The sequence below is a fragment of the Physella acuta genome, unplaced genomic scaffold (genome assembly GCF_028476545.2).
Source record: "Physella acuta isolate Inbredline_101_S28 unplaced genomic scaffold, ASM2847654v3 ptg000809l, whole genome shotgun sequence".
Classification (NCBI taxonomy): Eukaryota; Metazoa; Mollusca; class Gastropoda; family Physidae; genus Physella; species Physella acuta.
Genome location: NW_026732327.1, coordinates 142,476 through 267,500, shown reverse-complemented (window position 1 = coordinate 267,500; position 125,025 = coordinate 142,476). Strand labels below are relative to the sequence as shown.

The following is a 125,025-nucleotide window of genomic DNA, read 5'->3' as shown; positions in this document are numbered from 1 at the left end:
ATGTATGTATGTATGTATGTATGTATGTATGTATGTATGTATGTATGTATGTATGTATGTATGTATGTATGTATGTATGTATGTATGTATGTATGTATGTATGTATGTATGTATGTATGTATGTATGTATGTATGTATGTAGGTAGGTAGGTAGGTAGGTAGGTAGGTAGGTAGGTAGGTAGGTAGGTAGGTAGGTAGGTAGGTAGGTAGGTAGGTAGGTAGGTAGGTAGGTAGGTAGGTAGGTAGGTAGGTAGGTAGGTAGGTAGGTAGGTAGGTAGGTAGGTAGGTAGGTAGGTAGGTAGGTAGGTAGGTAGGTAGGTAGGTAGGTAGGTAGGTAGGTAGGTAGGTAGGTAGGTAGGTAGGTAGGTAGGTAGGTAGGTAGGTAGGTAGGTAGGTAGGTAGGTAGGTAGGTAGGTAGGTAGGTAGGTAGGTAGGTAGGTAGGTAGGTAGGTAGGTAGGTAGGTAGGTAGGTAGGTAGGTAGGTAGGTAGGTAGGTAGGTAGGTAGGTAGGTAGGTAGGTAGGTAGGTAGGTAGGTAGGTAGGTAGGTAGGTAGGTAGGTAGGTAGGTAGGTAGGTAGGTAGGTAGGTAGGTAGGTAGGTAGGTAGGTAGGTAGGTAGGTAGGTAGGTAGGTAGGTAGGTAGGTAGGTAGGTAGGTAGGTAGGTAGGTAGGTAGGTAGGTAGGTAGGTAGGTAGGTAGGTAGGTAGGTAGGTAGGTAGGTAGGTAGGTAGGTAGGTAGGTAGGTAGGTAGGTAGGTAGGTAGGTAGGTAGGTAGGTAGGTAGGTAGGTAGGTAGGTAGGTAGGTAGGTAGGTAGGTAGGTAGGTAGGTAGGTAGGTAGGTAGGTAGGTAGGTAGGTAGGTAGGTAGGTAGGTAGGTAGGTAGGTAGGTAGGTAGGTAGGTAGGTAGGTAGGTAGGTAGGTAGGTAGGTAGGTAGGTATGTAGGTATGTATGTATGTATGTATGTATGTATGTATGTATGTATGTATGTATGTATGTATGTATGTATGTATGTATGTATGTATGTATGTATGTATGTATGTATGTATGTATGTATGTATGTATGTATGTATGTATGTATGTATGTATGTATGTATGTATGTATGTATGTATGTATGTATGTATGTATGTATGTATGTATGTATGTATGTATGTATGTATGTATGTATGTATGTATGTATGTATGTATGTATGTATGTATGTATGTATGTATGTATGTATGTATGTATGTATGTATGTATGTATGTATGTATGTATGTATGTATGTATGTATGTATGTATGTATGTATGTATGTATGTATGTATGTATGTATGTATGTATGTATGTATGTATGTATGTATGTACATACACAACGTTGGTCTGTTGCACCTGCGGGGCGAAACGAAATACCAGCTAAAACATTTCTAAAACTTTTTTACTGTACAAAACCGCTCCTTAAATTTTCAAACGCGCATTCCGTTCCCATGGCTCATTCGTTTTCTAGATACAGTGTTCTTCGAAACATAAACATTGAAAAGGGGATTGGGTGGTCTCTTGCGGTGTGGATGCCTAGGGAAATACGTTCGGTGGTTCCCGATCACGATCCGTAGAAATCAAAACGGACGTTCGTTTGAGCAATTGAACAATCGGGGAGTTTTATATATACCTCACAACCAAACGAAGAAAGGGTCTACAAGGCTGATAGCAATAAACAGCCATAATAATGTAAAAGACATTGTGATTCTAATATCCCTGCGTGCAGTTTCTTTCAGGAATTACTTCGGGGAGGACTGAAGTGTGCCCCCCTCCCCTCAGAAGTACTTTCGCTACGCCCTCCTCTTATCTCCACCCTTTCCTCCTCCCCCCCCCCTCCCGCCCGATAAAATAGAAAAAATATTTTATCAGTGTCCGCCCACACTCCTCTCCCCGAGGTTGGTAGACATCCAAACGTACATTGAAACACAAAGGGCTCAAGTTATTTCAACGCCATTTTGTTGACCCACTTTGTTATTGTAGATGTGTTTTTTAAACTTTAGATTTTCTGGCTACTAGCATGTGCAATTTTCTATTTTATTCGCAGAAACTAAGACACTTTTTTTCTCGTTTACGAAAATGGTTGAAGATAAGCTTTACTCGAAAAATGAAAACAGTAAATATATACATTATTTATTTAAAGATGGGTTCCACGACAGTTATCTTGTATGTATCTAGAAATATTTGTATCGCTTAAACGTCAATAATGATTTTGTGTTTGATCTATATGCTGTTGCGTTTTCAATGTATATTAAGTGCGATTTTATTTGTATATAATAAAGATTGATCAGAGTGTCATTGTACGTAAATGTTTAGAAAATCACTATGTATTCTATGTTTAAAGCTAAAAACACAAACTTCCTAATATATAAAAGGCCTTCTGCGCTCTTCTCTCTCTCTGTCCGCAAAATATTTTCGCCGGACATCACGTCAGAATCAGCAGCGATATATGGATACATTTATACGGACTTTTGTTGAAAATAATATGTTAGATGTTTTAAATGTATAACCACAATTTTATTTAAAGAAGAAAAATAAAAATAAAGGCGTATTCGAATGTAGAGAAACAGTAGTATTTATGCAACCGGAAAAGTGTATAAACTTGGGACAAGAACTCATTTAACAATGACGTCGCTTATTGTTTACACTAAATAAAAAAAGAGCACAAAACTGATGACGTCATCTTATGAGTTTAGAATTTTTAAAAATGAACTATTTCATTCAAATATGATTTAGAGCTATGTACGCTATGAAATGTAGACTACACAATACGATATTCTCGGCCTGAACTTTAAAAAATTATGTTATCTATTATTTTTCTAGATCTAGAGATTCTAGATCTAGAATAGATCTAAATCTACACTACGTCGCTAAGATCTATTCTAGATCTAGATTTACACTCTATCTACTGTAGAATCTATTCCAAAAATAAATTTCTATAATAAACTTTTTCAGGACTTAAATATTTTATAGAAATCTGTTTGTTTAGCAATGAAACTGGCTAATTTTGGGTAAAAAAAATAATTTGAAAAAATAGGCATATTCGTGTAAGTTATTTTTTTAAACACTTCTTTTATTCTTCATATTTTAAAAGGTACCTAATTAGCTGAGATGATAGTGTACTTGATACCAGACAGGTGGTGCTGGATCAAGACACACCAAGTCAAACCTAATTTTTTTTTATATATTATATGTGAATCTTCCTATTTTAGACTATAAAGAAAGGAACTGCTTTGGAAATCTTTGTTTATCTATGCAATTTGCTAATCTCTATAATATATGAAGCAAAGTTGTCGGGTGCCCGACATCGGGCACTTCCGGGCGCCGCAGGCGCTTCAAATTTGGTAGGATTTTGCCTTGGGGCGACAGAACACGGGGGCCGGTTGGCCTAAAGGTCTACGATGAGGGGGTCAAAACAGACCTCGACTATAAATCGAAAAAAAATTGTCCACGTAGGAACCTCTTCATAACTCCTGAGGTCGTAGACCGACCCTCGGGCGAATTAATTAAGCATTGAAATTCTCAATGTTTTTGAAAGCCTAAGCGAAGCTGTGCAGCATGCCTAGTTGTTAAAGAATAACGTTTTAATAAAACTTACCTAATTAATCATTGTGGAAAACGTTTTGTTATACTTTACAAAAGCGTCATGAGTTGTTGAACATGGATTGAAAATTACCCGCAGGATTGAAGATCCGCTTGCGGTTGCTGCACATTTATACAGCGCCTCCTTGTGGGGAATGGCCTATATTTAGAATATGAATTGCAAACACTGCTGACTGCTGTCGACCAATCAATGACGTTACTACATTGCATTATAAAATGTCCTCCCATTCCACCCCCACCCCTCCAATCGATTAAATCCATAGCAAATCTTACGTCAGTAATAGAGGAATAGTAATAATTTAAAATTGCTTATTATAGCAGAACTGATTATTTTATTGACACAAATTTTTAATGAATTGTTTTTTTTTTCAGTTTGAAATACGATATAGTAAACGATATTATCGGTTTTTTAAAATTCTGATAGAGATATTTTAATTAATGTTGCCAGATTGCTTTTTCTAGACGTTATAATTTATAAATATAACTTTAAGTTTAGAAACGAGGATACGACCTTCAAACGTCGCTTGTCTGCCTTATCAAGGTCATTAACATGTCTAATACAGACGGGTGCAACAACATTTTACCTGGAGGTTGAAGTTTCTTTGTTCCCTGTTCTGTAACACTACACACTAACACAACAGCACGCCGTCAAGCAAACAGTTTAAAAATGTGTGTAGTTTGATATACATATGTAGTCTCTTTTATTTTGGCGTAGGGTTAAAGTTAGAGTAGCAAGTTTCATATCGTGGAAGGTTTTTTAATATCTAAAATCGACATTGCTTCAAAAAAAATAACTTGTGCAATATTTGGTGGTTAAATGGGAGTGTAACCTATTGTAAAATTAAACGATATATGATATAATTTTAAAATTCAAAATTACTCCGTATAAATTAGAAAAGGAAAAAAATAACAATAAAACACCGCTTGGCATTTTTCATAGGAACAATTCAGACAACTAAAATACAGCTGCTATCTTTCTCATGTTATAAAGTCTTCTCGTATACATTTTCTATCAACTGTTTATTCATATTCTGATGCTTCCTTACCCCAATCCGATTCCTCATTATAATAGTAACTGACCAATAGAACCCTGTTCCTACTCGAATCTTCGCTCTTTTTCTTCTTTATCTAACAAAGTTACTTAGTTCCGCCCCTTCGTAGCCAAAGTAAATAAACATTACACTAACAAAAACAAGCTAAAAGAAAAGTGTGTGATAGCATGACCGCAAGAATAGCCATGCTACAAGAATTGGAGGCCAGTTCTTAAAGCTGAAAAGCCTGAAGTTAAAAATTTGACACTTTAATAATTAAAAATCACATTCTAATAGGCCAACGAATTTTTTTGAAAGTTTTTATGAAAAAAAAAACAGTTTGGTCACAAACATACCTACTATTTTTTATAGTCCAATTCCGCTAAAAGAGTCATCCCAACCTTCAAAGTTATCAATGCGTTACCAATCCTATGTTCTTAGATGTGCGGCATTCTTTTCTAAAACTGGGTTATTTAAATGTAAACAATGCCTGCGCTAAATTTATTGGATTGTATTTGTCGGAGCATCGATTTGCTTACACTACTGCCCACCACACCGCAGAGCGTGCTGTATGAAAACCTTGAGTTTAATTAATTAATCTTCGTAATAGTGAGGTAGAACACACTTATATATATATATATATATATATATATATATATATATATATATATATATATATATATATATATATATATATATATGTGTGTGTATATATTCATTTATATATTTTGATAGAGATAGTTTACGAGGGTTTACAATTTTTTCTTTACAATGAGAATTCAAATTTAACAATTAGTATTTATAATGTAATACTAGTGTAATTAAAAATTAATTTTAATAAATCTCTGGGTTAAGTCAAGTAACGCCAATAAAAGTTTTTATATGATTGCATATTTATCTTTAATTAAAAAGACCAATAATTTAATTAATTTAATACATAAAGCTAATTAGTACAAATATATTTTCTAATGTTAATGCGCAATACTTCTTGTTCTGAATAAACTGTTTTTGAATAAGATTTTTGCAATAGGTGTCTCAATCCATTTTTAAATAATTATTTCTCATTTGTGAAAACGATTTCAATATAATAATAATATATATATATATAATAATAATTATTGCGTCCGTATTTTTTAATTTGAATGTTTCTGAAAATTTTTCAGGTGTATTCGCTATTATCTTGCGCTTTTCTCGAAACTAAATTGTATTTTTAAAATGCTGGGGAAAACCAAAGTAATATTTCATTGTAGTATATTGGCAAGTGTTTAGCACTATTTTTATCCGCCACGCCACATTGACTAGAAAGTTATTTCCATGTGAATTTTTATTTTTTTATTTTCTGTCCTTATTGTTAATTAAGATACCATAGGAATCAATGTGAATCCCGTTAACTTATTACTATTTTTACGCTACAGTACCGTTTTATTCATGATCTTAGCTGGAACAGATTGTTCTTGTATGTTTTAATTAAAGCTTGGGGTAACTAAAAAAAAATCCTTTCTAAAAGCGCCTTTTACATTAGGGGTAACTAAAATAGTCTGTTTAAAGCGTCACTTACATTAGAGTTAACTAGAATACTCTATTAGTAGCGGTTCTATTATTACCTGTAATTAGAATATTCTGTAATATTACATAATGGGGTCAAGATCGGTCTGAAATGTTAAACTATATTTATAGTATGCATAATCATTTAAATATTAGATTTAATTTAAAGCTTGTAACAAAGATAAAAAAAAAAACCACTCATATCTTTGACTATGTCTAAAACGTTTAGAATGTAATGAAATAGCTATGAATTAAAAAAAAATGTCGGAGTGACTTTTAGTTTCGGTCTTGTAAAAAATTCAGGATTGCTAAACATTTGGGATGGAATTTCAGGACTAACTTAAAATAGACATGTGTGTTTGGCATCCCTACAATCTTTCTGTCTTACTTTGTCGATTTCATTTAATTTTTTTAAGTTAGGGTTTGCGTGGTGAAATTCATAAGAAAGAGGTCAGGGAATATTAAGGAATAAAGGGTATAATCTGACATTGTTTCAACCCTTATTAGGGATAACTAGAATATTCTATTAGAATCGCTTTTACCATAAGGGATAAGTAGAATATTCTGTTAGGGGCGCCTTTGATTACTGAAGCAGTGCAACTATGTCGTCCATAGCACAACAAAACGAGAAATAATTTAAAAACGTACGCGTACGAAATAAGATTTAATGCAGTTTAGAGGTAGTTTAAAAAACAGTGTGCGTTATCAATATCATAGAAGGAATATTTGTAGAAATGAAATCTGAGGACTGCTGAGCTACACAGATGTTGTGCGGGATATAAAAATGTGTGTTTGCTACACCCTGCTACGCGGGTATAAATAGATCTAGTCCTAAGTGTGCACACAGCGTGTCGTTTTAATACAAAACATATATTAAGCTTTTATAAAGATAACTTTATAAAGCGATTAGTTGTGTTAAACGTACAGTTGTTAGCTAAAGCATAATAAATTAATAGTTATGTTCTATAACTTACGTTTGATATAATATAGATTTCAAAGTTGGACGTTATTAAACGGGAATCAAGATGAGACACTCTTTCAAATCTTGATCTGTGAAAAAGGAACAACAACAAAATGAAAAAATATACTTAATCAATTATAGAATACATAATACAAATAATGTGCACAATTATTAGAAACAATAAATTTACTCTTCTAGTTTGTATTCTCAAAATTGTGTAATCCTAGGTTCCAGTAATAATAATATTAAAAAAACTTGAACAATCATGCGCATGTGTAGGGTGGACGTTCTATATCAAAGCGGCCCGGGGAAAAAGAGCTAAATTGAGAAAAGTTGCCCCAGCTCTGACTTATATTTTTATTGTAGCTTCTTTTTCCATTCAGGCCTGTGTCAGATGCCAACAAAGTCAATGGTCACTTTTTAACTTGCAATGTAAAATAATAACCAAAACGATGGATCACAAGTATAGTTTTATTTAGATCCCATACGAAAAGAGCAAAACAAGTCGCCGAATTTGAAATATATGTTCAATAAACGTATATTTATATACTAGCATGTCCGTTCCCGCGCGCATTTGCGCCTACACTACCACCCAGCAGACCCAAGGGCGCGCTGTACGGAAGTCTCAGTCTCAGTAATAAGGCTATCTGCTTCTGTTTTATGCATTGCTACACCTTTCAAGCAATCGCCATGAAACTGGGAAGCTGTTGAGAATACTCAAAAGGGTGTATCTGCGAAACAAAATATTTAAATTCGCAGGGGTGGCGGCCGGACAGGACGTGATTCTATTCTTCTCCATATACGGTATCTATAATACTAGTTTCGCTATTCTGTCACTCTGTAATTTCGGAACTCCCTGGGGGAGGGAGCGGACACTGGTAAAAGTATCTATTTTCTATATAAATTATATTTCGTAATAGGGAGCGGTAGACGTTCATTGGGGGCTCCGTCCTCCCCTCCCCCGAAGAGTTGCCTGAAAGAAACTCCGAATGCGACTTTTGTCAAGTTTGAGCTTAAGTATAATGCTACGGGGTAAGACTACGACTATTTTTAGTATGAATGTGCAGTAGCTACGTGTAGATCACGGTTAAATCCAGTTAAAATGCTGATTCTGAATAAAAACCGTTTTCAGTTACATTTTTCGTTTCTGGTTAAATTTGTAGTGAGGCGGTAATTTTGGTTTTGGTTTCGGTTTAGAGAAAAATAAAACACATCAACCTAGTGCCCGTTTATCTAGTATAAAAATACAAATAGATTGCGGTTTGTCACCGTTCATCAGATCGCCATGAAACTTTGGAGAGTTAATTAGAATAATCCAGGAGAGGTTTCTGCAAAAAAAAAAAAAAAAAAAAAAAAAAAAAAAAAAAAAAACAATTTTTTTAATTTCGCAAGGGCGGCGCCCCTGAAGGGTGAGATTTTTCTCACTATATGGTATATAAAAATAAAACTCGGATGCAGTTTTACACCGTTCACGCGAGTGCCATGAAATCTTTGGAGGTTGAAGAGAATACTCCCGAGAAGGTTTCTACGAAAATAAATCTCTTATGGGCGGTGCCGGGGAGGGTGCGATATTCTTCAATACATGGTTTTGGCGCCCAAAATTTCAGAGCGGCTATCGTAGCACTTGGTATCCGTTAATTGGGCGTCCTGCATAGCGGGTAAAGGGTACTACTATATTCAGCGTTAAAACGTCAACAGGCACAGCCGCAGGCGCCCCAGCTATTGTTTGGCATGAAGCACCCCGGACTCCCCTGTGAGCTCTATGGCACCTATGTTTGTTTTAAAAAAAGGCTATACATTACGGACACGCTGGGCAACAATAATCATTGACTATGTCGAATCAGGAGCTTCCCCCGGTGCCCCTGAGGGTTGCGATTTGGCGCCTACGTTTGTTTTAAACAGTGCGGTAGACTATAAGATGGGGTTTTAGAGTCTCTCACTGCCAAGGTGCGATTTGGCGCACTGTGCTATCCTGTTAGCACTATGGCGCCTGCGACATTCGATGATTAAATCTAGCCAGGGGCCGTACGCTGCGCCCCGGCTAGATGTGTAATCGGGGGCTACCGATAGCGCCCCTCTACGTCCCTAACACATAAACGGTTAGTGATTAACGTTGATATTACGGCTATTGATAAACTAACTAAAATTCCACATGAGCAAGTAACTAATATATGTAGCAAACACGTTATAACAGTGTTTATAACAGGTATAATTTTCCCCCAAACATTGACAACCACAAATATATGAGAGTATGGACAAATTTCAGGGTGTATGATGTTAGAAAAAAAAGAACAGCAGTTGCAATTATTAACATAAAACTAGAGAACTTTATGATTACGTGTAGAATAATGAAACATCTATTGCAGAACAAACATTGCTAAAAATAAATATGCACGTAAAGACGTTATTTTGCCCAATCAATTATAAAAATTATGCATTCATAAAACTGCTTGCTGCAGGTATACAAAAAATTAAATTAAGAAACGCACAAAACATTCATTATTACAATTTTTGCAAGAAGTCTGGAACAACGAAAAAAACTGTAATGAATGTAAAAATAGTCTAATAGTCAAAATGCCAGAAACAGGAAATAAAAAGCTGTATAAAACTTGTCGAGGCATCAAACTTAACCACTCACAAGTAAAATATTTTGCTGTATCATTATCAGCAGAATATCCAGTTTTGCAGAGGAAAAAATGCTGAAAGAACAAGCTGGGCTTTGGAAAGACGAATAGACAACATATTTACCTTGGGACAAATACTAGAAAAAAAGTATAAATGAAAGTGTTCCCTTTATTTTTGCTTTTTTCATTGATTTTGAAAATGCTTTTGATAGTATAGTCAGATGCAAATATCTTACTGCATCATGGTTTTCAGGAGAAATAATCAGACATTAAAATAAAAGGTTTTCAATGCAGAGTTTATCGGAAACATATAAATGGTCTATATATTATGGTCCAGACAGAAGTAGAAGAATGGGGCGTGTTCTGTCTCCACTGCTTTTTAACCTAGTAATTGACTGGCTGATGCTGTAAGCTACAGACCAAATAAGAGGCAACAGATTGACGCTAACAACTAGCTCAGAGTACCTACGTTTTTGATTGGGGATGGAGTACACTAAGAAAAAAGATTTCATATATTTAGTCAGCATGGTCGATTATTAAAGAGACTGCGTCATTTAATTGAAAATACGAATCTCTAAAGCCAAAACAACCATTCAAAAACATGGCGATCGTAGAACAATTTTCCCAAGACCAAATGTAGACCAGTGGTACAACATCATATCCAATGAGTATTCACTCGGGGAAAATGGAAATGGATTGGGTAATAGAAAAAGATGGTGCTGGATTGACCCTGATGCAAGAATGAGTCTGGATGTTATCACAGGAATTGCGCTGAACTGGAAACCTATGGAAACCAAAAACAGGGAAGACCAAATAAGACGTGGATTTGCGCATCGCAAAAAACACATTTTACAAAATAGTAGTCACAAATTAACAAGATTTCTAGAACTGATTCTTCATTATGAATTTTTGTTACAATTTTGAGCCGGCATAGTATAGTATATACAGGGCGGTAATCTGAAAGTTTATGAAACACAGTCGTAGATAAATATATGATAATTAATCATAAATCATTTGCCTGGTGCTACCAAGTAGTAATTTATTGAACAACATTAATTTTCAAAAATTATGGTAGTGAGACTAGAATTTCGACTCTAGTTTGTGGTATTGTAAATGCATTATAAATCTTCAACTTAATCAATATAACTATCGTAACTAAGCCTCAACACTACCTCGTCCTATCCAATGATCTGCATGCTTAAAAAAGTAACTTGGTTAGCAAAGAGGAAAAATATTAATAAACAAGTTTTTTTTTCTGAAATCCTGCTGACAAATTTAAACAGTAAAAAAATTAAGTAGGTCAGTAAAATTATAAAAAATTCTACACCCGTTAATCGAGTCTATACTCTAAATAGAGAAAGTGTCTCAAGTTCAATTTCTAACATTTAAAACATACCGTTTTTATACACGCGCAGGAAATTTTGCTTACGGTATAGGATAGACGAAAATAAAATAATACCCATGATAACACAGCGTACCAAATAATCATATTTTACTGCCACATTTTAAAGCAAGTTTTTAAATTTATATTAAATTTATAAAGGAACCACACAATAAACAAAGGTAACAAGCTGAAGATAATTTCCAACGACACTTAAAATATCTAGTTGGCAGAGAATTAGCAGCGAAAAACGTAAATAATGTATATTATGTCAAATTGACATCTGCTTAGTTGCGGTCATCCCAATAGACCATCTGAAGGTGAAGAAAAATGCGTATTAAGTAAAGTTATATTTCATTAAATAACATAAAATTGTTCGTGTAAATATAGCTTTGGAAATCTCTGAATTTGTACTGAAAATTATATCAATATCCATTTGTTTAAGCTTTGAATAATGTAAAATACGGCTTATGAAGTTAATAAATATAAATAGAGTTATGAATTATTATAATTTAAAAACTTCAATAGATGAGGGAAAATGCATTAAAAAATGTATCTTTAATTTCAGATTTCATCAACTAAATTACACCATAATAATGATAAAAAAACACATACAATTTTCAAAAAGATAGTTGCTCTCAGCTATTTAAATGAGTAGCAAAATGATAGGCAATGTTTCTGTTTAAATTTTTATGTTAATCTGCAATAATACAGATGCAGGCAGTTGCTTCTATATTATATCTCTTATGTGTGAGAAACAATATTCATTAAATTAATGTTAAAATTTATGGCGTTTACACTATATCAAGTGACCTCAAAGACCTTTTTGTGTGATTAATCTTCGTTGATCTTATTTTGTAGACCTAATGAGCTTTGATTGTTCGCATTTTTTACATAGTCAATATTATATCTCTAATTTAGTTTTAAATTCAAACCAAATGATAAATTTAGCTACACATATAGGATAAAAAACAATAACATCAAGATATTCTTATAATTCAATTCACACAACTAATTGCCTGCGATATGTTTTGTTCGTGAGATACATTATCCTAGTGAAGGTTGTCTTTTCAACTAAAATAAAACTAATGTGTGTAGTGACGATTTACATCCAACTTAAGTTGACAACTTTTAAAAAGATCATCCTTACAACCTTTATTTACGTTCATTCTGCAATATAAATGACGTTTTTACAACAATATTTCAACAAGGCGGTAGCTGGCAGTGGCAGTGTAAAATTTCTGCACTTTAAGTGCGCGGCTGTACCGATTGATATGTTGAAAATTGTTTGTTGCTGCAGTTAGAGTTGATATACAAAATAAGTTTGGTGTGTGATAGTGTTAAATATTGCATGACTTTTCTTAGTGATATTGATAAAATTGACAATTTTCTCAAACATAATTGAAAAAGATGTAGAATTATTATTTATAAAGAACATTCCTGATAAATGCGTATATTAGTCCAAATAAGAAAAATATATCATTTCGTACAGTGGAGTTAATGGTTTAAAAAGTTTTAAAGCGTAGTTGCATTTACGAAGCAAAACAAGAAATAAATGCAATTAATATTCCATGTGCTAAAGTTAAATAAAATCTAAATAGCATATGAGTATACTAATTTTGAAAACGAGAAGAGAGGCACATGCAGTTGTTGTTATCTTACAACTATGTGAACACCAAAACAGTTTCTAACATTTAATGCAAAGACTTGAAAAAAGGACATATTCTAAAGTCTGACAAATTGGCTGATTAACAGGTATTACAAGATATAATCTTCGGGAAAATATATACCTCGCAAATAAAAATATACTGCTACACGTCACATAACCTCACTGAAGCTCAGTACACGGTATAAAAATGGCTGACGAATAAAGGTTCCTGTTGGTGGTGTTGCGTATTCATACGCCGCTCGCTTTGGAGGGTGGGGGTCGACATTTTTAAAAAATTTAGCCAAGAAGAGATTTACGCAAAGATTAGTATGAAATATGACAACCTATATCAAAATCTGTATTAATTAATGAAATGTAAAATTAAATATTTTAAAAAATCGTTTATATAATTTTTGTTAATGTTGTAGGCCTATATAAGGACACGGTAGGTTTGCTGCGTTGAAGTGTGCGCATTTATGACACCACGTCGCAATGGCTGAGATCGATAATGTAAGATTTTATGTCAAATGCAATTTTATAATTCTACTAGCCGTCCCGGCCAGGCCCTGCTCTGGCTTCTGTGAAAAACCTTTCTGTTAGTGTGTTTAGTAATCATCATAAACTCGGCACTGCCCACCCAAACCACAACCAACCAAAACCAAAACAACAAAACGCAAACATAACGCTAACACAATTACAGAAACAAACGAAAACAAAAACCTAACAACAAAAACAACCACAAACACCAATACAAACACAAAGAAAAAACAAACAAAAAAGCAAACGAAAACAAAAACCTAACAACAAACCCAACCACAAACACAAACACCAATACGAACACAAAGAAAAAAAAACAAACGAAAAAGCAAACGAAAACAAACCAAATCAAAACGCAAAACCAACCACAAACACAAAGAAAAAAACACAAACGAAAAAGCAAACGAAAACAAACCAAATCCAAACGCAAAACCAACCACAAATACAAATACAAACACAAACCCAAAGAAAAAAAAACACAAACGAAAACGAAAAAAGAAAGAACAAAAATGAACCAAATCAAAACGCAACCACTAACGCAAACCCAACCTAAACACAAAGATAACACTAATGCGAACATAAACGCAAAGTGCTCACAGTCTAGCCCGGGGCAGAATCGCCTGTTTCAGCTTAATAATCGACTATAGTACCCCAACTTATTCATAGTCTTTTGCACTCACTTAAACGAACGTAGGTGCCAAACCAAACCAAATAAACAATTATAATACTCCAAGCTTATTCGTAAAATACCTACAACATTTGCACTTGATCAATCCCCGCTAATTATGTAATTATTGTTTTCCCAAAAACTAATGCAATGTTTTATAAAGGGAAGTAATTGTGTTTTCCTAATTTATCGAAAGGAAGTAAGTGCTAAAGGACTAAATATAAATAATTTTCAGACATAATTAGAATTTTTGCTATTTTTTAAAAATTGTGTTTATTGAACATGCCGACAATTATTACTATCAGTTTGAAAAATGAAAATTATTTCCCAACACTTTCAATAGTAATTTTTTAACTCATAAATTTAGACTATGAGCACGGTAATAGTCTAACACTTAAATCCAGAGAAGTATGTCAACGACAAACTTTTTACATGTTACATACAGAATTGAGCTTTATATATTAGATTGTTAACCAAAAGTAAAGTTGTTCAAGGAATGATATTAAATGACATGATGACAAAAAGAAAACAATCCAAGTAAATAATTTTATATTGTTACGAAAATAGGGCAAATAAAATAGTAGCCTACCTATAGTTGGTCGATTTAACGCTTTACATTGTATATCAAGTGTTCGGTTGTTTTTACTACTAGACACTCAATATAAATTTCTATTTATAGCTGGTTTAATTTGATTACAGATTTTAATTTAGTTTCACTTGGAAATAAAACAATTTCAATTTTAGAAAAGTAACAATGAACTCTATTAATCGATAAAACAAATATGATTTGATAGGTCATTCTGTATTTGTATTATATAAAATTGAATGTAAGATTTTAATGAAAAAAGTTGGTCGAGGTTTCAAAGAATTGTTATCTAGAAGCAACCACATATAAATTAAAATTTATAACCGAGATTGCTAAAATATAGAGGTGATTAGTGTACCATGTCTGATAAAGACGAAGACAGCGTCATGTCTTGTTTAATGTTGTAAACTATTTTTCTCACTTTACAAAACACTCGTTTGAACAAACTCTGCCAAGAAAGCACTTAAATAGTTGTAGTTGTAGTTCATCGTTAGTCTCCTAACTTGTGTGGTGGTGATGAGACTATAATCCTAGAAGAATTTATAGACAGATCTAAAAAACGAAGGCCGAAAAGGATAGCTACTGATTGCTGAAATGAGACGAGTTAGATAAACAAAAACCTGCATGATTGCTTCAAATAGAAAGAGGCAATATTCAGAAAATCTAACATTTTATACCTCAGGTAAAGAATCATTATCTGGGCAAGGAGCCGAAAGCGCGGGCTTTTTATCTGTTTAAATAATTTCATTAATGTTTTTATTTTAAAGTTTAGATGCATATATTTTTATGCTTAAATTTTTATGAAACTTGTTTTCTTGAAGCAAATAAATATTATGACTCTTGAGGTTAAACTTGATAGCATGTGAATATGTGAAACACAAGTACTAATGTATTCTGTATCCTTGCAGTAAGTGTTGTAAGAGAGAATAGAAGCATTAATCTCATATAAGCTCCACCGATTTGGATTTTTTGTTCAGTCTCCCTAAATCCTCTCTCTCATTTATCTCTCTTGTTTCTTTTTAACCTTCCTACTTTTTGTGAACATAATCATTAGTCATCATAATTAAGCTTGATGTTTACAACAGTGGGAAGATTTCAAGAGAAATTATATTGGTTAAATCACGAGTACAGCATACACTTTTTTAAATATATCTTTTAAGGTTTCCTTAAAAATGGCAAATACATTGTTATCCCTTTCCACTATTTACCTTGTTGTCGACTCTTTTAGTTGTCAGTGTTAGCTTAGCGAGGAAATATAATGAGAAAATTAAATTGTCTTACTGCACATAACAAATCACTGAGGTGTAACGATCAAGTACCTAAACAAGCCTATATAAGCTTATTCAAATTACAGAGCGTTATGGTCGGTTGCACAAAAAATGGCGCATTAATTTTTGGGCGTAGCTGGGATCAACGTTGGTCTGCTGCACCTTCCTGCAGGAGCGAAACGAAATTCCAGAGCGAACAATAGCATAGCTAAAACATTTCTAAAACCGTTTTTTTTTTTTTTTTGCGGATCTCGTGGGTGTATTCTATCCTGTACAAAACCGCTCCTTAAATTTTCAAAACGCGCATTCCGTTCCCATGGCTCATTCGTTTTCTAGGTACAGTGTTCTTCGAAACATATATTATGGGAGGGGGGAGGGGGGGGGAGGTCTCTTTCGGTGCGGACGCCTAGGGAACTATGTTCAGTGGTTCCCGATCGCGATCTGTATAAAACGGAGGTTGGGTTCGTTGGAGAAATTGAACAATCGGGAAGTTTTATACATACCTCACACAAGTGGCAGCCACCCCGCAAAAATGTTTTGGGCCCCATATATATATATATATATATATATATATATATATATATATATATATATATATATATATATATATATATATATATATATATATATATATATATATATATATATATATATATATATATATATATATATACAAAAAATATGAACATAGGATACTCATTTCTGGTTTTGAAAAAAAATGTCTTCGTTTATTTTTCAATTAAAGCAAATTACAACAACATGTCATGTGTGTGAGTGCATTAGTCTGACTCGAATGTTTTGAAAATAGCTGCTTTATTTTATGACTGCCGTATTATTTCTTAACCTACAATCGGTCAAAAGAATATGAAACATCAAAGCTTTGTATGTGTAATGGTTTTTAAAAGCTTTTATTTAACTCACTTCCTCGTCAGTCGTAAGTCTGTCGTCAGTCTAGATCGAAACGCCGGAGTGAAAATTCGGTCACTTCTACTTGACGATACGATTCATATTTGACACGTGGGTCAAGACATGAAGACAATTCAATCTGAAATTAAATTTGACTTAATTGGATGCCTAATTATTTTTTTATGAATTAATTAATATTTGGACCGAATTAGTAGGCATGTCTATCCAACCACACCACACGCGTCATCACGTTCAATAGCTGCACCATCACGTTCAATGGCTGCGCCATCACGTTCAGTAGGCGCGCAATGGTTTTTAGTCATGTAACTCTATTGTAAATAAAACATGTAAAGTACTAAAAAAAAGTTTATAAAAAACGTTTTAATAACAAGCTTTTATGTAATAATGGACTAAAAAGTAGAAAATAAATTATAGACTACTATTTAAATAACTATAAAGCAAAGCGTGGGTGTCTTCCTTAACATTAGTAAAGGTATCCAATAGATACTAAAGTGACCCACGCTTTTCTTTATAGTTATTTAAATAGTAGTCTATAATTTATTTTCTACTTTTTAGTCCATTATTACATAAAAGCTTGTTATTAAAACGTTTTTTATGAAAAAATTTTTGTCTTTTTGTATTTGTACATTTCCTTTTTATACTATTTTATTCTTTAGTATGTATTTTTAAAAAAAAATTGAGAGAAGTAATTTTTAATTTGTTTAGTACAAATCTAGTAAAAGTTAGGCCTACTTAAGAGCACGTATTTTTAAAAGAAGTAAATACGTCATGTAAGTGGTTTAAACGTTTGCCTATCATTCACAATGGTTTAAAAACAAAAGTAAAAAGATTATACAAGAGCGAGAGATTGTGTCTATAGAATAAAGTTAATCCAATGGCAGCCACAGTATTCTTTTTACAAAACAACCATCAAGTCAAAAGTGAAAGAAAATTAAGTTTTTTAACTATCAAAAAATTGATTTTGGTCGGGTGTGGGCCCCTAAACGGAGTGACCCCCCCTCCCCGCATTGCGGGGTCTGGCGGCATTGTAGTTCCGCCCCTACCTCATACCCAAACATAGAAAAGGTCTACAAGGCTGATAGCAATAAACCGCCATAATAATATAAAAGAAATCGTGGTTCTAATATCTCCGCGCGCAGTTTCTTTCAGGAACTACTTCGGGGAGGAGTGAAGTGTGCCCCCCCCTTTCGAACTACTTTCGCAACGCCCCCCCCCCCCCCCACCCTCTCTTATTTCCTCCCTCCTCCCGATGAAATAGAAAAAAAATAGTTTACCAGTGTCCGCCCCTACTCCTCCCCCCGAGGTAGGTAGACAACCAAGCGTACATTGAAACACATAGGTCTCAAGTTATGCCCACTACGCCATTATGTTGATCTACGTTGTTATTGTAGATGGGTTTTTTTTTTGTTTTAGCTTTTTTTCTGGCTACTAGCATGTGCAATTTTCTATTTTATTCGCAGAAACTAAGACACTTTTTTTTTCTCGTTGACGAGAATGGTTGAAGAAAAGTTTAACTCGAAAAATAAAACAATTAATATATACATAATTTATTTAAAGATTGGTTCCACGAGTTATCTTGTATATAACAAGAAATATATTATGTATCGCTTGAATGTAAATAATAATTTTGTGTTTACTCTATATACTGTTGCGTTTTCTATGTATTTTAAGTGCCTTTGATTGATCAGAGTTTCATTGTGTGTAAATGTTTAGAAAATCACTACGTATCCTATGTTTAAAGCTAAAAAACAAACTTTGTTAAAGAATAACGTTTAATAAAACTTACCAATTAATCAAGAAGTAAAACGTTTTGCTATACTTTACAAAAGCGTCATGAGTTGTAGAATATGAATTAATATTACCCGCAGGATTGCAGATCCGCTTGCGGTTGCCGCAGATTTATACAGCGCCCCCTTGTGGGGAATTGCCTATATTGAATTACAAACACTGCTGACTGCTATCGACCAATCAATGACGTTACTACATTGCAATATAAAATGTTGTCCTCCCTTTCCACCGTCCCCCCTCCAATCGATTAAATCCATAGCAAATCTTGCGTCAGATATAGGGGAACGGTAATAATTTAAAATTGATTATTATTTGCATCAAAGTACAACAGTTTAAACTTATGATAAAAGTGATTAATTTATTGACTAAAATTTTAAAGAATTGTTTTTTTTTCAGTTTGAAATACGATATAGCAAACGATATTACCGGTTTTATTAAATTCTGATAGAGATATTTTAATAAATGTTGCCAGATTGCTTTTTCTGGACGTTATAAATATAACTCTATGTTTAGAAACGAGGATACGACCTTCAACCATCGCTTGTCTGCATTATCAAGGTTATTAAAATTTGTTTTTGAGACGGGTACAGTGACATTTTACCTGGAGGGTTAAGTCTCTTTTTAAGTGTTCTCTAACATTACACACAGGTAACACAATAGCACGTCCTCAAGTAAACACAGTTTAAAATGTGTGTAGGTTTATATACATACGTCGTCTCTTTTGTTTGGGCTTAGGGTTAAAGTGACAAGTTTTATCTCATGGGCGAGTGTTAAATTAAATGTCTAAAATCCGCATTGCTTCATACAAACTAACTTGTGCAATATTTAGTGGTTAAATGGGAGTGTAACTACCGTAAATCTAAACGATATAAGATGTATTTCAAAATTACGCCGTAGCCTATATATTAGAAAACGAAAAAAATAACCATAAAACACTGCTGGGAAGATTTCAGGCAACTAAAATACAGCTGCTATCCAAAGTAAATACACATAACACTAACAATAACATACTCGAAGAAAAGTATGTGATAGGAAAACCGAAAGATTAGCAATGCTACGAGAATTCGATGCCAGTTCTAAAAGCTAAAAATTTGATACTTTGATAATTTAAAATCACATTCTAATAAACCAACGTATTTTTAAAAAGTTTCTATGAAGAAAAAAAACAGTTTGGTCACAAACATACCTACTATTTTTTATAGCCCGATTCCACTAAAAGAGTCATCACAACCTTCAAAGTTATCAATGCGTTACCAAGCCTATAATCTTAGAAGTGCGGTATTGTTTTCTAACACTGGGTTATTTAAATGTAAACAATGATTGCGCTACATTTATTGGATCGTATTTGTCGGAGCATCGGTTTGCCTACACTACCGCCCAGCACATCCCAGGGCGTGCTGTATGAAAGCCTTGAGTTTAATTAATTAATCTCCTTAATAGTGAGGTAGAACACACTTATATATATATATATATATATATATATATATATATATATATATATATATATATATATATATATATATATATATATATATATATTAAATATATAAATTCAACAATTAGTACTTATAATGCAATTAAAATTAATTTTAATAAACCTCTGGGTTAATTCAAGTAACGCAAATAAAAAGATGTTATATGATTGCATATTTATCTTTAATTAAAAAGACCAATAATTTAATTAATTTAATACATAAAGCTAATTATTACAAGTATACTTTCTAATGTTAATGCTTAATACTTCTTGTTCTGAATAAACTGTTTTTGAATACGGTTTTTGCAATAGGTATCTCAACACATTTTTAAATAATTATTTCTCATTTGTGAAAACGATTTCAATATAATAATTATTGTGTCAGTATTTTTTAAATTTGAATGGTTCTAAACAAATTTCAGGGGAATTCGCTATCATCATGCCCTTTTCCCGAAACTACATTGTATTTTTAAATAGCTGGGGAAAACCAAAGTAATATTTTCATTGTAGTATATTGGCAAGTGTTTGGCACAATTTTTATCTGCTACGCAACATTGACTAGGAAGTTATATCCATGTGAATTTTTCTTTTTTTTTCCCTGTCCTTATTGTCAATTAAGATAGGAATCAATGAAAATCCCGTTAACTTGTTACTATTTTTACGCTACAGTATCGTTTTATTCATGATCTTAGCTGGAACCGATTGTTCTTGTATGTTTTAATTAAAGTTTGGGGTAACTAAAAAAATCCTTTCTAAAAGCGCCTCTTACATTAGGGGTAACTAAAACAGCCTGTTTAAAGCGTCACTTACATTAGAGTTAACTAGAATACTCTATTGGTAGCGGTTCTATTATTACCTGTATATAGAATATTCTGTAATATTACATAATGGGGTCAAGATCGGTCTGAAATGTTAAACTATTTTTATAGTATGCATAATCATTTAAATATTAGATTTAATATAAAGCTTGGAACAACTATAAAAAGCCACTTATATCAGGGACTATATCGAGAATGTCTAGAATGTAATGAAATATCTATGAATTTTAAAAAAAAATATTATCGGAGTGACTTTTAGTTTCAGTCTTTTAAAAAATTCAGGATCGCTAAACATTTGGGATTGAATTAAAATAGACCTGTGTGTTTGGCATCCCTACAATCTTTCTGTCGTATTTTGTCGATTTCATTTAATTTTTTAAGTTAGCGTTCAGAGGGTTTGCGCGGTGAAATTCATACAAAATAGGTCAGGGAATTTTTAGGAATAAAGGGTATAATCTGACATTGTTTCATCCCTTATTAGGGATAACTATAATATTGCATGTTAGAAGCGCTTTTACCATAAGGGGTAAGTAGAATATTCTGTTAGGGGCGCCTTTGATTACTAAAGCAGTGCAACTATGTCATCCATAGCACAACAAAACGAGAAGCCACATTTGAAAATAATTTTTAAAAAAACGTACGCGTACGAAATAAGATTTAATGCAAGTTTAGAGGTAGTTTAAATACAGTGTGCGTTATCAATATCTTAGAAGGAATATTTGTAGAAATAAGAAAAAAAATCCATAATTGTAACTATATGAAATCTGAGGACCGCTGAGCTACACATATGTTGTGCGGGATATAAAAATATGTGTTTGCTACACCCTGCTACGCCATTGGCTGGTATAAATAGATCTGGTCCTAAGTGTGCACACAGGGTGTCGTTTTAATACAAAACGTATATTAAGCTTTTATAAAGATAACGAACTTTATGTAACGTGTTTAGTATACAGACAGTTTAACTATACTTTACACAAAACAGCAATAAACTGTCATTAGCTCGATGAACGGTCACATAACAAATTATCTTAGGGCACAATTATTAAATAAAATACATACAGACAATTATCTCAGGACAAACTTCTCATGACATAAATCTCAGACAAAGTATTATATGATAAAGTATCTTGAACAAATCATGGCAGACAGAAAAATAAAATCACGTCAATATATCCAACACACTAAATTTATTTTATACATAATTCAATCACATGATTAAGTATGAACTTAAATACATTGTCTAAACAATTGAATGTGATCGACTATATTCAATTTTTTAAAGTCGCCTCCTAAACTGTGCAACATATTTTAGGGCCACTTGTAGCTAAGGCAATGGCAATAAATTATTTGTTATTTGTATTGTAATGTTGTTGTTTTGTAGTGTGTGTAAAGCTTGAATTTTCAAATAAATAAAATATTTAAATAAATATTTTAACGCATACACAAGCGATTCGTTATGTTAAACGTAAAGTTGTTAGCCAAAGCATAATAAATTAATAGTTGATTATTGAAAATTATGTTCTAAAACTTACGTTTGATATAATATAGATTTCAAAGTCGGACGTTATTAAACGGGAATCAAGATAAAACACTCTTTCAAATCTTGATCTGCGAAAAAGGAACAACAACATAATGAAAAAAATATACATAATCAATTATAAACTACATAATACAAATAATGTGCACAATTATAAGAAACAATAAATTTACTCTTTTAGTTTGTATTCTCAAAATTGTGTAATCCTAGGTTCAAGTAATAATAATTAAAAAAAAACTTAAACAATCATGCGCATGTGTAGGGTGGACGTTCTATATCAAAGCGGCCCGGGGGGAAAACGCTAAACTGAGTTGCCCTAGCCCTGACTTATATTTTTATTGTAGCTTCTTTTTCCATTCAGGCCTGAGTCAGATACCTACAAAGTCACTGGTCACTTTTTAACTTGCAATGTAAAATAATAACCAAAACGATGGATCACAAGTATAGTTTTATTTAGACCCCATACCTCGTGAACGCACTAAGCGAAAAGAGCAAAACAAGTCGCCGAATTTTAAATATATGTTTAATAAACGTATGTGTATATACTATCATGTCCGTTCCCGCGCGCATTTGCGGGGGCACGAGTTTGCCTACACTACCACCCAGCAGACCCAAGGGCGCGCTGTATGGAAGTCTCAGTCTCAGTAATAAGGCTATCTGCTTCTGTTTTATGCTTTGCTACACCTTTCATGCAATCGCCATGAAACTGGGAAGCTGTTGAGAATACTCATAAGGATGTATCTGCGAAACAAAATATTTAAATTCGCACGGGTGGCGGCCGGACAGGACGTGATTTTGTTCTTCTCCATACACGGTATCTATAATAATAGTTTCGCTATTCTGTCACTCTGTAATTTCGGAACTCCCTGGGCGAGGAGGCGGACACTGGTAAAAGTATATATTTTCTATATAAATTGTATTTCAAAATAGGGAGCGGTAGACGTTCTATCGGGGGACTCAGCCCTCCCCTGGAGAGTTGCCTGAAAGAAACTCCGAATGCGACTTTTGTCAAGTTTGAGCTTACGTGTAAGGGTAAGGGACAAGACTACGACTATTTTTAGTATGAATATGCAGTAACTACGTGTAAATCACGGTTAAATCCAGTTAAAATGCTGATTCTGAATAAAAACCGTTTTCAGTTACATTTTTCGTTTCTGGTTAAATTTGTAGTGAAGCGGTGCTTTTAGTTTTGGTTTCGGTTTAGAGAAAAATAAAACACATCAACCTAGTGCCCGTTTATCTAGTATAAAAATACAAATAGATTGCGGTTTGATACCGTTCATCAGAGCGCCATGAAACTTTGGGGAGTTAATTAGAATAATCCAGGAGAGGTTTCTGCAAAAAAAGATCTTTTTTTTTAATTTCGCAAGGGCGGCGTCCCTGAAGGGAAAGATTTTTCTCACTATATGGTATATAAAAATAAAAGTCGGATGCAGTTTGACACCGTGGCATGAAAACTTTGGGGGTTAAAGATAATACTCCCGAGCAGGCTTCTACGAAAATAAATCTCTTATGGTCGGTGCCCGGGAGGGTGCGATATTCTTCAATACATGGTTTTGACGCCCAAAATTTCAGAGCGGCTATCGTAGCACTAGGTATCCGTAAATTGAGCGTCCTGCATAGCGGGTAAAGGTAACTACTATATTCAGCGTTAAAACGTCAACAGGCACAGCCGCAGGCGCCCCAGCTATTGCTTGGCATGAAGCGCCCCGGACTTCCCTGTGAGCACTATGGTGCCTATGTTCGTTTACAAAAAAAGGCTATACACTACGGACACGATGGGCAACAATAATCATTGTCGAATCAGGAGCTTCCTCCGGTGCCCCTGAGGGTTGCGATTTGGCGCCTACGTTCGTTTTAAACAGTGCGGTAGACTTTAAGATGGGGTTTTAGAGTCTCTCACTGCCAAGGTGCGATTTGGCGCCCTGTGCTATCCTGTTAGCACTATGGTGCCTGCGACATTCGATGATTAAATCTAGCCAGGGGCCGTACGCGGCGCCCCGGCTACATGTGTACTCGGGGGCTCCCGAGAGCGCCCCTCTACGTCCCTAACACTAAAATTCCACATGAGCAAGTAACTACTATCTGTAGCAAACACGTTATAACAGTGTTTATAACAGGTATAATTTTCCTCCAAACATTGACGACCACAAATATATAAGAGTATGGACAAATGTCAGGGTGTATGATGTTAGAAAGAAAAGAACAGCAGTTGCAATTATTAACATAAAACTAGAGGACTTTATGATTACGTGTAGAATAATGAAACATCTATTGCAGAACAAACATTGCTAAAAATAAATATGCACGTAAAGTCGTTATTTTGCCCAATCAATTATAAAAATTCTGCATTAATAAAACTGCTTGCTGCAGGTATACAAAAAATTAAATTAAGAAACGCACAAAACATTCATTACATACATTTTTTGCAAGAAGTCTGGAACAACGAAAGAAACTGTAATGAATGTAAAATGGTCTAGTAGTCAAAATGCTAAAAACACTAAATAAATCATGTGTAAAACTTGTCGAGGCATCACACTTCACCACTCACAAGTAAAATATTTTGCGGTATCAATGTCAACAGAATATCCAGTTTTGCAGAGGAAAAATCGTTGAAAGAACAAGGCGGGCTTTGAAAAGAATAATAGACAACACATTTACCTTGGGACAAATACTAGAAAAAAGTATTTTTGCTTTTTTCATTGATTTTGAAAATGCTTTTGATAGTATAGTCAGATGCAAAAATCTTACTGTGTCATGGTTTTCAGGAGAAATAATCAGACATTAAAATAAAAGGTTTTCAATGCAGAGTTTATCGGAACCATATAAATGGCCTATATATTATGGTCCAGGCAGAAGTAAAAGAATGAGGCGTGTTCTGTCTCCACTGCTCTTTAACCTAGTAATTTACTGGCTGAAGCCGTAAGCTACAGACCAAATAAGAGGCAACAGATTGACGCTAACAACTAGCTCAGAGTACCTACGTTTTCGATTGGGGATGGAGTACACTAAGAAAAAAGATTTCATATATTTAGTCAGCATGGTCGATTATTAAAGAGACTGCGTCATTTAATTGAAAATACGAATCTCTAAAGCTAAAACAACCATTCAAAAACATGGCGATCGTAGAACAATTCTCCCAAGACCAAATGTAGACCAGTGGTAAAGCATCATATTCAATGAGGATTCACTCGGGGAAAATGGAAATGGATTGGGTAATAAAAAAAGATGGTGCTGGATTGACCCTGATGCAAGAATGGGACTGGATGTTATCACAGGTATTGCGCTGAACTGGAAACCTATGGAAACCAAAAACAGGGAAGACCAAATAAGACGTGGATTTGCGCACAGCAAAAAAAAAACACATTTTACAAAATAGTAGTCACAAATTAACAAGATTTCTAGTACTGATTCTTCATAATGAATGTTTGTTACAATTTTGAATAGGCATAGTATAGTATATACAGGGCGGTAATCTGAAAGTTTATGAAACACAGTCGTAGATAAATGTATGATAATTAATCATAAATCATTTGCCTAGTGCTACCAAGTAGTAATTTATTGAACAACATTAATTTTCAAAAAATCATTGTAGTGAGACTAGAGTTTTGACTCTAGTTTGTTGTATTGTAAATCTTCAACTTAATCAATATAACTATCGTAACTAAGCCTCAACACTATCTCGTGCTATCCAACGATCTGCAGGTTAAAAAAATTACTTGGTTAGCAAAGGGGAAAAATATTAATAAACAAGATTTTTCTGAAATCCTGCTGACAAATTTAAACAGTAACAAAATTAAATAGGTAAGTAAAATTATAAAAACACTACACCCGTTAATCAAGTCTAACAATTTCTAACATTTAAAACATACCGTTTTTATACACGCACAGGAAATTTTGCTTACGGTATAGGATACACGATAATAAAATCATACCCAGGATAACACAGCGTACCAAATAATAATATTTTACTGCCACATTTTAAAGCCAATTTGTTAGTTTACATTAAATTGATCAAGGAACCACACAATAAACACAGGTAACAAGCTGGAGATAATTTCCAACAACTCTTAAAATATCTAGTTGGCAGAGAAGGAGCAGCGAAAAACGTTAAATGATGTAAATAATGTCAAATTGACATCTGTTTGGTTGCGGTCATCCCAATCTGAAGGCGAAGAAAAATGCGTGCTAAGTAAAGTTATAGTTCATTAAATAACATAAAATTGTTCGTGTAAACACAACTTTGGAAAACTCTGAATTTGCACTGAAAATTATATCAATATCCGTTTGTTTAAGCTTTGAATAATGTAAAAGACGGCTTATGAAGTTAATAAATATAAATAGAGTTATAAATTATTATAATTTAAAAACCTTAAATAGATGAGGGAAAATGCATTAAATTATTTATTTTTAATTTCAGATAATATGCTTCAACTAAATTACACCATATTAATGATTAAAAAACACATACAATTTTCAAAAAGATAGTTGCTCTCAGCGATTTTAATGAGTAGCAAAATGATAGGCAATGTTTATTTTTAAATTTTAATAGTAATCTGCAATAATACAGATGCAGGCAGTTGCTTCTATATTATACCTCTTATGTGTGGAAAACAATATTCACTAAATTTATGTTAAAATGTATGGCATTTACACTATATGAAGTGACCTCAAAGACCTTAACAACTTTTAAAAAGATCAACCATAAAACATTTATTAAAGATCATGATGCAGTATAAATGACGTTTTTACAACAATACAACAAGACGGTGGTTGGTAGCGGCAGTGTAAAATTTCTGCCTTTAAGTGCGCGGCTGAACCAATTAATATGTTGAAAATTGTTGCTGCTGTTAGTGTTGATATAAAAAATAAGTGTTAAAACATGGTATGACTTTTCCTAGTGATATTGATAAAATAGACACTTTTATAAAAAATAATTGAAAAAGCTGTAGTATAATTATTTATAAAGAACATTCCTTATGAGAGAGTATATATCAGTGATTATTTGAACTGATTACCATTTGTGAAAATCATCAGTCCAAATAAGAAAAGACGGTAATCTCTCGTTCTAGGTATGTAAAATCGCCCTCGACTAGTAATGTGAAAAACAGGTGACTCCTTAAATTTTAATAATTATTTTACTATTTGAGAAGGATTTATGTTTTGAAAAATACAAAAATGTTTCCTTGTTTCTTGTTTCTTTTATGTACCTGTTTTTAAACAATTGAATAAAAAATTTTCAGTAATAAATGAAGACTAGCGATTTAGTAGCGATGTTTTCATCAGATGCAACCATGCTCATTTACTATAGCAGCCATCTAGTTTAAGTTTTATTTTGTTAAAATTATAGCGGAAGATTCAGGGGAAGCTACTCTATTTTACAAAAGGCTGCTGTTTATATAGCAAATCTTGCTCGCAAACACTGCTGTTTAAAGTTAATTTCTGGCCTATATTGATATATTTAGCCATTAATTTTGGTTTATTATTCAGTTATCTATAATATTTGACACAATTATTTCACAATATACTTCTACTAAAGCCTTGACAATGAGGTAACTTTTTCGTACATTACTAGCCGCGGCCGATTTTATGTACCTAAAGCGATAGATTACCGAAAAGACATCTCATTTCTTACAGTGGATTTGATGGTTTTAAAATTTTCAAAGCGTAATTGCATTTACTAAACAAAACAAGAAATAAATACACTTATTTTTTATTGTGCTAAAGAAAAATAAAATCTAAACAGCAGATGAGTATTCTTGTAAACGAGAAGAGAGACACATGCATTTGTTGTTATCTTACAATCATGTGAACACTAATACTAATACAGTTTCCTATACTAAATGCAAAGACTTGAAAAAAGGACATATTCTAAAGTCTCCTACAGTTGATTGTATTTAAAGTGTTCGTTTACTAGTAGACACTTACCTACATTTTTATATATAGCTGGGTTAATTTGATTACAGATTTTAATTTTGTATAACATGGAAATAAAACAATTAGAAAATAAGAAAAGTAACAATGAATTATATTAATCGATAAAACAAATATGATTTGATAGGTCATTCTGTATTTTTATTATATAAAATTGAATGTAAGATTTTAATGAAAAAAGTTGGTCGAGGTTTCAAAGAATTGTTATCTAGAAGCAACCACATATAAATTAAAATTTATAACCGAGATTGCTAAAACATAGAGGTGATTAGTGTACCATGTCTGATAAAGACGAAGACAGCGTCATGTCTTGTTTAATGTTGTAAGTTATTTTTCTCACTTTACAAAACACTCGTTTGAACAAAAAGAAACTATGGCTGTAGAAAACTTATGTGGTGGCGATGAAAAAAAAACGAAGGCAGAAAAAAATGGCTAATTATTGATGAAATGAAACGAGTGAGATAAACAAACACCTGCATTTTGCTTCAAAAAGAAGGATGAAATATTCAGACAATCTAATTCTTCAAACCTCAGGTAAAAGATCATTATCCGGACTTGGAGCCAAACACAGAGTAGATTTTTTTAAATGTTTAAGTAATGTCACAACATTTTTATTTTAAAGTTTAGATTTATACATTTTTATGCTTAATTTCAATGAAATTCGTTTTCTTGAAGCAAATAATATGACTTGTGAGGTTAAACTTGATAGTATGTGAATATGTGAAACACAAGTACCAATGTGTTCTGTATCCTTGCAGTAAGTGTTGTAAGAGAGAAGGAAGCACTAATCTCACAAACGTTTCACTAATTTGGATTTTTTTGTTCTGTCTCCTTAAAGCTCAACTCTCATTTATCTCTCTTGTTTCTTTTAAACCTACGTGCTTTTTGTGAACGTAAACATCAGTCATCATAATTAAGCTTAATGTTTACAACAGTGGGAAGATTACAAGAGAAATTATATTGGTTAAATGACGAGTACAGAACACAATTTTCTAAAATATATCTTTTCAAGTATCCTTAAAAATGGCAAATACATTTTTTATCCTTTTCCGCTATTTACATTGTAGTCGACTCTTTTAGTTGTCAGTGATTGCTTAGAGAGGAAATATAATTTTAAAAGTAAATGTTCTTACTGCACATTACAAATCACTGAGGTGTAACGATGAAGTAATTAAACAGGCATATATAAGTTTATTCAAATTACAGACACGTTATTGTCGGTTGCACAAAAAACGGCGGATTAATTTGTGGGCTTTGCTGGGATCAACGTTGGCCTGCTGCACCTGCGGGTGCGAAACGAAATACCAGAGCGAACAAAAGCATAGCTAAAACATTTCTAAAACCGGTTTTATGCGGATCTCTGGGGTGTATTTCTAGAAGTTAGCTCTTCTATCCTGTACACAACCGCTCCTTAAATTTTCAATACGCGCATTCCGTTCCCATGACTCATTCATTTTCTATAGGTACAGTTTTCTTCGAAATTGAACAATCAAGGAGTTTTATAAATGCATCACAACCAAACATAGAAAGGCTGATAGCAATAATCCGCCATAATAATATAAAAAAACATCGTGGTTCTGATATCTCTGCACGCAGGTTCTTTCAGGAATTACTTCGGGGAGGAATGAACTGTGCCCCCCCCCCCTTCTGAAGAACTTTCGTTACTCCCCCCCCCCCTATTATATCCCCCTCCCCCTGCATGAAATATTTTAAAATATAGTTTACAACTGTCCGCCCCTATTCCTCCCCACGAGGTAGGTAGACAACCAAGCGTACATTAAAACACAAAGGACTTAAATTATTTCAACTACGCCATTTTGTTGACCCACTTTGTTCTTGTAGATGTTTTTTTGTTTTGTGAATTTTAGTTTTTCTGGTTACTGGTATGGGCAATGTACTATTTTATTCGCAGAAACTAAGACACCTGATTGAAGATAAGCTTTACTCGAAAAATGAAAAGAATTAATATATACATTATTTATTTAAATACTAGCGTACCCGTCCCCCGCGCGTTGCCGCGGGGATAGAAGAAAGTTTGACGAATGCATTAGGATTTCACCAACGCGTTACCAATCATATGTTCTTAGACGAGTTACCGTCTTTTCTAAAAGTGAGTGATTTAAATGTAAACAATGGATCATAAATATCGGGACACGGGTTTACCTACACTACCGCATGAAAACATTGAGTGTACATTAATCGCTCACCGAAATAATATGGTAGAACACACTTCGGTGACCGCCCATGTGTCAGAGACGTAGAGGGGCGCTCTCAGGGGCCCCACCCCCGATTACACTACCGCATAGGCGCTGCGCACGACCCCTGGCTCCTTAAAACTAACAGGCGCCATCGTGCCAAACTGCATCCTGTTAATAATGATGCAGATTTCGTCATTCGCTAAAGTGACACAAATGAACAGGAATTTTTTCTTTAACACGAAAAAAAAAGTATTTGACGTGTTTTAAACATCAGTGTGACCAATGCAATATGCTAGCTTTACTAATGGTCTATTATTAGATGCTCGATCTCAATTTCTGACTGGATTGTCTAATAATAGATGCTTATTGCATCATTCGCAAAGTGACGAAACTCTACAGTAGGCTCCTCATATTCATAAAGTTATTTTTTCATCTTTGGCAAGGTGACGAAACTGTACAGAAGTATTTCCTCTCGTTACAAAGTTATTTTTAGAAGCCTGTTGTAGTTTTACCGCTGAATATAGTAGTACCTCTTACTCGCTATGCAGGACGCTCGATTAAAGGATGCCAAGTGCCAACATAGTCGCTCTAAAACTCTTGGCGCCCAACCGTGTATAGACGAAAGTTGTACCCTATATGGCGCCGCCCATAAGAAACTTTAGTTTTCTTTTTCGCAGAAATATTCTTGGGAGTATTCTCATCTACTCTCTAAAGTTTCATGGCACTCGAATGAACCGCATCCAATTTTTTTTATATATACCGTGTATAGAGAAAAAAAATCGCTCCCCCCCCCCCCCCCCCATACGGAGGGCGCCGCCCTTGCAATATTAAACAATATTTTTTTTGCAGAACCCTACTATTGAGGGATCTAATCATCTCCCCAAAGTTTCATGGTACATGGATGAACGGTGTGAAACCGAAATAGACTTTTATTTTTATAAACCTTATATAGAGAAAAATCGCAGCCGCCCTTGCGAAATTTAAAAAGGATTTTTTTTTTACAGAACCCTTACCTGAATTGTTCTAATCAACTCCCTCAAAGTCTCAAGGCTATCGGATAACGGTGTCACACCAAAATCGACTTTTATTTTTATATACCGTATATAGAGAAAAATCGCACCCTCCCGTGGCGCCGCCCTTGCGAAATTAAAAATGATTTTTTACAGAACCCTTTCCTAGAGTTTTATAATGAACTCCCCAAAGTTTCACGGCGATAGTGAGAACGGTGTCACCGCAATTCACTTTTATTTTTTTTTATATACCGCATTTTGAGAAAAACAAATCGCGCCCTGCCGGGGCGCCACCCCTGCAAATTTAAAAACGTTTTTAGCGCAGAAATCTTGCGAAATTAAAAATTATTTTTTTCAGAACCCTTCCCTAGAGGGTTATAACGAACTCCCCAAAGTTGCATGCCTATCGGATGAACAGTGTGAAATCAAAATAGACTTTTATTTTTATATACCGTATATAGAGAAAACAAATAGCGCCCTGCCGGGGCGCCACCCCTGCGAATTTGAAATTTTTTTTTCCCAGAAACCTCCCCAGGAATATTCTCAACAACTTCCCGAAGTTTCACGGCGATGTGATAAGAGGTGTGGTAATGCATAAAAGACACACACACAGACACACAAACACAGACACACATACACTGCTTTATATATATATAGATTGGTTCCACGAGTTATCTTGTATATAACACGAAATATATGTATCACTTGAACATAAATACTAATTTAGTGTTTGATCTATATACTGTTTTGTTTACAATGTATTTCATGTGCGTTTTTATAATAAAGATAGATCAGTTTCATTGTATGTAAATGTTTAGAAAATCACTATGTATTCTATGTTTAAAGCTAAAAACACACAACCTTTGTTAAAGAATAACGTTTTAATAAAACTTACCAATTAATCAAGAAGTAAAACGTTGTGATATACTTTACAAAAGCGTCATGAGTTGTAGAATATGGATTAAAATTACCCGAAGGATTGATGACCCGCTTGCGGTTGCAGCCCATTTATACAGCGCCCCCTTGTGAAGAATAGTCTATATTTAGAATATGAATTACAAACACTGCTGACTGCTTTCGACCAATCAATGACGTTACTACATTGCATTATAAAATGTTGTCCTCCCTTTCCACCGTCCCCCCTCCAATCGATTAAATCCATAGCAAATCTTACATCAGAAATAGAGGAACAGTAATAATTTAAAATTGATTATTGTTAGCATCAAAGGGAGAATATATTACTACATTTTTAACTTATAACATTACTGATTATTTTATTGACTAAAATAATTTTTTAATGAATTGGTTTTTTTTCATTTTGAAATACGATATAGTGAACGATATTATCGTTTTTTTTTTATTTTGATAGAGATATTTTAATAAATGTTTCCAGATTGCTTTTTCTAGACGTTATAACTTAATATTTAGAAACGAGGATACGACCTTCAAACGTCGTTTGTCTGCCTTATCAAGGTCATTAACATGTCTTATAGAGATGAGTGCAACAACATTTTACCTGGAGGGTTAAGTCTCTTTGTTCCCTATTGTGTAACACTACACACAGGTAACACAATAGCACGTCCTCAAGTAAACAGTTTGAAATGTTTGTAGTTTGATTTACATACGTAGTCTCTTTTGTTTGGGTTCAAGTGACAAGTGTAATCTCATGGGAGATTGTTAAATGTCTAAAATCCGCATTGCTTCATACAAAAATAACTTGTGCCATATTTAGCGGTTAAATGGGAGTGTACCCACCGTAAATCTAAATGATTTAAGATATAATTCAAAATTACGCCTTATATATTCGAAAAGGAAAAAAAATAACCATAAAATATTATGGGGCATTTTTCCTACGAAGATTTCAGCCAACTGAAATCTATCTTTCTCATTTTATAAATTCGTCTTATTTAGATTTAAGCTGTGGCCTTCACGTGGCTTCCGAAGAGTGCCACTATTCGAACCAAGCTCATGACCCCCCCCTTAATGGGTGCGGAATGGCTAGTGGTAGCCAACAGCAGCTAGAGGTTTTTGATCTGGCCGAACGACCCCCACGATCAAGCTGGGTACCAGGCGGTAGGACGACGTCCCGCGTCTGGTGGGTGGGGAAGGAAAGCCCGGTGAGAGCCGACGGAAGTAGCGACCGATGTGTGGGAAACTCTTGTGGTCGGAGTTTGCTGCACTGAGGCCTGCCTGGCTAATGGAAGTCAACCTTCTGAGCCGGTTTCCGTATAGAGAGAGAGATTTTCTATCAACTGTTTATTCATCTTCTGATACTTCCTTAACCCATTCCTATTCTTCATAATCACAGTAACTGACTAGAATAGACCACCTCCTCTTCTCCTAATTTTGTGACTTCGTTGTTCTTCCTCCCATTGTAACTCTTTCAATTTCTCACACTCGTCGAATCTTCGCCCCTTTTCTGCTTTATCTAACAAAGTTACCGACTTCCGCCCCTTCGTAACCAAAGTAAATATGTAGCTTACCAGCTAGTACTGGTCACGTGACTAGCGTTAGCTCAAGCCGTGTACCTCGTTAGACATAACACTAACACTAACTAACTAAAAGAAAAGTACGTGACAGACTAATAAAAAAATAGCCATGCTACGAGAATTGAAAACCATTCCTAAAAGCTAAAAGCCTAAACTTTTTCGAGTGATGACCCCCTTTTATAAAAAGTAAGTGACCCGCGACCCCCATAGAATTAAAAAGTCGAAATTAGTGAGAATATTGGTAAGCACTGAAATACTATTCTCTAGTAGACTTTCAATATTATTATTCTTGATAACTGTTTTAATGCAATGGGTGAAATTGAATGCATCTAAATTCGCGTTTGAGTATTTGTTAACGCCAACTTCGTGTAATTCTCAGCGTTTAATTTATTTCTTTGTTTTGTTTTTAATTGGAGAAGTGTTGAAAATCTATTCTCGCAAAGATATGTAGACTAAAACTCAAAAGTCAATTGATGTCACGTTTGGGTATGAACGGTGCATATTAAACCAAAATCGTTTGAGTAGTTTTTCATTTAACACGATACGTGACGCGGAATCACTCAGCAAATTTTAGAATTAATCTTGTAATTAATTGGGAATGCTGGCAACATCCAGGGAAACAGAGAATGGATAACGTGTCAAAAAAAAAACGCCACAGTTCGTTTTCCTCTTTCAAAATTTTATTTATCTCACAGATGCATCTTCCACACTGCAGAGCTTCTCAAATATGGCAATATTTCCAACAATTATTTTTTCTTCGCCAACGTTGCAGCTTTGATAAAAGTGCCAAGAGATTATCAGGACAAGAGGTAATATTTGCTCATTTTCAGGTTAAGCTTATGTTGCTGTTCGAATATATCTGATAGCTATCCTACTCTCTCCAAACACTCTTTGTCGTTGAAATAGGCTATATCAAATGGTCTTGTTTCCCTTTCACTTCCAAGAACAACTTGATTTCATCTTTAAATTCAAAAACACGATTCACGTTTCCTATTGACAGCCATCTTACTGTAGTGTAGAACCTGGTGATCTTTATTCATGTCTTTGCACAGTTCTTGAAACAGACGGGTGTTAAGGGCTCCAGATTTAATATAATGTACTACTGATGCAGTCGGAATAGTCATGCCTTTTCTAATTTATACGGAGTAGTTTTGAATTTTAAAATTATATCTTATATCGTTTAATTTTACAATAGGTTACACTCCCATTTAACCACCAAATATTGCACAAGTTATTTTATATGAAGCAATGTCGATTTTAAATATTAAAAAACCTTCCACGACATGAAACATGCTACTCAAACTCTAACCCTAAGCCCAAACAAAAGAGACCACGTATGTATATAAACCTACACACATTTTTAACTGTTTACTTGAGGACGTGCTATTGTGTTACCTGTGTGTAGTGTTACAGAACAGGGAACAAAGAAACTTCAACCTCGACTAACCAATCTATTTAAATTTATTCAAATTTGGTTGCGAAAAAGCGCCCCCCCCCCCCCATCTAGGAAAAGCTGGAAAGCGGTTTTTGCCGGTCACTGTTTCTAAAGGGTATATGTTTGAAGTTACACTATCAAAGCAGAAAAGAGTTAAATGCTATGTAAAGGCTTCTAGCTATTACATTCCTTAACTTAGACTGTTTATAATTAAAAACTGCAGCACAAAATCTGCTTTAAAAAAATGTCCATCCATTTTGGCGCCCCCCTGGAGTCGGCGCCCGTGGCAGCAGTCCCCTCCGTCCACCCCCGTCCGCCCCTGTCCGCCCCCCCCCCCCCCCATGGCTACAGACACTTTAAAGTCGGTTTCACAAAACACGGCACATTATATGGGTTAAGCTTTGCTGAGATCGACATGGATTTGCCATTCCCGCTGGAGCGAAATGACATATCAAAGCTAACAATACCATAGCTATAACATTTCGAAAACCAGTTTCTTCTGGATTTCTTTTGTGTATTTTTAGAAGTTAGCTCTTCTACCCTGTACAACACCGCTCCTTAAATAAAAATTAAAAATACGCAGAATAAATGAACGCATTCCATTCCCACAGCCCATTGTTCTCTCTGTACTTTGTTCTTCGAAATTTTAGGGAGGGACGTATAGGGAAATACGATTGCAAGCCGTGGAAATCAAAACAGACGTTCGTTCAAGAAATTGAACAACCAAGGAGTTTCATTTTTACTTCATACAGAACATAGAAGAGGTCTTTTGCTCGGCCGTGTTATTCTCTCTTTCAGTTTATGTTCTCCTTGTTTATTTGGGGTTTCATTGCATACTAGTTACTCGTTACGAATATGTGATGAACGATTTTGTGACAATAACATTAGGCAATAAATCCTGATATCAGTTAACGAAAAAAAATCGCAATTTTTTTTTAGAAAACCAAGTGCATCAGTTAACATGTAGCTCCCTTACATTTAAGGAAGGTGTTTTTATAATTTTTTTTACTTTAATGTCTGTTATTGTTTTTTTTTAATTACTTTGTTTGTGGGATGTAATATTGTAACTTAATTCTGACGCATTTTTAATGCAATGATTTTCATCAGATTAACTTTTCTAACACATTTGCCTCTCGTAACAATGCAAGAATACCTATTTATAGTAAGACATTCCAGTTAGTACATAAATCTCAAGCTATTACTCTATATACTTTTATACATCATTGAACTGTAGGTCACGGACTGCTTTTTACCACTGGCATAAGAAAGAGGCAGATAACTGCCTGTTAGAGATCTGTTAGCGCATATAATATAAACTCAAGTACAGGTTCGAACATGCACAAAGATATATATATATATATATATATATATATATATATATATATATATATATATATATATATATATATATATATATATATATAATATATATAAAGCTCAATTCTGTATGTTTCAGAAATGTTTGTAATAAGTTTGTCGTGGATACTTCGATGGCTTTAAGTGTTAGATTATTATAGTGCTTATGGTAAAAATTTATGAGTTAAAAATTAATACTGAAAGTGTTGGGAAATCATTTTCATTTTTCAAACTGATAGTAATAATTGTCGGCATGTTCATTAAACACAATTTTTAAAAAATATCATCTTTTACAAAAATTATTTGTATTTAGTCCTTTAGCACTTACTTCCCTTTGATAAATTAGGAAAACACAATTACTTCCCTTTATAAAACATTGCATTAGTGGAAAAGAATCTATATATATAATTCTCTTCTGGGAGACGTTAGAAAACAAGCTCCAAGCGCGCCTTGCAGTCCCCTCTCTTCCTCTCTATCGCTACCACCCCCCCCTCACCCCCCCCCCCCTCACATGATCTGGTGAGCTGTGGTTCACGCTAAAAATGTTTACAAATCGTAGAGCCAGGTTTGGTGACGGCTATTAGAGGCAGATAATTTAGTTTGAAACGATTTTAAACTTAGAGGAGGTAACTAAGAGGAGGCTGCTTTCAAGGGGGGGGGGGGGGGAAAGGGGGGTTTATTTTTTTAAAGCAAATATTTTCAGTGGCAGCCTTGGTACTGTCGAATTCACAAATTATTAATTACTGAAAAGTAGAAAAAACAACAACTAAATAGCGGCGTATAATACGCCGCGGGTCGGCTCGTTTACTTTTTATTACTTTGTTTTGGTGTTGGGAAAAAAATAATTACAAAATTAGCGGGGATTGATCAAGTGCAAATGTTGTAGGTATTTTTAATACTGCCTTTTATTTATTCTATACACTGAACTTACTGTTTACTAATTATTTTTTTAAAATCAATAACAATTAATAAGCCAGGTCCTACATGTTCTATATGTTTATTTCTTTCCGTTTACAGATAAGCTTGGAGTATTATAATTGTCCTCTGGCGCCAAAACAGGGTGCTATTTGGGGCCCCGGGCGCCTACGTTCGTTTAAGTGAGTGCAAAAGACTATAAATAAGTTGTTTATTAAGCTGAAACAGGCGATTCCGCCGGCGCCCCAGCATGGTGCGATTTGGCGCCCCTTTGAGCACTTTGCGTTTATGTTCGCGTTTGTGTTTTCTTTGTGTTTAGGTTGGGTTTGCGTTAGTGGTTGGGATTGCGTTTTGATTTTGTTCGTTTTCGTTCTTTCTTTTTCGTTTTCGTTTGTGTTTTTTCTTTTGGGTTTGTGTTTGTATTTGTGTTTGTGGTTGGTTTTGTGTTTGTGGTTGTGTTTGGGTTTGTGTTATCGTTTGTATTAGTGTTTGCGTTTATGTTATGTTTCCTTTCTTTATTTGTGTTTTGGTTTTGGTTGGTTGTGGTTAGGGTGGGCAATGCCGGGTATATGCTGATTACTAAACACACACGTCATGTTTCTTGACAGACAGATAGGTTTCCGAAAGCTCTTTTATAGACACCTGCACCAAACTACAAAAAGATATACAATTTTATATAATACTAGCCGTCCCGTTTGTGTTGTGTTTTGTGTGTGTTGTGTTGTGTTTTGTTTGTGTTGCGTTGTGTTTTGTTTGTGTTGTGATTGTGTTGTGGTTGTGTTGTGTTTGTGTTGTGTTTGTTTGTGTTATGTTCGCGGTTCTTTTTTTGTGTGTTTTGGTTTTAAAAAAGTGTATCAACGTTTATAAAATTTCTAAAATTGTATCTGAAATGTATTTGCATTTTGTCCTTTAGTTCTCATAACGTCCCTTGATTTGGAAAACACAAGTTACTTCCCTTTAAAGAACCATTAAATCGGTGGAAGAAAGAATTTACTTTTTATTACTTTGTTTTTGGTGTTAAGGAAAAAAAACATAATTAGCGGGGATTGATTAAGTGCAATGTCGTTGGTATTTTTAATACTACCTTTTATTTATTCTATACACTGAACATACTGTTTACTAATTATTTTTTTAAATCAATTACATTTAATAAGCCAGGTCCTACACATCATATATGCTTATTTCTTTCCATTTACGGATAAACTTGGAGTATTATAATTTTGTTCACTAAATTGAAACAGGCGCGTCCGCCGGCGCTCTGCACAGTTTGATTTGGCGCCCTGGGCTATCATGCATAATTTTGTTTTTAAACAGTGCGATAGACTATGGATAAGAAAGGTTACTATAGTCTTTAAGTCAGGGGTTCCCAACCTTTTTTTACTCTATAGCACATTCTAAAATATCGGTAGGGTGGCGGGCACCACCTATTTTAAATCGACAAACTCCTTCCAGAGGCGTAGCGACCCTTCCCGTCACCCGGGAACAAAATTTAAAATTTTCGATTTGTACCCCCCCCCCCCCCCCTCCGTCAAACTTTCGATTTTCATCCCATTCAACCTTTCAATAATGTTTATGACAAAAATTATGTCTCTGTCGAATAGTGAGAGGCGGGCACATACGAATCGTTTGGCGAGCGCCATGGTTGGGAACCCCTGCTTTAAGTGAATCGAATCCGGGCGTCCTCCGGCATCCCGACAGGGTGCTATTTGGCACCCCGGGCCTTCCCGTGTACGCTATGGTACCTACGTTCGCGTAAGTGAGTTCAAAATACTATGAATAAGTAAGGTACTATAGTCGTTTACTAAGTTGAATCGGGCGGTTACGCCGCACGTCGTCATGGTGCAATATGGCGCCCCGGGCTAGACTATGGACACTTTGAGTTTATATTTGCGTTTGTGTTTTCTTTGTGTTTGAGTTTGGGTTTGCGTTTGTGGTTGTGTTTGCGTTTGGATTTGGGCTTGTTTTCGTTTGCTATTTTTCTTTGCGTTTGTGTTTTCGTTTGCTTTTTTTTGCATTTGTGTTTTCTTTGTGGTTGTGTTTGTGTTTGTGTTTGCGTTTGTTTGTGTGTTTTCGTTTGTGTTTGTATTTGTGTTTGTGTAATGTTTGCGTTGTTTTTTTGGGGAGTGTTTTGGTTTTGTTTGGTTGTGGTTGGGTTTGTGTTTGCGTTTGGATTGGTTTTCGTTTGCTTTTTTGTTTGCGTTAGTGTTTGTGTTGTCTTTGTGTTTGTGGTTGGGTTTGTCTTTGCGTTTGTTTTTGTGTTTTCGTTTGTGTTTGTTTTGTGTTAGTGTTATGTTTGCGTTTTTTTGTGTATTGATTGGTTGTGGTTATGGTCCTTTACATATACGTTTTTCAGATATGCCAGTGCAGGGCCTGGCCGGGACGGCTAGTATATTTATTATATATATATATATGCTACTTTCTTCTTCTTCTTTTCTTAATTTTCATTTTTGGAAGGGAGTGAACATTATCTGCCAGAGGGTTCGAACTCGAGACTTTTTTTTCAAATTTAACAACCGTGAGCTTTGTCCGTCTCAACCACGCCGACCAATTCAAAACAAAATAAAACATGTACAGTTTTAAAGCCGGAAAAGTACAAACAATAAAATGTGTCATTGATTGTAGAGTAAACATATAATTAAAAATCCAATGCCGAAATCAATACACAAAAATTATGACATCATAGAGACTCGATAATTAGTACAAGGAAACAGTTGATTTATATCTTAATAAAAAACGGATTGGAAATGTGCCAACCCTTATATTATGTATAAATATATTTTATTTTTGTAGAGTTGTTTTCTTTTCCAATTGTTACAAGATTGATTTGGCGGAAAAATACACTCCACATCTCGATTTTGAAGGGGTGGGAAGCGGAGGGAGTTGGGTTCTAGCTGAAGCCACTGGTCCTTTGGTACCTGTTTGGCTGTTACACAAACAGTATATTACGCAATTTATATAAATCATTTACATTTTCAAGAACAAAACATCAGTTTCTTAAAAAATACAATTAATAATGTATTGCACATTATGGCTGTTACAAAAATGATGTACACAACAGCTAAATCTGATGTCAAGCCTGTCAAAATTTAATAATGTTTTTCTTGTCATTGTGATGTCCAATGATGCAGCTCAAAGTAAGTTTTTTTTTTTTTTTACTCAGTTTGTCGCTCCGTGCTGGTCCCAAATCGCCCTCCCCTAAATTTATATGTGAATGTTTAGGCCTATTGTTATAAGAAACAACATCTGGAATAGTAGTAAAACATTTTTTTTAATCGTCAGGTCAATTATTTCGTCCAGTTGTCTCCCTGTACTCTTCAGTAATCTCCTCACACAGTCTGAGATCCGACATGATTTCTATAGCGGTCAGTGCCAGAGCTTTTCCTTGGTTCTGTGACAACAGGAAGGCTGACCTGGTTCCTGAAAGATTCCTGTTAAAAATGTACAATTAAAATTATCACTAGACTGTTTATGTTTGTCAATTTATGTTTGTATTGAATCGTACAGAAGGTGTAAACCACATACATAAAAAAGTAAAGAATTCTGTTTAGAATTATCAATCTTTTGTGCAGATGAAGTAGAGTTCATTTTTTAACCTCAGCATATAAAGGTTACTGTTTTAAAAATATAAGTAGTAAAATACGAAAATAAAATAACTTATTTACATTTTCAAGAACAAAACATTAGTTTCTTAAAAAATAATATTAATAATCTATTGCAAACATAATGAAGTAGAACAGAATAGTAAAAACAACAATAAAAGCACGAAGTTATAAAGACATAAAAAGTATTGCAAATTATAACTTTATTTTTAAAAGTAAAACGCATTTGAAATAACAAGTGAAATCGCATAACAGAAAGTTACAAGAAATACATTGTTACGTTACGTGTAATACAACACAAGACGAATACAAAACCTCTTAAAGTAACATTTACTTTGGTAAAATAAGACTTTTGACGTCGGTGTTTTGATTGATGTCGTATCAACCCGGTCTTTACTGAAACCAATATTACACATCAGCACAGAAATATGGAGGCTACAATTCAACATCACCAATAGATTATCTTATACAGTTAATCGTTTTATTATTTAGACGCTGGTCAAAGTATACTTTTTTCAATGTAAATTATTTCTATTACATAAAGCAATGTATTGTGTGTATGTGTGTCTTTTAATCAGCCGCCTATACTTTTTTACATGAGTCAGGTAACGATCGAAGCTCAGTGGTTTAATAGTTTTATAGTCAACTATTTTTTGTGTGAAAACTCTAAAATAGTTGATTCATCTCTATTATAGCTTGTTTTAACTTTGAGATTTTTCGTTTATTTACTTTTAAAATACGAAACTAAACACACAGTTAAACGGATTTTCCCATTATGACTTACAAGGAAAGGGTAAATCAGAAAGAAAAAGTCACCTTCTCAATTCGTCTAATGACTTTGACGTTGACGTCTTTTTATACATGGTAAATGTTTATCATCAGGTTTCGTTCAGTAGAACTTAAGTTCAAGTGCAGATTTATTCGACACATGTATAATATAAAATACTATCTATTAAATGGTGTTTACATTTAAGCCACTAGCTCAACACAACAAACATGGCGGTGTTACATTAAATATGTATCATGTTGAGCGTTAGCATGTAAATGATCTCACTGTACTAAAATTTAATCAACCGTTTTTATACTAATGGAAACTCAGCTTTAAACAACACTCAGATATATAATACTAAGTTAATGTTAACAACATTCAGACATTATTATAATTTTGAAAAACATAAGATGATCACACAATCTTGAATTTTTTTTTCACAGGTAGGACGGAGGATGATTGTTCTTTAAAAACAAGATCATTGTTAAAAGCTTAAAACCCACATCGACAATGTAATTGAACAAAAGTAGAAAGAATAGAATATTCTGCGAGAAATCTTTGTTTTTTTAAAGAACAGTTTTTATTCAGTTTTTAATCCTGAAAAACAAGATACATCTGAAAGAAATATTTTTAAACTCAAGATAAGAAAAAGCAAATACTATTGTTTTATAGACGGCACTATGGTAACTCGTATGATGTCCGCTTCTAGTTCAACCCATTAACAGCTGGAAATCAAACGTTAATGTTACTGTATTTTATATCATACATTCAACAGAAGATCTTAAAGTTTCAGTAGCTGTACGGGGCACTAGTGTGTTGAGTGGACACTCAATTAAAGGAGCTTGAAGAATTATTTTAAGATTTAATTCATATTTTTACTGTAATAACGAATCAAACAAACAGTTTAGAAATCTGATATTTTACGACAAAAATGGATGAAGATAGAAAACAGGAAGCTGAATTTGTTCACAAATACGTTGGGAATTATCTCAAAGAGTTCCAGTGGACAGTGGGCCAAAGTTCAAGCCCGTTTCTTTGGGAACAGTTAGCGTTTGTGTTTTTTGGAGACACGCAGCCCATGTTTACCACCGAACAGAAGGAAAGTATTGAAAATGTGACCAGCACATGTTTGAAGCTACTAGAGAAAACCAACGACAGGCTGTGTATCTCTATTGTGTTTAAATACATTGAAATAGAATCCACGGACGCTGGTGTTTTGATTCCGCTTGTCAGGTTTAAAAAAGAACACGATGACAATTTTCATTTTATCGACTACACAGGAAAGGTGTACAGCACATGGGAGGAGTTTGTCAGTCAGAACAGCACTGGCAGCAAGCATATGTGTGTTCCTGCTAATGGTGTCTACAACACTAATGACGACCTGAGGTTTCTTAAAATAGAGCTGAAAGATAATTACAAGAAGTATAAATTTCAGTACATATCTGATGGAAATAACCAGGATTTCCGAGACTCGGATATAGTGAAGATGATTAAAGATGATTTACAAACCATCTCGGAGACTTGTAATTCCGACGGCTCCAGGCTATTCCAAGAGAAAATTAGAATATTGTTTTGTAGACATGCAGTAGACTCCGAAGTCGTCGAAGAGATATTTGCTTCAATAAGAGAAAAATTTCCAGCAGAAATGTTGAATGTCCTGCTAGAGGGATTTAAAGAAGTGACTGGAGAACCTCGCGAAGTTCTCGGGAAAGCTTTCTTTATGAAGGACTCAATTCATATTTTAAAATACAGTCAGCAGTTCAGAACAGTGACGCTCAATGGGACAGAACTCACCATGATATGCGGACTCAATCTTCACTCAAAAGCTTTTGTACAGCTAACAGAAGACCAGAAGAAGTTGATTCTCCATCAGGCAGATTTAAGGGAAGAGAAGTCATTTAAAGGTTTGCTAAAAGCTTATCGTTTTACATTAAATGCTGAGCTGGAACATGCAAAAGAATGCATTAAAAAGGCGCTAGACGTTAATGATTTTAACAACTTTATGTTGAATAATAGACGTGTTTGGGGAGAATTAAAAACCTTCCAAATAATAAGACTTCATGAACTGTTCACAAAACATAAACGTGAAGATAGAAATAAAATATATCTTCAACTTGGAAAAATATTTGCAGAGAACTTAAACTGCAAATCTTTTGACGGATTTTGTGCAGCATTTGAATATGCTGCCCAGCTGTTGCATGAAATACACTGTGAATTGAGAGACAAATATAGAATAGAAACGAGAGGTATGCACAATGTTAAGAAGAAGAGCCCAGCACAGCTCGATCAAGAGGCGTCTCAGTATATCCAAGCAAATATAGATCGACACTGTCGTGACTTCAAACAATTGATTTCAGATTGTAAAAGATACAAGAACGACAGTCTAAACTTTGGTTGCTCGAAGCTGGCTGCTTATCATTTTAGAAAACACGCTAAACATTATACATCCACTGAGGAATCGGAAAGAGAGCTGAAACAATATTTTGAAATAGCCAGAGAGGTTTTGTCGACCAAAGATTTGGAGTTTACCTGGTCCCAGGATGGTACAGTCAAGCGGTATGAATATCGCGATGAGAAATTTCACGCCATTCGTATAGACAAGGATGATGGAACTCGCTTGATAGCGACATTAATCATGAAATTGTAATAAATATTGTTGTATGCCCATCGTAACAGATCATGTCACTGTCAACCTGTTTGTGACTTGAGTGACAAGTGAACCTCGTAACACTTGACAAGATTTCGAATCTGTCGGAGGGATCAAGTAATTTTGGTATCTAGAGTTTGCATTACAAGGAAAACAACTGCATAAAAAGCTTTGTTTTGCAGGCAACATATTTTTAATCGATTTTGTATAGATATTCAATTTTCTTATTACATATATTTTAATTTAAAATTTTGTGGGAGCGACTATAAAGTGGCGTCTGAATGCAAACATACTTTTAAGAAAAATGCCCTGACAATTTTGATTTATTAAATGTACATCAATAATAAGTAGCGTTACTTTCACTTCTAGTTGTAGAGTTAATGTATGGCATACATTATTTTATGTTTGTTTTTCTTTTAACCCTTTATTTACGGAATTAGGTTCTGAATGAATTTTTTTTCTTAAACAATGTTATCATATTGCTTTTGGCACACGTAAAGCATATGTTAAAATACTTTTTTTTTCATAAATTGTTAATTGTCCAAACATATATTGGTACTCAAAAAGTACCGTCAGGAATGTAGGACATTTTTTCCCAAAAAATAAAAAATTTACAAACAGGAACAAACGATACAATTTATTAACTATAACATGTCTATCATTATAACAATCATTTTCTTTGTAATGTTCACACATAAACACAGCACAATGGGACGGAGTGGTCTAGTTGTAGAGAGCTGGACTGCTAACCCGTAAGTCTCGAGTTCGAATCCTGGTTCAAGTCAGTAGACCGTCGCTGAGTCCACCCAACTCTGATGGGTATCAAACTCACATTAGGGAAAGTAAAAGTGGCTGGGCATAGTGCTGACCACACTATCCCTTCATATGCCGAGGTCATAGAAACAAGTGAGCTCTACTTCACTTGCCCTATAGACCGTCAGGTTTGAAAAAGGGAACTTTTTTTTAAACACAGCACAAAAGTATACTTTGAGTACGATTTTTACTGGATTTTCTACTTGGAAAACATCTTAGACCTCAAACACAGCAAAAGGTGCCGACATGTCATCAATACATTTTTATCTGTGGTCTTTCTGCTGTAGCAACAGATGTCGGACTGAACCCACTTTTGCTGTTACAATGAGCCGAATAAACAAATATTTTGAAAACAAAAGCCTAGTCGTTCAGTACAAAACTTCTAATAATACTAGTATAATTGTAGACTACTAGAATGTTATAACAAGTCTACACTACAGTGTAAAGTTCATAAATAGAAGTAAGCTCATTGTGTTTGATTTGCCGTAGTAGCCTACTGTTTCCTGTTTACTGATTAACATTTACCATAGAGATCTATATTATATGCAGAAGTATGGACCATTACTAGTCTACAGGTATACATTACGTACATGCTAGTTATTGTAGGCAAGACAGTTTTTTGCAGCAAATAAAACTAACACATCTTACTACAAGAACTACACTTTGGTATACGAATAAAGTATACTACACCTAGTAAACGAGCCTGCAACAGCTACCTTTATTCTTGTTATTCTTTTCTTACTAGAAATCAACATGTACTTACAATATTTCTTAGGTAAACCATATGCTAACCTTCTTATCAATGTCAAAATATCATTTTTTTAATTACATTTCGATTATAATATATTATAATATTTATGTCACTCCACATCGAAAATCTGCTATTTCCTAGAAATCCTAAAAAAAAAATTATCGTGTGCCCTGACGGTACTTAAAAGTCCACTTGTAAACATCGAGCTAATACAAAGACAATTTAATTAAAATTGTATAACTAGAAGTTAAACGTATTTGCCTGACTATTGAAGGTGCCAATAAAAAATATTTGGGGTTGAAAACTTGATGAATAAGGTAGAACAAAGGGAAATCAGGAACGTGTGTGCGATCAGTACAGAACAATTGATACAGCAAGACATACCGATAGAGCAAGACATTGAAATTTTCAAAAAACATCCATCCCTCCAACTACCGGCGACTCAGGGGAGATAATACATTTAATTACATCAATAATTTTTAAAATTCGTAATAAATTAAAAATAATACAGGCACTTAATTAAAGTATAAGTACCGTCAGTAGATATGGGGTTAAAATATTCACAAGAGTTATTGTACCATGAATAAATATTAAAGTTTTCAAATGCTATTATATATTTTAAAACATCTTTGAGTGAAAGTACATGTAATTAGAGTAACGAAACAATACATTTTTATAATAATCACATCAGCTATAAAAAAAATTGTTTAATAAATAAATCTGAGGAATAATTATAAAAGTTTTACCATTAAAAACAAGTTTATTGGGGGTGATGGTAGTTGATAATAAAATGATCAGTCAAATGTGTAATTGAATACAAATGATAAAATACACATACTGTAAAACGCCATTCAGTTGAAACTGACGAGTGTGGACTATGACTAATTACCAACGAATTTCACAACACTTGTGTACTATGATTCGATCATACAGGTAAATAATCATATACAATTACAATGAAACAGTTCAGTTTTACACTATATTTAACGACTCTTTGGGTAACCTGCACGGAAACTGGGACCATTTAGCTAGAAGCCGCAATTTAAGCTTTTATTTTAATGGTTGAGCTTATTGTTTAATTTAACTGTAATTTTAATACAAGTAATTTCTTTCCGTTACAAATAAGTACAGTGTGTGACATTAAATGGTATACCGTCTAATTAACGTGTATCTGATCAAAAGTTACTTGAAAAAAGAAGAAAAAGCACAACAGTTAAGTGAATGTTAAAATGTCGCTATGTGTGTCCTTCTCATAAATCCTTATATATATATATATATATATATATATATATATATATATATATATATATATATATATATATATATATATATATATATATATATATATATATATATGACAAAAATGTCCTGTTTAATTCTCTCTGTCACCACTCTATCCCCACTCACACTCCGGCCATTACCCAAACAGGATGAGTGTATATTTGATTGTATGCACACAAAAACTGTTTTGTTATTCTTGTGTTCTGTGTGTGGTTGATGAAATCCAGAAATAAGAAATAGTTACGTTTTTACAGCAGTTCACGTTTACAATAACTACCATTTTAGGCCTAGTGGATTGAAATATTAACTTTGAAACTTTAACTGTTTTAAAAGATCCAATAATGTGTTGTGGCTCACATGAGGTAAAAATAAAGGCGGCTGGGCATAGTGCGGAACACACTATCTCTTTCATGTGTACATAGGTCACTGGAACAAGTCAACTCTGCTTCACTTGCCTCATCGAACTTTAGGTTTGATAGGGCATTTAGTTTTTTTTTTAATTTTTTTTTTACATTTTGTGTTGGTGTTTCTTTTAAGCATGAAAGTGGAAACCCAAAATATCTTATCTTAGAAGCAAAATCTGATACAATTATTACTGAAATAATCGATTAGTTTTGTATGTTTAAGGGAATTTTTAATAAACATTTTTATGGACTGTGAAGAAAGAAATCACTTAATTTTTTGCCATATCTCGGCAACCAGACCACTTAGCGACTTGAAACATATACCAATCGATTCCTGTCATAATTTAGACCAATATTGCCTAAGAAAGTTTTCAAAAATATCCTTTTGTTCGGTTACAAAAAATTAATTAAGAACATTTAAACTGAGCATCGTGTAGGCCTAGGATGATATTTACTACTTTTTTAAACTGAGCATCTTGTAGGCCTACTCGTTAAAATAAAACTATTTCCGTTGATATAGGTTAATATAGTTGTCTTTTTTTTTACTTATTAATTCAAACGTTATTTTTGTACCCTATTAATTTATTTATAATTTAAAAAATTAATTAAGGAAATTGCGCTTAAATTGTCACTAGACTTTTTATTAACTTTTTTTTTTAACTTTATTCTGTGAGTTCAATGGAATTTACATTACATTATTCTCCTTAAGGTGTCGTGTATACACGGGGACACAAACCTAGGGTGAACAGGTTTATAGGTTTGGGTCGATTCGCTAAATAAGGCAGGGTAGGGCTTAGATGCACACATTATGATTTACTCTTGTAGTAAATTGGTGAGCATTGGCATTATAATTATTGTTTGTTGAGTGGGTAGATGGAACTTTTTGATGTTAAATTAAGGTCTGGACTGGTTTTTTTATGATAACGTGTGATAACAAGAAGTGGAGGATATGAATACGCAAAAGTAAAATAGCGTCATTTATGGACAATAATTAATTTTTATGTATTAAATGCCAATGCTAAAGTTTCTATGATTGAAGCAGAATTTACCATATAGTTATGTAAATGGGGGTTTATTAATATGCATAGCTTATATGTAGAGAAAATCATTTCATTTTCTTCTTTTTAGATTATTTAATGGTTAAAATAGATTGCTTTTATAAACGTTGTTATTTAAAAATTTAAAATTACATAACTAAAATCGCCTGCGTATCAAATGAACGTACCGAATGTGTGAAATAATTCTTAATATAGAATTATTTAATCATTTTTTTTTAATTTAATTGAATTATGCAAAAGTTTAAGTCAAATTACACTGGGTAAAAGTGGGTAAAATTTTGTTTGCGATTTCGAGACAAGAACAAAGAATATAGACAAAAAGCACAAGAATTCAAGCTAAATAAAAGCTTGTAAAAATAGTTTACCCGGGGTAAGTAGTTAGCGTGTGCTATAAATGTTTGCACTGACACCGGCGCTTGAAAAGTTACTGCACAGGTAATATCGGGTATTCCCGTTTTTTATATTTTTAAAGTTTGTTTTGCTGTGAATGTTGGTATGGTTTTAATCTATAATAATTAACTTGGTTTAAGAATATTTTGTCAAACATTTTTAAGTAGTCATAATGAATTTTATCAAATATTGCAAGTCAAGCACAGAGGCTTGTTAAAAGAAATTAAAGTGCTTCGTCTAGTTAAACATTTTCAATAAAATATATTTCAGACACCTTGTTTTATGACATATTGTAGATCTATGTAGCAGTGTTTATAAGTTCCAAGCATCTCTTTTTTTTTGGGGGGGGGGGGTGCTTCGCCTTATGAAGTTTTATACTTGATAATTAAACCCGTGAAATTATTTTCTTTTGTAAAAATACGAAACCAAATGTTTAAATAGATTTTCCCGTTTTGATGTATCAGGAACTAGTCAAAACACAAAGTGTCCTACTTGCCAAAATCACCTCCATATTTTATTTTAGAAATGTCCGAGTTTAAGTTTTTATGCAAGGTAATTATTTTACAAAACGTTTGAGTACAGAGCTCCCTCTTTTCAACTACATTACTAGACAGAATAAGGTAGCATTATCTAAAAGTTGAAATATTTATAGCCTAAAGACGATAATTTCATGCAGATTTCCATAAAAATTAACAAAAATGGCGGCTCCATGTTAAAGATAATTATGTAGTCTTAATACTAGATCCAGGTTATGGTCTATATTCTAAAACAATTTAAAACTTTGCTGCATGTCAAATAAAATTTTATTTTGTGACTTTCACGTTAAAAAATTGTTACGTTTTGTATCTTTTCTGCAAACTGAAAATTGTTCAGAACATATACCTCTTTGATCTTTTCTGTAAGTTCTTATTATTGAATTTTAACAATAGTGGCTGTTTTATTAGAAATATTTAAATGAAAGAAGAAAATGAACAAGCAATTTTTTTCAACTAATTTGAAATCAAAATGTGTTTTCTTTTTGGTACCTATCCGAAGAGTAGACCTATTTATTTTTAAAAAATTATAAATTCAATTGACTATCTCTTAAATACCGACATTTAAAACGAAAAAAATATTCCTATTCCAAATGGAAGATTTCTTGCCTCATAAATAAATTTAAAAGGAGAAACTTAAAGCTCTATAAAGCCTGGGTATGAAAGCTCACCTATTGAAAAAACCCAACATGCCCAAACATTTGAAATTACCGACTATTTATTTACTTTTTGTTTACAGATCAAATAGACGAGAGTTTATCTCCAGATGATTTGGTGAAACAATTTAAAAACTGCATCAACAGCCTGATAGAATGTAGAGAGAAAAATTCGGTTCGTCGCGAGGTAGAGAACCTGCTCCAGACCGTTTTCAAATTAGGAATAAGGAATATAGATTTTACTCGAATACAAAACTTTAAAACTCTACTGAACCGGTGCAGCGATTCTATAGACAACACTATCTATCACCACGGCAACTCGTTTGATGTCGACTACGTCCCAAAATACTTGATTCTAAGATCTGGGTTGCAGTTTTTGATAGACGCTGATGAATCTTTTAAAGCTGAATGCGAGAGTGAGGATTCTTACTTATACAGTTCTATTCAATTATTAAACGAAGGTTTTGATAGCTGGAAAAATAATATTGAAATTGGTGGTTTCTACAACATCACTCATTCACCAGAAGAGCTACAAAAACCTGTTGGGGTACCAGCCACTCATACTTGGTGGACTGTAGGAGACTGATATTCACTTCCTATTTTTCTGTATCAGAAATGGATACCCAAAGTCAAAAGGATGCTGAATTTATTCAGAAAACAATAGGGAATTATCTTAAAGACCATCACTGGACTGTATCGATGGCTTCAAAAGAATTCCTTTGGGATCAGTTAGCATTTTCATTTTTTGCTGACTCAAAGCCAACGTTTACTAAGGAACAAGTTGAAATTATCCAAAAAATCACCGACAAATGTATGAAACAAATAAATAATAGCACAGACAGTGTGAGTTTTTCGTTAATTTTTATGTACGTTGAACCAGAATCAGCTCAACCTGGCGTCTTGATACCTCTGGTGAGGTTTGTACAGGAATTAGACGCTAATACTTGTTTTATCGATTACACTGGCAGAGAGTACAAATCATGGGATGATTTTATCAGCCAAAGCAATGAAGGGTGCAAATCTTTTTATGTACCTTCAAATGGACAATACACGTCTGATAAGGATCTTCATTATCTTAAAACACAGTTAAAAGATAATTACAAAAAATTTCAACTGCGTTACGATAGCGAAAATACACCTTCAAACAATCACGAAGATCTTAAGAATGCGATTGTGGAAGATTTTAAAAACATCTCGAAAACTTTTAAACTCAATGGTTCAAAACTATTCAAACAGAAAATTCGGCTTTGGTTTTACCAATACATGATCGATTTCAACGTGGTAAAAGGCATAACTACTTCTATCAAAGAACAATTTCCAGATCCTGATGAAATTAAAAAGTTGGATATGCTGCTTAAAGGATTTAAAGAAGTAACAGGAGAGACTCGCAAATATCTTGGCAATGCTTTATTCATAAAAGATATCCAACATATACTAGAGTGCAGTGAACGATTTAAAAAGCTGACTCTTTCTGATGAAGGATTTGGATTGGCTTGTGGACTCGAACTTCACTCTAAGACGTTTGTGCAACTAACTGAAGATGAAAAAAACATAATTCTTGAGCCAGGTAAAGAAATAGCGGAAAGAAAAACTCTAGGTAAAAACTTTAAAGAGGTATTGAAAACATACAGTTTTCAATTTAAAATTGAAATTCATAAAGCAGAAGTAAATATCAAAAAGTTACTGAAAGTAGAAGATTACAATAACTTTTTACTAAAAGATAAACTTTTATGGGAAAATTTGAAACAATTCCAAATAATACGACTTCACGGCGTACTAAAAAACAGCTGTAAATCTGATGATACATTCATTCAGCTGGGGATAACTTTTGCTGAAAGATTAGAATGCCAAGATTTTGACCAATTTATTGCGGCTTTAGAATATGCAACAAAATTACTAAATGATAAAATCAACGAGTTACGGGAAGAATACAAAAAAACAAGAGTCAGAAAGACAAACCACGACTTAAAGATTGAAGGTGACAAATTTATCCGAGAACACATTGACGAATTCTGCAACAATTTCACGGAATTAATGTTAGAATGTGACAAACATAAGAACGAAAACCTTGCTTTTTGTGACTTGATGGTTGCTGCTTATCACTATAAGAAACATGCAGAAGAGTATTCTTCAAGGGAGCTTACAGTGAAGGAATATTTAGATATAGCCAGAACTATTTTGTGTAAAGACGACATAGAATTTGTATGGTCACAAGATGGATGCGCCAAGAAATATTACGTGACAGACACAAGCCATGGTGCTACAGCTATCCGGATAGATCGAGCCGATGGGAAATGTATGATTGCTTCGTTAATGTTTAAGATGAAATGAGCAAAACTCGAACATTGCGGAAAATAGTTTCCCCAGCATGTGAAACGTTGTGTGTGAAATCATCAAGACTTACATAGAATAGTAAACACGGCAAAAACAGTGATAAAGTACATTGAATGGCATGCCAAAGAACATGTTTACCAAGAACAATCTTTTATAATAGAAAATGTGTCAGTAAGCATTAACAATTTATGTTTCTTTTGCCTAAATGTTAATTCTCTTCTAAGGCGAATATTAAGTCAGTAAGGGACCAGCATTGTAACCATCAGTTAATGTACAGGGTTGATTATTTCGCAGTCATGAACCTTAACTTTATAGCACTCAGTGGTATTAGAGCGGAATTCAATTTATAACCAAAAAAAAATTCTTGATTTGAGTTTTTAGTACAACGTAGAGAGACTTTTTTGTGTATTTTAGAATGCTTGTTATATATTGTAAAAGTGTAGTATAATAACCTGCATCCTACAATATTTACTTTTTAATCTCCTATCCTTTTACATGTTTTCCTTCCAAGATATTTATTTTAACGTTCTGCCATTGATATTATACATTTTCTTAATCTTTTTTTACCACCGGTTGATTATTTTATTTTAAACTCAATAAATAAAGGCCACTTACCCATTATGAGGCGTATTTTTTAGTAACTGTACCAGTTTATCATTTTTATTAGTGTGTCATTAAGAGGTTTGAAGATTAATTATAACAAAGGATATCGTGAAAGTAATTTAAGAAATAGCAGAAAGACAAACTCTAGATAAAGGCTTTTAAGATTTACTGAAACATATAGCTTTCAATTTAAAAAAGAAATTTATTTTTGAAGCAGAAATAAATATAAAAAAGGCACTGAAAGTTGAAATAAATTTATAATTACCGGCATGCAAAAAACACACAAGTAAATCTGATGGTTATTTCATTCAGCTGGGGACAACATTTGCTGAAAGATTAGAATGACAGGAGTTTGACCAATTTTGTGCGGCATTCAAAATGCAACAAAATTATTTAACGACAGCGCGAGCGAGATACGAAAAAAACATTATAATAAAAGTAAAGTAAAATATAAGCAAACAAACAAAACATCGACGAAGTTACTTTAAACTCAGGAAAACATTCGCCCCAAATAACTACATCACTACTTCCACTCACATACAACAACCATTCACTGCACTTAAATAACCCAGCCACCTACAATAACTCAGCTCATTTGCATATAAGTAGCAACACTATCCCAGAAGTAACAACTACAGCTGAACTCTACTTCCCAGCGACCTTAAGGGTACTTTTACGTTTTTATATAAAAATAGAGTTTTTATTATGTTTAAGATTTCAACTCGATGTATGTGTTTATTATGAAATGGCAATGTTATAGATTAGTGTTTTATATTTTTAGCTTTCTTTCAATGATTGTGCTTATATTTTAATACTTAATTATCCACGCAGTATGGTACTAAACTCCCATGCTCATGTATTTATTTATTTAAACAAAAAGCAAAGGCTTGTATTAAGTAGAATAAGCACGTTTCTTTTAAGATTGTGTGTGCATGCATGTGTGTCTGTGTGTTGTTTAGTGTAGTTGGTTTTAAAAATTTTTATTCTTTTGTTGTTGTTTTTTTTCTATATTTTGACATAGACGTGCTTAAATTGTATTTGTATGTAAAATGAAAAACAATTTTATTAAACAATATTCTCCAAAGTCATCCGATGAATATGTGAGGACGGCGTGGTCTAGTGAAGGACCGCGACACGCATGCCCAAACCAGGTGGTACTGTGCGCTGAATTTGATAAATGACATATTCATCAACCTGTTTGGGCTTTAAGCAATTCATATAACTGTTTAGAACTTTCATAGCCGTATCTACTCATTAAATTTTGTAACGTTTTTCTTCTATACATTGTTTGAATTTATCAAAAATATCCTTTTCCATTTTAGATTTCTTACATATATCTTTACATTTTCAAGTTCTCAAGTTTTAATTTTCAATTTCATCAAGCACTCTAGTAATGTAATTAAACGCGTATCAAAACCATGTTCACGATTTACCTTTTTTTCTGCAAAACAAACTCTTTTATCAATATACAATAGTTTAAATTTGTGACAAAGTTACGGCATTACGCTAAAGAGTGAATATATTTCAGTTGTTTTCAAGACTTTAAAAACTTAATTCACCATTAAATTTAATTTCTTGGATCTTCAGAACATATAGAGCTGTGCATTTGTATTGCTATTCTTTTTCTCTCTTGGACTTTAATTTAAAGCGCCGACTTTTCAATTGATCGTAATATTCTACATCTTCATTTATAGAACTTCTTTAAAGATCAGGGCTAATTCATATTAATTCAGTTTTGTAATAGCTTCGGCACGTAATTTCAAAGTATTTGTTTTTATTCCTAGCTGATGTTCGTTGTATAGCTGTAAATTATCCGGATTTTTAAATTCACAATTAGCATGCTAAACATTTTAATAAGGTAAGCGTTACCGAGGTATTCTCGTCTTTTCCCGGTGATCTCTTTAAATCCCTCCAACAACACATACAATTTTTTTTTCAGCCACAGCTGAATTCTGTTTTCATAAAATTTAAATCCGATTCTGCCTCTTCTCCCAAAGCATGCATGTAAAAAAAGGAAATCTTTACAAAACCATTCCAAGTAATGCATACAATTGTTTGGAATAAAAGCGAGATTTCTTAAAGCCCATTGATCGAACCATTGTTCATAGTTGTTTTTTGTTAAAGCAATTTAATGCTGTAGCACTTTCTGTTGATACATTTTCAAGAAACATAAACTGTTAGCATAAACTAAGCTTTCAAACACCAGTACTGGTTTAAATCTATTTTGATCAACTATTATGTAATACTACATTTTTTTTTTAATCTCTCATAATTAAATATCAATAAAATTTATTAAATGTGAAAACATAGTTTCCAAATCTAAATGTTTAACAAAACAACGTATTCACTACACGCACATCTAAAACCAAAACACCCAAGTAAAATGTTGTGTGGTCTGAAAATATAGAAGCAGATAAAAGGAAATCATTAGAAATTAAATGAGTATATTTAAAATATGATAAAGAAATGTACACGTTTAAATTCAATTCAGCCATCAAGGGAGTAATATACTACTACTAAAATCAACTCTTATAGTGTATAAAATCCAAAAGGATAACACAGGTTGAGATTTAAAAAATAACTTCAGAATTTTTAAAAATGTAAATATAAATATATAATGTTAAGGATGAAATAAGAAGTTCACATTTCATTGATAGAAAATATCCGCGATGTTCAAATGCTTAAATAAATATTCACTTTCAAAAAGCTCTAAGTGCATGCAATAAAATTAAATAGTAATTAAGAAATTGAAGATAAATGTGTAAAGCAATGTTGCCACCTATCATAGTAATACATTATCACTATAGTGGAGGCCTAAAAATGTAAAAAATTAATAGCAAAAATTAACGAGTTTCGCATTTTACAACAACAACAAAAATTATATGTGGCCTTAAATTACTAGGCCTATAGACACAGGACTCGACTTAACGTAATAATTACTCTCGTTCAATACTAAAGGTTACAAAAATAAAACAAAATGAAACTTGTCCACTTTATCAGACACACAGTTCAACATTAAAGAAAGCGACTCATTTCTTCAACAATTGTCCACACACACTGCAGCTTTTGTCTCGTCGCACACAGCGAAAAAGGCCTGCTCTACTGCGTATTCAACCAATGTACACCCAACTATACCCAAAATATAGTACCAGATAAAACAAATTCTTTAAAAAACTAACAATACTTAGGGGGAAAAAACAATGCTAATACTAGTAATAGTAAGTCATATAAAACATATCTAAATCATGACATATCTAAATTAATTTATAAAAATGTACCGATTGTACTATTGCACTACTTTATACAACAAAACCACAATTCATCGCAAACTAACGCTATATTAAGCTACATCTATTACCTTTGAATAAAAATTAAACAAATGAAGATACAACCCCGCCACTAAGTGTAACATGTGTACACCCTCACTGCAACTACACACACACACGTAATATACATGTTCACAATGTAATTTCAATGCGAAATAGATAAACATATCAATATGCATTACTTTAATATTGTGATATTAACTGATAGTTGTTTAGTATCATAACAAAGTTATATTAGAACTGATTACTTCGGCTCTGAAAAGAACAAAGTAGCGATAACAGCTGATGAACCATCTACTTTTTCATACATTACTGCTTTGGCACAATGTTCATCATCAGTAATGTTGAAACATTTGGACGAGCCGTCCTGAGTCCAGGTAAAAGCAATATCACGTTTTGATACCAGGCGTCTGGCTAAGGCAATATATTCTTCTTCTGATAGTAGGGCATTTGTTTTTTTAACTTTATTGTGTTTGATGTAATGATATGCAGCAGTTATTGGCCGAACAAAATTCAACTCTCCAGTTTGAGCCAGATACTTCCATTTTTCTATCTTCTCTTCGAAAGTCTTTGTATGTTTTTCTAAGTGCGGCTTAAAATTTTCTACTATTTCCTTCTCTATATCTTTTCTTCTCAATTCATCTTTTTCTTTTTTGAGCTTCCTTAATTTCCTACTTTCATTTTTATCAAGAGTTTTGGTTATATATTCAAAAGCTGCACATAGATCATATATATTTTCACATTTTATTTTAGATGCGAAACAAATACCTATTTCTATATACATTGCATTAAACTTGTGACATGCGCGAAGCATAACACTAAAGAGGGAATCAATTTGAATCGGTTCAATTTCTTTAAATATAATTTGACCATTTAGCTTAAACTCATGAATATTACTAACACCAAGCGCCTTGCAAATACGCTTCAATTCATTTTGTCTTTGTGAGTTTAATTTGAAACGGAGGTTTTTTAATTCACCGTAATATTCTACATCTTCTTCATGTGTGGGGACTTCTACAAAGATGCTAAAGAGCTTTTCATCACTCAGTTGTACCAGAGCTTTGGCATGTAATGTCAGATTATTTGTTGTAATTTGTAGCTGATTATTGTTATACAGTTGCAAATAATCTAGGTTTTTGCTCACAATAAGTATGCTAAATATATTTCTTATAAAGTATGCATTACCGAGATACTCTCGTCTTTTTCCAGTTATCTCTTTAAAACCCTCCAGCAGCAAATTTAAAATATCTCTTTTGCCGAAATTAAATTCTCTGCTAACGCACTCAATGTATTTACTTGTCTCAGTTTTAAGAGAATTTAAATAAAATGAAAATCGCAGTGTCTCTTTATACTGTTTTATTTCACTATCTGTGAAGATTTTACAAAACCACTCGAAAAACTTCAAAAAGTTGTTTTCAATAAAAGCTGAATGTTTCAGATTGTCCGGATCAAAACTTAGTTTATCAAGTTCTTTTTTAAAACAGTCGTACGATTGGACATTTTCTTTTGCTACAGATTTAAGGTAACATAAACTTTCACCCTTTTTATATTTCCCATCCTTAGGTAAGCAAATTGAAAAGCCTTTCCATGCGTTATCCTTTTGAAAACTATCCCATGTTTCATAGGATTTTGCCGTGTGGTCAATGAAGCTGATATATGTATTTTTTCTATACCCAATTAATGGCATTAAAGCACATCCTGATCCATCAATATCTATACATGTGCAAATCAGCAACACATAAGTATCACATGCATCATCAACGCCTTCTTTCTTCTTAATAATGTCAATTATATCTTCGATGACCTTTTTATCATTTTCACTAGGTATTAATTCAGTGTCCGCAGTTAATAAAAAAGTTAAATGATCCGAAAGCAATTCTTTATCCTGAGCCTCTATTTTAAATTCATGTTTTCCGTGGTTATTAGCCAACTGTTCATGAATAGATTCAGCTCTCCTCTCCCAAATGCTACACATTTTCAAAATTATTCAGTATATTTTTGAAAACAAGAATTTTAATTGATAATTGTTGTATTTAAAAAATAATGCAAAAACATTATTTTAAAATGTTGTGTAACATTATATATTACCTAAATTATTTAAAGTCCCTGTTTTATATCAAAATCAATAATTGTTTATAAGTTTAAAATATTTTTGGAACAGTATGGAATTAGTATTTGATTAAAAATAAAATATATTGAAATATTGCATTTTTTGTAATGAAAAGAATGATTTTGTGTGGCTGTTAAGAAATTTTCCTTTTAACAGCGTGTTGTGAAATTAGTCTATTATCTATTCTTAATTATAAAACCACCACGTATGTGTTTCTGGCAAATCTTTAGGTCGAGTTAGTTCTTGTTTAGTATGAATGACATTGTCGTAGCTTAAGACATTCAATGATTTTTTCCAGTCATTTATACCTTCATCTAGTGTTTCTATTGATTCGTTAATATCTGAATTTATAAAAACTGTCTCCAAGGTTTTGTTTTCTCCACAAGGAAAATGTTTGTAATTATCTAAAATTATTTGAATAGCAGACCTTAAGACTAAGATGTAAGGTCCATTGTCTATATCAAATGAATATCCATTATAAAATACACAGTCGCCTAGTTTGTCGATACACTGTTTTACCAGTGGTCCTATTACTTTACGCTCCTCTTCAGAGAATGGTTCACCATGCACTTTAGCGTTATATGCAGCCTTCAGAACTATTTCTGCTAATTCGTTTGCGTCATCTGAATTGGCAGAGGCACATTCTTGAAGACTTTTTAAAAGTTTATTAAATAACTCTTTATGTTTGGAATATTCTGCAAAATAAAGGAGTCGAATAAATTAATTAGCATCCATATATATTCTTTTATATACGTGGCTTCAAATGTTTAAAAAATTATAAAGGTAGTATTCTAGGATGACACTAAATAATTAGGTGACGAATACATGGATCAATGAATATCACAGCCTCCGATAAACAACGCTAATAAATAATTTAAATATAGATACCAACACAATAATAAGGGGGAAATATTGCACACAAAATTTCTGAAGATAAAATAACACAGAGACCGAATATTTCAAAGACAATTTTATAGACAGAGATAGTTTAATATTAGAGATATTTTGTCTGAAGCAGGTCCATCATAAAAAGGTCAATGTGTTAATTTACCTGGCATTGAATGGTCGCGCTGATTAAGTTGAGTTTTTACATCTACAGCAGGATCTGATGTACTTAATCCATCTGATTTATCTTGTCTGTCGTCTACTAATAAAGTTTTATAATGTTTTATGCAATTGTATTAACAATTAAATGTTTGATGTACGTTTATTTATGTAATAAATCCATTCTAGATTTGAAATAAACCGTCCATGACAATCAAGGAAGCCAGAAAAATAATAATAGTAAGAAGAAAAGTTTTACTCCTCTTTAAATTTAAAATTTTACACTAACGTAAGCCTTAAAAACAACTTTAAAAAAAATTGTATTAAATTATACTAACCCCATTCCATTGGTCGAAATAATTGTTCATGTTTTGTTTTTCTATTTTTAATGCTAGTGTTTTGAACACAATTAAGTATTATGTGTCAGCTTGTTCTGCGCCTGCTTTTTTGGATTTGCTTCCTTTGTCCAACCCAGAACAAACTACAAGGGAGCAGTTGTTTGATTTTGGAATTGTCTCTCCTAGAAGAGAGGCTGTCCCCAACTGTCGAGCCTCATCTGCCCGAGGTTTCGAACTCGAGACTTTTCGGTTTAGCAATCATGAGCTTTACCGACTCGAACACGGAAATAATATTTAATTTCATTTTGGTATTGATTAGAAATTATTGTATGCGAAAATTGGTAGGAACTATCTAGAATTATCTACTTCTCGTCGATAGCGTTTCGTTGCAAAACTGTTTTATTTGTTGACTTTATATTGCACTTTACAATTAAATCAGAATTTAAAAATCGCTTATGACTGAATATTTTAAAATATCTTACATAAAGTTTAATGCAGTTTTTACTTTCTCGTATAAAGAGAATAGAGGAAGTTAATATTGTAATTGTGCACAAAAATCACAAGAAATGTTTACAGTTTTCACAGTTTTATACCCCAGTACTTCATCTTGTACGGAGTATACGGACTTCTTTTAATCGGACAAAAAGTATAAATCCAAATTCATCAAAATTTCGGTTTTTTTATGCTTAATCGAGTCGAAAAAACTGGGTTTTGCAATTCCGTCCATGTGTGTGTGTGTGTGTGTATGTCTGTAAACACGATAACGTGAGTACCGTTACAGCTAGGTTGATGCAATTTAATATATAGGCCTACGTATTATATCAAATGTGTAGTTCTGTATTAACTATTCAGGGAAATCCGGTAGCCGGAAGTGGAACTTATTCTACTTTTGGTTTTTCAAAAGCCTATAAAATGAGTACTGTTTCATATAGATAGACGAAATTTTCACATATAAGTAAAAGATCTATAAGTAAAAAATCTATTATACAGATATTATTTGCCGTTCACGTGGTGTGTAATTCTTTTTTTCTACGAGATTATATTCTAATTTTAAAGCTTAAGTAATTTTTAAATCGATTAAAATCATGTCTATATCCCGAGTTGCCATACCCCCGTAGTGTTATAAAAGAATATTCGAGAATGTTTAGGGGAGATCACTCCTGCTTTATTTAAGCACATCTTTATGACAATACATAATTACACTAGTTTGGAAAGTTGTGTTGTGATGCTAACTCTTCAATCATCTATTATGTTTAAAAATGTTACGATTACTTCCTCCTATAATATGATATTTGTTATTACAACATATATGCTGTTGTCTGCTTAAACCAAATATTGTACTAAGAATTAAAACCACTTTCGACTATTTTACCTTACCGTTTAGTTCCTTTACTTCTTTTGAATCGCAGGATGTCTTATCATCAACACAAGTTTCATCAAAACGTTTAGGAGTAGGCTACATTTTCAGAACAAAGAAATAAACAAAGATATAACAAATGGCTGTTAGAGAAATGATTGAGAAATGATGAGAATATAGCTAACATCAGAAAGAACTCACGTGGCAACCAATCTTTAAAGATTTTGTTTACATTGCACGATACATTAATTTTAACTAGATTCTATCTTACGGGAATCCAGTAACCTAATTGAGTAATTATTTTTAAATTGCATATAATTTTCTGAAAACATTTTAAAGCAAGTCAAAATGCATGTTAATAACAAATATCCTCTCCTTAATATAACCATCATGTTTTTATTGTTTGACACAGACATCCAGACTAAATCAACAAAAATGCGCATGTGTATTTGCAGAACTGCAAAATTTAGACATGAAATGGTTTTCTATTCATTAATAATTAGAGATGCTTTAGATTATTTTTCTTTATTTCTGATACTTTTAATTTGGCAAGAACATTTTTAAATGAATGAAGCATATCTAGCAACAACAACAAAAAGTCCAGCATTAATTGAAGAAATGTGAAGACCGTAAAATAGTGGTTTAATGACATCCCAAGTTTTGAAATTGTTCTTAAAACAGCTGTCATAATGAGGGTCTGCGTGGGAAGTTTAGTTACCTTATTTAAACATTTTCGAATATTACAATTTTTTAATGATATCAAATATTTTTAAATGTTTAAAACTTTTAAAGGATATATTCGTTCTACCCATATTTAGCTCCGTTAAATCGTATACAATAAATGTAGAGGAATGCTTTAACGAACACTGACTTACTTAACAGTAACATAACAATAGGAATTTGAATGTTGAAAAAAATATCAACTTGCCTTAAATTTTGTATCTGATCCTTTATAAATATTGTTTCTTTTTGATTCCTCTGCTATCTATATATATAATTCTCCTCTTCGAGCCGTTAGAAAACAAGCTGCAAACGCTCTCCCTACCTCCCCACCCCTACATCGTTTTAGTGAGCTGTGTTCACTCTAAATGTTTACAAGCAGAGCCAACGATTTTAAACGTAGGGGGGGGGGGGGAGGGGGGGAGGAAGGGGGGGGGGGGTTATGGTCCTTAACGAGCTACTTATAGTGTTTTAAAGAAATATTTTCAGTGTCAGCGTTGGTACTGTTGAATTCACAAATTATGAATTATTGAAAATTAGAAATAACTAAATAGCGGCGTATGTTATGCCGCGGGCCGGCTCGTTCGTTTTAATATTTTAATTATCTGAAAACATAATGAAGAAACTTGCTATTTATTCTTTCATAGAAACATGCCACTAAGGTTATATTTCCATTAGAAATGGGTGTATGCTGCTAAATGTTTGTAACAGCGTAAATGTATTGAAAAACAATCAATTTGTTACAAGGTTTTTTATTTATCTAGTTCTGAATGATATTCAAAGGTGTATGTATATGGTAAAAGTTTAATAAAAAATTTATGAAAGCAGAGGTTCTGAGTCTATTAACAGTAACTTAACTACTGGATTACCAGATGGAGGAATGCAAATGTTATGAACAAATAGTGTCGAGAAATTCAATGAAAAAAAAACACTATGACTGGATAAAAGTTATTGAATAAAGATTGTATGTTATTTTTAAGTTAAACTTCTTTTGCGATAAGTAAAGTACACCCTCTAAAAGTACTAGAACTGTTTATTTTTCTAAACAAAATGTATGACAAAATAAAAATTCAGTAACTTTCATAAGAATGAGAAAAACTGTAAGTGGCACTTAGCGATAACTACAGCACATTACACTATAAGATACCCCAAGAGTCTGTTCGATTTCCTGACACAGGTTTGTGTTTTGTGTGAATTTGCAGACAGCATTGGCTTCCGAAAGAAACTCTATAATCTGGTCCAGTATGATAAAAATAAATAAGAAATTCGTATTTAAGTAGAATACATATATATATAAACAATATAGTATAAATCATCTGTCTATTTCTCACTCCATATTAAAAATGAAAATTATCACTACAATGTCATAGTAGTCATACCTTGTCTAATTTATTTTCAAGCTCTGCGTAATTTCCAGTTTTTATGAACTCCGAAATCTATAAATAATTATAAGCGTTTCATTAAGTTACACAATACTTCTAATAAGCTACAAACTTTTAAACTTTCATGCAAAATTTAAAAAAAACAGATGCAAGCATATATTGTATTACATTGTGTAAACTTCAAAAGCAATCTTAAATCAAAACTACGAAATATTCCGTAACTTTAATGAGTATAATAATATTTTATAAGTTAAATAGCATGTTATAACTAACAAGTCTCAATTTGGTAACAATGTAATAAAGTAAATAGTGTACTGAAAAATTATGATTTAACTAACAATAATATAATAACTCGATTAATTATTATGATTTCTCATAACGCTAAACAAAGCAAAGTGTGTAATAAATATATGTTTAAGACATCTTTAGAGCTTTTATATTTCAACAAAAAGAACAAAAGGAAAAGAAAATGTTCCATTCCTATTTTTTTTTTATAAAATAGAGCTACAAATAGCAACAAACCTGTTGAACAAACGTTGGAATATCATAGACTATCTCTGTCAATTTAATATAATGACCATTTTCTGTGAAGTTCTAAAATAGAACGAAAGTAAAAAAAAACAATACCATTGTGAAAAAGCTTTAACCTAATATATATATATATATATATATATATATATATATATATATATATATATATATATATATATATATATATATCCTAATATATAAAAGACCATGTGCACACTCCTGTCCGCAAAATATTTTCGCAGGGTATCACATCAGAATCTTCAGCGATATAAGGAGAACTTGATACGGACTTTTGTTTAAAGAAGAAAAATTAAAAATAATAAAGGCGTGTTCGAATGTAGAAAAACAGTTTTAATTATGCAACCAGAAAAGTGTTTATAGTTGGGATAAGAACGCCGAAATCGATGACGTCACATGTCATATGTTTGAAAGGCCGGAAAGTACACAAAACCAATGGCGTCATCTTCCAATTTTAGAATACTAATAAATGAACTATTTCATTAAAATTTGATTTAGATCTATTTATACAATTTCCTCGGCCAAAACTAATACAAACTACTTGAAAAAACAACATAAATACCATTGAAAAGCCGGGTTTTTAACGGAGTCATTTAAGTCTTTTAATCAATGTGTGCATTTAATATGTTGTTGTGTTGACTAATTATGTATATAATTTGGTTTTATTTTTTTTAATAGGTATTAGTAGCCTCTGTTATTTTAAATGTGTCGGACTTTTAGCTATTTAGTTATCTCTTTGCTTTATCACTAATATCGTTATACCTGTAGGAAAGCACCAATAACTATTTTATAAAATATTCTTCTAAAAAATGTATACCATTAAAAATATATAGACCGATAATTCAAGTGTAACGGGTACCAACGCCTAGTATATATGTATATATATATATATATATATATATATATATATATATATATATATATATATATATATATATATATATATATATATATATATATATATATATATATATATATACATATATATATATATATATATATATATATATATATATATATATATATATATATATATATGTATGTATATATATATATTTGGCAGCTTGTGTATCCCAACGACCCCAGAGCTACACCAGCGAGAGTGTAAACTCCTGGCAGGTTCAATCAAGCTGGGAAGATCTGCTTGGGTAGGGGACACATCAAAGTTAGCAATAGTACCGCTACAGAAACCGCAAGTACACCCAACTTCCACTTGGTCGAGGAGTTCGTCTTTAGAATAGTGCTCATGATGCCTACTAGGGAACGCCCCACGAAGCTAGTCTGCTGAAAAATCTCATAACGCCCAAGACTAAAACCAGATTAGAGACCTGGAACATCAGAACCCTACATGAAAGCAGCAGATAATGCCCAGTTCGACAAACAAATGAGAAGGAAAAGTGAAGGAAAACAACTTTAATTCAGTGCTATGCAACCGCAAATGCTGCAACAGATGAAGAGAAAGAGGACTTTCACAACACCCTACAGTTTAAGTGTAACTTACCTTAAGTATACTTGAATATGCTTGATAACACCCATCACTTTCACTACGCTTTAAATAATAAATGAAATATATATATATATATATATATATATATATATATATATATATATATATATATGACGGTACGGTTAAACTTACCACATTAAATAGATTGATAGATATAGATACAGATTAAAAAACCTCATATCGAGACATCGATACATAGACAGTTTAAATATGTAATAGACGAAGAAAAAGTAACTATTGATCTGTTATAAGATATCAGATACTTTATTAAATGTTAAAATAACAATTTAAAACTAAATCGATTTTTTTTAGAAACTGATCTTCAGTTCAATTACAAGTATCAATGAAAATTATAGCTTACCTTAATTGTTAGCTCCGGGGAGAGTGTTTTATTTGAAATATACTTGCACATAATTTACTGTAATCACAGCTACTCGCATGTTGAGGTTATTCTGCAGGGAGAAAAAAACATTAATTAGATGACAGTATTGATTTAACCATTTGACATTTAAGAATTGTATTTTTATTAATATTTCTTATAGTAAAGTAAGGAAATAGCTATTCATTATGGATTTCATTTAATTCAAAAATTTGCAATGAACAATCAACTTCTAATGAGGTCGATTTTCTTCAGCCATATTTAATTTCTTATCCTCTTCTTTTTTTACAAGCTTTTATTTAACTTGCTTCCTAGCCATGTCTGTATTTTCTTTATATCTATCTGTCTGTCTAGATCGAAATGGACGAGTAACATATCGAGCAGCAATGTCTCTGAAATTCGGCACCTGGGTCAAAATCCGATGACAATGCAATCTGACATCAAATTTGACTTAATTGGATGACTAATTAATTTTAATTAATTAATTTTAAAATTCTCAAATTAGTAGAAGGGTGTCTGTCTTCTACTACTATTCCGCACTATTATCTTCTACTATTTTGCTCATTAGGTGCGCAATGATTTTTAGTCATGACGCTCTATTGTATTAAAATATAATTAAAACAATTTAAGTAGCCTACTGAAAAAACGCCTAAATAACGTTTTAATAATAAGCTTTTATGTTATAATGTTCTAAAAGGCGAAAAAAATTATTTTCATTAAATATAACAATTAACTACTATTTAAATAACTAAAAATAAAGGTGTGGGTCTCTTTCTAAATATTAGTACAGGTATAGTTATTTAAATAATAGTGTTTTGTTATATATTTGAAGAAAATCATTAATTTCTTCTTAATAAGCATTATTATTAAAACTTGTTATTAAAACGATTTGATTTGTATGCATTTTTTAAATTTTATTTTCATGTATAGAATACATTTGACGCAGATTTATTTTATTTTTTTACTGAAAATTACATGTAGTACTAGAATTCATTATAAGTGTTTGTTTAATATCTTTAATGTATGAATATAAAATAAATTAAATTAGGGTAATTTTATAAAGAACAACATTTTATACAACAGAACACTAAAATCTAGCTCTTTGTCAAAAACATTGTAATGATATTTAAAACACATAATTGTCACCGAATCTTTATTTCGAAAATCGACTATATGTAAAAGAATATGGGTTGTTTTGGACAAGAGCTAGTATACACAGTTTTGACTTCCGCTAACAATATCCTTAATAAATTTGCTTTGTTCATTGTTTCAAAGAAAGGAATTACAAAGTAATTTAATATGACAACTTCATAATACTAGCTGAAAAAATTGTAATAGTAACAAAATTAATATTACTTTGTGCAATTCAAGTTTATTAATATTAGATCTAGTGGAAGGGTTATTTTTTTTAATCACGCTAGTTGTATATGTAAATCATAGCGCGTATTGTTATTGTGCGTTATCAAGTGATAATTTTAGAATTATTATAATAAATGTCTATTTGTTGTCTCCAAATTCTTCATATCATTAAAATCTACATAAAAACAAACTTTGACATGTTCGCCCTTCAAGAGTTCTAAGACGCCATTTTGAAATAGTAACTATGGATTTTCCCGAAATTACAAATATTCATAATATGAATAATATTATTATTAGGGGATTGGTCTACAGCTGCGTTTTATTAATAGTGTTTTATTCGTTTTACTTACCTTTTGTGTTACTAAAGTTTAATACTTGTTTATATTTTTATTTTAATGGCACAAAATGTTAATATTTATTACCTAACAGCCTTAGCCGTGTTTCTGGAATACGGAAGGTTTCACTTGTCGCTTCTAATAAAAAATAAAACACTTGCTAGTCGCAATTACCTTCTATTCCATATAATAAACTATCTTATGACATATAGGTATTAAAATTAGTTTATATGTTTAAAAGTCGAATGCAAGCAACAACAAAATACTCTTTAACTGATATATCAAAACACTTTAGAACTAGACTAGACCAGATTTCCATATTTAAAATGGCGGCTTACTATTAATAATTGATCGCTTCTAAGCCAATGACAGGAAAGAAAATGTTGCTATTTATACCGTTAGTTAGGAAAGATGTTACTGGTTGCTATAGCCCAGGGGTCTCCAAACTTTTCAGTCCCAGGGCAGCATTAACTATCAAATTTCAGTTCGGGGGCCAATTTCTTCCAAGCATGTCTTTGATTTTTCTGGACAAAGTTTCTCAACCATCACTAACAAACGATTTTTCCTTAGACGAAAAGATCTCCGCGGGCCGGATGAGAGGACTTCGCGGGCCTATAAGTGAAAGTTTATTGTTGAAAGACCCATTCTGCAAATTGAATAGAATTGATGGCTACATTAAAATCATTTACTTACATACATATTTATTATTTATACATGCATTTATCTATATATATATATATATATATATATATATATATATATATATATATATATATATATATATATATATATATATATATATATATATATATATATACATATATATATATATATATGCGATTTAATACGATTCTCCCTATATGATTTGATGTACTCTTTAACTTTTAAAATTACAAAATACGCCTTTGAACCACTATTTTTTTTTTCATATGACAAATTATTTTTATATTCATACGAAAATGTATTATCAATTTTCGCTCTTAAGCCGAAATGCTAATAATCTGTTCACCACAAACCAACCCCTCCTCCTATCTTTACTAAAAAATAATTTAGAAATATACCAGTAAATCTAGACACCCCCCCCCCCACACACACACCGCTAACCACTTTTAGAACAACGGACACTCCAATCTTAAATTTGTGGGGGGGGGGGGGGGTTGTTATTTTTGTTGGCATTCCACTTGTTTATCAAAGATGGTTCGCACTTGAAATGGAGATTAATTTTCCCTCCCTTCACACACTACTTTCTCAGAGAAATCTTTTCAAACAAAAAGACAGAGATTCTTTCGCAACGTGATAGCTTAATAAATCCTTGTCGACCATGTTGAACAGCAATAATTCCAGGTGAACGACGAAGCTTAACTGAGCAAATCAGTTTTGTCGTTGGTTTAAATGCGTTTAACTGTGTGCATTGTTTGTTGAGTTATTTTAATCTGCAATGCTAATGTCATAGCCTTTAGTGACTTTATTCATCAAAGAAACAGTTTAAGTCAACTGATCTTTACAAAGCTACCCCAACATCAAGAAATTTAAATCTTACTTGGTCTGCTATCTACGTAAGAAAGCAGGTACCTAATAACTGTAAATATACGAATGATTTGTGCATTGCTAGAGGTGTGTGTATGTATCTCTTTTTTTTTTTAATTTGTGAATGCAATTTAGTTGATATGAAAATAGGTTAGTGACAATATTTTGGACGAAATGGCAAGTATTTCTAAACTAGCTCAAGCAAAATTTTAACAGAAAAAGAATAAGATGTATGAAACGATTACAACGTTTTACAAACACAGCCTATACAAAAATGTGTATTTCATTTGCCTTTTATTCCTCAAGATAAAAGTACCTTATAACTTGTTAAACAAATTAAAACTAAATTAAAAGTTTACTAGAACAAAGAGAAAAAGGTCGGTAATTCCAGAGGCGTAGCGAGGGCGGGGCGGGGGGTGCGGACCGCCCCGGTGACACCATTCATGGGGGTGACACCATGGTAAAAATAGAAAAATATACAGAAGAAAAAGGCCTGTTACCAGCTCAATTTATGATTAATTAAAGTTATAGAGTCTATAAAGTATTAATCGACAATTATTACAAGAGGGTGGTGGTGACACTATGTCGTAAACGTGCTAACTATAAAGAAAGAAATGCTACATCCAACTGCATTATTAACAGACTAAAGATAAACATCGTTACTCTTAAGTCTGCTGCGCTTAAAGCTGATAAACATACATATACGCGAATGCGGCATATATATAAATTATAAGCCTATGTAGGCGGCCGATATATATATATATATATATATATATATATATATATATATATATATATATATATATATATATATATAGTTTCTTGGGGGGGGGGATGACACCACGAAATGCTGTACCGGGTGAAACCTGGCCTAGCAACGCCAGTGAGTAATTCAACTAAGATCGCGGATCACTGAGTGAAAGAAAGCCTACTTATATAGATGACTTCATTGGATGACAGTATGTACAGCACGTAAATACGTTTTAGATAAAATCTAAAAATAAACAATTGCGCAAAAAATAAATACACAAATATAATTGTTTAGTATGTATTGTTTATCTATCTCATTCCTAATAGTGCCTTGAAAAACTCTTAACTTTGACAAAGAGTTGAATAAAATGCTGTTTCTTTGCCTAAATAGATGCATGCAAAGGTATAGAACGAAGTAAAAGAAAAAAAGAAATAGTTACTGTAGAGACAGAGACGTATATCAACACCGGGTCCTATTCTCCGTCTCTAAGCATATGTTGATTCTTCGATGCTTTATAAAAAAGCATTCCGATTAGTCTCTACCCCTAAAGACACGCATGTGTGTAGAGATAACCTTTGACCCGACTAGCTCCCATTGACCAACACCAGATGTTACTTATCGAGCACGAGATCGTACATATTTGATCATGGAAGCTTTGATTTGTTGTCAAAGCGCCCCCCCCCTCATCCCACAGATAACCGTTATCAACAGGCGATACTGAAAGTCAGCATTTCCACTGCCCCGCTGGGTTCATACTCAGTACAACATTTCTATGTATTGTACTAGCATTGTTTGTTTACAATACAGAAATAGCCGCATGACGACATCAGATATTTTCGTTGTACGAAGAAAAGCGTGCTACAAGTTCAGAGAAATATGTTCAGTGTGTGGGCGTCACATATGATTTGTACACATGCAGGGCGACCTGTATTGTAATGCTGGCTATACCTGTACATGCATATAATGGCGCCTGTATGTATATTCTAATGGCATATACCTTTGAATACATATAATGGCGGCTGTTAGTGTATTGTAATAGCTATTATATTAATGTACGCATATAATGGCGCTTGTATGTGTAGTGTAATGGCTAAAATACCCATGTTTGTGTATTGCAATGGCTGCCTTTCACTGGCAGTGATCTAAGTGCTTATGTTGAAATCCTTCTGTTATTGGTGTTGTTTTTCTTTTGTTGTTTTTTTTTAATAACTTTTGTTTTGCTTTCACTGCGTTCAATGCTAAACTTGAAACGTTTGCTAAAAAAGTCCAGCTATTTAGATTTTAACCCCCATCTTCCCACTCCCACCCCAATCCTCTTTAAATGTATCAATAGGCCTACTATCAGGCTGAAATGTCAGGTAACAAGAGCTTTTTCACCCAATTTGTAATTAAAGGATTCATTTACATGTTTTACTTCCTTGTGTACAACTATTCCAGGATCGAGGTAGGTCAAATATTCAACAACTTTTGGTTTCGCTCAACTTTTTACCACGATCAACTATCTATCAATAATTATTTAACTGACCTACTTTGCCTGCCCAACTGGACCCAGTTCTACAAATCTGACGCTATTTTAAAACCTGACGATATCTTAGTACTTGGTTATCGGACGAGCGATCAATGTTGATTTCTAGGAATTGCTGTAGCTGTTTCGGTATTCGAGTAAATATAATGAGAAAACGGTGTGACCTCAGTAGATCACATACAGTTTTCGCTGAGGTGCATCAGGGAAAGGTAAGTAAAACTTCACATTCATATTTCTTGCTCAATGTATGTAAGTACTTGTTGTTTTATATAGGGTAGCAATTAATTGAAATGGTAATTGTCATAGGGTTTTTATATAGGGAAACAATTAATTAAAATGGACATTATAATAATTATTATTAATTAGCTGTTTCCAAGGCTCAGGTTACGTAATAACATATGAGCTCTAAGTTTCTGTTTTAGTTTCATATGGGATCTAGGTTTATGTTTTATATGGGATCTAGGTTTACGTTTTATATGTGATCTAGGTTTCTGTTTTAGTTTCATATGGGATATAGGTTTATGTTTTAGCTTCATATGGGATATAGGTTTATATTTTAGTTTCATATGGGATATAGGTTTATATTTTAGTTTCATATGGGATATAGGTTTATATTTTAGTTTCATATGGGATATAGGTTTATGTTTTAGTTTCATATGGGATCTAGGTTTATGTTTTAGTTTCATATGGGATATAGGTTTATGTTTTAGCTTCATATGGGATATAGGTTTATGTTTTAGTTTCGTATGGGATCTAGGTTTATGTTTTATATGTGATCTAGGTTTCTGTTTTAGCTTCATATGGGATATAGGTTTATATTTTAGTTTCATATGGGATATAGGTTTATGTTTTAGTTTCATATGGGATATAGGTTTATGTTTTAGTTTCATATGTTATATAGGTTTATGTTTCATAAGGATGCTATTTGTTTTAGTCTCCAATAGTGAACAAAGATTATGCTACGTACATTTATTTCTGCTTTGAATAATCAATAAAGTTATACTGAACACAATCTAGATCAGGATTCAGATTTCGAATTTTATTAATTAAAAAAAATGTATTATTAACAAACATCTGCTAGCTATTGATCACGCAATTAAATCATATGCTCAGTATAAAATTACGGTCGACTCTGCTTCACCTGCCCAATGCGGTACTAAAAGATTTCCATTTGTGATATTCTTATTCATTTAGGATAAATTGATTTTTTCACCTATATACGTTCTGTTTTACCAAAGTTGCTATTAGCATATATGCGATAAAAGTATTGAAAGTTATATGCTTCTAAACTGGTATTTTTGTATCTATAGCTTGTTGTTAGATGGCGATGGAAGTTGTATGGACACGTTCTACCAATCCCCAGACCAAAGTTTCAGGCTATCAGGTGTAACAAGATCAAGCCAAAATGCAACAAAGATGTAGGTTCACAGAATTTAATTTTTATCTGAAGTGAGAAAAAAGGCTAGAGTTCCACAAGTTCAACAAGATTTTCACAAGCGCTCCAAAGAGTTCCTCTACAAGAGCTTCATAAGGTTTCTACAAGAGTTTTGCAAGAGTTTCACAAAAGTTCCACAAGAGTTTCACAAAAGTTCCACAAGAGTTCCATAAGAGTTCCACAAAAGTTCCACAAAAGTTCCACAAAAGTTCAACAAAGTTCCGCAAAAAATTCCAAAAGACATCCACAAAAGTTCCACTAGAGTTCCACAAGAAGTTCCACAAGAGCTTTACAAAGATGAAAAATAAAGAGTTTAGACAACAGAAGGGACATCGTGGCTCTGGGTCAAGGTCACAGCGACCGGACCGACAGAATGGTGAGTGGCATGCACGTGCACCACACGCCCCACCAAGTCAGAACTCACGTGACAGCCACGCCCTGCCCAGACCAATCACCTACACGAAGCTAAAGCACTGGGTAGCGGCCACAGATGCCGGGCAGCTGGTGCTGTCCATGACAACAGAGAGACAGCAGCTGGAGGAACTGCTGCACCAACAGTTCATACCACCCGACTGGTTCTACTATCTGGTGCTGTCTGTGGGTCAGGCCGTCACAGCCAAGCACCAACGCCAGAGTGTCATGCAACTGCTTGAGACCCTCTGTGCCAGCAGTTTCTTCGATGCTCATTTGAGGTACTATTTAAGTTTTGCACCACCAGAATTCTTAGCGGGTGTTTTAAAGTCACTATCTACGATTATACAAAGTATATTGGATATTTTACCATCAAAGTCGGAATTCTGTTTTAGGGCTGCTGTCAATTTGGGAAATATTGTACAATCATACGGAAATGTAATAAATCTCACTGACATTGTGGAAGATTTGACTAAAATCTTCAATAGGATTCAACAAAATCAGAATCAAATCACTACAGAACAGAACACCGCCGTGTCTTTCAGCAATGAAGAAAAACCTCCAGAAAATTTCCGGAAAATGTCCGTTTATCCAATCATGCAAGATTTGGAGAGCAGTGCAAGAACATTTTTCAGGTCAGCCGTAAAGGAGGGGGCTTACAGTAGCGTGGAACATTACCTGGATGTTCAGTTCCGTCTGATGAGAGAAGATTTCATCATACCCATACGCCAGGGTCTCGCAGAACTCAGGAACAACCCAGGGCGCCAGAAAACATCAAACTTAAGTCTGAGAATTTATCACGGCGTTAGGTTAATTCAAAAAGTCTTTAGTAGTGAGTTAAGGTACCAACTTGCAATGAATATGGAACAGTTAAAAAAAATAAACTGGAATACAACTAAACGCCTTATAAAAGGTGCTCTTGTTTGCTTGTCAAAAGATAATTTTAAAACAATAATCGTCGCGACAGTCCATAGCCAGAAACTACTAAAGAAAGGGAGGATTTCTGTTGTCATCAGTAGCGGGTATGACGCGCTGTACAGAAACAATTCCGATGATCTGTATATAATGGCAGAGGCCGTGAACTTATTTGAACCTTATCTTCATGTTCTAAAAGGTATTCAGGAAATGTCTTCGGAGATCCCATTCAAGAGATATGTAATCAAGTGTAAGAAGGTGCTAAAGCCTCCATGTTATCTGAGTGCGAATAAAAGTTTAAAGTTCAGTTTGTCCTGTTTGATGGATCGCTTTCAAGCTTGGCAGTGTCCGGTGTTGGAGCTGACCAAATGGCCGAGTGCTGAGAGGATGTGTCTCAACTCGTCACAGAGGGAGGCAGCCATGTTGGCCTTGACCAACGAAATGGTTCTGATACAGGGCCCCCCGGGGACGGGGAAAACGTACGTGGGTCTTAAAGTCATGGAGGCTATCATGAGAAACGCCAGCGCTGCTTTTGGTCAAGGGCAAGAGACTCCCATCCTGGTGGTGTGTTACACGAACCACGCCTTAGACCAGTTCTTGGAGGGGATTTTAAAATTTTGCGAAAACGGCATTGTTCGAGTCGGCGGAGGGAGTAAATGTGAACAGCTGAAGAAGTTTAATCTCTACGAGCTAAAGCGGAACAGAGAAAATAACAAAAAATTTGATTTTGTTTCCGTGAGAAAATCACGCGAAGAATGCGTCAACAACATGAAAAAGATTATAGCAGACATCAACCGGCTCGAGAAGGAAATCAAATATCTCAAGTGGAATATTAAATCTGAAACAGTGCTCAGGGATTTCATTAGTGATGCTCATTACAAATCCTTGTGCAACGACAGCCCTGATGCTGGTGACACTAACTCTAAAATAGCTCAGTGGTTGAATGCTGATACAGAAAGAGACCAGGATCTCTTGGAGAAAAAAGTCGATGAGTTTCTTTACAAGCTCGTACTGAATTGGGACTACAGCATCCATCTTGATGACGTCACTGATCCCCTGTGTCTTGACATCACCGCACGCGCTAGCCTGTACCACACGGCTGTGGTAGACTTCAGGAGAGAGTTAAAGATATCTCTGGCAGGTTTAAATATGAAGATCAAATCATTGAAAGATGATAGCGAGCAAGAGGAGAGAACCCAAGTCTTAAAGCAAAAAGAACATCTAAAGAAAAGGCTCGTCTTAAGTACCATGATTATTTTGCAGGACGCAGAAATTGAACGTTTCCTTCCAGACTTTTTGTTTGAGAAAATTAAACGCCACATGAAACCTTTAAACCTGGACATCGCATCAGGGGAGATAATCAAAACATGGATTCTGGGAGTGAACACGGAAGTCACAGACAAGCTCCGTGACATTCAGACCTTAATCTCAGATATGGGGATCAAATTAGTCGGAGTTTTAAATAAAGAAACTAGCTCTAAGACCAAAAGCAAATACATTGAAGACGAATATAATAACATTGATGGCAATCTGGAAGATAGTGACTCCTCTGATGGTGAGGAGGAGACGGATGAGATGAGTATAAAAGATTACATGAACTACAACAAGATGTTGGAGGACGTGGACAAGTTGTTTCATGTTGTACGCGACAGCAAGGAAAGCAACTGGGCAAAGAATGACCAGAAGAAAACAAACCCCAGATTCACATCTGAAGGACTTATACTTGAACCGATGCCCAGAGAGAGAGCTGAGTCAGTGACTAATATCTGGGAGCTCAGTGGATATGAGAAATACGCACTCTACAATAATTGGGTTCAAGGCTACCGAAAAGACCTTGATGTTAAATTAAAGAAATTGGTTGAAAAATACAACGCCGAGTTTAAAAGAAAAGAGGAAATCGAAAAGGAGAGAACGCTTTTTGTTCTGAAATCCGCCAAGATAATTGGCATGACAACAACCGGAGCAGCCAAGCACCGCGGCGTCCTGCAGCAGGTGGGTTCTAAGATCATAGTGGTCGAGGAGGCAGCCGAAGTATTTGAGTCCCACATCATCACAGCACTGAACGCACATTGCAACCATCTGATCCTGATTGGTGACCACCAACAGCTGAGGCCGAAACCAAACGTCTACGAGCTGGCCAGAGATCACGGACTAGAGATCTCCTTGTTTGAGAGACTCGTCAAGAACAACGTCCCGCATGCGGTGCTGAAGATGCAGCACAGGATGCGGCCAGAGATATCGAAGCTCATGCGTCACATCTACCCCAGTCTGGAGGACGATGATTCGGTTAAGGAATATGAAAACATCAAGGGCGTGGGTAAAAATATTTTCCTGATTAACCATCACCACGAGGAGTCGAACGTCCACGACAGCTTAAGCAAGAAAAATGTGTTCGAGGCAGAGTATGTTGTTGCGCTTTGTAAATATCTTCTAACCCAAGACTACAGCCCACAGAATGTGACTATACTTACTACCTACGTCGGCCAAGTGTTGGCGATCAGAAGCCTCGCGAGAAAAAGTGGCCTCAGTTACAATGTGAGAATCGCTGCTGTCGACGACTTCCAGGGTGAAGAGAACGACATCATTGTACTGTCTCTTGTGAGGAGTAACAAAATTGACAGCGTTGGCTTTTTAAAAGTGGAAAACAGAATTTGCGTGGCGCTGTCGAGGGCGAAGAAAGGGCTGTACGTGATTGGGAACTTTGACCTGTTGGCCTCCCAGAGCACGCTGTGGTCGGCTATCGTCAAGGATGCCAAAGAAGATGACATCATCGGGGAGGGGCTACCCATACGTTGTGTTGACCACCCGGATCACGTGCTGGCGATAAAAACAGCGGCTGAGTTTCGCAAGTGCGGGACGGGGTGGTGTGGAGAAAAGTGTGAGCAGCTGCTGCCGTGTGGTCATGTGTGTGGTCGACCCTGCCACGGGAGCGACCCCAACCACGTCAACTCTAGATGTAGGAAACCGTGTGGTAAGGTGTGCGGTGAGGGACACCCGTGTAGGAAGAAATGCTACCAAGACTGTGGGGGTTGCGACACGCTGGTCCAGAAAACTCTAAAGTGTGGTCACGCAGCTAAAATTGAATGCGGCGAGGACCCGGATTACCACGCCTGTCAAAGCCAATGCTCTAACATTCTAGAATGTTCGCACAGGTGTACAGGTACCTGTAACAGATGCTCTACGTTTGGTAACCACGAAATCTGTACAGTCCAGGTAAGCTACACCTGGCCATGTGGGGATGTCAAGGAGATTCCGTGTAACCTGACCAAGCAAAACCCACCGTGTACCAGAATATGTGAGGTGATGTTGGACTGCAGGCACAAATGTACCGGAACTTGTTCTGCGTGCTCCACTGATGGTCACAAGGTCTGTCAGGACGTCTGTGTTGAGACTCTGCCTTGTGGACACAGGTGTAAAGGCAGGTGTGTGGATTGTGCTGATAATAAACAGCACAAACCCTGTAGAGAAGACTGTGGGAAGATGTTGAAATGTGGGCACAAGTGCCGCGGCAAATGTTCTGAATGTGAACACGATTGCCATCCACCGTGCGCGCAGAGATGTCAAGCAGAGCTTTCTTGCTCCCACAAATGCAAGGGAATTTGTTGGGAATGTTCAGAAACAGGACATGAAAAATGCATTGAAAAGTGCAGCAGTTTACTACCCTGCAATCACAAATGTCAAGGTCGCTGCAGCAACTGCACTGAAAAAGGTCACGCAAGTTGCAGGAGCCCATGCAGTAAAACTCTAGTGTGCAACCATAAATGCAGAGGCACTTGCGGCGATTGTATGGAAAATGGCCACGCTAAATGTTTGGAAAAATGTGATCTGCTGCTTACATGTTCACACAAGTGTAAGGGAAGCTGTGGGACCTGTCTTGATACAGGCCACGTCAAGTGTTTAAACACCTGCGGGTCTAAACTACCCTGTCAACACGACTGTAAAGGTGTCTGCGGGGATTGTCTAGACAACGGGCATAAGAAGTGCACCAGTCCGTGCACCTTTAAGCTGGCGTGTAAGCACCCGTGTACGGGAGTTTGTAGAGAATGTCAAGACAAAGGTCATGCGCAGTGTATAAGTGTATGTGGAGCTTCCCTCCCCTGCACACATAGATGTACGGGCAAGTGTTTGGATTGTCCAGTAAAAGGGCACGTTAAGTGTTTGAAGAACTGCATCGTGTACCTCCCCTGTAAACACAAATGCATGGGGAAATGTGGAGAATGTTCTTTGTCTGGACATGCTGAGTGTCGTAGAAATTGTGAGGCGGAACTTCCTTGTGAGCATCAATGCAAAGGAGTTTGTGGCGAATGTGTTTTAAATGGCCATACAAAATGCCTCGAGCCGTGCGGTGAAATACTTCCTTGTAAACATACATGTAAGGGTGAATGTGGGACCTGTGCCAGCGGGGTCCACAGTCCGTGTGTGGAGAAATGCCCAGTCAAGCTTCCTTGTCAGCATACGTGTAGCGGGGATTGCTGTGACTGCACGACGGGCCAGCACAGCTACTGTGTCAAGAAGTGCAAGAAACCTCTGCCGTGCGGCCACAACTGTCAGGGAACGTGTGGCGTGTGTACACAAACAGGCCAGCACGCAGAGTGTCAGCAGGATTGTGGGAACACACTTGTATGTGGCCACAAGTGTACCGGTGTGTGCGGGAAACCGTGTGTGCCGTGTACGATGGAGTGTCCGTCTGGTTGCCGACATCGAACCTGCAACAGCATAAACCCACATCATCGGTGCGGTCAGCCGTGTCCCCCATGTGAAGAGACAGACTTGATCGAATGCCCACATAACAAGATGAGCAAACTATGCCACGAGCAATGGACGGTAAAACCGTGTGAGCAAAAATGCACGGAAATTCTGAAAATTGTATCCGTTAAGAAAGGACAAAAATCCTTTTGTAGACATCCGTGCGCTGGTATTTGCGGCGAGACGTGTGTCTGTGTGGTTTGTGAAACAGTACAGCCTGTAAACCCAAAACTTCTTGCTTCAAAAATTCCTTTTTATCAGCGAAACCAAAATCAAGATCGTTTAATCATCAAGATCCCCTCTTGCTCGCATATTTTCTACGTGGATGAACTAGATCATTTTGTATTCAACTTTGACCCTAATGGAACCAAATTTATTCGGTGTCCCAAATGTAACAAGCCAATAACCAAGTGCCATCGATACGATAACATCGTCAGAGATCACTTTATCAAGAGGGAAAGGCTCAAGGCTGAGGGGAAAATTTGCCTGCCTAAGTCTGTCACTCAAAGTCAGAAGATGGGCGTCTCCCAGTCAATGCGAGGGGAGCAAAATAAAATTGGAGGGGCGGCTAATGGGGCGGCTAATGAGTCGGTTGGTGCGTCAACTACTGGGTCAGCTAGCGGGTCAACTACTGGGTCAGCTATCGGGTCAGCTAGTGGGTCAGCTATCGGGTCGGCTAGTGGGTCGGCCAATAGATCGGTCAGTAGTTCTGCTACCAGAACAACAGCAACAAAAGACCAAAGCACTAAGATGTACAACACCCCAGCAAGCTATAGGGTGCCGTATGGCTCACAAGACCAAAGCAATGAGACCTACTACAACCCAGCCGGCTATAGAATGCCGTATGTCACATATCCCACACGACCATTCCACAACCCACACGTAGGACCAGCACCACATGCCAGAAACTCTACGGCACCAGCTGAGTCGGGACAACATCCACAACAAACGCTGGACAAGAAAAAACCGAAGCCGCATGAAAAGCGCAGAAAACGGTTGAAAGAATACAACAAAATGTCCCACAACAAAGACGAGACTTGTGCCAGCAACTTGTCCCAGACTCAGGATACGTCCAGCTCCCCATCAGCGAGCCCAGAGGGGGGTAGGCTGGGGGAGGAAAGGAGTGAGCGAGCCAATAACTCCCAGCATGGCGCCACTAAGACAGAACAGGACACGAAAACTGTTAAAAAATCATCAAAAAACAAAAAGAAAAGGTATTAAGTTGATTACCAACACAAACGAGTTATTAACACACAAAATCAAATATTCCTATAACTGTATTAACATTATTAGTTCTTTAAAAAGTGGACTATGAACGAAACAAAATGTATATCAAGTTATTTCCCTTGACCAGATTTAAAATACTCTGAAGACGCATAAGATTTTCCGCTGGAAAAAAATTTCCAAAGTAAATTTTTCAAGTACCTGATTTTCAAACTAAAAAATAGTTTTGAATATTCAGATACTTACAACTATTTCTTTTATACTTTATTTTTAGTGTGATAACAATTTAATATTCTATTCTTGTATTTTAATTTTAAAAATGTTAATGCCATTTATTATTGCTTAAAATCCATTTTTACCTTATTTATATTTATTAACTATAAAACATTTCCATTTAATAGATAATAGTTTACGTTTGCCGGGTATTTATTTTTCGTTTAGTTGGTGTTGTTTTTATTAGAAAAATTATAATGCCATAATTTATAAAATTATTTTCACATGCTTGTTGTAACTTTCGCAATAAACTGAATGTGATATTAGTATATTAGTATTTATTTTAAACTGCTGATGTATATTATGATGTATAGGGTAAAACTGCTGATGTATATTATGATGTATAAGGTAAAACTGCTGATGTATATTATGATGTATAAGGTAAAACTGCTGATGTATATTATGATGTATAAGGTAAACTGCTGATGTATATTATGATGTATAAGGTAAAACTGCTGATGTATATTATGATGTATAAGGTAAAACTGCTGATGTATATTATGATGTATAAGGTAAAACTGCTGATGTATATTATGATGTATAGGGTAAAACTGCTGATGTATATTATGATGTATAAGGTAAAACTGCTGATGTATATTATGATGTATAAGGTAAAACTGCTGATGTATATTATGATGTATAAGGTAAAACTGCTGATGTGTATCATGACGTATAGGGTAAAACTCCATCATGTTTTCTAATGTCGCATGTACAACGACCTCACGCATGGCGTTATGGACCACATAAACACACACACACACACACACACACACACACACACACACATACTAGTAATCAGACTAGCACACCAGAAATTAGGTACACACACACGCACACTAAATGAGACGTAAGCAACACACTAGACGAACACACTACACGTTAGACGACATATCACCACATAATGACCACTATGTTGGGCACCAAAATATTAGTCTTGCTTCATGGAATATTCATTCTTTATTTCATTTCGATTTTTTTTATCATACGCTATCGCTTAAAGATTGTTCAAATAATAAATTATTTATATTTACTTTTACAAAACAAAAGTTGTGTTTAGAATAAAGTTTATGATATTACTTTTAGGTGTTTTGTTGTATTAACATATTGTATTTGTATATTGTTGTATCGGCATGATGTATGTATTCATACAGTATACTAGCACAAATCAACTCTCTTCGAGCACAGTAATATTTATTCTAATTTATCTGCGCTATCAATAAAGTGGAATAAACAGAGAGTGTCTCGTATTATTAACAATATCAAAGGTTATCTCGCTTATCTGTACCGCACATATTAAAGAATTGTTTTTTTTTTTTTTAACCTTTATGTAATTAACAAGTGCAAGAAATAAAAAAATACCTTCAAACAGCAGAGGGATTTATTTTATAGCGATTTCAAGTAGATAAAACGTTTGTTATAACTATGCCACAGATTATACTTGTTGAAATGGCGTGACCTTATAAAGTTAACTGAAAATCGAATCTATTGGAGAAAAAATTTATAACGGAGAAGACGAAGGAGAAATAAAAGTTGTTTTTTAAGTTTCTACATGTAATTACCCTCTTGTTCACAGTTAACCTAATAAGTTTTATATTAAACAAACTCATCTGGCAAGATAATGAGAACGATAATTTACGACGATCTAATTATAGTAATTTACTTAATAGTTTACTTTGGACATCATATCGCATTAGATCAACATGACGTGTTTATTTGTATGTGTAAATTATGTAGCCGCCATTTTTATTTCAAACCGCTGCTATCGTCTGCCAAAATACATTATGTAAAGACAACATTCAGTAGTGCGGAAAAATGTTGTCAGCAGACGAAATGTTTTCAGTGCACTGTATCAAGGGCTACAGTTTGATTAATCGTCTGCTCTAAGTCACGGTCACATAGGTGTTTTTAGTAGCAGCCATTTTGTTTTATGGGTCGTCAATAAATGACGTCACACTCTAGGGGGAGGGGAGTTTCGGACCATTGACATGAAGTGTTACGAGCGGGGGGGGTGTATCCAGAAAGCTTATTGAAAAGTAATTGTTAGTATTTATTTTTGTATTTTTTAAAACTTGTCTGTAACCTGTAATAAAAATGTATTTGTTTATTCTTATGGTAACACAGCTCAGGTAATATTATTGGTGACCACGTCATATCATGACTGACTGGTCACTCTGCAATACCTTGACTGACCGGTGACTGTCATGATGTGACTTAGTGGTGACCACGTCATGGCGTGACATTGCCTAAGATGACGTGGTGTAAGCGTGACATTGCTGGGGCTACAGAACTAAACATATTTTGAAGTTCAACTGCTGACTCAAACACATGGCTAAACAAAACGGCATACAACATTCTAAGGCTTGTCGAACTAAAAGTATTTCTTGACAGTCAAACTAAACTTATTCAAATGTAAGGTTCATGTTTTTAAACATTCTCGTCAACTTTCTTTGTGCTAAATCAGGAGCCAACTGGGAGACATAGACGAGGTGACATTAAGTGGGATACATAGGGACCTAACGTGGGGTAGATATGAAGGTGACTTTATGTGGGGGTGGATATGGAGGTGACTTTATGTGGGGGTGGATATGGAGGTGACTTTATGTGGGGGTGGATATGGAGGTGACTTTATGTGGGGGTGGATATGGAGGTGACTTTATGTGGGGGTGGATATGGAGGTGACTTTATGTGGGGGTGGATATGGAGGTGACCTTAAGTGGTAGGTAGGGGTGACCTTAAGTGGTAGGTAGGGGTGACCTTTAGTGGGGTGGATATGGTGACCCTAAGTGTGTCAGGACCGTTGAGTGCTCGATGACCTGCCACTCCTTAACCAAAGGAGAAAATTAAAACCTGGCTTGGATACACGGCTTGCAACATAGTTAAGAGAAATGTTCTATTCCTCATTTTGTTGCGGTCTGCCTAATTAAAAAGCTTTAACCCAGCCCTTTGTGTCAGTATAAGTGGGAGAGAAAGGGAGAGGAGAAAAAAAAACGAATAACTTTCACGCTTGGGTACAGGTAGGCTTACATACAGCAGGTATTTTCCAGCGACATGTCAATGCCCTACAGTCTAAAGTGTCTGAATAGTTGTTTTCTAAAGCTCACCTATCCAGGTACCTACGCAAAAGATATTGACATTATGCAGTTATCGATTATTATAAAATTGATTTCATGAAAATTTATTTTAAAAAAACCCAAGCCAATTTAGAATCCCACGTCACTATGACGTAATGTTCGTGAGCAGTTCCTGAAAACCTTTGACTTTTTGTTTCGATTTTAAAACATAAATGACTGATACGGTCATGTGACCTGGGTAATAAAAAGAGTCTTTCAGTCATAAACACCTTGTATATCTTCTTGAGATTCAATAGTTTTAAAAATCGGAAGCAGCTTCAGCGTTTTCGTGTAAGTTCCAGAACTTTTATTTTTACAGACAGTAATCGTTTCAGTTTATCGAACTTAGTAGCGGTATTGGGTTTTTGTTACAATAAACAATGTAGCCAGGCTAAATCAATAGGGGAGTTGTTTGTTATAAATGAACTAATTAATTTAAACATACTAATACATAGTAAGATTCGTTTTAGAATTCATTGTTATATTTTATTTTAAGTTAAAATATAAGTTCTCGGCGTAAGGAAGTTCCCTTAAGTCAGTGCTAAAAAAATCAACAAAACATTTGAAATAGTTTTGTTGTTTATAAGAAGATAATTCTGAAACAATGGCGTTTCTGAAACAATAGTTCATGTTAGTTCCTTATGTTAGTTCATGATAGTTCATTACGTTAGTTCATGTTAGTTCATTATTTTAGTTCATGTTAGTTCATTATGTTAGTTCATGTTAGATCATTACGTTAGTTCATGTTAGATCATTACGTTAGTTCATGTTAGTTCATTACGTTAGTTCATGTTAGATCATTACGTAAGTTCATGTTAGATCATTACGTTAGTTCATGTTAGATCATTACGTTAGTTCATGTTAGATCATTACGTTAGTTCATGTTAGTTCATTGTGTTATTTTATGTTAGTACATTATGTAAGTCATGTCAGATCATAACCTTAGCTCATGTTAGCTCATGTTAGATCATGATAATATCAAACCTACAAAAATATTTTTTTTCAGACAAGTCACCATGTATTCTGTCAGTGCTATAAATAGATGTTTACTTTGTAGCCTGGTTGTTATTCTTTTTGCAGCTTACACACGAGGTAAACATTCGTTTACACTAGGCCTATCTAACAGTAAAAAAATCACATTATCACATAATGCATAAATTTTTACCTTCCCCTACCGTTACAAACGTGTAATTCTTTTTTTTCATAAGCCACTAATATTTAATATTTATAGAGCCTCCTACATATATACATACCCACAGGCAACACATTAAATATTGGTATATATATATATATATATATATATATATATATATATATATATATATATATATATATATATATATATATATATATATATATATATAACGAGATAATAAGAAATCTCTGGTCAAAATTGCCTAGTTGACTGAGCACTCCAGAAGGAGCCAAATTTTATCAAACTCTCCAATTACCAAATATATGTCCATGGACAAGTTAGAAGGAAATCATGAGAAACACATTTGCTATTTCAGGTCAGTGTTTGAGTTCTCGTGCAGTTGTGTTTGAAAACAAATGCTATCAGTACTTTAGTAACGAGCAGTCATGGAACGAAGCAGAGGTAAAAGTTTATTGACTTGAACTAACAGTTTGATGTCATCAACTTTTGTCGTGTGTTGATGGTGTTTCAACTAGACGGTTTGTACCGATGACGAAAAAAATACACCGGGCACTAGACTATTCATTGTTCGTATTTACCATTCTCCGAAGATTAAACCTGTTTTATCGCTAATCATCATTAATAACATATACAACGAGCTGACCCGCGACGTAGCATACGCCGCTAATTGGTTGATTTATTTTCTGCTTTCAGTAATTTATAATTTGTGAATTCAACACTACTAATGCTACGACCGAAAATATTTTGCTTTAAAACACTATCAGTAGCTAGTCAAGGACGATTATCCTCATCCTCACTTTCCACTATTCTCTCCTTTCCCCCCCCCTCCCCCCCCCCCCCCCCCGTGAAAGCAGCCGTCCGTCACGACAGTTTACAGACGACAATGAAAATATCAAGCAGAATTAAATTTTCAGAAGAAGTTGATTTTGGGCGTTTGGCGAAATTTCAAGTAATATAAACATTTTTCAAAACGGCCGTTATATCTTAAGACGGAGTACAAACTATAAATGATACATACAAATATTTACTAATCTGTATTCATCATCATCATTTCGTGCACAAGACGCATGGGGCCGATGAAGTAGAGTTCATATATTTCAGTGACCTCGGTATAGATAGTGTGAGTAGAACTATGTCCAGTCGACTTTGTTTTACATAACGTGAGTTACATACCCATTAGAGCTGGGTGGACTCAGGGACGGTCTACTGACTTGAATCCGGATTAATCTGTATTAATAATCTAAAAACAGATAATATCCAACTATTTTATCACACATAAAATCATCGCCGATGTCCATTGGACCTAAGTACCAAAGCGTTGCACCTATGTGTACATTGCATGCAAAATGTGTTACAGATTGTTCAGACAGAGTGATATAATGTCAAATTGACAGAAGCAATAGTTAAACTATTATTTCAATAGTTTGCAATAAATTTTACACGTATCAAAACATGCTCTACTTTTGTATTTTAATTAAATATTGAAGTTTATGATTAACATTTTCAAATATTCAATACCAATTTTAAAAATAGAATTACAGCAGATACTAAATATATTTTTTCATGTAGAATTACTGCTCCAGTTCTTTGGGGGATAGAACCCTGGCCAAAGTCTCCTCGCCAGCTGAACTGGCATTTTTGTTTCGCCTAAAACAGTCGGGCACCTGTAAGTTATTGTAGTCATACCTGTGATTAATGTTTGCTTGATTGTTTCCATGACCATCTTATTGAAGACAATCATTATTTCATACAAGCTTATGTTTTTAATCATTATGTCCGTTTACTTATGTTGATTTGAGTTTGTTTTTGTTTTGACTAACTTGAGAGACTGGGAAATTTTTTGACTGGGAAATTATTGTCATAAAATGTACAGCAACAATTAATTCGATTAGAAAACATATCTCACTGAAGTTTATAGAAATAGATAGTCGTGTTTCGTAAACGTGGGGAAAGTAGAAATACAAGTGTTGGATACTCTTTTACTACTTTTACATGCATCACTGGTTATTCGGTCCTATGACTTTTGACCACAGGTGCTTTGACCATAGGGGGTTTGACCATAGGGGGTTTGACCACAGCGGAGCTTTGACCATAGGGGCTTTGACCATAAGGGGTTTGACCACAGCGGGGCTTTGACCATAGGGGGTTTGATCATAGGGGGTTTGACCATAGGGGGTTTGACCACAGGTGTTTTCTCAGCAGAGGGTCTTTGATCACAGGTGGTCTATCAACTGGTGTTTGATCACAAGCTGCAACTTTCCGATTTTTAGTTTCGTAAGTTTATGCTGTATGTGTGTAATCTTCATTCCTTGTTCGCCTTCACGTCTCATTGCTGCATCTTCAACTGTCTTCTCCCTCGAAGTTTGGGTAGGTGCAAGCCTCAATAAAACTGGCAAATGGACTTGGACAGACAAGAGCGAGGTAAACATGACGTCGTTGTGGGGGACTGGTGAGCCCAACAATCGAGGTGGGGACGAAAAATGTGTGGAGATCAATGTAGATGGAAAACTTAATGATCTGCAATGTAATGCGTCGCGACAATTTGTTTGTATGGAACGTAAGAAATATATGTATTATTATTATTTATTTACAGATCGATTTTAAATTTATTTTAAACGTACTTTATTTCTGTTTTAATCTGTAATTAGTTAACTAGTTTTAACAGTGAATACATTATTGATGAATTTTACATCGTCATTTTTATTTTTATTTTATACGACTTTGTTCCTGGAAAACAAAATGCTGTAGGCTATTATGAAATATGCAGTCAATATTTTTTTTATTAAACATATATATAATTGAATTGCAATTCGGTTGAGTTGGGTTGCATTAAAACGAACTATATGAATTTCGATTACATATTTTAAAAATCTATTTTTAGCGCAATTTCCATACTGGGGGATTGCGATTATTAACTCGTCATTTCTGGATGGATGGATGGATGGATGTGTGTCCGCAGCGTGTCCGCAGCTTTAAGTCGTATCTCCTCCTCAACGAAGCAATATCGAGGACTAGTTCCAAAAGCATATATGTTAAACAAGTTCCGAGGATGAACATAGGCTAAAAAAATTCCCGGAATTCCTTCCTGGATTTCCCGGAAAAGCCAAAAAAAAACTCGAAAAAATGCCGTTTTTTGTCCATATCTCGGCAACCAGACCACTTAGCGACTTGAAACATTTACCAATCGATTCCTGTCATAATTTAGAACAATATTGCCAAAGAAAGTTTTCAAAAATATCCTTTCGTTCGGTCACAAAAAATTAATTTAGAATTTTTAAACTTAGCATCGTGTAGACCTAGGATGATATTTTTAATTTAAACTGAGCATCGTGTCGGTTTTTAGCACAAAGCGCTGAGGTTCGAAAGGATTTTACCATAGCGAATGAGCGGTGGTTCGAAAGGATTTTTACGTAGGTCTGTGAATTCTAAAAAGTTAATTAAGGAAATTGCGCTTAAATTGTCACTAGACTTTTTATTAACTTGTTTTATTCTTTGAGTTGCATCTAGTTACTATAGGTACAGTAAATTAATCCACACAAATTAACGCACTGTATAAAATCCTAAATATATATTTATAATTATTTTTGCTAATAAACCTAAGCCTCTTAATTAACCACGAAGTACTAATTACTCAAACATTTTGTTAGTATATATTTCGTATTTTATATTACTCAGTGAAAGTAGTACAAACTACAGTGACTATCCCTACTGTGGTCAGTACTACAACACCGCCAGGCCCTGGTGTCCTTAGTGTGGACAGTTCAGCGACAACCCCAGGCACTGATGTTTCCAGTACCGTGGGCACCACTGTAGCACCTGAAAGTGGTGCACCCACAAACAATGTGACTCAAGTAGCAGGAACCGTGGCACCCTCAAACAACGTAGCTAGAGCACCGGGACCAGTTGGTTTCACTGCTGTCTTGTCCAATACATTGAAGCTTGTTGTAAACCAAATGCTTGTCTACAACAAGATTGTCACGAATGCTGGGAACGCTTACAACATCAAAACTGGAGTGTTTACATGTCAAACAGTAGGTCAACATTCTAATTCCAGATAGATAATTGTTGAAATGCAGCTTAAATACTTATCATTTTTCGGGTATGTAGAATACATATACATACATATTATATATATATATATATATATATATATATATATATATATATATATATATATATATATATATATATATATATATATATATATATATTTATATATATATATATATATATATATATATATCAATTACTGTTCCTCAATCAGGCAGGAATGTATTTTTTCCAATTCCACTGTACAGCTAGCAAGGGGAGTAAACTCAGTGTGTCGCTAGTAATGAACAAAACTAAGGTTGTCACCCTTCATAGCTACACCAACCAGGACTTTACAATGGCTGGTATGTGAATGTCTCTCATCTGTTTCTTTCAGTGTCTAAAGACACTAGTTTCTTTGAGCGAAGCCTATAAGAGAGTTTTATGGCCATATGCAATGCCTCGATTGACATTTGCCAGAATGTACACAAAATGTTGTCCATGATTTATTATATAAGTTAGAATAAAGTTATATTAAAAAATCAAATGAAACTTTTTTTTCAAATTCGCTGCTTTTATATCAAATATATTCATTTCAAATTACTTCAAAAAATTTAATTGTTATGAAAATAATTAACAGGTAAACAAAATGATTACTTAAAAATCTTGAGATTATTTATTTGTATTCCTTATTTCTTTATACATTGTTTCTGTGTTATTCTTACATAGTGTATTACTAAACAACTTTTTAAAGATGAAAACAATGCACCTAAACTATACACCTGTAACTCTCAATGTCCACAGGTAACTCGGCAGTGCTGCAGCTTAAGGTGGGTGACAAGGTCTTCGTGCAAGCCTCCAGTGCTGGCAGTGTGTACGGCACCACTAGCGACTTCCTCAACACCTTCTCTGGCTTTCTCATGCAGACGTCAGGTGTTTGATCCAGGTGTTACCGGCCTCCTTTTTAATTATATATATTTTTTTATCACTATTCTGGTATATTTTATTATAATGTGGCGTGTTTTATTTTATAACTTACTGTGTGTTTAACTTTATCAATCTTTTGTGTTGTTGATATTAAAAGACAAATCGTGATTTTGTTACTTATAAAATTATCTAACTTGCATACAATCCATTATAAACAAATCGCTTTACAGCTTATTCAATTGGGACATTTTTTTTTTTAATTTTAAACTAAAGTGAAGCATACGTCTCTAGTAAATTTCAAAACAAAACTCGAAAGGTGATTAACCAGTTTATTTAAAATAATTTGTAAAATGTTTTCTAAAATAAGTTTTAACTAGTTTCATGCTTTACATTGTCCAAACATCTTGTTACTACATGAGTTAAACAAAGTGTTGATATGATAGACAAAACAATAAAAGAGTTTGTTTGTTTATTTATTAATGGAATTTGTGTTCTAGTTTAACATTCTTTAGCAAAGTTTTGTAAATAAAATAATTGTAATCACCTTACAGAAGCTACCTTTCAAAAGCTGATGTGCAATTTTAAGTTTAATTTTCTGCAAGTTGTGTTAGAAAACTCTACAAAATCTAGCAACAAACCTAAATACATGTGTATTGTTTACATGGTTTTAAAACGTTAACAACAAAAAGATTAGGCCTAAACTCTACAACACGCAAGTAACGGTTTACTATTTGCACAAAAAGATCAGAGTAAATGGTAGACGTCACTACACTGCTGAAGTCCTTACTTTAATCGGAGAGTTAGCAAATAGTGCATTTATTTGACATTTGAATCCACCCACACTCCACTGTAATTAAACCTACTGTTGCCTCCACTGTGGGGGTGTCCGGACCAGCCACTGCCCAGTCTGTAGACCAGCGCCCCGCTACTCCCTGGGCACGTGCAGGCATTGTATGAGTACTTGCTAACGTTATCGCTGGACTTAACGAACGTCTTATCCAGCCAGTGACCTACTGAGACGTGCATGGAGCAGCCATGGGGGTGTGACACAATCACAATCAGCTTGTCCACATCCGGTGTGTACTTGGCCTTCACCTTTTCGCACGCGCGGTACATCCGGCACCACATCTTCTGCAGCTTACCGGCAACGTCCATGTCGTGGGTCACACAGCACAGCGCCCGGGTATCTCCCCCCACCCCTGAGCCCCACATGCCCAGTTTGTACCCCGCCACCGTGACCATCGGGCATTTGTCCTCAAAAAACCATAACCGGCATTTTGAGCTCTTGGCCTCGCTCTCGTCAAAGATCACGTGCCTCGCTGTCAACACGACAACTTCCGCCCACACTTTACTGGGGCTGCCAGACTTCATGCAGTCCTCGCAAGGGCAGCTTTCATTCTCTTCCTCCGTGTGCTGGATCACGTGATCGACCCTCCCCGTCCCTGACCTCAGTGATTTCGTTCCCCTCTCGTTATAGCACGGGTAGGGGTCCTTTGTGTTCTCGATGAACTCGGGTCTGTCGAGACTTGTAGATTTGATACAAATCCTGACCGTTAAATCCGCCATGGCCTTGATCAAATCGACAACATCGTTGTCCTGGTAACCGGGAGGAAGGTGCTCCATTTTAAAGTCGTTGACGGGTACAAAGCCAGCATGGCCAGGATTTTTCTTGCAGTTTTTGAAAAAACTGTCCAAGTTGGATTCCATCTCTCCGGGACCACAGATCTGCACCTCATGGGTCCCTACAAGCAAATGATGAAATGCTTGTTAGCGACAAGTAGTTTGTTAACTGTTAAATGCGTGTTATCGGTAAATATTTTTGTTCAACTAAAAGACGCTTAATTACACTAAATGCAACAAGAGAAATGAAGCTTTTTACCTTCAAACGGATCGGTGGGCTCATCTGTACCACTCATTATTTGAAACGATTTTTTTTCAACTGAAAAAAAAAAAAACATTTTTTTAAATAATTACTTGCTATGATTACTTAACCCCCCCCCCCCCCTTCCCTTTCTACCTAACTTAACACATATTCGATTTATCGGGAAATTAGGTACAATGCGGGTGCTGCTGACAAGGTGTGACAAACGTCATTTTGTCTATTCTGTTGAGGATCCGGACAAAAGGCCAACACGGACAAAAGGCCGACACGGACAAAAGGCCGACACGGACAAAAGGCCTACAAGACAAAAGGTCGACAGCTAAAAGGCCGACATCCAAAAAGCCTAGAAGACAAAACGCCGACAAGTTTTATAAAACAACAAACTACAATTACAGACATTTTTCATTTGAATTGAAACCCAGTTACATAATGATAAAGTTATATTACAAAATAGAAAAAAAAAATACGGCCTAGTATGATAAATTGTATACTATGCCTTTTGTCCTGTCGGCCTTTTGGATGTCGGCCTTTTGTCCTACACCCATTCTGTTGTCTTGATGTGACAAAAAGAATTCCTCGATGGTACAAGTTGCTGTTATAGATTTAACCCAATAAACGTATTTCTGAAACTCAATCTATTTTGTGCATTTTCTATTCTTAACAGAAATCAATAGGTATCCTACAATATCGATTTGACTTTATTGATTGGAAAACTATGTCGTAACATTAATCGATGGCTATCTTAGTACTAGATATTCAGAAATATCATGCCTTTAGTAGCTGACATTTTGTTTCCTTCTATTTTACGAATTTATACAGCAATATTTCACACATCTAAATATTTCTAAATATAACTAAATATTTTCACACATCTAAACCATCTTTACGTTGATAAATGTATTGCCTGTACTTCACGCAACAAAAAACATTCTAATACCTGTGAAAGTGTGGTCTAATACCGATTTGAATTGTTATTCTATCAAAACAAAATATTTTTTAGAAAACGAACAGTTCAAATAATAACAGCAACAAACTAAAAACGTAGTATACCAATTCTTGTGAGGTTCCCACTGTCGCCTAGGTTATAGCGTCGCCATTTGTCTTTCTGCAACCTTGCTAGGTGTACAGGTTATATTCTTAGCTAAACTATAAATAACTTGAGATCATATGTGTAATTCCCGATGTAATTTTCCAACATAGCTTTATTAGTTGGGTTAGTTGTGAAAATCACAATGTTAACATAGCTTTATTAGTTGTGTTAGCTGACTGAAGTTACAAAGTTAACATAGCTTTATTAATTGGGTTAGGTATGAAAATCAGTTTAGCACACAAACATGCTGTTGACCATTCGATTTGATCAGTATGAAGCCAACGGAATAGCTAAAGCGATATGACCGAGCAGTCAATTTATGTATTCTGTAAAGAATAAATGGATGTGAGTTGGGGGGGGGGGGGGGGTAATTAAAAAGTAGACGCGAGTTTGAATACTAGGAGCATGATGTAGTATATACACATTATTAAATTGTATAATAATCATGTAAGAGGTTTTTAAAGGATTGTGACTTTGTATTTATTTTGTTATTTCTCCTTTTAAGAAGCTGCTAAGTATCGTCAAAGGATTTATGGGACAATGATTTAATGATTGATTTTGTAGTTTTTTAAATGGAAAGAAACATGTTAATTGTCGTCAGAATTGTGATATATGGAGGAGGGAGAATGATATCATTTTGTGGGAGGGGTTTGGCTTTTTATGACGTAGTGTGTTATGCGACGAGTCGTGTAAATCACAAGTAAAGCGCTTTACGTCGACCAAAAAACACCTGGAGACGTAACCTTGAGGCTGACACCACAAAGATGGTCTACACCTGGAGTCAGAAGATGGTACAGGACATAGGACTCTGGAGATCTTTGATTAGCGGCCCATACCCAAATTGAACATAGGACTGGAGATCTTTGATTGGCGCCCCATACCCCAGCAGGTCACTGGAGATCCTTGGTTGGCGGCCCATACCCCAGCAGGACACTCTGAAGATCTTTGGTTGGCAGCCCATACCCCAGCAGGACAGAGGACTTTGGAGATCTTTGGTTGGCGGCCCATACCCCAGCAGGTCACTCTGAAGATCTTTGGTTGGCAGCCCATACCCCAGCAGGACAGAGGACTTTGGAGATCTTTAGTTGGCGGCCCATACCCCAGCAGAACATAGGACTCTGGAGATCTTTGGTTGGCGGCCCAGACTCCAGCAGGACACTGGAGATCTTTGGTTGGCGGCCCATACCCCAGCAGGACACTCTGAAGATCTTTGGTTGGCGGCCCATACCCCAGCAGGACACTCTGAAGATCTTTGGTTGGCAGCCCATACCCCAGCAGGACACTCTGGAGATCTTTGATTGGCGGCCCAGACCCCAGGAGGACACTATGGAGATCTTTGATTGGCGGTCCATACCCCAACAGAACATAGGACTGGAGATCTTTGATTAGCGGTCCATACCCCAACAGAACATAGGACTGGAGATCTTTGATTAGCGGTCCATACCCCAGCAGGACATAGGACTCTGGAGATCTTTGGTTGGTGGCCCATACCCCAGCAGGACACTCTGAAGATCTTTGGTTGGCGGCCCAGACCCCAGGAGGACACTATGGAGATCTTTGGTTGGTGGCCCATACCCCAGCAGGACACTCTGAAGATCTTTGGTTGGTGGCCCATACCCCAGCAGGACACTCTGGAGATCTTTGGTTGGTGGCCCATACCCCAGCAGGACACTCTGAAGATCTTTGGTTGGTGGCCCATACCCCAGCAGGACACTCTGGAGATCTTTGGTTGGCGGCCCAGACCCCAGGAGGACACTATGGAGATCTTTGATTAGCGGTCCATACCCCAGCAGGACATAGGACTCTGGAGATCTTTGGTTGGTGGCCCATACCCCAGCAGAACACTTCGGAGATCTTTGGTTGGCGGCCCATACCCCAGCACGACACTGGAGATCTTTGGTTGGCGGCCCATACCCCAGCAGGACACTCTGGAGATCTTTGGTTGGCGGCCCATACCCCAGCACGACACTGGAGATCTTTGGTTGGCGGCCCATACCCCAGCAGGAAAGAGGACTCTGGAGATCTTTGGTTGGCGGCCCATACCCCAGCAGGACAGAGGACTGGAGATCTTTGGTTGGCGGCCCATACCCCAGCAGGACAGAGGACTATGGAGATCTTTGATTGGCGGCCCATACCCCAGCAGGACAGAGGACTGGAGATCTTTGGTTGGCGGCCCATACCCCAGCAGGACAGAGGACTATGGAGATCTTTGGTTGGCGGCCCATACCCCAGCAGGACAGAGGACTATGGAGATCTTTGGTTGGCGGCCCATACCCCAGCAGAACACTTCGGAGATCTTTGGTTGGCGGCCCATACCCCAGCACGACACTGGAGATCTTTGGTTGGCGGCCCATACCCCAGCAGGACAGAGGACTCTGGAGATCTTTGGTTGGCGGCCCATACCCCAGCAGGACAGAGGACTCTGGAGATCTTTGGTTGGCGGCCCATACCCCAGCAGGACAGAGGACTGGAGATCTTTGGTTGGCGGCCCATACCCCAGCAGGACAGAGGACTATGGAGATCTTTGGTTGGCGGCCCATACCCCAGCAGGACAGAGGACTGGAGATCTTTGGTTGGCGGCCCATACCCCAGCAGGACAGAGGACTATGGAGATCTTTGGTTGGCGGCCCATACCCCAGCAGGACAGAGGACTATGGAGATCTTTGGTTGGCGGCCCATACCCCAGCAGAACACTTCGGAGATCTTTGGTTGGCGGCCCATACCCCAGCACGACACTGGAGATCTTTGGTTGGCGGCCCATACCCCAGCAGGACAGAGGACTCTGGAGATCTTTGGTTGGCGGCCCATACCCCAGCAGGACAGAGGACTGGAGATCTTTGGTTGGCGGCCCATACCCCAGCAGGACAGAGGACTATGGAGATCTTTGGTTGGCGGCCCATACCCCAGCAGGACAGAGGACTGGAGATCTTTGGTTGGCGGCCCATACCCCAGCAGGACAGAGGACTGGAGATCTTTGGTTGGCGGCCCATACCCCAGCAGGACACTCTGGAGATCTTTGGTTGGCGGCCCATACCCCAGCAGGACACTCTGGAGATCTTTGGTTGGCGGTCCATACCCCAGCAGGACACTCTGAAGATCTTTGATTGGCGGCCCATACCCCAGCAGGACACTCTGAAGATCTTTGATTGGCGGCCCATACCCCAGCAGGACACTCTGGAGATCTTTGGTTGGCGGCCCATACCCCAGCAGGACACTCTGGAGATCTTTGATTGGCGGCCCATACCCCAGCAGGACATAGGACTCTGGAGATCTTTGGTTGGCGGCCCATACCCCAGCAGGACACTCTGGAGATCTTTGATTGGCGGCCCATACCCCAGCAGGACATAGGACTCTGGAGATCTTTGGTTGGCGGCCCATACCCCAGCAGGACACTCTGGAGATCTTTGGTTGGCGGCCCATACCCCAGCAGGACATAGGACTCTGGAGATCTTTGGTTGGCGGCCCATACCCCAGCAGGACACTCTGGAGATCTTTGATTGGCGGCCCATACCCCAGCAGGACATAGGACTCTGGAGATCTTTGGTTGGCGGCCCAGACCCCAGCAGGACACTCTGGAGATCTTTGATTGGCGGCCCATACCCCAGCAGGACATAGGACTCTGGAGATCTTTGATTGGCGGCCCATACCCCAGCAGGACATAGGACTCTGGAGATCTTTGGTTGGCGGCCCAGACCCCAGCAGGACATAGGACTCTGGAGATCTTTGGTTGGCGGCCCATACCCCAGCAGGACTCTCTGGAGATCTTTGATTGGCGGCCCATACCCCAGCAGGACACTCTGGAGATCTTTGGTTGGTGGCCCATACCCCAGCAGGACACTCTGGAGATCTTTGATTGGCGGCCCATACCCCAGCAGGACATAGGACTCTGGAGATCTTTGATTGGCGGCCCATACCCCAGCAGGACACTCTGGAGATCTTTGGTTGGTGGCCCATACCCCAGCAGGACTCTCTGGAGATCTTTGATTGGCGGCCCATACCCCAGCAGGACACTCTGGAGATCTTTGATTGGCGGCCCATACCCCAGCAGGACATAGGACTCTGGAGATCTTTGGTTGGCGGCCCATACCCCAGCAGGACTCTCTGGAGATCTTTGATTGGCGGCCCATACCCCAGCAGGACACTCTGGAGATCTTTGATTGGCGGCCCATACCCCAGCAGGACATAGGACTCTGGAGATCTTTGGTTGGCGGCCCATACCCCAGCAGGACTCTCTGGAGATCTTTGATTGGCGGCCCATACCCCAGCAGGACTCTCTGGAGATCTTTGATTGGCGGCCCATACCCCAGCAGGACTCTCTGGAGATCTTTGATTGGCGGCCCATACCCCAGCAGGACTCTCTGGAGATCTTTGGTTGGCGGCCCATACCCCAGCAGGACATAGGACTCTGGAGATCTTTGATTGGCGGCCCATACCCCAGCAGGACTCTCTGGAGATCTTTGATTGGCGGCCCATACCCCAGCAGGACTCTCTGGAGATCTTTGATTGGCGGCCCATACCCCAGCAGGACTCTCTGGAGATCTTTGGTTGGCGGCCCATACCCCAGCAGGACATAGGACTCTGGAGATCTTTGATTGGCGGCCCATACCCCAGCAGGACACTCTGGAGATCTTTGATTGGCGGCCCATACCCCAGCAGGACTCTCTGGAGATCTTTGGTTGGCGGCCCATACCCCAGCAGGACTCTCTGGAGATCTTTGGTTGGCGGCCCATACCCCAGCAGGACTCTCTGGAGATCTTTGGTTGGCGGCCCATACCCCAGCAGGACTCTCTGGAGATCTTTGATTGGCGGCCCATACCCCAGCAGGACACTCTGGAGATCTTTGATTGGCGGCCCATACCCCAGCAGGACTCTCTGGAGATCTTTGATTGGCGGCCCATACCCCAGCAGGACTCTCTGGAGATCTTTGGTTGGCGGCCCATACCCCAGCAGGACATAGGACTCTGGAGATCTTTGGTTGGCGGCCCATACCCCAGCAGGACATAGGACTCTGGAGATCTTTGGTTGGCGGCCCATACCCCAGCAGGACATAGGACTCTGGAGATCTTTGATTGGCGGCCCATACCCCAGCACGGGTGACAAACAGTGATGATGATGTTGCGCTATGCGACTTGCAACGACACTGAGTGAAGGGGGGGGGGGGTCAAAAGCGTGACGTCATTTACGACGACGCTTCATGGCAAGGAATAATCATGTGAAACTTAACACACCAGGTAGTTCTTGAAAAGTATGATGACCTAGATAAGCGATCAGTTTTTAATGTTATGTCACGCGCTTTACTATATATAGCTCAGAAAATGTTTAGGTTGATTGAATAATTTCAATAGAGCTAGTAGCTATTCAGGAATACCTTTGATAACTTTCGACGACCTCACCCGTGCAGTGCAATTATCATGGGTTCTTAAAATAAATTGACTGGGTAGTAAGAATAGCCGTTCGTAACATGAAGACTACCACCCCTCTGTTTACAATTACACTTTAAAGCATTAAATGAAAAGAGGGGGTAGGTCTACCAAATGTTTGAGAATCTTTGCCATCAGGAAAACTAAAATTTATGGACGACCCCTAATACAAAATATCGATGATAATTAAAAGTTCGAGTAAAACAAAAACTTTGAAACTTTAAGCCAACACGTCTAGTAATAGCATTAAGAAATAAATAGACGAAGACGTATAATAAGAACATTAACAAATAAATCATTTCTAGTAATAGACTAGTTCAATTTGGCGCCCCCTCGGGAGCAAATTTTTGATTTGCACCCCCCCCCCCCCTCAAACTTTCGATTTGCACCCCCCTCAAGATTTCGATTTGCACCCCCCCTCGCTACGCCTCTGCCCGGTGACATATGTACCCCCGCCTCCCCCCCCCCCCCTCGCTACGCCTCTGAGTTCTAGACTCTGGTCCCGAAACACCCCACTCAAAAAAAAAATTGGGATCTTACAAATCTGGAGACGACCGTGCAGTTCGTCAGCCATGTCGATCTTGTTGCACGATTCCTCCAGTATATTGAGAACTAAGAAGAATCAATTATGTTCGTGAGTGTCAAGGTATCGTCTAGATATGACGTCACAATACACCAGCAGCTATCACCTATCTTAGGGTTCATTGATTAATCTCCCGTCATAAAGTTACATTTCTTAGGAAACCTAAAAATAGATTCAGATCGAAAGTGTTTTTCCCGGTGCAATATTTTTAACACTGGTGTTGAAACGCCGAATTAATTAAGCGTGTAATTATTCGATAGAGTCGTTGGTTGGGTGTGTAAGATTTAATTTGAGGAAGAAATATAAAAGAAAAATTAAACAGGCGACTACAATTTAAGAATACTAAGAATAGTATTAATCTAAACAAAAACAACAATCTCCTTTCATAGAAATTGTTAGCGTAGAAACATGGGTCTAATTATACCACTTTAAGTAAAATCATAAAAATTCTCCCTCTGAAATTTTTAAAAGATTTCAATCCCCTTATCTGAAACTTAATATATCTCTTATATTCTTCTTTCCTTCCTCATTTATTTTCTATTTCGGATCGAATTCGCCTGAAAGCAGAAATAATCAATATCACCCCAAAATCTCGTTCGTTTGAAAAGTTATTAGTAACCAACCACTGAATAGCGTGGTGGTGAGTTCCATATGAGGACGCTGCTCGATACGTCGATGGGACGTGACTAGAACACACCATCACAGACTGCTCACACGGTACAGCAGCTTTATTTGTTTAAGGTTAAAATATATAATTTTAAATGGTCATTTAGTCCACACTTCACACTCCTGGGGTAGAGTGGGGGGGGGGGGCGTTGGCTGAAGCCGGAAATAGAAGTTACAGGTAGGGAAAGTGGCGTGGTTAATGTTTCTTTCTGTAAGGTAAATATAATTTAAAAAACGTGATATTTAAAGATGGGGTAGGTCTGTGTACTATCATTTTAGGGGATGGGCTCTGTTTGTGACGGCGTGCGACAGTAAAGGTACGGTGAGGGGTGGGGGGGGGATGACACGTTTAGTAAAAAACTAAAACAGCAGGAAATTCTTGGAAATAGTAGTGACGTAAATACATACGCAATCTAATCTAAGTTCGTTCAATGTAAATCGATTTATTATAGGTCAGCCGATTATAAGGTTCACAGAATGTAAAGAATTTATTCAGTACCAAAGAGCTATCCAGGTATAACTTTTTAATTGCCAAGTCACATTTTCTGTTAACTTTGAAGGATTCTCAAAGTAAATTTTCTTACATTAGCTTCTCAAAAGACAAAATTATTGAACACGTCTTTTGTCTAATTCCCTAATAATGTTTAATCCCCACTCCCTATTTTGTGATGTAATAGGAGATGTCATATATATATATATATATATATATATATATATATATATATAAATATATATATATACATATATATATGTGTGTGTGTGTGTGTGTGCGTACGTGTATAATATATCAATGCCTTTTTTATACTCAGTGTGGCTCTGATTACGAAATAAAATTTTCTCCGGTATTTGAGGTGACTTATTATATCGGAACAATATCTCTATTGAATACCTTTGTCTAAATTAATTATACCCCAGCTCTACAGCAATTATCTCTCAAAATATAGTTCTATGCTATATGATAATCACTAATCGGCTGAGTCTGCATATCAGTGTGTGAGATAAACTTTACTTTTCGATCAGCGACCACAAAACTTGTTTCCTCGCACCTTTAAGCAAAAGATTGTGTAATGGTCAAAAGCGGATATCAGGTTTGTTCAAATCAAGTTCTTGTTTTAGTAGAAATATTCTGATCATGAAGACCTACTGCGTATGACTAAAATAAGACATCAACTAATAAAAATCAGGCACTGCTTAGAAAAGGGATGCCGGTTAAATTTTTTGAGACTCTTCGCGGTTAAGAAAAATAAATCTTCTTAAGTTTTACCCAGCAAATTATCATTGAGTCATTTTTTTTCGAACCTGGCGATTACGAAGAAACGGTTGCGGTTTCAGATTACGACAGAAGGTAATATACGTGGTTATTGTGTCAAAGTGCGTATCTACACTAGGTAATATACGTGGCGACACAGCGCTATTTTTACAGGGGACGTAGCTATGGAGGTTGATAAGAAAAAATAACAGTGTTCTGAATTTCATAAGTGCTATTATCACATACGGCTGGTAAGTTATAAACTGGTATTTAAATATATGAATTTTAAATGTATTTTTTGTATGTTTATGTTTATTTATACGTCAATATAATAATTGCAAAAATAAACATAATAAACAAAACATTTCATTTAAATAGATAGGTTTAATATGCGTATGATAAATATAAGTAAATGAATGAATAAAGAAAAGAAGTGAGAAAAAAAATGAACGATTCAACGAGTGAACGAATGAACTAACGAACAAATAAACGAATAAACTAGTGGACGGGTGAACAAATGAACAAATGAACGAACACAAGATTAAACGAAATAACAAACGAAAAATGAATGAACGAATTAATCAAAGAACGAACTAATTAACGAGTTAACCAACGAACCAATGTTTCTATTTCCTTCCTTGTATTGATTTATTTCTTTTTAACTTTAAACGCTGCAATTAGTTTTCATTTCAATATTTATGATACAAATGTTTAGACGGGCTTTTAATCTCAGAAACGTTTATTCTGTCTCCACTAGAACGTAAGCTACCATGTACAGTGGTGGACGAGGTCGGTCCATGGGACGGCCACAGCCTCAGACCCTGGGGCAGAGACCCACGGGCTACATTGGATACGGCAGACTTCAGGAGTGGGTGCGAGTGATTGACCGGCCCTCGGAGTTGTTAGTCTGGATGATGTCCAATGTTCCAGAGCTAAATACATTTTTGAATGGAAGTGTCATTAGACCTGACTGGATGAGATTATTTTTAATCTGTCTTGAGGCCGTGTTACAAGTACAAACGCATGAGAAGAATTTTGAGAAACTTTTAGAAGTTTTAGCCTCAACAAATTTTTTACATACAGCGGTAGTGAAAAAAAGCGAAGGGTTGACACCATTGTTAAGTATATCCAAGAGACGGCTCGAATAATTCCGTCTGTAGTCATGTCTTGCCATGATGTGTTAATTTTTATTATCAATAATTATAAAAATCTGGATTGTGACGTTCAGCTCTTGAACAATACAGTTAAGTGTTTTAACTCTGCCGAAAATGTAAAGTTAAAAAAAGAAAAAAGTCGTTTGAGAAAATGGAGGGACAGCGATGACCCACCGGATGACATCAGGGATTTGTCCATCTTCCCCACGATGAAAGACATGGAGAAAGATTTCCAACCTTTCCTGAGAGCCAACAAAGTCCGCAGCGCCTACCGAGACAAGGAACATTACTTCGATGTCATGTTTCGCCTGATGCGGGAAGATTTCATCCAACCGCTTCGAGAGGGCATCAACCGCTACAGATTGCAAGGCTCGGCAGACTTGGGGGATGACATGATCTTCTACGAAAACGTCCAGATTGTCGGCGTGGAAATTTTCAACGGCATTGAGCACATTCTTCTCTTGGATATGAACAGGCTGAAAACCATTCGATGGAACTCAGACCAGCGGTTGATTTTCGGAAGTCTTGTCTGCTTATCTAAAGACAACTTCAAGACTATTATATACGCCACCGTTTCACAGATGGACCGAGACGAATTGAAAAGGGGCGTCCTAAGGGTTCGGTTCCAGAACTGTCTTGAAGACGTGTATCAGTTCTCGACAGAGGACAGCCTAACCATGACAGAAAACCCCTCGTTTTTTGAGGCGTATCGCCATGTGCTGGAGGGCCTACAAGAAATGATGGAAACCTCCCTGCCCATGGAGAACTACCTTGTTCACTGTGACAACCAAATCGAGCTACCATCGTATGTGAACAATTCAACCACCTACGACTTGTCCTGTATTGTAAGAGATAGCGGATTACGACAAAGTCTATTGCGACAACAGAATATGTATCGAGTACTACAGGAAACCACTTGGTCTACTATGGACAGACTTTGTCTAAATACCCAGCAACGTAAAGCAGTACAAAATGCTTTAACTAAAGAATTGTCTTTGCTTCAAGGTCCTCCTGGAACTGGTAAAACGTATGTTGGCCTGAAGATAATGCAGATATTGTTTGCTAATTGTCACGTCGTTGTCAGAGGCGTTAGAAATGATAAGTTTGGTCCAATACTTGTCGTGTGTTATACTAACCACGCCCTAGATCAGTTTCTGGAAGAAATGTTGAAGTTCTGTCCCCGTGGTATAGTACGAGTTGGTGGGAAAATGGACTGCGTTGCTCTGAAGAAGTTTAATCTGAGTGAGCTGAGAAGGGAAAGCAGGGATTCCCTCAGCATGAGAAATTGTATCAGAGATTGTCACCGTGTGATGGACGCAATAGGCGCAGAGATTATGGACTTGGTGTTTAAGATGCAGAAATCTCAGCTTGTTATACAAGAAGAAAATGTGTTACGTCATTTTATGACTGCTGCACATCAGACACAAATGTTGGGCATGTCGACTACAAAAGGATTGTCGACATGGCTGAATGCTTCAAGCATTGACCTTGAGCAGCAAATCAAAAACGCAGCAGAAGCTCATTTGGTGAAGCTGTTCCTCGTTGAAGTTAACCCCCTGCCTGATACTAACTTAAACTTCCGGTCCAAAATTTCAACTCTAACTAAAAGGAAAGTTTACCATTACTGGTGCACAAAATATAAACAAACATTTGGGCCGCCTCCACAATTAAAAATGTTATCTGAAGATGTTTTAAAGTACTTAATTTCCTCTCAAGTTTTGGACTCACTAAACAGAATGAACCTAAGTATAAGACAGTGGCTGCTTGGAACCAGTACTAAAGATTTCCTTGATGCCATTGAGGAAATCCAAACTGAGAAAGTTAAAACAGATCTTAAGATGTTTGATGACGCGGACGAATACGCTAGAATCAGAGACCAGAGGGTGTTTGGTGACGAACAAGATGACGATCACGAAACTTCTGCGACAGAGAGCAGACACAGAAAGAGAGAAATGACAATCCTGCAGAGAGCCAAAGTGCTGGGAGTTGATGTGACAGTTGATGCTGCTGAAGACGGAACAGACCCAGCCAAAGAATGGCAGAAGGTTCAGAAGAAGTTGTCGTTTGGGCAAGTGGTCAAGAAGCTTAAAGCAACAAAGCCTATGTCAGAACGTGAAGAGAAGCAGGTGAACAACGTATGGCTACTGGACATTAACGACAGATATCGTCTGTACAAGCTTTGGATTGATAGGTATTTGAAAAGTTTGAATGGCAAAATCAAAAGTTTAGTTGAAGAGTATGACGAAGTTCTTGCCAGAAAAATGGAGGTAAGAAAAATGCAAGATGTTGATATTTTAGAACAAGCCCAGGTCATCGGAATGACGACCACGGGTGCGGCCAAGCACAGAAAGCTTTTACAGGCCGTTAAACCAAGAATTGTGGTTGTGGAGGAGGCAGCAGAAGTTCTTGAGGCCCACATCGTCACGGCTTTAAGCGAACACTGCCAGCATCTGATCCTTATTGGCGACCACAAGCAGCTGAGGCCGAAAACGGAAGTCTATCAACTGGCGAAACAATTCGGGTTGGAGATTTCGTTGTTTGAACGTCTCGTGAACAATGACGTCAGCTGTGTACAACTCACAGAGCAGCATCGCATGAGACCGGAAATCTCTAAGTACATGCTACACATTTACCCCAAACTGATAAACAGTGCATCGGTCAATAATAGAGAAAACGTGAAAGGGATGGTGAAAAATATCTTCTTCATCAAACACAACCGATCGGAGGGCACTGTTAAACACAGTAAAAGTAAACTGAACGAATACGAAGCAAATTATCTGTTACGGCTAGCAGAATACCTAATCTACCAAGGCTACACACCTGAGGAGATCACAATTCTAGCCACTTATGGCGGACAGGTGTCTCTCATCAAAGAGACGATGGTGAATAATTTCCCTGGAAACTCTCTCCAGAACATCCGCGTGTCAACAGTGGATAACTTCCAGGGTGAGCAGAACAAAATTATTCTCTTGTCTCTAGTGAGGAGCAACACACAGGAGAGTGTGGGCTTTTTGAGCACGGACAACAGGGTGTGTGTGGCTCTGTCCAGGGCGCAATACGGCATGTACGTCATTGGGAACATCGACCTGTTGGCACGGCACAGCGAGCTGTGGGCCAAGGTGAAGCGAACAGCAGAAGGTTGTGGGGAGACAGGCGAGATTCTACAGCTCAGGTGTCACAGGCACCGGCGGATGACGGAGATCAAGGACGTCAAGGATTTCTCTACTGCTAAAACTGGAGGCTGTGGGGAAGCGTGTGGTGCGAATCTGCTGTGTGGTCACGTGTGTCCATATTTATGTCATGTATTAAGTCACACGAAAGTCCCGTGTACACAGCCGTGCTTGAAAAAATGCTCACGTAATCACCCATGTAGATACAAGTGTGACCAGACGTGTCCGAAATGTGTGGTTGTCTTTGAACACCAGCTGTCGTGTGGTCATGTCGCAAGTATCCCCTGCCACGACGAAGCAACTTTCTCCATTGATAAACACACCTGTATGGAGCCTTGCAGACTGAAGTGTCAAAGAGGTCACCCCTGCTTGGCCAGATGCCGGGAAAAATGTCCACCCTGTCCTGAGACACTTCAGTGTGGACACAAGTGTGACGTCACACCCAGGAGATTCAGCACAGGATTAGCTCCAAGCTGTACTCAGCCTTGCCGGAAAGTTTGTAAACGTGGGCACAAATGCCCAGCTAAATGCCACGAAATATGCCCTTCTGTGTGCCAGAACAAGTTGCCTTGCGGTCACGAATGCGACTTAGAATTTAAAACTGAGAACATTGGGAAAGTTGCTAAAGTTGTTTGCAGTAAACCATGCCTGAAGAAATGCCGAAATAATCACAGATGCCCCGGAAGTTGCTCTGATGTATGCCCACCTTGCACTAAGCTAGTGGAATACCACTATCCCTGCAATCATATACTGAAGCTGCCCTGCAATGAGAATGAGGTCTCAGAAATTGGCAGATGTCAAAAGGTGTGTGAGAGGACATGCGCAAGGGGACATAAATGTGGACAGTCTCACCATCTCAGTTGTCCACCTTGTCAACAACGGATGAAGCACCTTGGACTCTGTGAGCACTGGATAAGGTTTCAGTGTCACCAAAACAAGCTGGAGGTGGAGTGCAGTGAATGTAAATTGATGGACGATTTAGTAAGAAAATACTCAGGCCTCAATGTGACCAAGTAATTCGACACCTATTGCTCAACTAACGTGTTCGATATTGATTGCGTTGAGATTTTATGTAGTTTTTTACTTTCTCGTATATACAAAGTATAGAGAAAGTTATGTTATCGTGCACAAAAATAACATGAAATTTTGACAGTTTTCACCGTTTTACTCCTCAGTCCTTCATCACATCCGGAGTATAGAGGACTAATTTTAATCAGGCAAAAATTATAAATACAAATATATAAACATTTTGGCGTCTTATGCTTTATCGAGTCGTAAAAACTGGACTTTGCAATTCTGTCCGTATGTCTGTGTGTCTGTCTGTGTGAAAACACGATAACTTGAGTACCGTTACAGCTAGGTTGATGAAATTTCATATATAAGTATTTTATTAAAATCGTAGATCCTGATTAACTTTTGAGCGATTTCCGATAACCGAAAGTGGTACTTTTTCTACTTTGAATTTTTCAAAAGCCTATAACTTGAGTACTATTTCAGATAGATGAATGAAATTTCACATGTAAGTAAAAGATCTAATTCTCTACCTTCTGTCAAATTTTAAGTAATTTCCGTTGATTGAAAGTATTAATTTACGCTATTTCCGATTTCTCAAAAAACTAATGTAAGTTTATAAAGCAATATTCCGCACTATTATGCACGTTTTATTTGGCGTTCACATGTGTGCAATTCTTTTTTCTACGAGATTTTATTCTACTTTAAAAAGTTTAAGTATTTAAAATGGATTAAAATTCATGTCTATATCCCGAGTTCCCCTGTTTTTTTATAAAAGAATATTCGAGAAAGTTTAGGGGAGATCGCTCCCGGTTTATTTTTCTTGTGTACGCATTTTTTTCTACTCCTATTTTAAGTAATTCGTAGATTTTTTTAAAAAATAAAGCTATTTAATTAGTTTTCAGTTACAAATAGTAAAATGTAATTGTTAATGTTTTCAGTTGGCACTGATTATATTGCTGAACATGTGGGTGGGCCAAGATTATAGGGCTGACAATTTAGTTGGGCAATGATTATATGATTATAGGGCTGAAAATGTATTTTGGCCAGGATTATTAGGGCTGACAGCGCAAGGACTGTATGGCTGACAATCTAGCTGATGGGAGATAAACATGTTAATAAAGATAACTAGACGCTTGTTGTTCAAATTATGTTGTCTTTACAATTCCTAGAGAAATAACGGACGTCAACAAGAAGCCGATTAAATGTGATTGTCTTGGGAGTTAGGATGTCAATGTATATTGCAAATATTTTTTCGACAGTGTGTCGATTCAATGAAAAACAAACAAAAATGTACCATTTTTTATTGAACCTTAAACATAGACTTCATATTCTACATTTTGCAATGTCTAAATAAAGTGTGTTTTTTCTACAAACGACAATCTTTTTTATGCACAAAATGTAAGAAAATTAAATTAAATTTTCTTCAAGTATTATCCGCACTAGATAAGAAACGGAAACGCTAAAAGTAAGACAAAAAAATAGAACTGAAACTTGGTGGTCAAAGAAAACTAATTGCATCCTTTAATGATTTTTTAACGATTCTTGTAAAACACTGTCAGACAACAACCAATGTAGTTTGAACCATACCATGTTGACAGCTGCTGTACGGTTAGGCATTGTTCTTTTTATGCATTCCCTCCTTCCCTGGTGCATTACATCACCTGGTAGTAAGGTCAGATGCCGGACTCGATATAGTTAGATCCCAGCTCCGAGAAATTGTGGGCATAATCATGCGCCCAATTTGAGTAAAAATCTTATTACTATTACCACAATTTTAATTGCTAACTAGACTACCCGTCATCCCTTGGATAACTGTGGGTTTCGGGGGTCATCCATAAAAAACATCACGTCTGTCACTTATCGTCACAAAAAACCAGACCCCACATTCAAATAGACGTCACACCTCAGACGTTTTCGTCTTTTAAAAAACATCGGGAGGTGAGAGGTGGAGGGCTCCGCCCCCCTCCCCCTCCCCCCATGAAGAAAGTCTACCGCCCCCCCCCCCCCCGGAGAAAAAAGTCTGGAAGAAACACTGACACCAACATATGCTGAGCATAGGTCTGACCACATTACCCCTTCATATGCTGGCGTCACAGGTGAACTCTATACCTACCCATCTCTACTTCGCCTGCCCAGTGTCCCGCCAAGTCTCAGACAACATCTCTTTATCGTTTACAAAAAGATTCCGGCCGAGCATGGCTCTGACCACACTATCCCTTCATATGCCAAGAACACAGAAACAGGTGAACTTTACTTCACCTGCACCGTGTCCTGCCAAGTCGCGAGAGACAACTCTATCATTCACATCTAAAAAAAATTACAAAAAAAAAATTAATATTTACAAGATGTGTTTGGAACGGATAGCGATTACACTATAAACTCACGTATCTGGAAAGTTACAATTATAAGCAAATTTAGCGGTATAGAATCCTTCTAAGAAACTTAAGTTACGCAAATAGGCCCTAGATCGAGCATTTCAAATTTAATATTATCCCAAATTAATTAGCCTATTCCATAGCTAAACAAACAAAGATTTATATAAAGTAATTAAGGCCTGAAATAGTTTAGTATATAGATTCTAGGTTCTAGATGTAGAATTTACGTTGAGTCTAGACTCTACATCTAGAATCTAGATTAGATCTAAATTTTAGATAGATCTAGATCTAGATTTTAGTTCTAGATTCTAGATCTAGAAATCTAGAACCTAGAATTGACCTAGATAGATAAAAAATAAATTGGACCTACATCTAGATATATACAGTCTCGAATAAGATGATCATTGAAGCTAAACAAACATTTATATAAAATAATTAAGGCCTGAAATAGATTCTAGATGTAGAATTTACATAAGTCTAGTGACCTGAATCTAGATCTAGACTTCTAGATCCCGATCTAGATCTAGATATCTAGATTCATAACTTTTTCTTCCTTCGACAGCTGATCTGTAGATCTAGAGAAATTTATTGTTAAACTAAATGAAAAAGTCAGTTGAAAATTGATATAAGTGTTGGAACGTAATAAATACAGCATACGGACGTATTGTTAAAGTTATAGCCGACGGAAAATTAGCTTTAGAACGCGTTAAACATTGGAATGGGAATACAATCTTCTTCGATAGAAGCCGCTATTTATTATACTAAAAAGTAAACAAATCATGTGACGTCACTATTCACTTAAAGTAAAGTCGTTTTTCTAAACTTTTAAAATTAATGTGGTTAATCTACCAATGAATAAATCAATAAATTAATTAACGTCTTTAAATAAATTTGTGATTAACAGTCTGTCTGAAAACAAAAATTGTTCTCTACCTACATACTATTTTACAGCTCTCCACATAGAGCAGATTCTCTCCAGTAGTCAATCAGACAAACAAAAAAAAAAAAAAAAATATATTCAAACATGTAAACAAACTTGAGTTTTAGTAGTATAGAGATGGGAAATTATCCATGATTTCTTATAATGCTATGATATATAAGAATTACCTCCCGTGGATCACAAACTGAACTTCGCTAGGATTCAGTAAAAGTAAAATATAACGCATCATTGGATCTAGATTCTAGATCTAGATCTCTAGACCTATTTCTGTTGCTAGATCTAGATCTAGATATAGATCTAGTTATAATCTGTTTTTCTGTAGAACAATCGTAATTTTTATTCATCATCACATTTTTTAAAAATCTAGATCTAGATTTAGGATGCTATTCTTAGTATTAAGTATTAAGCTCGATCTAGATCTAGACTCTATTATAATTCTTTATTACTACTTTAAGAAATTTTTATAGTTAATTTTTTTTTTTTTAAATCTAGTCTATAGTATAGGCCTAGTGAATGAATAGTGAGACGTGTCGTAGATCTAAATCTAGGCCTAGCCTAAAATTTCTAAAAATAACTATTTTTACGGCCAAATAAAATTTAATAGACACTAATAAACTAATAGATCTAGAATCTACTAATAGTTAATACAATAGAATATATAGAATCTAGTGTCTAGTAGAGATCTAAAACTAGATTACGTAGAATCTAGATATAATATTATAATAATTATATCCTAGATTTCTAACTCTCTCTCTGGAGTCTGGAGTGTTTAGAGAGCTAGAATCCAGATCTAGACATAAAGAAAAAACAATAAAGATATAAAAATAATTAAATATCTTATGATTTTTAATAGGCCTAATAACTAATTAATGATTAATTAAGGCCTAGAGCTTATTGATTATATTTTATAATATTAGTCTATAATAAATAGGCCTAATATTTAAATAAATATAGATCCAGGCCTAATAATTTTAATATAAGTCCTAGGCCTATATTTTAAACTAAATATTTAATATAAACCTACCTAGGCCTAATATAATAAATTAATGACTCATTATTACTTATTGTTTCTTATTCAGTAATCTAGATAAAGGTTATAGTTTATAATATAGACACTAGCATAAACACTATTATATATATATTATACTTTATACACACACAATATATAGGCCTATATATTTGTATAATTTTATATATATATATATATATATATATATATATATATATATATATAATTATATAATTATATATATATATATATATATATATATATATATATATATATATATATATATATATATATATATATATGCAGGTATGCCAAGGTTATAGGGCTGACAATGTAGGTAACGTAGGTAACTAATAGTAACTATGCCATAGTACTGTGTGGTCTAAGGAAGAACTTACAACTACTAACCCAGAGTTCTTAAGTTTGAATCCAAGCCTAAGTCTGTAGGATATATCTGAGTTCACACAGCTCTGATGGGTACCTGACTCATGTTAGGGAAGTAAAGACGGCTGGACATAGTGCTAACCACACTATCCCCTTGTATGCCATTCAAGGTCATTAAAAAGATGAACTCTTCATCTGCCCCTATGTGTCTTAGGCACGAACAGGAAAAGGTGATGATGTATATATATATATATATATATATATATATATATATATATATATATATATATATATATATATATATATATAATAGTTTGGTCAATTTGAATTTTTAATATCTGACAAATTTTTAATGGTAGGCCATCACCTATTTTCCTAAATTTAATGTCTTTATTTTATGTTAATTAATCCAATAATAACATGAAAACCATTATTTTAGTCAAGATCACAAAACTTCCTACCCTAATGCTTATAAATAATTATTGATTTATTTTGTACAGTTAGATCTTACTTAAAAATCAGGTACTGGTTAGAATAACACATACATCTGCTTGTTAAGATCTAGCACTTATCACATAAACATAATCATTATTATTTAGATTCATATCTTATTAGTGATTGTATCTAGACTGATTTTTATTAACATTTATGATAATTTTTTAAAATTTCTGTTTTGCTTGGATCACTGTGCTAACTCTTTAAACCAGTGTACCAGCAAAAAATACACCTCAACACTCAACTGTATTTCCCTATCATTGAAGTAATTTTGATAATCTTTTCACTTCAGCCCAAATGATGGCGATTTGGTCAACTATAAAAAACCTGATGTATGGGTTGCTAGTCAGATCAAGATTAATGTATTACATACTTCCTCGACTGCTCCCTATTTTAGCAAAACACTTTATTGATCTTACAAAGCTAGGGAATCATTATGTCACCGATGAATCAGGTCACAAAATAAAAGTGACCCAATGTAATGGACAAATCTACCCAGTCGTTGATGTCAGCAAAGTGTTATCTATACCACACATAACTATCAGAAAAGACGATGTATTATTGTGTAGTTATCCAAAATCCGGGTGCCATTGGGTTTACGAGATCCTCCACATGATGTTAAACAAGCACCTGCGTCTTACTTGCTCTGGAAAAGAATTTGAAGGTGGAATTGATGTCATGCCTGATATTTTACTTGATTCTCTCCCTTCTCCAAGGGTGCTGAACTCACATTTATGCTACCCTGAGTTGCCTGTTGGGATTAAAGAACATAAAACAAAAATAATACTTTTAGTCAGAAACCCAAAAGATACAGTTGTTTCTTTTTATAATCACCACATCAGTCAGAAAGGAATAACAGGATATGATGGGAATTTCTGTGACTACTTTAAACTATTTATGGATGGCAAGCTGGAGTTTGGTGGTTATTTTGATTACATCCTAGAGTGGGATTCTGTCATGAGAAGCCAGTGTAACAATGCCATACACTTGTTAACATATGAAAACCTCAAAGATAACCCAGTAGAGACAATTCAGCAGGTTGCCAGATTTCTGAACATAGAACTGACAGATTCTTTTGCAGTTCAAATTCTGGAGTCATGCCAGTTTGACAAAATGAAAGTGCAAAGAGAAAAACAGAATAATGAGCTAGTCCAATTTTATCGCAAAGGTAACTAAGCAATTCAAATTCATAATAGATATTCAGAATTTTGTAACAAGTCAAAAGGTAGACGTATATTTCTATGGAGAAGCATAAGAACATATAGTTACACTCTGCCTATACTCCCACTTCCCTTACCAGCATCTCTCACTACTGATTCTCTATTTGATGTGTGAATGATTATCTGTTAGTTTTGATAATAGTAAAAAAAAAATTCTAGGCCTATTTATAAAAATGTATTAATTTGTATTTTGACTTTTTAATTTACTTTTGATAATTTGACACACACCAGTCAATTAAGTAAAAATATAAAGCCAAACTTTGTTTTAGAGATTGACCTCAGCTTTTTTTATAATTTGAGCAGGAGTTAAAGGTGACTGGAGAAACTGGCTGACAGATGAACAAAGTAGATCCATAGACAACATGTGGAAAGAGAGAATGTTGCATTGTTTTTACCAGCCCCAGTATTGAAACATTTGTTGTAACTTTATTATTCTCATTTTAAAATATGACTGTGATTCATGTAAGTTTATTAAATAAAAATATATTACCAGTCATTGAACATGATTAATTACATTTAATTTTTTATTTGAGTTTGAAAAAACTTAACATTGTAAATATGTGGATTTTGCGTAAATTAGTATAAAAATCATATTTATTGCTTATACATTTATGTTATATTTTTTAAAATGTTATAATGCTTACATATATAAAAAAGCTTTATTATCATTGTTAGGCCTTTTTTTCTGCATTATTCTTGTATTTTCTTCTACCAGTTAATACTTGTACAAGATTACACTTGTTCCTGATTGTTCTTGTTTAAAAAATTATTCCCATTAGCTATGAGTAAAAAAGTAAAGTTTCCCTTTCAAACCTGACAGTCTATGGGCAAGTGAAGTAGAGTTCACTTGTTTCTGTGACCTTGGCATATGAAGAGATAGTGTGGTCAGCACTATGCCCAGTCGCCTTTACTTTCCCTAATGTGAGTTAGGTACCCATCAGAGTTGGGTTGACTCAGGGACGGTCTACTGACTTGAACCCGGATTTGAACTCGAAACTTACGGGTTAGCAGTCCAGCTCTCTACTGCTAGACCACTCCGTCCTTAGCTAAGAGTGCCTGGGTGATTTATTTTTTTTTTGCAAGGTGGCCCTCATATATTAAAATCATTATTCTAAACACACTGTGATTGTTAATCATAATATATTAAAATCATTATTCTAAACACACTGTGATTGTTCATCATCTAATCATCAACTTGTCCATCTTAAACTCAGATGTATAGAAACAAGTTTAGGGATTTAATATTGTGGCTTATAATCACGTTAACATACTTTTAAGTAAATTGTAAGGTAGAGTATATTACCTCCTCAACTAAGGTAACTAACTCGTGTCGCTCCGTAACTTCTGTAATTTAATTGATTATACCCCTTTAATGTTGACAGCATTAATTTTCACTGCTGGTGTACAGAATTTATCATATTTATGTCGGTCTGTTTCTGTGTATTCGTTCAGTTCATCGTGAATAAAGTTATCATAATAAAAATCTATTTTTTTTTAGTTGTGTTGTTTAGTGTTGTAAATTTTCTGTAAATGTCAGGCTTTATTTTATTCTCACAAGAAAAAACTTTGGAAGATGTGTTTGTTAGTCTACTTCGACTAGATCTAGTTAGTAAGAGTTCGGCAGACTATCAATAGTACAACCTAGATTTAGATCTAGTCTAGTAATTAGTAAATCGGTCTAGAACTAGAATAGAATTGGATCTGTATATTATATATATATATAGATGTCTAGATCTCATTCCGTTTCTCAGAGAATAAAAAACACTCAATTGAACTCTCGCTTTATTGTTCTGCCGTGTGTATTTATTAAAGCCGATTTTTAAAACTTGTTTTTCCTTAATTTGTAAATAATTGATATTAAGACGGAGATTCGTTATAATCGATCTAAAAAAATTATCGCCCGAAGGGTGGAATTGAACCACTCCGACGTCAGTCGGCTACAGGTTTGAAGCCTGCACCCCAGACCACTGAGGCTCATCCGGGCATTCAACTTCCGTTGCTAAACGTATTTCAATGCTTCTGTACATGAACCAAAATTTTATGGGTTTTATCCTATGAAATGTTCTAAAATAATTTCCCTCAAAAATATTTATTTTTACAAACTTTTAATTATTTTTCATGATTAAAAATGAAACAATTTTTTTATATTTTATAATGAAATATTATAATGAATTTTATCATGTTTGATATAATACTTTTAAATTAACCTAATTTTATTTTTTCTATCCCATAATCTAAAGGGGATGCATTTTAAAATAGTATCTTATCCAGAGTTTCTTCCCATACGAGACTGACTAAATTTTAATGCTTTACCAAGAAAATGTTATTAAAAATTTCGTTATCTATATCTTCGTTTTCTTTAAATTATTAAATAATATTAAATAATCCCCTGTACATTTTAAACCACAGTTGTTTTAGTGTGAAATTGAAGTATTTCGCAAATGCGACAAAATTCATAGGAAAATAGTTATCCTGTGAAATTTTGTTATAGTATTTATTTCAACAGGTTTATGTATATGGTGTGAAAATATGAGGGGCGGTGGTCTAGGGAATTCTCACCTTCAAAGCTGGACTAGACTTTATAAGGGGTCGTCCATAAATGACGTCACACTCGTATGGGGGAGGGGGTTAGTAATTTTGTGACGGTGTGTGATGAGGGGGAAAGGGGGGGGGGGGGTTCAGATGGTGGGACATCACATTTTTGCATTAGCAAAAAGTAATGTTAGAAAACGAATTTTAGCCGTTATTTCACGTTTTAGAAAACAGTTTTAATACATTGTAATAGGAATTGATTAAAATACTCTATGTTGAGAGAGTTCAGACAAGATTTTGAAAAAAATATCAATGTTTTTACAAAAATTCATCTGCAATTTTGAGGGGGGGGGGGGGTGGGGTTGTAGGCTGGGGTGTGACGTCATTTTAGGGGTGGGTTCTGGCTTTTTGTGACGATGTGTGACGGAGGGGAAGGGGGGAGGTAAAAATCGTCAAAAAAGCCTGACGTAGTTTATGGATGACCCCTAAGCTATGTAAGCACCTGGTCATTCAGGGGGAGGGAAAAATAACTTTTCTCTAAAATAGAGTTCGGTGGGGTTTTTTTTTCATGTACCAACCCCCCCCCCCCCCCACTCACACACACAAGCACGCCACCCACTTCCCCCCCCCCCCCCCATCTAAATAGCATAACCTACTTAATATTCTGTTGTAAATATTGCTAAAGATTATGTGCTTAAAAATCAGTGTAAAATTAAAGTGAAAATTAGTTATATGCACACAAGTTTGAAACCCAAAAAAAAATATTTCTCACTTTAATGCTTTAGTGTTGTGGGCCAAGTGCAGCTCATTCTGGTGAACTTACAACTAGTCAGAGGCGTCGCAAGGTGGGGGCGGGGGGTGCGGACCGCACCTGGTGACACCATTTAGAGGGGTGACACCATGACAAAAAAATTGCAAGATATATAGCATATTTTTTTTGCCATTTCAATGAATGGTTGATTACAGAGCCGGCGTTAGGGGGTGGCGAACGGGGCGGTCGCCATAGGCCCCGCGCTTGAAGGGACCCCGCGCTTCAGCAATGTCATTGTTATCTGAATTAGTTCGTAAACTTAAAAAAATTGTTGCTGAATTCAATTGGGGAAAACTAAATGGTCGAATGCCGACGTTGTTGATTGTTATAACTGAGGCCACGGTTGATGTTGGTGAGTCCCACCTGAACTGGGACAGGCCGTAATTCGATACAAAAATAGTGTCACACCTACCCTTTGTGTAGGGTACGGTCGCCTGGCATTTGACCTGAGCTGACTGGAGATGGCGGTCGAGAATTAGCCCACGACGTAAAGAGATACCCTATTGTATGCGGACCGATGAAGACGTCCTTTTAGTGAGCAGACGGGATGTCTGTAGTAGACAGTTAGTGACCTAATGAACTCTAGTCCTGACTTTCTTGTTGTAGATGTCGTATAATGTCGTATATGTACAGTGTTTCTTCCAGACTTTTTTCTCAGGGGGGTGGGGAGGGGCACTTGAAATTTTCGGGGGGGGGGCGGTAGACTTTCTTCGGGGGGGGGGGGCGGACACTGTTAAAAGTATATATTTTCTCTATAAATTATATAAATTTTATTTCCCCGAAGAGATGCCTGGAAGAAACTCTATATGTAGGCCTACTTGTCTTGGTATAACAAAATTAACATTCAGTTGCGTGCAGAGGGGTGGGAGGAGGGCGACGAGGAGAGGGGGGGCTTAGGATCTATATCAGGCGGCATTAAACAGAGTGATTTATTATTTTTTGGAAGAAAGTTAAAACTGATGTTATGTTGTTTCACCTTAAGGATTCACCCGTTCAATAATTAAGACAATAATGATTTTGGTTTTAAAATATTGTATGAATTCTAAACAAATTTTGAGGTCTATACTGTGTTGATACATAAGGCCGAGTTAGCTGTATTGTAAACTTTATTTTCCTAATTATTCGGCACGTGATTAAATTTTCTTAAGTGATTTAGTATGAATTACATAACTGTCAAAAGTGATTTAATATCTTAGCAAAGGAAAAAAAACTACGAACATTGGGTCAATACATGGGAGAGATAAAAATCTGTTATTATAGTGGAAAGTTTGGCATTAGCTTATAAACTCCAAAGCATTTGTGTTATTATGTGTACATCACATTATACAGGCCTTTATATATATATATATATATATATATATATATATATATATATATATATATATATATATATATATATATATATATATATAATGGAAAGGCCCCGCGCGGATGGTTGGCTCTAGGCCCCGCGTATTCCTAACGCCGGCTCTGGTTGATTAGATTTAAAAATGTATTTTAAATACATAATAACGATCACGAAGGGGGGGGGTGACACCATGATGTAACTTGTAACTTTAGAGAAAACAATACTACACCCTAACCCTAACCGATTATAGATAAACATCATTAGATTAAATGTGAACACTTTAAAGCTTTTACCGGGGGGGGGGGGGGGTGAAAACAACTGCGTGACACCATGAGGTGCCGCACCGGGTGACACCCGACTTAGCGACGCCACTGTAGTTAGTGTTGTTGACTGCAGTGAATAAAGTTTATTCTGTTTTAGAGTATCGCTAAAAGATTAAATTTTAAAAAAAAATGTTAAATTTTAATGTTTAGCTAGAAATTCTATATTAATTTGGTATTTTAATAATCATTCCAATTTTCGTTTCTTTTGGATTTCACCCACCTAATTGTATAAATAATCGACGAAAACCGAGGTTTCACAGAAGTTACAAACCGAAACATTTAACATGAAAATATAGAAATCTAGTATTTTTAACAATTGTTTAGAGTCTAGATCTGTATATTAAATTATATTTGGCAATATTTCGAAATTTTATCTGGTTGTAGCTGTTCCCAATACAAACACAACTGCGTGACTTTTAATAAGAAAGTTAAAGCACACAAAAAAGTGTTGAAACTAACTACACTAATTATACATTAATTGCCATATTCAGATCTTAATAGATCTAGATATCTAGATCTCACTGTTCTATACCTGATTATCAATAAATCAGTGTTTAAAGCTTAAAGTATTATAAGAGAAAGTGAAGTTTAGGAGCAGTCTGTATCTCCATCATCTGACAGTCTTGACACTGACAGCTGTACGTCTACTGTATTGTAACTATTGTTACATTGTAGACTGTAGAATCATTCAGATAGAATTATCCGGTAGTCAAGAAATACAAACTTGTTACAAGACCTAAGCAACAACGTAGTCAAAAGTGAAGCCCACACAACAGTCAGACTTTCACACATTCATTGTCATTCTTATTCATCATCATTGCATACTCCTCTGTTGTGTCTAGCCAAAGTTAAGTAAAAATTTTAATTTAGTCTTGTCACTTATTAATATTAATTAGGCCTATTATTCGCCTATTATTTTAAAAGAATTTTTATAATAATATTATTATTTATGGAACTTTCATCGGCTTAGGCGCCTATCTTTATTATTATTATTTTATTTGCCCTCGAGGTCCCTGAAGTGAGAAGCAAATATCAAATAGCTGTAGCAGAGTAGCTACACCTCTCTACCAGAATTAGTTAGTGTCACTAACTAGTCATTAGACTCACTAGTGTTTTGGTTTTAGTTATTTACTATTTAGGGCAACTCTTTATTTGAGCCCACTTACTGAGTATTATAATATTATTATAATTTAATAGTACTTTTAAATTGAAATAAAATACGATAATACTTCAATCTAAACTGTTCATACTTACTAAATCTATTTAATAAGATGTAGATCGATTAAGTTCGGATTTAGTTCTAAGACTTATACTTATTGCTTTATTTTTATTTAAACTTTTAGTAATTTAGTTTGAAAGTAAATAACTGTAGTATATTGAAAATGGAAGAATTTGGGTCTTTTCCTGATGAGCCCAACCACTAATGGAAAAAGTGCATGCAGGAAAAGTTAAGCCCCCCCCCCCCCCCTCCCTATTTTAGCAAGCTCCAATTTAATGCACAAACGCAGCCTTGAGGCTTATGGTTCAGGTTAAAGGTACCAAACTACAGACCTCTTCATGCAAATTTTTAATGACGTCCCAATTTCACCCTCTGCATTAAAAGGGAACAAATTTTGTAATATCCTTTTTTTATAATCTTTTTTTGGGTGGCGGGGTTAACTTTTTGGCAGGATTTATCTGGAATAAGATTCAAGAGTTTTACCCCTGACCATTTAATTTTAAAAGCATGTTAAAAATTATAAACAATTTCAAAATGCACCTTCTTTGCACCCCCTTCCACCTTTATTCCTCATCCTAGTTATGCCTTTGAGACATGGTCGTTTCAGCAATTTCAGCAGAAATTTTTAATAGAATTGTTAATAAAATTTAGAAAAGACTGTGGAATTTAGGCGCGGCTTTAAAACATCAATTAATACTATATGCATTTCCATCTTCTTCTTCTTTCCATCTTCTTTAATTTTTACTTTCTCGTGTATACGAAGTATAGAGAAAGTATTGTAATCGTGCAAAAAAATCTCTTGAAATTTTAACAATTTTCACCGTATTACACCTCAGTCCTTCATCGCATCCAAAGTATAGAGGACTTATTATAATCGGGCAAAAATTATCAATCCAGATTTATCAAAATCAAGAGGTTTTATGCGTAATCCATTCTGAAAAACTGGGCTTTGCAATTCTGTCTGTCTGTCTGTGTGTGTGTGTGTCTGTGTATAAACACGATTACTTGAGTACCGTTACAGCTAGGTTGATGAAATTTCATATATAAGTATTTTATCAAAATCGTAGATCCGTATCAACTATTGAGCGATTTCCGATAACCGGAAGTGGTACTTTTCCTACTATGAATTTTTCAAAAGCGTATAACTTGAGTACTATTTCAGATAGATAAATGAGTAAAAGATCTAATTTTCTACCTTCTGTTAAATTTTGAGTAATTTACGTTGACCGGAAGTAATAATTTACGCTACTTCCGATTTCTCAAAAAACTAATGTAAATTTTTAAAGTACTAATAATATTGCGCACTATTATGCACTTTTTTATTTGGCGTTCACTTGGTGTGCAATGCTTTTGTCTACAAGATTTTATTCTATTTTTAAAACTTTAAGTATTTAAAATGGATTAAAAATCATGTCTTTAGCCTGAGTTCCCATCCCCTGTTGTTTTATATAAGAATATTCGAGAAAGTTTAGGGGAGATCACTCCCGGTTTATTATGTATAATAATTCTCTACATGTTATTGTCAATGTTTCCAAACAAAAAAACATAGATCTAATTGGTTCTGAGGAAATAGAGAGCAAATAGCTGGGACTATTAGGGAAAATAGCGTAGAAACCGATAAAATAATTTTTACAATTTTATTTGATTCACAAATAAAAATGAAATCGCTATTTAAAGTGTAGTCTACTTTAAAATTTTAGGCATAGATTGCTTTAGATATTTTCCTATTTGGTTGGTTGGTGTTTTAGTTTTATCTCCAGTTGTTTTTTTTTAAATCACCCACTCATCATCATATTATCAAGCATAGTTTCTGAACTCAAAGCCTCTTCAATCTAGATGATGTCTGGTACTCATTAGCAAATTATAACTGGAGTAACAGAGATATTCTAATAATGCCAATATTCTATAGCTTGCTATGACTAATCCTAAGCACAAAAATTAAATTCACTGGTAGACCCCACAAGATTAGTCTTATTCTTGATACTGAATTGCTAAAGATATTTGAAATGCTATATTAATTTAATAAGCCTAGTATAATCATTTATTTATAGCTAGTTTCTAAAATTGATAATAATTATAGGCCCATTTTTGCCCGCCTAAAAGTAGGTGATGTAAATTTTGTATCCACCTATCTCCAACAAAGACTTTACAGAGAAGCTTGCAAATTTGAACAATGGACAGTCTGTAAAAAACCAGATGTAGGTTTTTTCTGTTTTGAAACTGCCCCCCCCCCCCCCCACCACCATTTATGAGATGAGATTTTTAGACTACTCTCTACTCTTTGCACTTGAGTGTCAATTGTTGAAGCTTTTCTTGATGCTTCTTTACCTTTTTTTTTTTAACAGCATTCTACTACCATCCTTATATTCATGTTTTAGTTAATTTAGTTGATTTAATGTTTGCCAGGGATCCAGATTTATAAGCATTTGGTCATTTTGAAAGTGTAGTTTTGTGACTCAACTTTTGGTTACACAATGTTTAATGTTATATGTGGCCAGGTTTTAGTGTTTTAAATCCGTACTTTTGTTATACACAGATTACAGTGTCATGGATGGGGCAGTTTATATATTTTATTTTTGTATTAGACACTATTTGATGTTAAGGTTTTTTTGTTGATTTATTGCATCCTTATAATCAGAATGTAGTAATTCCCCATAATCCTTTTCACTTTTTTAAAAATATTTTATTTATGATTTTTAGTTATTTTTTTAAATCCCTTTTACTAATTGAACAAGAGCATTACTGCTAACCTGATAGTTCAGATTCCGGACTCAATTTTGTAGTACGTCCTTAGTCCACCAAGCTATGATGGGTACGTAATTCACATTTGGGAAAATAAGGTGGCTGGGCATAAAAAAAGTAAAGCTTCACTTTTCAGACCAAAAGATCCAGAAGGCAGATGAATTTGTGTTTATGTTTCTTGACATCAGCTGTGATGTGATCAGCACTATGTCCAGCTGTCTTTACTTTCCCCAACTCAAGGTCATCCTACAGTTACAAGTCTGAACTGATATCTAAACCCAAGACCTTCAGGCTAGTAGCCATCTGTGGTTGGGAATTGTGCTGTCTTTTTATATGCCCAGACAAAACTCTAACACCCCCCCCCCCCCCCCCCCGCACAGAAGGGAAAAGATGATGATGAATGGTTATTCTAGTTTAAGTACCAAGGGATAAAGTTTTTAAAATTTGAAAGCTATTTCTATTTTCTTGTGAAAATAATTTGGCTTAAAGGATGATTGTGATCAACTACTACTTAGTAAATCCTTCACCATCATCTATACGTGTTTGTTAGGATGCATCATTATGTATGTCACAACATAGAATCCTTAAGGATTAGTCAATATACCTGTGTAGTGTAGTTTTAAGAATATGAATGTATGTTGAGAACAAAAGTCCTTTTGAAGTTAATAATCAATTATTTTTTTAGATCTACATTTTAAAAACAAATTAGCCCTTACAATTGTTGATGATGGTTGAGGCTTCTATTTTAAATAATTTAAACAGTATTGTGTGATTTTTATTAAAACAGTCAAAATGGCCAGTAGTTATATTTCTGAGTATTTCAGTTTAACTGTTGATAGTGTGACCAGTTATGGCTTGTCTTCTTTTCATTTCATGTGAAATCAGCTGTAATTATAGATTGGGGATTTTTTTTTTATCAATCAGCCATTTCAAAGATATTCATGCTATTTTTAAAAAGGTCTTTATTTTAATAGAAATATTGCAAAGGAAGAATGAAAAATTTGGTTGTCCCTAGATCAATAATTGTTCATGTTTCGTAAGCCCAACAAAAATGTTTCTTCGAAAAAAAAAAAAACTGCCGGCTTCGCCTCTCGCCATTGACTATTTATCCACCATTTTAAACACTACCACCACTTTATATAGAGATGATCGTCATGGATTGGCCACCAAGGTGAAGGACGATGGTAGTACTTGCTGGTATAAATGGTTAGAAATCAATAGTGGTTGTGGATTTTATGTGGCCTATTTTCCTGTTCTGTCTACTTCCAACTTCGCAGCAGTGGGCGCGTAATTTTTTTAAAAAACTTTTTTTTTTCTTTTTATATTTTGTTTTGTTTTGTTTAAAAATTGTCCGGTTAATAGCAACTCTTTTTATCCGAGATTTGTTAATAAGAGAGTGCTAACTGGCGATCAGTCATGTAGAACTCAGTTATTAGCTGACACTCGGCTCAAACTATGACTGAGGTGTTGGCCTATTTTAACACTCGTGTCATTATTTATCAATTAGCTTAATGTCTGTTACACTAACTTATACCTAGCTTTTTTTTTTATTATTTTTAATTTTTTTTTACATAAAAAATAATCAACGGTATCGTGTTGCGGGTCTACATAATCCATCTTTTATTTATTCTCAACTAATTTCTTCCGGTTCACTGTAGATTTAAATTACTGTAAATGTTCTTGTTTTTTATTAAATAAACTCTTCACTGATCTCGTTGACTAATTAATATGACTCGTGTGGGTGTAATTTAGTAATGATATATTTAGCCATGTTACACGCCATGTCATTTAAATGACATGTATAGACGTACTTATTCGGTTCACCATTATCCGGATACCGTCCGCTTTAATCGCAAAGCAGCACTGGAGCGGGTTGGGCTGGGCAGACGGTGGTGCGGAAAACAACAACCACCGATGGTTGTGGTGGTGCAGTGTGCTATTTGTGGCTGTGTAGGAGAGAGAGATAGACACAGTGGAGCGCGGGGCCGAAAGACATTGGGAGAATCAATATGTTGTACACACAGGGTTGGAGGTGGTGTGTGTGTGAGGGTGGAAGGGGGTGTTGAAGCGTGTGTGTGTGTGTGTGTACGCCAGCGGAGTGGAGGGAGAGGGTGAGGAAGGAGGAGAGTAGACAGTAGATATGACGGGAGGGCAGGCTTGTGAGGGGAAATCGATGTTATAATATGACGAATGTTGTACAGTATTCCCCCACATGACACTGGTTGGTGTTTCAACACGTGCAGCCCTAGAAGAATAATCATGATTCCATTTTTGGACACAGACTAACTTCATTACACAGATTTGCGGGTCGCTCATCTGTTAAAAAAAAAATAGAAGAGAAAATAATTTCTTTACAATAAAAATATGTTTGAAATTTTGTCAGCCTTTGTTATGGGCATTGTTAGTCTTCTGTTACAGGCATTGTTAGTATATTTGTCTTATAATACAGGCATTGCTAGTCTTCTGTTACAGGCATTGTTAGTCGCCTGTTAGAGGCATTTTTAGTAGATTTGTTTTGTCTTATGTTACAGGCATTGTTAGTCTTCTTTTATAGTCGATTGTCTTCTGTTATTGGCGATGTTAGTCCTCTGTTACAGTTAGCGGCATTGTTTGTCTTCTGTTACAGGCATTGTTTGTCTTCTGTTACAGCTATTCAAAGTCCTGTAATAGCTATTGTAAGTCTTCTGTTATGGTCAATGAAAACTTGGCCCCTCCTCTCCACGTGCTAGAGCCACGTGAGGTTAAAGTGTATTAGATATTAAAGCTAAGGTCAGTCATTAAATCAGCGGAAATCTTGTAGAATAGACCATCTCTGTGTATGCTGTGATTCCCATAGTCTATATAAGACCTGGGTCCCCTATGTTACATCGTGTCCTCTAAAACAAGTCTTTATCAACGATAACATCATATTATAGAAAAGTGAGAAAAGTTTGTGTCCATCACAATATAAAAGGTTTAACTGATGCTAATAATACATTAAAATACCAGCATTGTAGCACACAATTTGTTGTACAATAGCGCGTTGATGTTGAATTTTTCTTTTTATATAGATCTAGGTCTGTTGGCTAGCTTTTCGCGTCTTAGTACCCCGGGTTTTCAGTAGAAAAATAAAGGAGATATAATACTAATGTATAACGGTGCATAGAAACTATACAGAGGCGTAGCGATGGGGGGGGGGGGGGGGGGCGGGGGGTACATATGTCCCCGGGCGCCGACCTTAGGGGGCGCCAAAATGGGTTGGGAAAACAAATTAAAATATCATTTTAGCTGCAGTTTTGCATTGTAAATATAACAAATATATGGGTGGGGAGTGCAAATCGAAAGTTTGAGGGGGGTTGAAAATCGAATCGAAAGTTTGAGGGAGGGGTGCAAATTGAAAGGTTG

At 35.4% G+C, this 125,025-nt stretch overlaps 8 protein-coding genes, 1 long non-coding RNA gene and 1 other non-coding gene across 14 annotated transcripts; 6 read left to right on the top strand and 4 right to left on the bottom strand.

The window, feature by feature from the left end:
- Positions 1–3,604: 3,604 nt before the first annotated feature.
- LOC131951381 (uncharacterized) lies at positions 3,605–32,496 on the bottom strand. Its single transcript, XR_009388421.1, has 4 exons — positions 32,443–32,496; positions 22,401–22,476; positions 7,164–7,239; positions 3,605–3,752 (listed from the first exon to the last, which is right to left on the bottom strand). It is a non-coding gene; the product is annotated as an uncharacterized LOC131951381 (long non-coding RNA).
- A 9,329-nt stretch (positions 32,497–41,825) lies between these two features.
- LOC131951377 (uncharacterized) lies at positions 41,826–45,218 on the top strand. 2 transcript variants are annotated; one of them, XM_059313767.1, is made up of 2 exons: positions 41,826–41,861; positions 42,554–45,218. In XM_059313767.1, the coding sequence occupies exon 2, from the start codon at positions 43,042–43,044 to the stop codon at positions 44,755–44,757; it is 1,716 nt and encodes a 571-aa protein (XP_059169750.1). In that variant the 5' UTR covers positions 41,826–41,861; positions 42,554–43,041; the 3' UTR covers positions 44,758–45,218. The 2 variants fall into 2 exon arrangements, with proteins under 2 accessions (XP_059169750.1, XP_059169749.1); XM_059313766.1 differs by lacking the exon at positions 41,826–41,861 and adding an exon at positions 42,128–42,205.
- Positions 45,219–49,915: 4,697 nt separating this feature from the next.
- On the top strand, positions 49,916–54,532 carry LOC131951376 (uncharacterized). Its single transcript, XM_059313764.1, has 2 exons — positions 49,916–50,006; positions 50,727–54,532. Exon 2 carries the CDS (start codon positions 51,259–51,261, stop codon positions 52,972–52,974), a length of 1,716 nt encoding a protein of 571 aa, XP_059169747.1. The 5' UTR covers positions 49,916–50,006; positions 50,727–51,258; the 3' UTR covers positions 52,975–54,532.
- A 1,646-nt stretch (positions 54,533–56,178) lies between these two features.
- On the bottom strand, positions 56,179–68,337 carry LOC131951379 (uncharacterized). 3 transcript variants are annotated; one of them, XM_059313770.1, is made up of 9 exons: positions 68,074–68,337; positions 66,275–66,365; positions 65,908–65,955; positions 64,380–64,451; positions 63,855–63,911; positions 63,623–63,709; positions 61,776–61,854; positions 60,068–60,163; positions 56,179–59,711 (listed from the first exon to the last, which is right to left on the bottom strand). In XM_059313770.1, exons 2-9 carry the CDS (start codon positions 66,323–66,325, stop codon positions 59,203–59,205), a joined length of 999 nt encoding a protein of 332 aa, XP_059169753.1. In that variant the 5' UTR covers positions 66,326–66,365; positions 68,074–68,337; the 3' UTR covers positions 56,179–59,202. The 3 variants fall into 3 exon arrangements, with proteins under 3 accessions (XP_059169753.1, XP_059169755.1, XP_059169754.1); XM_059313772.1 differs by having other exon boundaries at positions 60,068–60,160; XM_059313771.1 differs by lacking the exon at positions 68,074–68,337 and adding an exon at positions 67,843–67,888.
- A 5,155-nt stretch (positions 68,338–73,492) lies between these two features.
- LOC131951375 (NFX1-type zinc finger-containing protein 1-like) lies at positions 73,493–80,903 on the top strand. The gene has a single exon (XM_059313763.1). The coding sequence runs from the start codon at positions 73,522–73,524 to the stop codon at positions 80,515–80,517; it is 6,996 nt and encodes a 2,331-aa protein (XP_059169746.1). The 5' UTR covers positions 73,493–73,521; the 3' UTR covers positions 80,518–80,903.
- Positions 80,904–84,085: 3,182 nt separating this feature from the next.
- Positions 84,086–90,359, top strand: LOC131951378 (complement C1q subcomponent subunit B-like). 2 transcript variants are annotated; one of them, XM_059313768.1, is made up of 9 exons: positions 84,102–84,194; positions 84,400–84,533; positions 84,910–84,995; positions 85,415–85,500; positions 86,629–86,725; positions 87,422–87,616; positions 88,735–89,090; positions 89,324–89,453; positions 89,893–90,359. In XM_059313768.1, exons 3-9 carry the CDS (start codon positions 84,920–84,922, stop codon positions 90,027–90,029), a joined length of 1,077 nt encoding a protein of 358 aa, XP_059169751.1. In that variant the 5' UTR covers positions 84,102–84,194; positions 84,400–84,533; positions 84,910–84,919; the 3' UTR covers positions 90,030–90,359. The 2 variants fall into 2 exon arrangements, with proteins under 2 accessions (XP_059169752.1, XP_059169751.1); XM_059313769.1 differs by lacking the exon at positions 84,400–84,533 and having other exon boundaries at positions 84,086–84,194.
- A 194-nt stretch (positions 90,360–90,553) lies between these two features.
- LOC131951380 (uncharacterized) lies at positions 90,554–93,022 on the bottom strand. Its single transcript, XM_059313773.1, has 3 exons — positions 92,948–93,022; positions 91,895–91,954; positions 90,554–91,757 (listed from the first exon to the last, which is right to left on the bottom strand). The coding sequence occupies exons 2-3, from the start codon at positions 91,929–91,931 to the stop codon at positions 90,832–90,834; spliced, it is 963 nt and encodes a 320-aa protein (XP_059169756.1). The 5' UTR covers positions 91,932–91,954; positions 92,948–93,022; the 3' UTR covers positions 90,554–90,831.
- An 8,649-nt stretch (positions 93,023–101,671) lies between these two features.
- Positions 101,672–106,246, top strand: LOC131951367 (NFX1-type zinc finger-containing protein 1-like). The gene is made up of 2 exons (XM_059313753.1): positions 101,672–101,926; positions 101,989–106,246. The coding sequence occupies exons 1-2, from the start codon at positions 101,676–101,678 to the stop codon at positions 106,244–106,246; spliced, it is 4,509 nt and encodes a 1,502-aa protein (XP_059169736.1). The 5' UTR covers positions 101,672–101,675.
- A 5,335-nt stretch (positions 106,247–111,581) lies between these two features.
- Positions 111,582–113,167, top strand: LOC131951374 (sulfotransferase 6B1-like). Its single transcript, XM_059313762.1, has 2 exons — positions 111,582–112,614; positions 112,970–113,167. The coding sequence occupies exons 1-2, from the start codon at positions 111,744–111,746 to the stop codon at positions 113,074–113,076; spliced, it is 978 nt and encodes a 325-aa protein (XP_059169745.1). The 5' UTR covers positions 111,582–111,743; the 3' UTR covers positions 113,077–113,167.
- A 1,396-nt stretch (positions 113,168–114,563) lies between these two features.
- Trnastop-uca (transfer RNA opal suppressor (anticodon UCA)) lies at positions 114,564–114,650 on the bottom strand. The gene has a single exon. It is a non-coding gene; the product is annotated as a tRNA-Sec (tRNA).
- Between the last annotated feature and the right edge of the window lie 10,375 nt (positions 114,651–125,025).

Bases quoted from the DNA above. Each gene is read 5' to 3' on its own strand.
- LOC131951367 (XM_059313753.1), top strand. From the start codon at position 101,676: ATGTACAGTGGTGGACGAGGTCGGTCCATGGGACGGCCACAGCCTCAG. The intron at 101,927-101,988 runs GCATGAGAAGAA...TTTTACATACAG, and splicing joins GCCGTGTTACAAGTACAAAC to CGGTAGTGAAAAAAAGCGAA.
- LOC131951375 (XM_059313763.1), top strand. From the start codon at position 73,522: ATGAAAAATAAAGAGTTTAGACAACAGAAGGGACATCGTGGCTCTGGG.
- LOC131951380 (XM_059313773.1), bottom strand. From the start codon at position 91,931: ATGAGTGGTACAGATGAGCCCACCGATCCGTTTGAAG. The intron at 91,758-91,894 runs GTAAAAAGCTTC...ATTTGCTTGTAG, and splicing joins GCCCACCGATCCGTTTGAAG to GGACCCATGAGGTGCAGATC.
- LOC131951379 (XM_059313770.1), bottom strand. From the start codon at position 66,325: ATGTGCAAGTATATTTCAAATAAAACACTCTCCCCGGAGCTAACAATT. The intron at 63,710-63,854 runs GTATGACTACTA...ATACTGGACCAG, and splicing joins TTGAAAATAAATTAGACAAG to ATTATAGAGTTTCTTTCGGA. The intron at 60,164-61,775 runs GTAAGGTAAAAT...AAACTTTATTAG, and splicing joins AGAAGTAAAGGAACTAAACG to TAGACGACAGACAAGATAAA.
- LOC131951378 (XM_059313769.1), top strand. From the start codon at position 84,920: ATGTATTCTGTCAGTGCTATAAATAGATGTTTACTTTGTAGCCTGGTT. The intron at 85,501-86,628 runs GTAAAAGTTTAT...TTTTTCATGTAG, and splicing joins AGTCATGGAACGAAGCAGAG to AATTACTGCTCCAGTTCTTT. The intron at 87,617-88,734 runs GTAAGAAATATA...TATATTACTCAG, and splicing joins ACAATTTGTTTGTATGGAAC to TGAAAGTAGTACAAACTACA.
- LOC131951374 (XM_059313762.1), top strand. From the start codon at position 111,744: ATGATGGCGATTTGGTCAACTATAAAAAACCTGATGTATGGGTTGCTA. The intron at 112,615-112,969 runs GTAACTAAGCAA...TAATTTGAGCAG, and splicing joins AGTCCAATTTTATCGCAAAG to GAGTTAAAGGTGACTGGAGA.
- LOC131951376 (XM_059313764.1), top strand. From the start codon at position 51,259: ATGGATACCCAAAGTCAAAAGGATGCTGAATTTATTCAGAAAACAATA.
- LOC131951377 (XM_059313767.1), top strand. From the start codon at position 43,042: ATGGATGAAGATAGAAAACAGGAAGCTGAATTTGTTCACAAATACGTT.